This window comes from Oryzias latipes, chromosome 1 (assembly GCF_002234675.1).
Source record: "Oryzias latipes chromosome 1, ASM223467v1".
Lineage (NCBI taxonomy): Eukaryota > Metazoa > Chordata > Actinopteri > Beloniformes > Adrianichthyidae > Oryzias > Oryzias latipes.
Genome location: NC_019859.2, coordinates 12135294 through 12279472, shown reverse-complemented (window position 1 = coordinate 12279472; position 144179 = coordinate 12135294). Strand labels below are relative to the sequence as shown.

The window sequence follows — 144179 nt, the reverse complement described above, 5'->3', positions numbered from 1 at the left end:
GTAGACAGTATTATATCTTATCTCTCTAACTGAGGAGGAAAACTGACAGCTCCCTGATTTACCAAAGCACAAATGTCACACAGTACATGTTGTTTTTAGCTCAATTAACAGGCTTGGTTTTGAAAACTTCATTTCTTTGGAGGAAAAAAAAACTGTTGCTATTTTTAAATGAAACATAGCAGAACAGAAAAAAACAATTCAAAGCTTAATATTCAAGTCTTGGTTTCAAAAAGTTACAATTCTTTCAGTGTTAACAAATATTTGTAAGGTTGTGATAATGAATGTGCTTTTTGTAGGGCTCTGATAATGAATGTATATGAATAATGTTGTGTAGCATTGTATTATGTGGTGCATACATTTGCATATTCTTTCATGGATTGAGAATCTAATTGAAATTGAGCCCAAGAGTTTGCGTCTCTGGCGAATTTAATTTGCCATGACACTTTTCGTGCTGTGGAAAGATGCAGCTTCTACTACACAGCTCCCCAAAATTACCCATGACCCAGAGGAATGAATAACTTTTGGGCTGCACAATATGTGTGTCTGCCCACAGGTATATATCTTTTTTCACCTTGGAGACATTTTTTGAAGCTATTTTTTTTTTTGTTTTTTGTTTTTTTAATTTTTTCTTTTCTTAAATTGCACTCAAAGTTGGGAAAACAAACACATTTTAAAAATGTTATCATAATGACAGATACTCACAAAAGAGCAGAGCTCTATCTTCTTCTTCTTTGCCTCTTGGCTGCTTCCTTTAGAGCTCACAACAACAAATCCTCTGCTTCCACCTAATCCTATTCTCTGTACTCTCCCCATTCACACCAACCACCTTTATGTTCTTTCTTGACGTCCTCGTGAACATCTTCTTTGGTCATCATCTCCTCCTCATTCCTTGTAGCTCCAACCTCAGCATCCTTCTACCATCATTATCTCTGTCCCTCTCTTGACAGGTATATACCATCTTATCTTCAAAACATAGAACATTTCTCTGATGGATTCATTCCTGATCTTATCCCTCCTCCAAAGAGAACTGTTAAATCTTCTGCCCTGCTCCCTCCAGTGCCACATCCACACATCCACTACACACATTTTGCACATATTACACGGATAAAAATTGGTCATATGTGAATATACGTGCAAAAAGTAAGAACCCAAAAAACATGTAAATCACTGTTTTACACGAGATTATGACATTTTACCTTTGATATGTGCGCCGTATACGTGATATTAAAGTTATATATCAATGGTACCTGCGTGGAAAGTTCGTTAGACAAACAAAAAAAAATTATGTACAATCGCGTAACATTTATGTAATTATTGCTTACAAACTACGTAAAATGCCCATAAATTGCATAATTTTCAACCGTCCCAAAATTTTCAAACAGCTCAAAACCAAATTAACGTAAAGACTTGTCAGATATCGAGGAATGATGAACGCAAGAAACACTTAAAAATTATGTATATCACGCATGTATCACGAAAGACTGAAATTTCATACGCGGAAAATGTGTGAAATTTTGAAGTGACCGTGTGACACAGCCTTTAGTGTCATTGTCTCTAAACCAACAACATAGCTGCTCTTAACACTATTTTGTCACACATCCCATCTGAAATGTTCCAACATACTTGCACACGCCTTTTGACCTGCAGATGATGCTTCTTCCTCCATCCTTGTTAGAAAAATAACAAACAGAATGTGTTGAAATTCCACATGGTTTATCCCTCGTATGGGTGCTTGTAAAAATACTTTGGAGTCGGCAGAAGCGACTTTGCTCGGTTTCATATTAATCTCCAATTAAACTGTCACTGATGTTGTCATGCTAATTTTTATGGAACTCTTAATTTTAAATAAGTATTGCATTGATTGAAATGAGAATAAAAATAGTTGAACTTGACCCCCCCCCACACACACACACACACTTTTAGACCTGAAAACAACTGATTACATTATCAAATGAATATATGAGGTGAATTAAAGACTCACACTGATAAAAAAAACTCTGTTTTTGGTGTTTTTAACAATGTTCTCGTAGCAAAATTGATTTTTCTCATAATGGAGGCCACATATGACAGAAATTAAGCTTAGAGTTGTCTTTTTTGAGTATCTCCTTATATTAATCTTTGTGAATCAGGAGCAGAAAAAATCTTGTAGATGTGACGTAGCAACCCAAAAATCTGCGGCACCCAACAGCTGTGTGTGACGCAGGTCTTGGATCAACTGACTCATGTTTTTCTTCAATTGTTTCTATAGCTTTTCACACACTCTGGTGTGCGTGGCTTCTATGGAGGCAGTGGAAGACATTTTGCCCAACAATTGATAGTAATGTCTCTTGGAAGATGACCTGCTTTTGCCGGCACCTGACAAAGCATCGGTTGAAACCCAAAGAGTCACAGCTGTACTCACTCATCATCACCATTTATGACAGAGAGCACAACATAATATGTCTTGTTTAGTAAATCTGAGCCTTTGTACAATGTATGACAAAATGCTTACTGAACTAACACAGCAATCACTGAGCAAAATGATAACAATAGCTCCCTGATGATTAGCATATTCTATAATTCACATCAAACTTTATCCCTGGAGATTAAATCCAAAGGAGTCCAAACACCTGCCTCCATTTTAGATCAGGCTGATTAAATAGATTTTTGTTTCACAGTAAACTCAGAAGTGTGTTTGCTTGAGTCTTCTGAGCACACCTTTATCTTTGTGTAGGTTTGTGGGCCGTTTTGAAAGACGTGTGAATAATCAGTCTCAAGATTGTGTATTGATGTCAGATGTTTGGGGGAAAAACTGCACAGTTCTGATGCTAACTGCTTTTTTTCCCTTTCCTTTTTTTTATCTGCTTTTGAAGCTGTGGCATCTCCATCACACACCTGCTTGCCTGTTTCCTTCACATACACAGATATAGTCCATGAATCACTGATGCACTCACCTCCATGGCACGCACAGTACCTGCTTAGTCTGTATGTGAAAGAATGGAAATAATGAAACACACAAAGGTCGGATGTGGAAATTTACAAACTGGCTCACGCACCTCACCGCATGGACCTAATTGCTTCTGTGTTAGTAATTACGACTCTGTAGGAAGTGGAACGGAGCACCTGGGTGCCCTGCAGTGGAATACACTTTGAATGAACTCAGTGTTAAAGCCTTGCTAATCTCGGAAATGAAGGTTGGACAACTCTTGAGAACGGGCAGTTTAAATGCACTCAAACACTGACTCTGATTGCATTTCTGATACGTATAGTTTTGCAATAGATGCAATAACTCTGAATATGTCAATAAACCTTTTTACTACACAGCACATAAGCATCTAGTTTGCTGTCTTTTAACTATCGCAAAACACTGCGTTAAAATATGATCAGATATACTAAAGGTCAAAACTAAATTCAGCCATTGTGCCAATTATTTGAGTCTGCTTTTGTCACCCGAAAACTGAGTGTATTGAAACTTAAATTCAAACGTTGCTCTTTGCAAACAATGCAAAAAAAATCCAAGCTACATAGAAATGATTATAAGAAAAAAAAAGTATTTTAAACTCAAAATTTTGGGAAATAGGACACAAAAGTTTCTGACTAAACCTGCATGTCAGTATTTCAGTTTAAGTCAAAGCAATCCGACAAAACTTTCTTAATACTTTATCAGAACTTTTAGTTCCAGAACGAGATCTACAAATTTTCATTAACAGCAAACCTATTAACTCCTCTAAGACCTACTCCAATGAAAATCTCGTTTTTGGTGTTTGTAACACATTCTTGTGGCATTTTCTGATGATAGACAAACATTAAGTAAATTAAGCTCAAAATCGCATTTCTCAATATTTAGTTCCATTGTTTTGAATCAGGAGCAGATGAATAAATGCAGATTGAAAAAAAAAATGCTACGCAGACTACAAGATCCTTGTTCTACTCAGCACCAGGGAGGGGAAGAGGGGGCGGAATTGCTCCACCCCCACAACTCAGAGGTGAATTTCTAACGAACTACTGCTGCTCTGCAGAAACTACGTCCTAGAAAATAACAGTTTTATTTTTTTTTGTCTAATAAATTTAGTATCATAATTAAAAGACCATTGCTTTGAAAATGGATTAAAAGATGATTGGAGTGGAACTTTAACTTCTTGGTTCACACTTGCTAAAACATCTGAGCATAGCACATATAAGAAGTCTTGAAATAATATCCTTTTAAGTGTAGCACATCTTCAAGTGTTTCTTAACGCTGGGTCAAAGGCTTTGTTTTTATATACATTACTGTATAACTACCGTGCTGTGGCTGCAATATATATTTATAAAAAAAAGCTACAGTGAGCATAATTCCTTTAAAAATGGACAGAGAAAATAAACTACCTGTCGCAAGATTTAACCTTTTTTTCCTTCTTCGAAGTTTTGCTAATAAACGTTTTGCTAAGTTTACGAACACATCTCTTAAAATTCTGACTCACACAAAACAAAATCATCTCTCCTCTAGTACACCAGTTTACCGTAATAGTTTTACAAAGGTGGTTTAAAATTAATTTCTGAATGGGGATAGTATGGAAAAAAAATTACAATTTTATTATTATATCTTGAAGCAGCACTAAAAACCCCACCGGGCAAACCTGGTGTGAGTTTCAACCCTTTTGACAAGATGGAAAGAAACTTTTAAACAATGGAAGAACAAAAAAACAAAAAATAAAAGCTGCCAGGGCCACAAATGGAGAGAGCAACCCACCGAGAAGAGTGTTTGGGGATACCTCTACACTCTCACCTCATCATCAACCCTAAAGCATCTCCAACTTATCCCGGAACCCAGTGGCCTGTAACACAGGTAGGAAGCCCACCTCCACGCCAAGTTTGTTCTTTCTGAGGCACCCAGCGTTTTATCAAGCAGAGAGACAAATTAAATCTGAAAGAAGCTTTATAGCAAAGATTATCTGAGCACAATCCAAATAATAAGAAATACTGCGAGGAAAATGGTGTTTTTGGTGTTATTAACATGTTCTTGTGCTATTTTTCTGACAATGGAGGACATATATAAAGCTTAAAACGGTATTTCAAAGTATTTCTTTATTTTAATCGTGAATCAGGAGCAGATGAAAAAATGCCGTTTGAAAAAGATCCATGTAAGTCTTGGTTTTCCTTGTCTGAGTTGGTATCTGCCTCAAAACTGTACACTGGATGGCTGCAGAATTGCTCACCATTTTTTTACACTGGTAATGTTAGGTTAGAATTGTGAGGGGCTTTAAGTTAGACAGAAAGCGTGTAAACAGATGGGTGACAGGAAATGGGGGCAGGGTTGTTTCTTGCCAACAGTCCACAACTCGGAGACAATTTTCTACAGAAATACTGCCATTGTGCAGAAACTGTCATAAAATGACTTTTTTTGTTGTTGTACTTTTGCCTAAAAATGGCACAATTATAATTATCATAAGATCACTGGAAGTACTTTTTAAAATGGATCAAAAGATGATCAGAGTGGGTCTTTAGACAAAACTTAATGCAAAAAAAGTGGGTAACTTCAATTCAAAAGCAAAAAAATAAAAATAAAAGTCCTTGCTATCAGAAACACAAGGCCGGAAGATAAAATTGAATGGTGTTTAAGAGCAAATACATGTGAAATACCTCAAGCAAGAGAAGACCAAACCAGCAGCAAGTGGACTTTAACAAGGAGGAAAATATATTTGGATTTTCTGTGAAGAAAAGCAGAGCTACTCAGTCCACACACTCCTCATCATCCTGAAAGCAGACACTATGCTGAGAACAGGAATCAATCATAGCCTCTCAGAAAGGCCAGACACAGCACACTTAGGTGACTGAACAGCTCGAAGGTGGCTTTTTTTAAGCTGAGTGTTAATGACAAAGGTGGGGCCTCACTCAAGCGGTCTTCGAGTGCAGTGACGACTTTACTGCATACGGCACCTTTCAGTATTGGACATCGCTAAGTGCTTCACAGTCTTAGTAAAAGAAATAAAATAGAAAGAAAACAACATTTAAGGGAAAAAAAACAACCCCAGACAACTAAAAGCTTTATTAAAAAAACAAGTTTTTTGCTGCCTTCAAAAGAAGCTCCACATAAAAACAAGACAGTTCCAAAGTCTGGGAGCCATTGGCTGAAAAGACAGATCCCTTTAGTTTTGAAATGGCTTTCAGGAATCACTAGTAAATTTTGACCTGTTGACTTGAAATCTCTGGGGGGGGAGCCAGCAGGGGTCAAAAGGTCAGTGATGCATTTAGAGGCTTGTCTCCATGAAGGATGAAAAATGCAATCTGAAAAGTAATTCAAAAAAATGATAGGAAGCCAGTGAAGTGAAAGTAAACCAGTTAGAAGATGAGTTTCAATTACAATCAATTCTTTTACTCCTATATGTCTGTTTTAGGGGTGAAATTTGTTTTGGTTCATTTTGAAGGATGTGATTCACCAACCTAAAATCAATCCAGGATATCTTTAGCCAAAAATTCAACCAGTGTGACTCAGAGATAAATACCTGGTACTGAACAGTGCAGATGAAGTTTTCCAGATTTCTTGTATTTCTTGCAAGATTATCAAGTGTAAAGGAAATATGTGTACAAACAAACAAGTAAACAGGAATTAATGGCAAATTCGTTCACATTTTAGTTTCACAAAGTTCAGCAATCTGTTTTTTTTCCACATCAAAATAATCCAAACGGAACATTATTATAACATTCTACCACACTCCATGATCACGTCTTTGCAACATTAGACTATCATCGTGTGTGTTGTCTGCTGTAATGTCATTTGGTGGTTTTTAAGTTACAGTAAAATAAATCTACCATGTCTCAAAATTGATATAATTAATTTACTTCATTTAAAACCATTATATAAGTCATTTCGATTGACAATTTGCCTGAGACTGATCAATCTGCTCGGATCGTAGGAGCATACATTGATTAATCACTTAAGAAAATTAAATATTACACTCCTGACTTCTGCATTTCATTCTGCAGAGTAAAGGAAGATAACTGTTGAAAAACCAATACAGGCAAAGGTAAACACTAAGCTTCTACAACAAGTGTTCTTTTACATAAACCTTTGTGAATCCTCAGAATAAAGCTGGAGTACTTGAAAGGCTGCTTGAACTTTTCAAATACCAAACTTGAAAGATACGTTTGCTTGTTTGTCGATTGCACTTTGTCAGTGTGGAGCTCCTCTGTGTATGATATTCATAAAGATGGGACTCCCAGAGAGGGATGGAGTGGTAGATGTGGGAGACCTACAGTCAGACTGGGGAACTGAGGCAGCACAGACCACAGATGGAACTAATAAGCTGCACTTCTGCCTAGTACCTGTCTGTATGTGTTTTTCAGTTGAACAGCACTCCAGTGAACCATGTCAACCTGAACATGGCTAAAATTTGCTTCCAGTCAAAGCTCCTCTCCTACTTAGGTTTTTCAGTCTCTTATGTTATAAATTCATGGAAAAGTGTTCTTATTGCATTAAAGATGCCCCAAGAAAAACGGCTTTTAAAGAAAAAAAAAAAAAAAGAAAAATGCTGTGCTTGCTCATTCCTAGTTCTGAACACTTGTCTCACCCTGTGGTTAAAATTCTGCAATAAGATGCTCCATTAGCTTGTCAGTGCTAGTGGTAGTATGAAGCAAAGGGGTGAGAGACATAAACCGGTGGTAATTGAATACCAGAATCCCAGTGGGAAGATGAAGGGCGGCCATGCTATTAGACAGAATTAGCCACCTTTTCCCACAGGAGAACACGTTTAGACTGAGCGCATAAGTGCTTGAGTGTGGATAAGTGTGTACAAGTTGTGAGCAGAAAAGCCGGATTTGTAAGATGTTACTGACTAATGAACATTCCTATTCAAAAAAAGGCCCAAAGTGGGGTTTGAGTATGTTTACTTGAGCTAAATGTGAAGGGAGAAGTTGATCAAAGAGCAGCAGCAACATGAAAAATGTGTGAAAACATTAACCGTTAAATGCCAAAGACAAATATAGCAAAGTCATATGAGAGGAACCAATATAGCAGAGAGACAGAGTGGTAAAAGACGTGAAGCCAAGGTTACCTTGGCAGGAGTAAAACACTGTATGAGTCAAGCCCAATCAGGTGATTCCTTGTGAACTGCGTCACTCAGAGCTGAAGACGGAGGGCAGTGAGCAACTCTTGGGGTTTTTCATCTATGCTGGCAGCTTATAAAGGAGCTAAAATAGATTGTCTTCTACTTGCAGTATTAAAAGGCTATAATTAGCTCTGACAGAAGGGCATTACAAGCTGTTAAAGCCAAGGATCAATGGTGTTTAGATGGAATACATAATTTAATAGAGTATTTCTTGGACATTTGTGTAAGTGGGCGATTGAGAATAATTAAATGGATGCGGAAAGTGAGTGGTGAGTGAGAATCCTGATATCTGGTGATTTAGTGACAGGGATTGTCCTCGTAAACGTGTGACATGAGCAATGCGGTGGTTTCTCTGAGAAATGGCCCCCCACAAAAGAGATAATTCTGGTCATCGTTGACCCCAAAACCAGTTTCATAACGAGCACTTTGACTACCTTGAGACGCGTGCCACGTTTTCTTTGAATGTCCAATCAGGCTAATCAATTCTGCTCCAAACAAGAAGAATTAGATTAAAGAAACGTTCCATCAATCAGAACCAAATCTATCCAAGTCTTAAGGAAACCATACTTTGTACTTTTTAATGTTTCAAGTCATTTTACATGTAAAGGAAATATGTGTACAAACAAACAAGTAAACAGGAATTATTAATGGCAAATTAATTTTGGGAATTCTTAGGTTTACATTGGTTTTGTCTCTAGTTAGATTTACCACTCATCGTTAATTCTCATAAGGCAGGCCTGTCCAAAGTCCAGCCTGCAGGCTCCTGTCATAAAATCAATAATATATGCTAGTCCTTTCTAAAAACTGTGTCTTTAACTGTTATTGGCTAAATTACAATATAAGCCGCTGTAAACCTTTGGCAGCAACCTGTGGCTATTTGACCTTTGGAGCCTTAATGGCTAAATGAGAAGATCAAAACTACAGCATATTTGTACTTCTGAATAAGATCTATGACCCAAATCTGTAGATTTACTTAAAAACCTTGTATATAGCGGTTGCACGCAACCACATTGAGTAATTGTTGTAAAGCATGCTTATATTGTATGAGGTACGGAATCCCACAAGGGTAAATATTCTCGTATTCTACTCAAGAGTGTTGCGTAATCCCTTGCCTAAATCTTTGAGTAATGCAAAATATTATGCTGGTGTGCAACCAGGTCCCCCTGAGTAAATGTTACTAAATAATATTACTAAAGTACAATATATTTAGTAACATTTGCTCAAACAGTTTGAGATATGTAAAATAATCAAGAGTTAAATTAAAATGATGAAGTCCTTAGTGTGTAACTATTTGTTATTTTCCTTTTCGCAGTAAGCATTTACTAGTAAGTAACATGACATATTTCATATGAACCCTGATTTAATTTTGACAAGATCTTTTTTTTTTGTCCAGATAGACCTTTTCTTTGTTTTATTTCTTATCTTTAAAAATGAAATTCACAATCATTTTGGTCAAAAATCTATTTACAGATAATTCTGTTCTATGTGAAAAAATGAAAAGTATCTGATTTTAAAGAAAAAGTTTGTTAAATAGTTAATTTCCATTTAATTTCATTATGAGTGTTCAAAGAATGGAGGCAGAGGCCAGTCTGGAGTGACAATAATGCCAATAGTCTGCAGTTACCATCAGACCTTTCAATACCAGATTAGTTGGAAATTGTTTTTTCTCCTGAAAGATTTTTGAATTGTCCTGCTTAATTTAACAGGTACATTTCTTTGGCATCCATGAACCTTCAATATGCTGCTAATTTCATCTGATAGCAGCTTCCATGAAGGTAAACATTTTATAAATAAATCTGCTAATTGTCTAAATGTAATTGCAAATGTATTAAGTTCTTAATTAAGAAAAGAATAGATAGAAATAAACTCGAATTAGTGTGAGATATGCTGCATCATATTACAACCTTACAAATGATTTAATGGCAAACTTAAAATAGAATACATTAATAGAAAGCCCTGTGCAGATTGAAAACAGTAAAGGGAGGTGAGATGAGTCATACAGATAGACCTACCTGTTGTGGTCAATATGTACAGGGACCAAGCAGACTCTTTTTTTTTTTTTTTTCCTGTACAGACACAGCTCACTGCAGGAACATGACATTCTAAACTTCAAAGGAAAGGAGAACCTGAAAGAGCCGTAAGATTCCAAAGAGCAAAGAAAGGTAATCTCTGAAGATATGTTATACAACAACAGACAACATGGCTAAATGCCTTCACACAATTAAGAGGACAGACCTTCTCAAGCATGGATGTGAGCAATATCCCTTTATGCATCACGCATACCCCAGATGCATTTTGACCAGCCAATCATTGGTCTTGTTGTTACACCTCAGTTACAGGGACACGGTGATTAGATAAGAGCTAAGTCCGGTAGGCGAAGCAGCCAGCCTAATCTTTTGATATTTTTCTGATTTCCATCGAGACAACAATAGATTCATTATTCTTGCTTTTATTTTTACCCCTGTTGAATGCTCAGAGAGACACAGAAGTTACTGCGGAGAGCCTATCCATGTTTATGAATGACTTGTGATGTGAATAATTATTGCGTTTGCACGAATTAATCGTTTCGAGGGAACGAAATAGTATTTCGAGGGAAGGTAATATTATCTTGTGGGAACAGAATGTTATTTCATGCGAACAAGATATGAATTTGTGGGAACAAGATATTAATCTGTGGGAACGAGATATATTTTATTTTTTTTTATGTCAGAACATGGGCTCCGTATAATAGAATACAAATGTCGAAAAATTCATATTTGAGTTTTATTTTTAATTTAAAAATATTCCGTTTATTTTATTTATGTATCTTAAAAGCTATATTTTGGAGGTGAGGAACAGCCTTAACTGCCCGCCCTTACTGCACATCACTGATTTACCATTGTTGAATATAACATAGTTACAAGATTTATGATATTATAAAGAATAAACTGAAACAGTCAACATTTTTCAAAATAAATGCACATTGAACATTTTGGAAACATAAGGATTAGAAAATTGAGAAACCTAACTGAAAAAGATATGGACAATCATGAACTGACAAGGACCACAGAATGGCGAGGACTCAGATGCAGAGTTCTTGGAAAAACTTTTAATCTTGAGAACCTGAGATAGGCGTAGGTTTTGGTAAGCAACTACACATGATAATCAGGCACAGGACAGAGGAAGACACCGACCATAAATACATATGAGGAGGAACAGCACAGGTGGGAACGATCAGGGATGATTAGGTAGACAGCTGTGGGGAAAACAGACATGGACAGGAAAGGTGGAAGGAACTTTCAAAAGAAAACAGGAAGCGACACACGAGGACACAAATGTCAGACGAAACATGACAATGAACTAGTTATTTTGGTACCTAGATGTTTTGTGGTATAGTTTCGTCATTTTTGTATACCCAATGTTAGGGTGAAAAAATGTATGCTTAAAATGTGGCAACATTTTGAAAGAGGGACTAAATAAGTTTTCCTCCACCAACTCCTTTTTTAAGCACTATGTTTGTTTGTTGTGTCTAACTAAATGATTCGTGTTCGATTTGTATCAAATCAAATCATTTTTTCAAAGTCCACACCTGACATGTTTGTAGGTAACTTTCTGTTACTTAAACTTAGTGTTTAGAAGAATGGTGTTGTTTAACTAGAAAAAAAATATATATATACAGTATATATATTTTAAAGTGACATTAAAATCCTGGTTTTCATACATATGAATATACTGTATACAATTCTATTGACAGATTCTATTGACATTCTATTGTTTGATGTATTAAACTTAAAGAATTTGGTTTGGGGTGGAAGTCAGCATCTATATTGCACAAAAGGTCAACAGATGTTAATAGTATAATTACTCAGTTTTCTTGGCTCCATTTATTCCTTATGGGTCTGACTTATTACTGTTTAGAAACCAAGTCACCGAAGACCAATTTTATGTATATATTTTCATCAGAAACTGGGAAGAGTTGGATGATTATGCAGAAGGTTTCTCAAATGGGAAGTGAAGCAGATGACACAGCTATAATTTGGTCTCTCGGATGCTCCATCGACAGTCTCAGCACACGCTCTGCCTCTCTGCCACTGATGGAGAGTCACGACTTCTTCAGTTGAAGAAATGTGCAAACACACACAACGCGCACACCGAAAGACTCACATATGCACACACAACTTTTTTTGCATCTATTTAAGCTTTCTGAATTAAAGAGCTCTCATTTACACACAGGCCTTTCACAAACAGACAATTACACACGCACACACAAATACACGCATAAATTTAAGGGACTCAGAGTCATGGAACCACATAATGAATAGTAATCACAGGCATTTCCATAACGCAAAACATAATCCCTGATGAAAATTCAAACGAAGAAAATGAATTATAGAAGCGGGAGGGGGGGACTGCCAGGCACCAAAAACGAGTACAATAAAGTAATGAATGATAATGTGAGGCAAATAATGGGAGGTCAGCAGTTATAGGGGCATCGATGCTCTAGGGTGAGAGGTGGTAAAGCATGAAACTGTGCATGCATGCATGCATACAGTAACCTGACTGCCTTTATGCAGAGCTTGCAGAAATGAGCACAACCCTGTGCGATTCTGCACTAAACTTAATTTTGTTTTAATTAGAAGTGTTGATTTTAATTATTAGACCAAGTGAAATGTTTACCAGCCAAAAGAAGGAATGGTAACTTTCACACACATCCACAAACACAGCTTTCAAACAGCCGACATGCTTAACTGCTGAAATGTGAGGCCTTATTTTAGAAAAAAAAAAAACATGTAGCTGTCATTTGAAATTTCTGGCATTCCTCAATGTTAAAATATTAGCATTTCTATTTTTCAACAAAATAAATGTTAGCTTGTTTTGAAAATGATGCAAAACTTCAGCTTGAAAGTTAAAAGCATGCATACGTTGCATCATTTCTTTTTTTAAGAAAAGAACTCTGGGATAATTGTTTTAAAATGAGAAAATCTTTGCTGACTGCAGAAGCCAAAAGTTGTACCCCTAAAACTTACCCATAATAAAATGTATGCATATTTTTCTTCATCCAAAAGTAAAACACAAAGATTTATTTCTTTTTTTCTAGGCGTAGGGTGACAGTATGAGTGTGTGCCCATAAATGTAATCTAACAGTTTATGCAGGAAAGTTAGAGCTTATTAAAGGGAGTGTAAAGCAGAAAGAGTGTAATTACCAAACATAAATGAGAAGCTCTCAACCAATGCATTAAATTACCCTGAAAAAGGAATGCCAGCTGATAATTGGACTTTCTCATCTGGGTTCGTTTGTGTGTGTTATAGGTGTGTGACAGCAAGTTTTCAGAAGTGCTGTGGTGCTCACATCTGCATACATTTGAACAAAAGTACAGGCACATTAAGGCTGTAATCAGACTGGACACATTTGGCTCACTTAAAGTGAACCAGAGTTCATTTCCCCGTGACTGAATGCACCCAAGCGGACCCTGTTCTGGGACCAGGAACAACTCTCTGTCCCATCTTTTGAGGTGGTCTCGGTTTGTTTCCAATCAAACTGAGCTTTGGTTTGCCCTGAGTTTTCTCAGTCTGAATAAGCTCTGTGCTCATTGCAGAACAACTGGACCAAAATGGCCACTGTAGCTAAAAATTCCATTCTTCTTTCTCCCTTTGCTTTGCCCTGACCTCAAAATTCCTGGCCAATGGCTTAAGAGTTTTTAAGTCACATGGTTTTGTTTTCTTTGTTTAGGTTTGGTTTGTAACAGAGATGCCCGTTTGAAGGCAGACTGAATAAAGACCAAACACAAGGTTCAGAACTCAATCCGGTCCATATTAAGTGGACTGGATCTGGACCACAGTTTTTTTCAGTCTGAATACACCCTAAAGCCGCATCCAAACCGGACAAGATGAGCAGAGTCAAATTCTTTTGAGCGCCTCAAATTCGCTGCTTGACACCTGTCCAAAAATGTGCACGACGCCTTCGACGCCTCAGACTCCTGTGGGAGGAGCTACTGCCAAATGTTTTCGCTACATGGAGTGGTGTCTGTGTATATCTCATGTTAGACATGGAGGATGTTTAGAGATGGGTAAACCTGATATGTTAACCATGTTTCCGTATCAGGGTTTATGAGATCATTCAGTCCCTCCCAGTATGGTGAGCTTCACTCCAGCGACCGGAGCTGGGTCTGAATGACAGCCGCTTTCCGCCGCTGCTTTTGTGTTTCTGTCTGTGACCCAGTTTGATGACTTACTGTCCCACATTAATATGAAAAGGGAAAAATAAGAACAAGCATCAAACTAGAAGATAATTTTTTTATTATTGTCTTGATGAAAATAAGGCAACCTGCCCAGGGTGTATCCTGCCTTTGCCCAACAGTAGCCGGGACAGTCTCTGGCAATCCCGCTGCTGCAGTGAGTTAAGATGGATGGATGGAAGTTTAGAACGACAACCCTTGCATCGATCAGCCATATTGGATTTGTATTCTACCCACTGATTGAGACACTGAAAACGTCACCTGCCTAAAGCTGAGCACCTGATTGGTTGATGCGCCACGTAAACCTCGACAGAGTTTGGATTTTTTTTTGTCTTGAAGCGCCACGTCTGATGCCTAAATTGCGCCACAACACTAAAATCGGGCTGCTGCTGGATTGACGCTGCGCCCGACACTCATATCGCGCCGCGCAACCTCAGATCGCGTCTGTACATTGACTTAACATTGAAACTCAACGCCCCTGATGCTAGAATTGCTTCCTTTTGAATGCAGCCTAAGTTATAAGACGTTAGAAGATTTTGCTCCTGCACCCGTGTGCTGGGGGTATTTGAAAGTAACTGGTGTCCTTCTGCTTTTAAAGAATTTGTTTTGTGAGTCCTTTGAGTGCACTTCTAGGGTGATAAATCCGTCAGCATAGTTGTGACAAAGCGTAGTTCAAAAAGCCACAGCTTTGCTTCCCCTGGGGTGACTTCCACGTTAAAAGCTTATAGAAAAAAAAAAGTCTGCACACACATTTCTCTCTTTAAATATACAAAATAAAATATGAATGAATTTGTTTTTGCCTGGAAAGTTCTGCACATTTCCATAAATGCTGTTTGTGTGCGTTAGGTGAGGCACACAGTTTTGCTGTTATACTCAGAGTACAAAAGGTTCGCTTGTGTGATAACAAAGATAAATTGTTAATCAATACATGTCGGATCCCGGATGGGAGGGAACGTCTAATTTCAAACTGAATTTCCCAAATATTTTGTGTTACCCAAAGGGGAATTAAAGATATTAAGGTGAATTTGTGCATGCATGTGAGTGCGCTTCTTCCTCTTGTGTGTTCCTGAGAGCGTTTTCTCCCTCCTCCTCCTCCTCCCTCCCCCTTTCCTCTGCACTGTCCTTGCAGTGTCCTTCTCTCTGCCTCTCTATCTTACTCTTTTGCCATCTCCTGGCCTCCTCATCTTTTCTGTCTTTTTAACCTCCCCTCCTTCAACTATTGCTACCTCTTCAAACACCTTGTTTTTCTTCCTTTATTTTTTATCATCTTTTTATTCTTGCTCGCTATTTCTGTCAAACTTTTACATCTTTTCATTACACTGGGGGAATAACACGTTTTAGAGCTTTAAGAAAGAATAGCTCCAATCTCATCTGTACCACAGGAAGTGTGCTGAGGTGGGGTAGAGGGTTGTCAGTTGGGGGAATCATGCTACATGTTTACATGAGAAAAAAAAAAAAAAAACCTTGAAAAGCTCCTGTACAGAGCAAATGCCAGTCCAACAGTAGAAGGATGAAACAAGCTGTCAAAGGAGGAAACATTAGAAGATGAAGAGGAGGCGGCGGGGAACAGTAGGGAACAGAAATGGCATGTGAAGATGCACGACAATGAAGAGAAATAAAACAAGGTAAACACTCCAAAGCAGACAACCATTAGTAGACAAAAACACACGCCGAGGCAACCAGTGAGATGGGGATAATGGGGATAGAGCGATGGGCATTAAAGTAGACGACACATGGAGTGGAATGACAGACCAACAGAGGGATAAACGGACAGAGACACAGTGGTGGGGTTAGTTTGCTAAATGGGTCTGCTGGATAATTGTGTTCTCTGACAGCTGACAGTAGCGCTACTTAATTAAAGCCAAGCAGGAAATGACTATTTATAGAGGCCCCATCCCATCAGCACTAAATGACATGGTGTTTTATTTCCCCGCAACTGACTGTCTGAAAAACGCTGACTTTATCTAATTTGATAAGTGTGTGTTTGGAGGGCAGGCAGGAAGAGTGTGCGCTTACGTCTGAACGGAGGGAAAACAGTTTTGTGTTTTTTTTTTTGTCTGCAACCTGTTTAAAAAAAACACCTCCAAAGGTGTTCTTGTTAAAGTAGAAAAAAAAAAGACAAATATAGGCCAGTATTGCTGTATAAATGTGCTCTTGGCAATCAAAAAGGAAGCATTTTATCCAACCCGCAGTTTCACACACTCAAAGGACGCTAAAATGGACAGAATGCAGCCACATGCAGCAGTAGACAACAATGCATAGTTTGACGGTCCTCTCTGTGACAGTTTGAAATGTCAGCCCCAAGTGTCTGTCCAAGCGTACAGATGAATGTGTTTGAGCGCAGAGATGTATGCAGTCACAGAGATGGATGTCAGCCATCCATTCACAGAGGTATTCGGCTGACTCCCCTATTTAACTGCGCTGCACTTGGCCTTGAAGCAAGGGAGTTTGAGAGAAGCAGGGGATGGATGGAGTTACCCATAACAAGCAATCAAAACAGAACAGGCTTGTTTGCCCAGGGATGCACTCGAGGCACTTTTCTGAATTTGCAGGAGCTGGATTTTATTTGTTGAGTATGTCTAAATTTAAGTAAGACGCATTAAAAAATCACAACTGCTCAGTATAAAAAATAAATATTTTATCCATTTTGCCTTATGTGTTTGAGAACTGGCTCCACTAAACATTAACATTGCATTTCAGCAGAGGAAGCACGGCAGCACATGTGTAATGCTACTTGACAAAAGATGGCTTTCGCCCTTGCAGCCTGCTGTTGCAGATGTCTGGGCACCTAAGTGTGCCTCGCTGATCGGTTTGGCCACATTTTGCTTCCACTGGATCAAGTGAGACTGCTTAAAATTGAGAAAATAACGTAAAAAATATCAAGGTGAGTGTTTTGGAAAGCACTCAAAAATGTAAGACACAAAGGTTGGAAAGAATACCAGGAAAAGGCAAGCTTCACTAATGTCCAAGTAAAAGAGCTGTCTTAAAATTGCATTCAGATAAGACGGATAGACACGAACAGTGGGACCACGCAAAAATGGATAATGTAACACTTAGCAATTCACCTTTGCATAAAAAGTGTAAACAAATTAAAACATTTAAAAGGTATGACATAACACAATCATTGGGATAAAGAGCACCACACAAGATATTACAGAGAAGCTCTTTTACAGTAAAGTAAAATCGAGGGGCAGTAGTTGTGTCCCGGGACACTGACTGTCTTTCTGCAGGGGGTGGGGAATCCCTGGGACCTTGTCAAGAATCAAAGTACAGCTAAGCCGGGGAGTCCATGTCTTTACAGTTTGTGTGGGTGTGGTCTCTGACAAGGCATAACGAGCCCCTCACATCAACTTATTTGTAACCAAAGCATTGTCAGTTTGGTAGGGAGCCTTGACATTTTCACTCTGCATCATAGTTCCACATTTCGGCTGGAGTGGCACATGGGAAATCAAGATACAATTCCCAAGGGGTGCAATGAGCTTCATCCAGTGTGTGTCCTTGGGCAACACCCTTGGTGCTACTGCCTAGCTACGTAGCTACAATGGGGCCCAAGTCTGAGTCTCTCTGTGCCGGTCCCAGTTGAATAAATGTGTCAGGAAGGGCAACTGGCGTAAAAATCTCTGTCAAACCACCTGTGCGAATCCATGAAAGCTGATTTGCTGTGGCGACCCCTGAAGGGTTGTGTCGAAATGTATACAACAACCATAATTCCCCATTTGAGGTGTTGATCCTTGACCCTGCCTTCCAATAAAACCACTAGACCTGGCAGGTTAGCTGCCTGAAAGGCTCCTTCTGTGACCTTCTAGTCGGTCCCCATCCAAGGGTGGTTTTGGGTGTGTAGGGCTATGGTCTGGTTCTCGGGTGTGTTGGATGGTAGGTCTCTACTTGGGATTGGATTTGTGCTCTGTCCTCCCTCCTTGCTCCAGTGCAGTTCTGGAATTCTTGTTTTGATCTTTCTTTCCCCACGTTGTTTCGTTTTTTAAAATTTTTTATGATCAAGTTAAGTGTAATTATTTTTTATTTTAATTCTCATTGTCTTGTTTTCTAATGTCATTGTTAAAATAGCTTAAAATATGTTTTACCATAACATGACAAGATAAAATACTCCAGGTAAATCTAAACCCCTTCTTGGACATCCAGCTTTGCCAAAAACTACAGTTCTTCTTTGAGGACCCAAAACCTTAGCAGGTTGGATGTTTTGTGCAAAAAAATCATGTTAGTATCATGCAGAGTAATGCTCACTAATCATTTCAATAAGATGATTATCAAGTTTGTAAACAAATAAAAAGTTGAGGAAGATACTGGAATCTTCTTGTTTACTGTTTACAACACACTAATTTCCACAGTAAGTCAAATATAGGCCTTTTAACTATTGGGAGATTTTAACACGAAAACATTGCCCTTGGTAGTTTACCCTAGAAGTTGATGGTTTACTTCAATCACTAGTGTTTACTATCATAAACATAATTATTCAGTTTTGAATCAACTCAAAAGGTCACATTCCAAAAAACAACTATTAAACTTGTTTAATAAGGTTTTGGTCAGATACAGAGAGGAACTTGAGTTTGTGGCTTTAAAGGAATCAATTTAAAACCTTTACAACACCAGTGGGAACAGGAGCCAGTTGACAATTGAGAAGACAGATTACTTTTAGGAACATGGTGCACGGAGATGTACAGGCATAAATCTTCATGTGGACTAACCATTTCTTCTGGCACTAGACCCCAAAAAGAACCAATGAGTGGAAAGAAAGTCTCTCTTTGAACGTTCCCGCATGGCACAGTTTCTGCACTGTTTACCACTCCCATTTTCCCACTGGGCTGTGCTAACAACTCTTAACGATTTGGGGATAAAGCACAGTTTATAAATAAGGTCATGGACATGAAATCAGTTTATGTGGCAAACAGTCCTGGGATCTTTGAGACTGAGGCAAAATGTAGAACACAAAGCAAAAGGGGTCAGAATCATTTGGAGCTGGGTCAGAGGGAGAATCAAAGTCAGAACCAAAAAGGGGGTGACAAATGAAGCTCGATTTCACAAGTCAAAATAAAATGATGTGTTCACCCAAGGAATTTGTTGCAGACTGTGCCAGAAAACAAGTATGGTTTTTGTCACTGTGATCACTCTTGGTCCATATTCAAGGATCTTACATTGCCTGCTTTGCAGAGTTGAGTGGGCTACGGCACCATTTTCTAGACTTGAGAATGCACAAAATGTGAGTACAGTGTTAACTGACAGTACAGTACAATTTTCCATGGCAGACATTCTCAAAAATCAGGAAAGAGCTTGATGGAAGTACACACACTCTCTACCACTGAAACCAGGCTCAGGAGAATCTGTCAAACAAACATTCTTAACATTAAACCTGGGGACCATATACTATTATTGAGGTAACTGATTGGCCTAAACTTGAATAACTTGCGATAAAGAAAAATATCATGGAAAATATTTGGATTAGCGAGAATATTTTAAAAATAAGGTGGTAGAGCAAGAATGGATATTCTGATAAATAGACTGAGTAATGGTTGTTTATTTCACCATAGAAGTCTATGGGATTATGTCTTCTTTGAGCCTGCTTCCTGCTTGGAACCCAAGGGGGGAGGAGTCACTCAGTCCAGTTTTTCTTTATAGTAAGTGGTTTGGTGGCAATTTAGTACAGGTGGTGTTGTTAGGAATACACTCACTTCAAATTAATAGGGAAAGCTATCCACACATTTATTGGGTTTGGCCTGAGTTCCTCCAAAGGAGCACTGAGCCCAAAAAAGAGAAAGAAAAAAAACTGGCAAGGTAGAAAATTGCAGAGTCCTCTAATTTTTACATATTGATAACTACCTGAATCCCCTCACTACACTTGTTTACCAACAAGACCTTGACACTTTTTCATCTGTGTTCTCCTAACAAGACTCATTCAATAATACTGTGCTTGTCTACCTTTGTTCTCTTTTTGCTGCTGTAACCAATTTATTTTTTCTGTGCAATAACAGTTTTTTTCTTGAGGTTTTGTGTTTGTCTTTCTGCTTCCTGTTCTGTCATTGCTGCATTTTGTTAGAGGTTTTGTTTTATCCTCCTCATGGAGGTAGTTTTCCTCTCTACTGTTGCCCGTTGTTTGCTTAGTGTTGACAACATCAATAGCCTACTGGATGTAAAATTGTTGTTACCTCAAGTAGAAATATAGCTGCATATATACCTTAATAAAACAATCTGGACATAATCAGATTATAATGATCTACAATGTGAAGAATGATTGGATTCTACAGTGACCCCCTGTTTAAATAACTTGCGATAGATGTAGTCCGTGAAGACTTCAACTTTATATTTTACAATAATTAAAGATGTTTTAAGGCTGTTAAACCCCTCAGCACGTCTTGTTTAAACCCTCAAGGTTTAAACCTTCATAGAATTATACACTCAAAAAAATCAAACCGGATGTTTGTCATATTAACACACATCTAAAAAATGGCCCTTTCATCATAATTTACGTTTTGACGTTATTAAATTGTGTTTTTGTAGTAACTTAGCCATTAACTAATAGAGCTTTTGCTAACTCTACTCTATTTTAATGGGTTAAGATAGCAAATCTAATATGTTGCAGAACCGAGTTTTAAGTGCATTTTTCTGTTTCAAATGCAAAACAATTTATTGAGCACACTAAATTTTAAGTTTTACCCTCAAAAACAGTGAATTTAATTGAAATAGTGGCAAAGAAAAGAAAAAAATCACTCATTTAAATTGTACAAAAAAATCTGCGAAACAGGAAGATAACTAAAGGTGAACCCAGATACAACAAGGGAACACTGTAACTATGATTGATCCAGCTCTATTTGATGTTTGCAGAATTTTGAGTTGGAACATAGACATCCTTTTTTGGTGAACTGGTACTTTAGAAATAAACTAATTTAAAATGACTTTAATTTGCTGACTTTCCTTGAAATCCACGTGGACGAGTTATTTTATTTGTTTTGTTGTTGTTTTCTACTCAAAGGGCCAAGTGCTTACATCCCTTATTGTCATTTGTTCACTAATAATTTTTGACATACTGGATAGTGTCTCTACATTTGCACTGTGGTGAACCGGACACAATTTCACTTTCAAGTAAACCAACACTATGATTTAATGGCAAATAGACTATGATATTTAGTCTGCATCTGTTTTCAGTGAGAAAAACTTTCTTTAAAACTGATTACCTTTTTTCGAGCTGGTAAGCAACCAATCAAGCAATGATATTATGTAAAAAATAAGTAACTCTGGTTATTACCTCTACTATCAAACATCCCACTTTTTATAACCTCATAATATTCCGTATATTGACTTTTGTTGCTCCTTAAACCGTCCAGCAGTCAACAGATAACTTATCTAATGGGCCTGTACTTGGACACAATGTTTAGCTTGAAGTTTTGGAGGATTAAGCTGCTTGTGGACATGATTTTACAAGAATTCAGCTGCTTGGTGAAGTATGTCTGTACCTTGATTGAATAGTTTTTGAAATAGTTCCATGTTAAAGCAGCGCAATGACCAGCCAACCATTCAACAGGCTGACAATTTAATCTTGAGAGGGATGAGAAAAATGCAAGAAAGCTGTAATTTATATTGTACCCAACTATATCATTGACTCACCTTTTCTTTTTGCTAAACTAAACCACCAGATTGCAGTTCAAAACACTTTAGCACACATACATTTGAGTTTATACTGCATTATGTGTGGAAATGTAGTTTATTATAGCAGCAATGGAATGTTTTTTCTTTTATGGTTCAGTGACATTTTATACATTTTTCTTTTAAAGACCCACTCCAACGAAAATGTTGTTTTTGGTATATTTAACAAGTTCTTGCGCCATTTTTATCATGATGGACATTAATTGGGAAAATTACGGTTAACTTTGCATTTTTGTGTATTTCTTTTATTCAAATCATTGTGAATAAAAAAAAATACTGTTTCAAAAAGAGCATTTGTGACGTAGAAAATAGGCTGGGCATGTCACAAGCTCCCTGCTGTGCTCCATTCTGACACATCCACTTGTAGACAAATAGATCCATGTACGTCTCCATTTTCCTTGTCTGAGCTGGCATCTGCCTCAAAAATGTACAACTGGAGAGCTCCAATATTGCTCACCATTTTTGTTGCACTGGTAACTTGGGGATGTGAGGGTCTATAAACTAGCGGGAGAGAGTGTAAATAGATGAATCATGGGAAGTGGGGGTGGATTTGCTCCGTGCCAACAGTCCTGCCCACAACTCGGAGGTAAATTTCTAATGAATTTACTGCCGGCCTGCAGAAAGTATGTCCTAGTAAGAAACGCAGATTTTTTTATTTTGGCACAAAAAAAGGCAAAATCTTAATTAAAAAATACTGGAATATTTTTAAAATAGGTCATAAGATTGGAGTGGGATTCAAAAAAGACAAAACACCTTTAAGATGTTGTCCATGAACATGAAAGTCTGTCTCTGTAGTTAAACATCTTTCGGATACAATTTGGTATTAAAGCAGTGGAGTCTTGTGTCGTTTGACTCATACTCTAATCACAGCTTAAATAGCAAAAGAACATTGTTCTAGGTTGTACAAATACAGTCATTAAAAAGTTTGGTGACATTAAGCCCTCGTGCTTTTCATGCTGATCCGCCATTTTCTGCACTGTATTAAAAGTAAAATCTCAGCATTTATTTCTTACATTAGAAAAAGATGATCATTAAAAACGTGAATATCTCCAACTCTGTCTTTCCTTAGCCCTTCACCTGAGCTCACAGTCCTCGAATCTCCTGCTAGGATGTCAAGGCTGATGCAGCTGTAAAATGTATATAAAGAGGCGTGTCCGATCTGTGTCTAACCATTTTTGTTCTCCTTTCATCACAGCGTTCCATTTTATTTTTGACGTGTGTACCTAATGTAATTCAGCGCATCTTTTGTCTCTTCACTCTGCAGTTTGTTTTCTATTTTATCTGAAAAAAGAAACATAATTTTACCTGTGAGACGCTGTTAGTGGCAACGAAAAATTATTTTTTTCCCCAGGAAAATCCTTTGGATTTCGGCAGAGACGATGTTCACTTTAAAGCATTCATTCATTCATTCATTCATTCATTCATTCATTCATTCATTCATTCATTCATTCATTCATTCATTTTCTTAACCGTTTTTTCCTTTCGGGGTCACGGGGCTGCCGGAGCCTATCCCGGCCACTTGTGGGCGAAGGCAGGGGACAACCTGGACAGGTCGCCAGTTTGTCACAGGGTAGAATGTCCACAAACAAACACCCATTCACTCTCACACTCACATCTAGGGACAATTTAGAGTTGCTAATTTACCTATGAAGCATGTTTTTGGACGGTGGGAGGAAGCCGGAGACCCCGGAGAGAACCCACGCATGCACGGGGAGAACATGCAAACTCCACACAGAAAGGTCCCCCGTTGATGTAGTTTTTCACGTCCCCCAGCCGGGACTTGAACCGGAGGCCTTCTTGCTGTGAGGCAAGAGCGCTAACCTCACTTTAAAGCAAAATCCTGTAATTAAATTTTTAAGAGAGACAATCAGACCTGATCCACAACGAGACCAAAGAAACACACTGTTCTATGTGTTCATTCTATTTTAAGGTGAATTTAAAACATTTAAGTAAACCCTAAAACACAAATGCCTCACAGAGTGACTTATCAGATTTATTGTATTAAACAATTATTGAGGGTCCAATGTCTATTGTGGTGGACATTTAAGGATTTTCTTACTCGTAAGACCAAGAAAATTATATTTTTTGGTCATATCTAGGCTACTCAGACCCAATGTTGTTGATGTTTGTGTCCTCACTAAGTTATAATGGGCAACTTCAAAAAAAAGATTTTTTCGGAAGTTTTTATTTATTCTCTACACCAGTGGTCCCCAACACCCGGGCCGCGGACCGGTATCGGGCCGCTGGCACATGACCTTAGGCAGCTGTTTGTATTGCTAAGTTAAAAACCCAAAGCTAATAAAAAAACAACAAAAAATGTATTTGGAAAGTTTCTATGGGGAGGAAAGAGCCAATGAAGAACACGAATAAGGGTCTACGACATCAAAGAAAAATAAAGATGCTATTTACAGACAAAACCAGGAGTTTTCCTCGACATCCCCATTAGCTGTCATACATAAAGGTGTGTGAAATTTGTTCTCCACATTTGACCCATGTAGACACACTCACAAAACATTTTGTAGTTTAACCCCCGCCAATTCAACCCCATAAAAGTGAATGTCAAGCAGAGAGGCATCAGGTCCCATTTTTAGAGTCGCAAGTATGGCCATTGACTGTATAAGAGAACTGGACTGAGTGGCCCCTCCCCCCTCACGGTCCGAACAGGAAGGTACCCGCTCGCTCCAAGAAGCTGTGGAGGTGAACAAGGGTTCCATTAAGTTTTTTATGCTCTTTTGATTATGCATTTAATGGATTTTATGTAAGCATGAATATTGTATTGCAGAAATATGCTTGTTTCCTTCCTCAGTAGCAGATAATATGTGCCGAGGTCAGCAGTAGGCCTGTCTGTGACTTTTGGTATCTGTTTTCTTTCTGTGCTGGAGTGTTCAGGGAGCCACGACACCTGCAATGCAGACTAAAAAAATAAATAAATAAATAACACTGTCTGATGACGTATTTGGCATGTTTACATATTGCCTTGCCGGAAAATTAAAAAAAGCCTTACTGCCTTGAAGACAGAAAGATAGCTGAGAACCACTATGCCTGAAGAGTCGTGTTGTCCAGTTATCCCCTTTTACAAAAGGTATGAAAATTCATGCAAACACGCAAGTTAATTTTTTTTTTCCCAAACTGCATGTTTCATTATTGGACGTCCTGAACCATCTGAATCTGCGAAGGCCGGACGAGGCGGCAACTAAGCCAAAATCCCATAGACTTCAATTGAGAAATGAACAGCTGTTACTCAGTCATTCTATTGTTCAGAATAAACATTCTTGCTCTGATACTTTTTGTTAATATGTTCTTGCTAATCCTTACTATTTCTCATTACTATTTCTCATGACTTTTCATGATTTTTTTTTTAATGCCAGTTATTGAAATTATAATCTGGCCAATCAGATGCCTCAATAATAGTATGTGGTGCCTGCTGGTCCCCACCTTGAACATTCAACACGTTTGATCAATATTTTTAGGGATGTAGACTCCCAACCAGCTCACCCCTGATTGGCAACAGTAGTTTCCATAGAAACGTTGACTAAGACTGACTCAAACCAATCACTGCTAACTGATGTCGTCTGGCTCCAAATGGAGGCGTCCGTGTCGCAGAAAAATGGCAAGTGAATTGACTTCATTTGGTTGGAGCCGGAAGAAAACCGTTTTCTATGGGTGGCGTCACACTCAGTCTGTCAAATTCTCATATACAGAGTATAATTCGGCTGTGGATTTACACTACCAACTTTCCAGTTTCGGGGTAGACACTCTACGACAGGACCCTTGAGTTGGCTGACTACATATTTCTTTATGGATCAAATTGTTAAATTAGAGGTTTTACTACACTGTCTGTGGAGGGGACAATACATCTAAAATCTTACAGTTTCTATTGCATTACTTATTCATATCATTGAGCTTGCACAAAAGTAGCAGTCAACTGCTGACAAAGGGAAGGCCAACTCATACCTTTTCCCATAAATGCCTTACAATAATAATTTAAAGTAATGCTCTAATTATTTGAGTAGAACTATTGGCTGCTGTGCCTGCCTCTGGCATAAACAGGTTCATGCATCTGTGAGAAAAAAAGTGCTGCATCATGCTAAATTAGCCAACATAGCATAACAAGCATAGCAAAGCAGTTACAGTTTTTTTTTTATCTTATTGCAAGGTTTTTGGTACTGAAGGGGAAATGTAGGTGAATGGTTTTCAGATAACAGTAGGCACTGTTTGCAATGAGTATTCCGATAAAGCAAGTGTCGGCCTAAAGAGTAAAAGTGTTAATCATTTTGGCCACCTTCCACACACCTCAAAAAACATCAGCACTGTTAATTCAGCCATAAGTCCTGCTGCAGTACCCTGCTGGAATTTGTCCCCTTTATGCAGCTTTATGTACTTTGTGTATTTGGCTCTTAAAAAAAAAGTGACAATGAATTCAACACCTTTTAAAACACTCGAAGTGGCAGTGATTCACAGTCATCAACACTTGCTTATTTGAGCACTGCCTCAAGTTCTTCTCCTTCTCATGACTTTGTACATCACCTCGCCCATGCCTCCTTCTTTATTTTTAACTCATATTTCTCCTCACTTTCTTTGTTGGCATTCTCCCCCCCCCCCCTCTTTTCTTTCACTTCATGTCAGTTTTGCCGTTAAAGCCAACGCTGTTGCGCGTTCCTGTCATATTTCCCAGGCTACTGTGTGACTGCACAAGGCACTATATCTTTTTCTCGTCTTTTTTCTTCCCTCTTTCCCCATGGCATTGCTGGCATAGCAAAATGGAGATGAGACAGTATTGAACAACTTCATCCGCCATAGCATCTAACCCTTGAAGCTGTGGTGTATGTGAGGTATAGGTACAGGTATCCACCGGTGCTGGATGCATACTGATGCGTGTGTTTGTCAAGTTTTTCTTGTGGTACACATTTATATAACCCCACAACAACAGCTCCTTGATGTGCAGGCTCTTAAAGTGTGGGCACAGCAGCACACTGAGACTGAGAGTCGCTGGCTTTGAACACTGACAGGCTTCCGGCTGGCTGTCTTTGCCATACAGTGGCGGTCGTTCAAAAGTCACCATCTTGATTGGCAAATCAAAGGCATCTTCCGCCAAGCATTATACTGCAAATACATTTCATATGGAAGCCCTCTCCTCTATTAACGGAAACCCCAGAAGGCTAGGGTGTGACTCAAAAAAATGTATGAACTGGGTGTGACTGATTTCTCTCCTCTGAGGGCTCAAAGAGTGTTTCTTTATTTTTATTTTTTATTTCCCATACATGTGCAATGTCTTGGCAACTGCTAGTTTTCCAAAACATTTCAAACCCACAAAAAACACATCTTTTTTTTTTTTTTTTTTGACAGCCTAATAGGAATGTTTTGATATTGGGAGAGTTCCTCTAGGCCTCATGGGGAAAAAATTGTCATATGATTTACATAAAAATTTGTTTTTCTCTGATAAGCGACGAACAAAATGCATGTGCCATCAAAACTTCTTTTCCATAAGTAATTGAGCTCTGAAATTATCACCGGAAGTCCTCTTACATGACAGCATATTGTTGAAATGACTTTGATAGCCTTTTACCTTGGCAGCTCTCTTGTATAAAATGTGAGTAATCTTGGACCAGAACATGCATTCATTGGAAATCATCTTGTTGCTTCTTAACATAAATGATCCAGATAACAATTTTCCGAAAAATTGTCATTTCTACTGTACATTAACAGGGAGTTGTGATTGTCCAATGTGTTTGGGAAAATGCAACTTCATGGTTATTTTGTTTTTTACATAAACACACAGCTTGTGCAAACGGATAAAAAGGAAATTCAAAGTGGCTTTTAAACACAGTTCATCAACTCACCATTTTAGTTGCACCGGTAACTTCGGGGTGTGAGTGGCTATAAACTAGCAGGAGAGCGTGTAAACAGATGGATGATAGGAAGAGTTGTGTCACGCGACTCCCGCCCACAACTCGGAGGCAGACTTCTAATGAACTACTGCCACTCTGCATAAACGATGCCTTAAAAAAAACGACAGAATTTTCAATTTTGGAAAAAACTGCAAAATCTTGATTAAGTCAAGTTTTAAGTTAAGCTTTACCTGTAATGTAATGTTATGTTTACATCGGGCATTTGATGCATGTTCAAGAAAATGCCAAAGGCACATTCTTCAACTCAACTTTAGCCAATGATAACCATACTGGATAAGCAGGGATGGGCCTCTTTATTTTTTTTTTTTCTTTCTTTACTGTTTATTTACACATGTGCCCCACCTACAATCAAAAGTGACTTGGAAATGTCCCGGCGGTGCAAATCTCGCCAATCTAGCTCCAAGTTTTTTTCTTTCACAGCTCTATTCCGATAAATGAAAAACTTGGTGTTGTATAATTCCGGCTAAATTTCTCCTCCATGATCAATATTCAAATGACTGGCACTTTCATGAATTAAAAGGGATTGCCATCTAAACCTCACTACCGAACCAGTTTCAACTTTGAACATGCGTTCAATTGCTATGCGTTTTGTACATAAAGTCCAAAAATGGTCTTAAAAATGTGCATAGCGACTGAAAAACTGATCTAAATTAGTCTAGCAGAAACCTGTGGGCATCATACTCATTTACATTTGTTGATAGTAACATAAATGCATCACTTATTGAAGCCAACAGTCATAAAAAGCTGCCTCTAAGTGGAGGTCGACATACCTTTTAAAAAGAATAGAAAAGAATAAAATAAAAAAACTAAATTGAGCATAAGCAAGGAAATACAGCCTCTCACAATCAGTCAAACAAAAAAGTAAATTACTGGAGTAAAAAACAAATGTTTTTAAAATCAGTGCAATGTCCCTGTCTGTGTACTTCAGACAATTTTCTCTCTTTTCTTTAGATCTTTTTTCCAGAACACAGCATACCATTATAGCATTGTTTTAAATTTGGTGGCGCTCTTCCCAATTTATGAGCTCACTGCTGTGTGACATGACAAAGTATAAAGCATTTGGGAGAAAGCGTGTTTTACATACGGAAATTCTGAATAATGATCATGTTGTGTCGCTTGATTTGAATTTTTCGGTTTCTTGTCTAAACCTAACCAATTAGTGGTAGTGCATACATACAGAGTGTTTTTACTAACGGAATGTCAAACAAGGCGCAATTCTCCTTTGTTTTTATTTTTATTCAAAAAGTGTTCCTAAAATGGGGTTGCACAGTTATGTTGTTGTGGGACACAGTAAGAAGGTTCGAATCCCAGCTGGGTTGTTCCTGAGTTGATTTTGTAAGGAGTTTTGGTTTTCTCTGCACTCTTTTACTTTCTTCCACAGTTCAAAAAAATGCCATGTAGGATTATTGATTACTACACATTGACCCTTAGAAGTGAGTGTAAATGTGTGGCCCTGCAATGAACCAGTGAACTGTCCAGAGTTTGCCCCGCCTTCACCTTGCAGTAGCTGGGATGGGTTCCAGCAAGGCCCTGTGACCCTGCACAGGACAAAATGGGAATACAAGATCAATGGAGGGTTTTTAAAATGTCATTGCGGTGCTTTAGTTAAGAACAGGCTTTTCGATCTATTTTTAGAATCCCTTTTTTTTAGAAAGCTACACAATCACTTACTGTGACATACATTAGTACGTCACAGAGCAGTTACATCTTCCCATTAGACAGACACAAATGTGAGAATGCACAACTTTTATGTCCTGCAGCATTCCTGGACCAGATTGTTTTTGCAATTCGTCCTTCTTACTGTGTGAAATTTGGTAATTTTTTAATTTTCCTATGGGTTTAGTTTGAGGGATCTTCACAAAATTCCACCAGGTTAAGTCTACAACCACGATTTTGTTGACCTTTGACCTCAAGAAGAGGCCTCCATCTTGACTTAAAAAAAAAAAGAAAAAGGTTACTAAAAATGTAAACTCCTCCACGGGATTTTGAGTCATCGCCTCCTAACTCCTACAGCTAGCTAGGAAAAAATGTTGGAGATAAAGTTGGTAGATTTTGAACGCCATTGGTGTGGCAAGCTCACAAAAGTGGCCTTCCCCTGCGACTTGCACATTTTTTACCGCAACATTGTGAAAATTTAATTCATGAGTTGTTGGCTCAAGCTGAAGAAATAATACGACATACGATATAAACATAAAGTTTACTTTTGCAGATTCTTTGGAGATTAAACCAACAGATAAGCAGCCATTTAAGAAAATGAATTTGTCACATGCAGCTCTGACCAGAGCGCCTAGCAGTCGCTCAGCCAGGCAGGTCTGCAGGCCACACAACTCAGCTCTCGACTTTATTTACTTTTTTATATAAATTTGAAATTATATGTCCAAATATAATTTAGTCTCAAAGCAGTTTTCAATCTTTCATTTTTGCATTTCTCACTCACACTTTTAAAAAAAGTGCTTTTGAAATCAATATTCAAGCTTTGTGCGATACGCATCTGAGATGCAGTAAATACAGTAAATATAGTATTTAGGAAATTACGATATAATTTCTTCACTGATCAGAGATTTCAACATGGCTCATAAGAATGCACACTTTGAGACCCAGTTTGCCCCAGCTTGACAGGGTTGTGTTATGACTGATTTATAGAAATTGCTATCCCATCTAACCCACAAGTGTGAGCCTTCAAGCATAAAAAAGTGATTTGTTTTTATGCATCCCATTGAGTACCTAGAGCTAACCAAGTAATTTAAATGCCGGAGGCTGAGAAGTAGTTAAGAGAAGAGCAAAAGTGAGTACTAATGAGATGAAGGAAGTGAAGTATAGTTGTCCTGAGGTTGTCTTGAACTAAATTTCTATTTTTAAATTTACTCCAAAGAAGTACAGTACACGCTCAGTCCCGGACTGATTTTTCTTTTTTTCTTTTTTATTATTTGTTTTTCTAGTTGTGTTTCTGAGATGCAGATCAGCCTTGGATCAGATCTCAGGCCACTTGCATTACTGCCAAAAGAGATCCATGAAAGTTTTGTAGGTTTTTTTTCTCCACACACATGAAAAGCATCCTCTGACACTATAATAAATTTAATTTAATATTGAGTTCCTAGCATGCCACTATTAATACCTAATTTCTTCTCCATTCTTTAAATGTTCTTTTTATTGCAAATAAAGGTGGAGAAGGGGCTTGAGAGCGTGGTTGTGATTGCAATGATGTTCCCTGAATAAAGACTAGGAGTAGAGATAAATCGTCTGAGGGAGACGGGGATGAGGCAACTGCAGTAAGGTAACGAGTGAGGAGCGGAAAGTGCTGCAAGTAAAGGAGGAGGAGGGAACAAGGGAAAATACAAGGAGAAAGAAATCCTCTAGGGACGCACATACAGAGGAAACACTTAAGATGACCGAATTTAGTACTATCAGTGCAAAGAAAAAACAAGCAAGGAGAAAAATGAAAGAAACAGGATGCAGAGATTAATGAACAAAATAAAAGATAAAAGGTTGAGATGTTGGAGAATAAAGCGACAACACTTGAATATTTAGTTTAGCTTTTTGCAGACCAGCAAGAAGTTAAATTTAGTTGCAAAATAGGTAAAAGATGCTGTTATAGTGCATGTTTTTACCCACATTTCACTTTTTTTGCTTTGAAATATTTACAGCTCAAAGGCTGAAAGTATAACCTTCTGAAGATTCAATAATACACATTTTGTTTAAAATTTGAAAGAATCTTATTTTTGTTTTGATTTGGCAAAAATTCCATGATGCCATATATATGTTTCTTCCAAAATCCCTCGTTTTTGTTTTAAAGAAAAAAAATAAACTTTTCAATAATTGACAGAGCTATTGATGTTTGACATTTTAAATCAGTGCATCCAATTGTCTTGCATTCCCAAATGAACACCTTACCAAAAAGCCTTAAAACTATCTATAGCCCTTAGTTTGGACAAAAACATGATAGTCTCATTTTCTTAAAGTCATTATTTTAGATTTATCTTAAAATATTGGTTTCAACTGTTTCATCTAAAAACGTTTTCTGCACCTCTTTGCAAACCCTTGTAAAAAGACAAACCCCTTGTGGATCAAAGGCATTGAGATCATGCATATTTTGTGAGAGAAAATACAACAGAATTTTTTTTTTTTTTTTTTTTACTGTGACAGGCATTAAAATAATAACAAGAAGCTGTCATGAATCGGTGAAAAAAATACCCTGAATATTCTAAGCTCCTTTCACATGCGCAGGATGCTGTTTGTTAATCTGGTGTCGGCTGAATGTGTTGTGGTGGTGGTGTGTGAATCATCCTCCTGGTGCTTTTCCTTAACAACAACAAAAAAACGGCACTGTATGAAGAAACTGTGAAAGCAATAAAATTGTTAGAAAGAAGAAAATCTGCCCTTAAATTCTTTTAGATCCTTATGATTTATGTGGTCTACTTTTCTGACACTTAAGGAAAAGCAAGAACGGTAAGTCAAGATATTTAAAAGCCTAATCATTACAAAGAATTAGACTGTAAAAAACGCGTAATAAACCCAATATAAAAAATTTTGTTACCAACATGATGCTTTTGGTGACATCTTGAGCTGAGTTCACACAAGGCATATGGCACCAGTCTAAAACATGCTGAATCCTAGTGCTTGAACGCACTTTCAGCAAATCATTTTCACACTGGACAAGCAGGGAGGGGCTTTTTTTTTCTCTTTTCACTGTTTACTAATTTAGGACAGAGTTTTAAGGGCCAGTTTACAAGAATTTATATATGTATTTTTTTTATTACGACTTTTAAGTCGTAAATTTACGAGAAAGAAAGTCATAACTGTTAAATTACGAGATTTTATGTCGTGAATCTACGAGAAAAAATCTCGTAAATTTACGAGTCATGGATTAATGAGGAAAAACACCAAACCTTTTTTTGGAACCTTTTGGTGACTCAAAATTAGATTATTTTCAGTAGAGCCGGCCTTCCTTGGTTTGGTGTCAGTAAAGCGGAATTTCATATGTAAAATAAGGAGCTCAGAGACACGTTTGGGTGTAGAGGACCGCTTCAGCCTTAATTTTCCTTTTCATTCACACACCCTGAAGTTCATTTGTCACCTTACGTCATTAAACTTGTCATCCGAACACCAATGCGGAAGCAAACACAACCTCCTTCGGATGAAACGTCCCGTTTCAACGTAAAACAACAAAGAGGAATGAAAATAGTCTGTTATATTAGCATAAGAACGTTGAAAATGCCAATAAGTGCTCCTCCTCAGACGGAAGCATCACACAAACGTTAGAGATCTGGTCTTTGGTGGAGAAAGAAAGAATTCAGGTGGACAGCTGCAGGGACACTGATTTCTTCATCAAGGGGATGCAGAGATCCTGCAAACCAACCATCAATAATTAAAATATTAATAAATTGTAAATCAAACAGATGAGCTTCCAAATATTTGGAAAGTTATCAATAAACATTCAGCTCACCTGTTCCATTGAGTTTAGTTGGTCTGCTCTGCTGCGTGCTGCGCTGCGTTTACTTGCTCCTCTGTATGCTCACTTCCACTTTAATCTCGAAAGTTTACGAGTTTTTTTCTCGTAAAGTTGCGACTTAATCTCGTAATTTTAGTTTTGTTTTTTTGTTTTTTGGCGCCCCAAATCTCTGATTTGTACACTGTTTGAGTGGAGTAAGCCTTCCCTCATTTCCCATCATCCCTTAGTGTACAGTCTCTTCTGTTAGTTTATAACTCCTCACAACCCAAACCTAACATTATCAACAAAAATGACGAGCAATATAGGACCGTTTTTGAGTCGGATGCCAGGTTGCACGAGGAAAACAAAGACGTATATAGATGTAGTCGTCTACAAGTGGATGCATCAGACTAGAACGGAAAAGATAGCTTGTGGCTTGCTGTTATTGGTCTTACGTGACACCTACAAACTTTTTCTTTTTTGTCTCCTCCTGTTTCACAGTGAATACTCAGAAATCCCATGTTAAGCTTTATTTTTGTTATATATGGTTTCCATCGTAAGAAAAATGCTGCAAGAACATGTTAAAAAAATGACTTTCATCAGGACCTATAACCCAGCATTAAAATAACATTTTAAAAGATTACTGAAGATGTCTTGTGAACAGAGACATTTCTAAGAAGGTGTGTGAAAGGTTTTGCTTTTAAAGCCAGGGCAGTGTCAAGTGAAAATATTAATAATCTGAGGAAAAAGGTCTGGCTTTTAAAGAAAATGTTAATGTCATCCTTGGCCTTTTATCTGTAATAACCCTCCTGCAAAACACAAGAATGACTCTCTGTGACTGATAGCTTAGGTAGGTGCCCTTAGATGTGTGCACACGCCAGGTTACATGCCTGTACCCTCCTTTAAGAGTGCACAGCATTGTGGAGTTCATAACTACAGAAAAACATCTTTATTGAACCACTTCCACTCCTGGGAGAGCTGTCTCACTGCTTCCTAACTGTGTTTTACAGGGAATGAAAAGCAAAAGAGTGACAGGCAGGTGATGAGGTTCATCCACCAATCTCCGATTAGCTTTATTAAAAATGTACCAAGGACAAATGGAGGATGGGGCTTTGCTCTCTTGGGAGACGAGATGAACTCAGAGGAGCTGCAACTGTCTTTCAGATTTGGACTGCGCAGATCCAGGGTGCTCGCGTTGGCACAAAAAAAATGGGACGAAAGACTGTCTAAGAGTACATTCTTAGAGAGGCAAAATGTGCCAATGAGAGTTCGAGATCAAAAAAGGGTGAAGGAGGCAAAGGCAGAGTCCCAGGGAGCGCTGCAGAAGAAAGGGAAAAGACATGCTTGAGAGAAGGAGAGATAGATAGGCAGAGAAAGTGGGAGATTGTGAGGTGTGTGGGGTATAAGGGTGGGGGCATGATAACGTTCTGCGGAGGTTAATTGGAGGTTGTGGCGTAATGATATGATTCACAGAGATCATTAGCATTCCAGAGCTAAATATTAATGACAACAGCGCTCAGATTCTCCCCGTAAGAACGCAGTGGTGCTGCAGATTGAGAGAAGAGTCAGAGGAATAAAAATGCAAAGTCTTTAGCACTAAGAAAAATAGTTCATGAAAGATTTACTCCGTCATTAATATCATTTAACAAGGGTTTTCTGTCTGTGGATGCTGGGTGGAACTGGATGTTTTGTGACGAAGTGAGCATGTGTGTTGTGTTCACGACCATGCTGAACGTGGGTTTTTGAACGCGCTTTTAACATATGGTGTTCACACATACTGGACTTGGTGCGAAATGTCAAAGAGATGCAAATCTCACGTGTCTTGCTCCTATTTCTTTCATAGAATTATTTCCGGGCGCAAATCTGAATTATGAACGTTTCCTTCATGATTGATTTTGAAACCTTTGGCACATCCGTGTTTTGAAAATGACGCTAGCTATGTGTCACTACTAAATCTGAATCCCTTATTGGTCGAAATTCAAGTGGTTTTACTGTCACCATCCGTTTAATGTTTAATGCATTTTGTACTGAAAACACACATAAAAACTTGCGCAAATGCTACATTCAGATCGGGCTTGGAAACACGCGTTCGAATGACTTTGTTCTATTAAGTCTACTCTCACATTCACATGTCAGTACGCGAGCTTTTATCTCAATTTTTAGGTCCTACTTAAAAAGCGATCGCCAATTAAATGTGTGCTGTACAGATAGGCCTCTGCAACTGGCGTTCAAGCAACCACTTTTAATGAAAACTCTATGTAAACGCCTGTTAACCGGGCTTCTGGATTCCAAACTTTCATGTCTATACGTCACTACGCAATTTAAGTCTGTTTTGGGCTCTATATACAAACCGGGCTTTCATTGAACGCACACTGAAAGTTCAACCAGTTAAACGTTTGACTGCTTGAATGCCAAACAGCTGAACTTTGACCAATCAGGGGGTCAGATTTAGCAGAGACAAATTAGTGGCATCCTTTTTAAAATAAGGAAGTGCCAACCATTTGAAAATTGATCATGAAGGAGAAGTTATAATTGCGATTTGTGCCCAGATGAAATTATATGATGCCAAACCTTTCACATATTGGAACAGAACTGCGAAAGGAAAAGCCTGGAGCAAGATTTGTGACATTTCGCACCAAGCCACTTCCGACTGTAGGTACATGTGTTTCGGTTGGCAACAGACATGTGTGAACACCATATGTCAAAAGTGCATTCAAAAGCTCACGTTCAGTGTATTCTTGAATGTCCACACGTGCCCAATGTGTAGGTAGCTTCAGAGTTTTAAACACGGAAGCCTGAAAAACATGTTTCCGTGCCCGGTGTGAACCTTTCACTATAAGTGAGCAGAAAAGTTTGTATCAAAATTGCTGCTCTAGCCCTCCCAACTTCTTCCACATAGCAAGGCAGACCCCTGACAATAGGTTCTAGCATGGGCTTTGAACAAACGGATGTTGTACATGGAGGATATTGAGCTGAATAGCCCCAGAGCCTCGGTGGCACTGACAGATAGGGTGCAGAGGCAATTAATCATAAGCGCCAAGATCAAAGTTAGTCTCCAGAAACTTTTGCTGTTGGGACAACTTTGTGTTTAGCTTGTGTGACTATGCAAACACTTTTCAAGCACAGGCTCACCTGCACAACAATATTTGCAAATTTCACAAACATCCCCCCTGGACACAGGGAGCCGCTCCATTGTGTTATTTAAGACGGTAGATTGAAGGCCTAAGTCTTTGAATGAGTTCAGAGACGTGAGCTACAGTAAGTGGCTTTGAAATCCATAGTGGCAGAGTATTAAAGAATTTCCACTATTAGTGAGCTGGCAAAAGCTCACTGGAATGGAGACAGCTTACATGAATCACAGCAGATACTCATTGTGTGTACATGTGTGAAAATGTGTCTGACGCACACATACATGTGTGTATGTGAGAGTTCAAGTGCGTGGCTTCCACAAAGGCGTTTTAAAAGAAAATGGAAGGGGAAGGAAGAAAGGGTTGGGGAAATAATGCATTACTTTTGAGGTAGCAACGCAGGAGCACATCTACAAAACTATTAATCTTCTCCTCTGTCTCCATACCCACACCCACCCTCGACCGCATCTTTCTATCTTTGTCCTCTTTCTCCTCCTGCCTCTTCTCCCTAACTTTCTTTTCCTCCAGAGTCCTCTGTGTTTATTTTTTTAATCTAACTTCCATCCTCCCTTTCTTGGCTTCCCTGTGTGTTCCTTTCACTTTACATTTTCTTGCTCCCCGCCGTTGCCATCCTCCTATGTACTCCTTTCGCCCTTTAGAACTCTTTGTCTCCATCACGACTAGCTTCAGTCACTCCTCTTCCTGCCTGCCCTCCGCTATGACCACATTTCACAATTTTCCTCCTCCTTGTGACCTCATCTCCTCTTTGTTTTAATCTTCCAGGCTCTCCCTCCGTTTCTCCTGTCTCTGTTCCTTTCAATCTTTTGCTCTTAACCCCGTCTGCTTTCTTGTCTTCCCTTGTCTCCCAGGACTGGCTTATACTCTCTAACCCTGCCCCCCTCCTTTCCTCTATAGCGTGTTGCAGGCCTCAGCATCACACGTGCTCAGGTTGTCAGAGGTTGCAATGCAGACACAAACACTCTCGGTCCCCAACTTGTGTCCAAACAACTTTCTGCGGTCAGAGCTGTAGTGGCTTTGGTTCAGTTAGCCGGGGATCCATGCAGAGCCTTTGCAATGAGGGAGAGGCTCCACTGCACTGACTCACTTTCCATCACCCCCCCTCCCCATCCCGGACGGCTCCTCAGCCTTACTCTTACATCCCTGCCCCCATGTCTTTTGTTGCCTCACATGCCCCCCCACATCATCATCATCCTCTTCTCTCCTGCCTCCCTAACAACCTCCTCTGCAATCAGCCCCCTTTGTGTTTTTTTTTTTACTGTATACCCAGCTGTCCTCTCCCAGACCCTGTAAAGACCCCCCCCCCACCCCACCCCACCCCCACCTCGTCCCTGAAGACCATTTCCTCCCACTTCTGGCCCTATTGTCTGCAGAGACTAACACACCTTATTATTCTCGGTCTGCATCACCGCCCCGTGTCATGTGTGCGCACACTCGCATTCATCCTCATCACTTGCCTTTCCCACCTCGATACCCACACCTCCTTCTGTATCATTCAAGTGCCAGCTTCATGCGCCTACACACACACACACACACAGGCTGTAGTCCTCCTTCAGCCACCACTTGCCCTTTGTCTCCAGCCATGCAGTCATGTGTTGATGTGTGCTTCCACTGCTCCTTTTCGATCCACACATTCCACCTCCGTGGTTTTTTTTTTTCTTCCATCGTTTTCCTCTGTGACTACTTCCCACTTTCTCCCCCACATCCCCAAACACGCACACCCCACACACACCCCCTCTTCCTTCGCCTGTTGTCTCCCTCGTGACTTCTTTAATCTCATCCACACTGTCGATATTCGTGGCTCCTGTTCTCTTTTACTATTTTGACCCAAACAAATCAGCTTTTAACACAGATGCTGCACTTTAGGAACACATTTCCCTTAGAAAGCTCAGTTGCGCAGCTCACACCACCCAATGATTAAAAGTTTTGTTTTTTCCCGTATATCTTTTTTTTTTACTATTACTGACCAGCAGAATTTGTTTTCTGCAGTCCTTATCCCTTATGGAAGCGTAGTGTATCTTTTAAAAAAAAGTGTTTTTTGTTATAATTTTTGTTAAAATTTCTTTCGAACTACAAGAAGGAAAAGATACCTAGAAGCTCGGCACATAAAACTATAACAGGAGCTGCCACAATGTTTCCAACGTTGGGGAGGTATTACATATTGAGCAGTATGAACTGTTTATTGCATATTGTTTGTGAGTCAATCCCAATGACAGTGTTGGACGCAAAGCAGCGAAGTCCTTGTGTGACCAGGACGTTTACAATGGGGGTGTGCTGAACTTTGTGGCACACGGTATGTTTTTCAAAATATATTTTCTAATGATTTTTTTGTATAATTCCTTTGTTTTTGAGATGTGTTTTTTCTGTTTGTGCGTATTTGCTTTTGTATTTAGGACAAACAGCACAACTCAATTAGGTCAAACACATTTTTGTTCATTTGAATAAACAAAAAAAAGCACGAAAAAGACAAAAAAAATTGCAATAAAATTGAAAAACACAGTTTTACTTTAATTGAATACAGACAAAATTAAACACCAAAAACACAAAATTTCTTTGATTGAATGTGAAATAAAAGAGCACAAAAAACACCAAAAATCTAAATGAAAAACAAAAGTTTTTATCTTTAAATGAGTACAAAAGAAGTTGTACAAAAACACAAAAAATGTTAAAAAAAAAAAAAACGAACAAAAAAAACACCATTTTATTTTTCTTTAACTGAACACAAAAAGGAATATTTGCACAAATACACAACAAATTTGAATGGACAAAAACCACCAGGTTTTTGTAGTTATTTGCTTTTGTAGTTAGCAAAAAATTAACACACCAGTTTTCTTTCTTTAATTGAAAACAAAAAAAAAGCACAATAAACTATTTTGAAAAAGAAATAATATTTTTAAATGGATTCAATACATTAAAAAAATAGCACAAAAACACAAAACTTCATATTTGAGTGCATAAATTGACTCAGATCCTGAGAGAAGTTTGAGATCCTATCATGAGCTCTTACAACTATATAATAATATTCAAAACCTCAACACAAAAGTCCTTTAAAGTGTGAGATATTATAAACACACATCCAAATGTTTCTTATTTTTATTAAAATGAAGCCTGTTTTTTTTCCAAGCCTGTTCCAGACACACACAATAAATACACGCACACACACACACACACACACACATTCCCTTCCCCTCTTTTTCTTTGTCTCCCACTGTCTCTTTTCCTCTTCCTCCCCCTTTCACGCCCCCCCCAAGACACACAGGCCTCCTTTACCTCGGAAAGTGCTACATTATTAATTGGAGTTGGCCATACAGTAGAGAAAGCACTCACAGTTTAAGATGCTAAGCCAGGCATCCAAATCCAACAACACACAAAGAAGCATGAACGTTTACATGTGTACACCAAGCACATTTAGCATGTGCACTTTAGTTTTTTTTACAGGTTGTTATTGTTGTTGTTTTGTACACAGCATGCATACATTCTGTCTGATCTCATCATACATGTTAAGAGCAGCCTGGGGCAGCTCCCTTCAGAGGCTACGCTATTACCCCAGTTGTGATCACAGACTGGTTCCCATGTGTTTTATTTCAAATGCCATTGTCTGCATTTTTTTTTTCTCTTATGTCTGCCTCAAATGAGTGTTTGCTAGTGACATATTGAACTGTATGTCTGCACAGATGCTGTTAGGTGTGATTACATAGAAACATTTCAATAAAATATGACTTTAGGAGTTATTTCAAGACATTACTTGGATTAGAACAGAATTTATTTCAGGCAATCCTGCCAAAAAATGAAAACTGAAGGGTGCTTTCATCTGACAGAAACTGTCTGGGGCAGTTGTTCTGGTCCATCGTGAATTTATTGCTGGGTTTTTTCAGCATGGATACTATATCCTTACATCCAGAGGGTTTTCTATTTATTTACTTTTTTATTCTTTTTACTGGATCTTTTTGACTCAGACGTAAGGATTTCAACATCATGCAATCGACGAATCGGTTCATGTCTGGTTAAATTACCAACATTTTATTTACCTGCAGGCTTAACGATTGGTTATGCAGATTTGCAATTGTCACGCTCTGTTAGCCAAACATGGTGTTTGAATATGTGACAGATTCACTGAGTTAAAGCATTTTATCCTCATTTGTCACAGGCATAATCTTAAGTCGTGTGATTAGAAATGGAGATATAGCTCAAGTGCTTTGATTGTGCTGAGGCTTTACGCTTGTGGCTCCCAGCCTGGAGGAATGTCTTTCTCTGTGTTTGAGACCTACTGGTTTTGGGGACCTAAATAGTGTGCACAAACATGCAAAAACCAGTTCTGAACTATCAGATTTTTTGGGTGGTAGTTTGGCTAGTTTTGAACAGAATTAAACTTTCAGTCAGTATTTGATGATCAAGGGTCAGGGTTTGGAGTATCTCAGAAATATTAATGAAGGCCAAAGCAATCTCCTGATGAATACATCAATAAAAAAATAATGTTATTACTGGCAGTAATGTAGCACACTGCGCAATATGCAGGGTAGCTGTTATGGAAGTCAGAACAATATATATCTGTGGAAACACACAAACAAAGCCTGCTCTCTGAACAAGAAGCTGTCTGATTGACAGATAGGTCAGCCGGGGTGATCTAATGTCCTCACTTTCACCCCATCTCTCCATCTCTCGTTTTCTCACCCCTCTGAGGGGGGGATTGAGCTCTCCCTTAAATATAAATCAGTGGAACCACATGCCGTCAGAAGTCCAACTCTTCCCTGTAGTCTCATCAATCACCAGCATACCATGCCAACCTCTCTGTCTTCATCTGTCTGCTTGTCTGCAGCCTTTAAATTCTTCTTGCCCACCCACTATGCGAATTTCTGGCTGCTTTTTTTTTTCTTTTTAATTTATGGCAGCTGCACTCACTTAAGTGGGAATATAATGGTTTAATTTCAATGCAGAACCCAGTAAAAGGATATCCAAACAGAATAGGTACATGATATCACAGCAAATTACCATTTTAAAATATGACAGAATTAGCTGGCAGAAAATCCCAAGTGGTTCTCTTAAACACTTGGAAGCGCAAATGACACTAACACGTAAAGTGTTAGCACATTTACCAAACAGATAAGCACAGAATGAACTTAAATTAGTATGCTATCTGATATAGAAAAACTGGCTTAGGAACTGTTTCAGGCTGCGCAACCAGGTGAAGAATAACTAAGCCGTAGGCAGTCCCGGCTGCTGAAATTTTGCTTAGCTCCAGGAAGACTTCAAAGCCCCACACTTTAACCGGAAGGCTTGCAGATGGTTAGTAACCAGCCAAACTCTGGTTTCATCCGTTCTTTTGTTGTTTCCTCTTTAATAATAACTCTTCCTTTCAGGAAAAGAAAAGTTAAAGCTTCCTTTATGTGAGGCACAACCACAATCTGGGACCAGAGGGCTCCCTAAATAGGTGGATGGAATAATGATGATCACCTGTGCAGGGGGGAGAATATAGTGCAACAAACAGAGGGGAAGAGCTCAAACAGGGTGAAAGTTGATCTGAAACTGAAATAGAGAAAGTTGAGCACAAAAACCTTTAGACATTTTGGAAGAACAGTTGGACCCTAGTGGAAAAAGCAGCTTAAAAATAATAAAAAAAGAAAACTGACAAGTCAGACAAATCAGACGCTGTTACCAGAACTAAAATAACAAAAGTAAAAACACTTAAAAAAAGTGAATTTTGCATTTCTGTCATGTTATTGAATAAATATTTCTAATTAAATGTTTTTGGCATTTAGTAAAGAAATATTAAGAAATGCAATTAGAAGCTGTATGCGCTCCATCATCAAAAAAATGCGAAAAGAACGTGTTAAAAAAACAAAAATACAATTTTTATCTGAGTGAGTCTTTAAGATATTTAACCTCTGCAGGCTTGAAAATATTATTATGTACACTCTGTTATGTTGTATGGTTCAAAAGTTAGAAGGGTGTAAGAAACTTCCTGTGAGAATTATTTCGATATAAAAAAAACATAGTTTTGATAATTTTTGGCACTGTGGTCAATATAAAAAAAGGATGTATAAAAGCAGAAAGTAGTTCTGGATTAAATCATTATCTGCAGTAAAATGTTAGTTTATAAGAAAAGAAAATAATTTCAAGGCCTAATAATGCTATGTATTGATAATCAACCGCTGCATTTCCATTGACTATGAAATTTGTATAAATTGGACTTGTATAATCAATAAATTTGCCAGATGGAAACATGGCGGTTTAGGAAAACTCACATTTATCGAAAAAACGTTTTTAAGCTTTAAGGACGTGGTTTTTGAGGCATATTGAAATTGACATATCTTGCAAAACTGCAAAGGAAACACGAGACCAAAAACCGGATACCCCTTACTGTCTTGGGCCCTGCACAGCGGGCGCCACAAGAGGTCCCACAGCATCACAGTACTCATCAAAAGTTGTGTGTATTAGGTGGAAGTGTTGGAACCACAGCTCCTCTGTAAAATCACCAACCACGATTTCCCAAAAATGGCTTCATACGTAGCCGCTCCTACATATTATGAGCTCACCGCTCCGCATCCTTAATAAGACGCCGACGTCTCCTTTGATAGATGATGATGTAGTGCCGTGGCAGAAATTTGAATGTATCTGTTGTAAATGAAACATTGTTCCCATCCATCGCCATGTTTTAGAAGGACTTATCGTGTGAGTTGGTTTGTGTTTATTACCTTAGTGATTTATTGGAAACAGTGTAATTGCAAAATGTTTTTTTCCAACATATTTTGAATTTTAATAGTTTGTGCTTGTATGTAATAGAAACAAACATATTTTACACAAATGTGCCAAGTTTCTTGATTTTAATTCAGCTCTCATGTAACCCCGACAATGTAATGCTCATTTTTGTTTTTTAAAAATAACTTAGTTAATATTGAACTTTAGTTTAGAATAAACAACCTCTTTTTTAGCTTTCTTAAAGTGCAAAATAAAATGTCTCAGTATGTGTTGACAAAATCTATCCCCTCATGTTCCTTTTGCTTCTTTAATTTTATTATATTTTTTTGAGGGTGTGCTTTGCTTTCCTCTTTGCATCTTACCTTGTGAAAGGGTAAAGGGTGCTGCTGCTCCACATCAGACCTCTCCTCAAACAGACTCACTCATGAGTGTCTGTGTGCGCGTGCATCTGTGTGTGTGTGTGTGTGTATTTACTCTATGCTGCTGCAGAGAAAGAGAGAAGACAGCAGGAGTGAGGTGATAGCTGCAGGCAGTAGGTAGTTAGCAGCACATTACCTTGGCTGCACAGTAGGTGTTTTCTTACAGTGACAATGTTTACTTCAGCGTCATTATTAAACTCCGAAAACTTTCCCCGGAAATGACATAGATCAAAAGTTATCCAAGCCCGCATTGTGATTAACAGATTGGAAAAAATGCCCATCTTTAACACAGGTTTTGGCTAACTGGACTCTACCACCCACAGATACTGTACTCTTTAAATTGCTGATTTATCATAGGATAAATTTTTTTTTTTGGAAATGCTGAACACTGAGGAAAACAGGAATTGGCTGCAGTGTTAATGCAAGGAAGCAAGAAAACACTGACAAAGCATTTTTACATATGTAGAGCAGTGTGTCTGCAGGAGTTTGTGTGAAACAAATAGCACGTTTTAGTCAATCAAACAGCAAGAAAATGCAACATACGACCATCCTTGTTAGAAATTTGTGGCTGGTTTATGTTTGCACATTTGAGAGACTTTCAAAAGCCATATGCTTTCAAACTGATTTGAAAGGCTTTCAGTGTAGAGAGACAGATTGCATTTTAATCATTAAATAGGACCTTAATTGTGTCTCCAGTGTGTTGGTCCTGCTAAAGCTGAAGTTTACACCCAAGCAAATGATTGTTTGGTGCATACTTCACTGACAGTTCTGCTCCAAGGAAGTGCAGTTTGTTTCCACTGTAGAATGCAGAGTCATAATGATCTGGACTGCAGGGAGCCTCAAGGGAACGGCTGCACTGGATTATGGGTAAATTGTGAGGGAAGTACACCCAGATGCTGTACTTAGAAAGCTTTATTTTAGTAATCGCACGGTAATATGAATGTTTTGTTGAAGGAAAAAGATTGGGAGTGAAAGGATGGAGAAGTCAAACCAGCAAAATGTCCTACAGTGTAAGAGATTTTCATGATTCAGCTGGATTTTTCCTTGAACAGTGAAACTCTCATACCTTTTTGTGTGCTGTTAAATTTAGTTTTTGGTCATTGTTTTCCAATCTTTCCCATAATGCATTAGGAAAGTGGCTTAATGTCATTTTTTGACATTTTTGTGTGATGCTGTAATGGAGAGAAAAAATGTTTGCGTGTCTAATGCTTAATACGTAACTTATGCAATACATTATGTGAGCCACTGTGTATTTAAAATTGTGTATTTACATGTACATTTGAATATCAAAAACATATAAAACTAAAATGCAATTTACACACATACTTACACCAGCTTAAAACTAGCTACAATGTTTAAAATAGTTACAAGAGAGGTTCTGAGACTCGTTTCACCTAGATATTTGTGTGAAAATTATGCGTTTTAATGCTGCTAGAATCCTGAGTCATCAGAGTTTTCTAATCAGCCCCTTTGAACTTAAATTAGAAAAAAACTTCCAGTAAAAAAAGTGACATTTTTTTTCCACTTTCCTAAACAGATAGCCCCGATAATGAAGATTAAAAAAAAATCTATATAATTTTTACATGTCTGGGCATATCTATTTTGTGTGTTTCAGACAATTGGTGTGTACTATTTAAAGGTTTTGTACGCATAGGAGCCGTTTTGAATTCACAGTTAGTCTTTAAGCTGCTTTCATGTCAAGTTGTGCATGCATAAATTGTATTTCAGATTTGTACGTTTTTGATATTCTAGTCTAGTGTACGTGTGAATACTCACACAGTGATGCACAAAACGTATTGCATGAGTTACAAATCAAGTTTTACGCACACACAAATCCAGTGGGACTCTTTCCTCTCCATAGATTGTAGTTACTGCATCATGCCAATGACTGTGGCTCCATTTGTATTGCAACGCAGATGTTTTTGCAAGGCCATCTTTATTTGAACATACATTTTTTTATAGCAAAATAATTTCTCTAAACTTAGAGGAAACTCTCAATGATTCTTTTTCCGCTCATGCATTGAGTGTCACTAGGTTTCACTAGTACGGGGGGCGGCAAACTATGGCCCGCGGCAAACTATGGCCCGGGGGCCATATGCAGCCGTTAAACAATTTAATCCGGCCTGTCAAACTGGTCAAAATTTCCACCCAAATTAAAGCATGTTTTAGACTCGATTCTATGTTATTTCTTTCTCTTATGAGGTGGATTAGTAAAAAAAAATCACGCATCTGCTCCTGGTCCAGCCTGCTGTTACATTTTGAAATGCCTCTAATGCCTCTAAGTCAAAGTTTGCCCATCCCTGCTTTAGTACAGTCTAAAAAATGTGTTTACTAAATCACTGCCTATCTAATTCTGCAGTGTTAGATTCGGCATTGAGGTTTCATGTCTTATTATTGTTGCAGCATTGCTTTTCTCTTTTATAAATTAGTCTTAATTTGGTTCTCTTTCACACTCACTCAGCAATGAAAGTACATTTTAATGTAAGAATATCTTTATTTCTACAAAATTGTTTTTGTCATATTCATCATAGAGAGTAACTTTCAATTGTCAATAGAGATTGGGAGTAGTGACATGTAGCTTTTTCCTGCTAAAAAGTCAATGTTGCCTGAATGTTTTGTTTAACATACAATTAAAAACCTTGAATTTTGGTAGACACTCATTATTTGACAATTACAAAATTACACACACTTCAAATGTGCATTCGAATCATGTGAAACCAACCAAACCAAATGAGCAAAATAATTCAGTAATGTTCTGTCATACACATTTATTCAGTCACTAAACACTAAACCTAGACATACAGTAAGCTTAATCTCAACATCTTGGTCATTTTTACCATCTGTAATCAAATTAGAGCAATGATTTAAAGCTTCATTTTAGGAAGTCAAAATTAGTATAACTCATAGAAAAAGTTCTCAAACTGTTGGACAGTTTTAGATGTAAAACAATAACTTCATAATAATTTTGGTACATGGTATGTCGAGGTGACCTATCGCCACATAAGTCAGACGTTTGAGCTCAGTCTAACCCAATGTTTTTAAATTCCTTTCTCTTTTCTGCCATTTTTGACGGGAATTTCCATTCATAAATATATTCCATTCACAAGTGAGGGGAGGTTGTAACATGACAATGGTGAGTGCAACGTCTGCAGGATTGCAGACTTAGCACAAAAGAAGAGAGATCTGTGGGTTTTAATAACCAGTCTGTTTTCCTTCCTTCCCTATGGCTACAAATAGTGAGCTGACAACTTCCAACATTCTATGTCCTAAAAACAGGTTAGGCCAGAAGTATGTTGCAGTTCCTTGAATGACCACTAGACCTTGGTTTCAAAAGATAACACTTTTCCTTGATTCTTATGTTAAAGAATCCAACTTCTGTTCAAAAAAACAAACGTCTTAATCTTTTAACATGTGTTAATAATTACTGGAAAGTTGTTGCTTTTTTGTTTTATTTTTGTTGTTTTGAGGTCATATATTTTCAGAAAGAAAGCGTTAACCCTAGTCAAGTTGACTCTGCCAAATCTTTATTTTCTCCCATCAGAATCTTAGTGATGTCAAAGATTATTGGTCAAGTCAATGTGTCTAAAGACCGTGTCGCACAGCCAACACGTATATTTTACACGCATGACATTTCCGTCTTTCGTAATACATGCGTAATATAAGTAATTTATAAATGTTTCTTGTGTTTGTCATTCGTCGATGTGCGCAGATATCTGTTGAGGGTATTAATCATAGGGTCTTTACACGGATTGGGTTTTGAGCTGTACAAAGTGTTTAGGCGGTTCAGAATTACGGAGTTTACACGTATTTTACATAGTTTATATGCAAGTAGTAAATCTTATGCAACTGTGCATGATTTTTTTGCTAGATGCCTACGCAAATTTGTGGCTTTCTACGACTGTTCCACGTATGTGCATTTAAATCTAACGGACTTTTCACACATGTACCACCGATGTATAACTTTTATATTGTGTATACGGCACACATACCACATTAAAATTATGAAATTGATGCACAAATCACTCATAAATTGCAAAGCGCAATGATCACGCTTGGTTAATGTTGTACGTACATTTACTTTATTCATACTTCTGTTTTTTAACATAGTTTTTTCATGATACGTCTGTGACAATTTCACGTAAAGAACACAACTTTCTCACTTTTTTTCACGTTTATTTACACGACTATAATTTTCATCTGTGCAATATGTGCAAAATGTACGTAGTGGCTTTGTGACAGCATTTGAATCAGTCACAGTCATTTCATTTCAGTCTAATCCTGATACAAGTTCATTTTTGCATGGTTGGACCCTGGATTTAGAATGGCCCGTCTACTCTCAGAACACAAGGGGTACTAATTAATGTCATCAATTAGAGTGGAATGAATGTGTTTGCACTGGCCATTACCCACAACTGAGAGTCTTCAATTTACCCTCTAGACCTTTTGTCAAGTGGCCTCAGACACCCACTCTGACACACGCATCAACACGAAACACACATGCCTGCACACACACTTTCCTCAAGTTTGTGTTGCAATCCTATTCAGGACATTGCACTCCATTTGTTTGGTGCCTTACCCCTGTCCTCGGTTATGATCTGTTGCCCTTACAAGTCATGCTTACCCCAATTCGTAACACTGACCTCTATTCACACCTCAACACGGGAATGCATGTTCTGCCTCATTAGAACTTGTCTGTCCCCAGAAGGACAAGTGTTTTTGCCATGTTGGTGACCATACCTGAAAAGGTACTAATGAGACAACTCACACATATATCCTCTCTTCAACTGACTGCATTGTTGCTAACAGGCATTGCTGCATGGCACTGTACTGCATGTAGAACTATATTTCTGTATAAAACTGGCACACATTCTCACTTGGCAAGTTTCGAAAATGTCAATATTGCACATATTTCAAATCCACTAATGCATACAAGTAAAAATACATACAAGTGAAAGTAGAGTGCATGTGGTCGGGATCCACTCACATGTATTAGAGCACAATTATTCTGGGCTTATACAGTCCTTTACTAAGCATATCCAAGTGCTCTACCACAGAATTGTTGCAATGACCCTCATTACACATCATTTTTCACCAGCTGGCAAGGCCTATCAATGCGATGCATTTTCATGTACACTCACATGCACACACACACTTCCAATTAACCATTATATTGATTTTAGTTTTCTTCCCAGACATATGTCAGTGCGTGTTGGATGCTTATAAGCATTTTGGCAGACAGGATTGCAGTGCAAAGCAGGTGTTGCAAAGACTGAGCTTCAGTCCTGTTAAAAATGAGTGCTGACTTACATATCCTTTCACCAAATCAATACAGGTGTCATTGTGATGTACCTGTGCCCAGCACTCCAGTGTTATATGTCTTTGGTCCAGTGAATTAGTAACCTTACATCACATCTAAATGACTACTTATTTTGGTTTACACTGTGGTTTATACCTTTGGACTGCAGGGTATTGAAAACTCTAGCATGTGAATCTGTGCCTCTGTCATCAGTTAAGGAATCATCGTATTGATTTGTTCATCTATGACCTATAATAAACTGAAACTATTACTTATTGAGATTCATTCTAGGTTTTGTCTGTAGAAAGCAGCTACTACTGAAAATAAAAAGAGAAAAGGCTAAAAGATCATATGAAGCAAACCAAGAACCATAAAGAAATATGTACCGGGCAAATCATTAATGTTCAAATAAAGTATCTCAAAAGTGTTTTATTATTTTCCTTTTTTCATTTCTGGCTTTGTTATTCTGCCCAGGATATCAATAAGTGACGACATAACTCACTGCACAAATGGCTGTTTGAGCGCTCATGCTGAACTTCAATCCCACCGCAGGCATTTGATTTCACTTTAGCTTTGTGACACATGCATAACTGTCGTCCAATGGCCTGTAAAAAAAAAATGTAGCACACCCTTTTGGACATACTTTTTAAGCACTGTTGTTACACCTCAAACTCGCCTTAAACAACTGCTATTTTTGTACAAAAAGTTTGAAAACAAATTCTTAGGAGGAATAAAATATTGTGATCCTGCCTATGTAGTGATCCTGTCCACGGCAGGAGTGCATTGTGGGAGTTAGGGTTATTTCTGTTGGTGTTGTTAAACCCTGAGTGATTGGTGATTTCCAGGCAAGACCTTTGCAATGTTGTTTGGTTCTGTTTAACGCTGGAAAGGCCCATTAAATGGTTTTGCTGAGGACATTGGACTCGGGTCAGCTCATTCTTCTGCCTGTTAAAACGGTTTAGGTGATGGCTAGCACCCCTCTAGTCAGAATAGCTGACTTCTGCTCCATCCTGACCTGCTGGTCAGGGCAGCTGCTACAATATTAAATTGGTTTAAATATGTTGACTTATGAACACAAATTGAGTTTATTTTTTATTTTTTAGTTACCATATTTTATGCTATAAAGTGCACTCAAAAGTCCCACTACAATTATGTTTTTATCTATTGTAAAAGCATTTCCAGTGGTCTTTTAATTATGATTCTGATGTTTTAAGATAAAAGACATTTTCTTTTATCCGCAGGAGTTCATTAGAAATTCCCCTCTGAGTTGTGGGTGGGACTGTTGATGCGGAGTAATCCTGCGTTGATATCCCATTATTACTTTGTTAACACTCTCTTCTGCAAGTTTACAGCCCCTCTCCCCTCTAACATTAGCAGTGCAACAAAAGTGGCGAGCAATAGTTTGATCAAGATGCAAGCTCAGACGAGGAAAAAAAAGACATTAATGGATCCATTTGTCTGCAAACAGATGCATTGCAGACCCTTAGTGGTTTTGTCACGCTTTGAGTTTATATTTTAAAGCTTTAGTTCCTGCTGTCCAGCCTGGTCTGCTGGATTTTTTTCTCCGTCCCCACCAGTTCCTGACGGCTGTCATTCATAAAAATTTTTGCTCCGTCCCCACCAGTTCCTGACGCTGTCATTCATAAAACTTTCATGCCTTTGTATGTTTGAAAACACCTGTCATATCTGTTGAAAGACTTCTGCTTAGTGTTAAAAAGCTGTGAATAAGAAGGTGGTAAGAAGAATGTGAAGGGAAACAAGCTGTATAAAGTAATGGAAAGGAGGCAGCAGTGAAAGAATTATACTGAGAGACTATGTAAAGTTTTGTTTACTTCTTACTAACTTAGTTTAGAGACAATTTTGGTGTTTTGATTGCAGTATTTTCCCATCTTGTAACTGAACAAGATACATTTTACATTAACAGTCTTTTAATAACAATTAGCTTGTGTGTCAGTTAGGTGCCATCTACAATTTAAAAAGAGCATTTCCCACACTATAAGGCACACCTAAAAGCCTTAATGTTTTTATTTTAAAGCTACAATGCGCCTTATAATCCAGAATGCCTCGTAACCCTTGTGCTATCCTAGGCGTTTTAACATTGGGAGTTGGGTCATCTAGACCCTACTAGACAGTGCACTGAACCTTTTTTCTTCAATGATTCTTGATCTTCACTGGTTTCCATTGATTACATGAAATCCTCTCCACCTTTATCCACCTTTGTCATGGTAGGGACAACATGTCAATGTAAGGGTGGGGTCATAGGATAGCACAAGGGATATATGGATTAATTTTGGTTGTGCATACTAATGTTAAAAATGTTTGGTTGGATGTTACCGTGAATATGCTAAAACGGCTAATGTGTAGCAGTATCTGACTGCTTTTTTGGTTACTAACAAGGCTGGCACTCGGCGTAATCACAGTAATGTTTTTTTTAGTGGTACCAGTCTGTTTTTTGTTAATAGACCTTATAGTTCGGTGGGCCCTTTTTTTTAAATAAAATTATTAAGAAAGTATAATAATATATATAATAATTATAATAATACATAATACTGATGTGATAACATTCTGTGTGCCTTACAGGACAATTTTCGAAAATATAACTCGTGTATCTTATAGTGTGGAAAATACAAGAACTAAGATAATATATAAAGTTTCATAAAATTAGGAAAAAATTACATGAAACATGATGTTTGAGTGAAGGATTTGACATTTTTTCATCAGAATCCAGTTGATATAGTCCTTTTAACCCTTGTGCTATCCTAGGCACTTTACCATTGGGAGTAGGGTCATCTAGACCCACTAGACAGTGCGCTGAACCTTTTTTCTTCAATGATTGGTGATCTGCACTGGTGTCCATGGATTACATGTAATCTTTCCACCTTTATTCACCTTTGTCATGGTAGGGAGAACACGTCAATGTAAAGGTGGGGTCATCTAAGATAGCACAAGGGTTACAGGTGGGCTGGTACTCATCCGTGCTCAGTATCCGCACTTCAAAAAAAAGCTCTAGAGCAGTGTTTTTCAACCCTTTTGAGCCAAGGCACACTTTATCCTTGACATAAATCCCACGGCATACCAGCATCCAAAAATAAAAATAAAAATTATATTTATTTCAAATTTATAGTGCAAAAGCAATTGTAATGTTTTTATCAATTAAATGATCATAATATGTTTGATAAAATTTACACAAAAAGACTAACATTATATTTTTGTTTTCTGTAGCTAGACAAAAGTGAACATATAGAAGTTTTATTAGTTTTTCCTCTTGTCTTAATCAAAGATGAATTTTTGAAGACTTTAACAAAAATGTTTCATTTCTCTTTAGATAATTAAATTGTTTGAATTATGTTTAATTGTGTCTGTTGCCCACTTCACCTTAATCCTGTTTCTTAAATGTTGTTATTACCTCTTAAATTTAACATATAAATAATCCAGACGTTATCAGAAAAGTGTTTCAGTTAGAAAGACTTGGACCAAACACTGGGATGTTTGGCTGTTAATAAACACAAACCTTGAAGGAGAACTAAACTGTTGACCTCTGATTTCATCAAGAAGATTTAAAAACGCTGTCAATTTGACCCGATGCATCATGGGAAATGTAGTGCAAAAACTGCCACCGAGGGCAGACAGACTCGCGTCTCTGAGCTTCATTAATTTGATAATTTGTTCCATGTTCTGACACCTGATTCCGCGGAAAGCTACACCGCTAAAGATGACATTTAGCTGCTATTTTCCTTGGAACTGACAAAGTTATGAGCAGAAAAAGAAACAAGGAAGTGAGGACTTTAGCCACTTCTGATTGGTCAGACTGATGACGTGTGATTAAGCCTCCAAGAACAATTGGTGGAGACAGTTAAAGGGGGGGGGGGGGGGGACTTTTACCGAAAACAGAGCTGAAGCTGTGGCTAAATCGCGGTACCGTCATTCTTATCAAAATGTCTTTAATAGAATCAAATAAACACAAAGAAAAAAGTATTTTATGATCTTTCATATTCCTAACTGCTCAGTGTTTTATCAGGGCCCGTTTGGATGAACACAGAGCTGATATCCTGGAGATGGTAAATGTTTTCAAATGATCAGTGAATCTTGTATCAACAAGATGAATCTTGTAGGGGGCGCTCAAGAAAAAACAAAGTTTCTATTTTTTTAATTTTAATGACAATGTTTTCCAGTGTTTCGTCTAGGGCGTCAAACTAGCCCGGACCGCCTCTGGATGTAAACCATAGATATATATCAAGTGTGTTTGAGATTACCCAGGCTGATGCAGCGACAATTGACTGGTGCGCGCTGTATGCTGGTTGATAGTTGTTTTGCTCCGACATCAACCGTCAATCGTCATAGAAACATTGTACGAAAGCGGCTTGTGCAAGGTATCTACCTAGGCGAGCGCAGCTGGAAATTTGGTAATGCGAGTAAACTGCCAGCCGCCTATAGATGACTAAAAAACAATACATTGTGGGAAAAGGTGTCCTGACAGTTCTTGTAGTTTAAAGTGCTGCTGATCAGACAAGGCTGGCGCCCAATTAAGGAAATGTGTGTATACTGTAACTCTTTCTGCAAATCGTAAATCCCTGATAAAAAATATACAAGATTTCTATTTATTTAAATGGTTGTTGTAAATGAAATCATCATCACTCAGATTACTTTATCATTAGAAATTATTTTACTTGAAACTGTAATTCTTTTATATTTTCCATTGATAATGATCTGTGGTTTTTAATGCTAAACATCAGACAGACATTTCCATCTATTCAACAAAAGGAACTTATAAGTACAGGCATCACAAATCATCTTTGGTTATGTGTCTTATTGTTGCCTTTAAGTGGACCCTATATAGACCTGTTGGAGCCTTTTCTAAAGTGAAAGACCTAGTACAATGTTTGTTTGTTTGTTTTTTATTGTATTTGATGTTTTTTTATTTGACATGGTCTGGTAAGTTTTTTTTAACTTTTTTTTATATACATGGTGTACCTTTTACAGGACAGAAGAAATCTACTTGGAATTTGTCTTGAATGGTCTATATATGTTTTATGAAGTCATACAAAAGTGAAAGTAAACTAAAGTTTTTTAGTTCTATTGTTTTTGATATATATTTTGACATTCTTTTGACAGTCTTTTGATCAGCACATTTTATTTAATTACAGCATCACTTAGTTTTTATATTTCAAGATAATATTGCAGTTATTATTACACTGTTGTTGCCTGTAGTTGCCTGTTTGCCTATTAAATCAAATGAAAATCGGTGTTATAATTGTACAACATTTAAAATAATTGTATTTACAGTCAGTGTATGACTAAATTTATTTCTAGACTTGAGCTGACTTCCCTCTTAAGAGAGACGCATAAAAAAAGGTCTCCTTTTTATTGATCAATACTTATATTCAAGATTCTCAGCATTTTAAGTTTCGTTTTCCTTGAAAGAAGCACCAACATTGTTGTCCACTTAAAGAAAAAACAATTATCCTTTTAAGAAGAGACAGAGAGAAACAGTCGCCCATCTCCCTAATCCTATTATGAATGCCTAAATGAGTCATTTAGAATCAACACTTTGCAGAGTTTAATGTGAAATTCTGACAACTGTACAGCTGTGCTCACTCACCCTTTCTGGGTCAATTCCACTTCCCCTCACAATCCCCGTGGACCTTTACAAGGAGGAGGCTAAGCACGATAGACAGTGGCTAGACCACTTACTACTTCTGCTTTAACACACACACACACAAAAACACCTAGAGACCACCTGACACGGTGAGATGTTTTGCACAAGTATACTGGAAAGGTGTCAACCTCAACAGACATTTGAATGCACAGTCTAGATGGCAACTGATCACATTTCCTTTCTTATTAATGTCTTTTCCTATACTCTGGTCACAGACATTTTCATGTTCCAGCTTCTCCATGATGATTGACCAACTTTTCAACACATTCATTACTGGTATTCCAAATCATGCTATGTTCCACCTGGAGACACACTAGGGTATTAATGCAACATAATAATGCAACGTTTTGGCTTGAAAATGTGGACGCTCTGATGGTTATCTCTTACTTCAACCTCCCCATCTCCTCCTTACCTCTCTGTCTCTGTTCTTGCTGGGCTTTCTTGGCATGTACGAGTTGAAGATGACAGATGCATGCTGTACCTGCTGCTCTCCCCTCTGACCTCCCTTCCTGCACTCCTTCCTCTTGAGCCCTCACATTCTCCTCTTCCCTGGACTTCTTTCAAAGCAGCAATCTTGCTCCCCTTGCCACTCTCAACCCGTCTTGTTTACCTCTTCTCATTGCCAGCTTTTCTCCGTTCACTCATCCATCCATCCGCTGTCCTCAATTTCACTTTTCCACTAACTTGAGCTGACATTTAATATTAGACTTATTGACTGCCTTTTTGCTTTGTGCTCACCGGCATACAAAGAGCCACAGATGCATCAAAACCCTTAAAAAGGTGGGCCTCTGTTTTCCCACCAGCTGTCATCTTCATACATTGTCGTTTTTTTATCCTTCCAGAGCTGCAGCATCAGTAGCTCAGCAAAGTCCTAATGACCAAAACACGGATGCGCAAAAAACACAACAGCAAAGATGCACAACCAAACAGATTGCTGCTTCTCTCTGCAGGGATACAGCCTGACAGATGTACTTTCCCCTTTACCCCCTCATCCTTCTCCCTTCCTCGTTCTGTCTCATCTTTCCCACGAATAGTCACAGTCATTTACATCCCCCCCTGTTAAGAGGCTCAGCAGGTACAGTAGCATCTGTACGCCCAACCTTACTCATGGATATTTCATGCTGCAGAGCTTCATTGGACCAGACCGCACAGTTGTGGGTTTGCAGCGCAAAGCTGCTCAGTTGGAGTCACACCCATGCTGTGCTGTTCCCCAAAGTATCATAAATCCACATTCTCCTTCCCTCCCTCGATTTTTGTTGACATAAATATATATTTAGATATATAGGATTTCACTATATATTAAAATGATGTCAAAGCACCTAGTACCGACCACAATCCCTCCCTCAGTTTTTCCAGATTGCTCACCATTTCCCCAAACAATGTCCTCTGGAGCGACAGAGAGAAAGCGAATCACACGTCTTCCGTCTGCCACTTCACATTAATAGGAGACATGATCTGTCTAACCAATATAGCTCAGGGGACTGGTGCAGAGTTCGAAGGACTTTTATTAAATATAGCCAAGCTACCATATAGCTTTATGACTGCACTCAAAATAGAGCTTTTACTGGCTACTGCAGTGCTCTCAGTGGAAATGGGATATTATGAAAGAATGCACACAGCAAAGTATACTAGCAACATTTAAATAGTGTTGTACAAGCATAAGCTCAGGTGGAAAAGGATACAGCCAATTTGGAGGAGCTCCAGGGATGTTTGGGTGACAAGAGGATGGATAATGTTCTCATAAACATATACACAAATGTATATATTGAGTAGATATTAAAGCTAAACCATTATTCTTTTAGTCGATGAATACTACATAAGTCGATGAGTCACCAGTTAAACACCCATTCCAATAAATATTGTGTTTTTGTTCATGTGAGTTTTTCTCTCATGATGGAGGACATTTATTAAGAAAATTAAGATTAAAATTGCATTTCTAAGTATTTGTTTATTTAAATTGTGGTAATTCAGTAGCTGATGAAAAAAAATCTGTTTGAAAAAGCTTGTAGTTGTTTCGTAGAAACTACAATCGGCGGGCCACAAGCTCCCAGCTCCGCTCCCTTCAGAAGCATCACACTTGCACACCCATAGATTATTTAAAAGATTTTTTTTCCTTGTCTAAGCTGGCGTTGCTCTCCATTTTTGTTGCACTGCTAATGTTAGTTTGGGTTTGTGAGGGGTTGTAAGCTAGTGGGAGAGAGAGTAAACAATAGAATGATGAGAAGTGTGGGAAGGCCTACAGTTCTGCCCACAACTCAGAGGCGAATTTCCGATAACCTAGAATATGACACAGGTTTTTCAAATTTTGCCTAAAAGCTTCATAATCATAATTAAAAGATCATAATTAAATGCTTTTAGAATAGATCAAAAGATGAGTGGATTGGGTCTTTAATCAATGTCTTGAGTGGTATATTCATTAAAATAAGATTAATATCAGAAACAATATCAAACTGGTCCCTTTAAAAGAGTAAAGAAGATAAAGTCATCCGTACATTATTATGCATGCAGAAGAACTCCTCAGACAAAATAAATAAATGTGACAACAACTCCATCCCCTGCGAAAAATAAACCAAAGACATAAAATAAGTCAAGCTACCTCATGTAAGAGCACACCGGCACTCTCAGTCGTGTCAAAGAAGGCCTACTCCAAACAGAAATAAGCTAATATTTATGAAGAGGCCATAGAGCTGATAGACACAATAGAACCTGTCTCTATAAGCATAAATATAAAGTTCATAAATCTGCCCCGCTCCAGCTGCATTGGCAAGAGCATCGCTCTGTTGTGTTGTGTGGGCTGGAAATGAGTGTCTCATTTTCCAGCTAACTGTCAACAACAGTCAGGTTCACTCATGCAGTGATCTAGCTCTTCAATGCACATATATGGATAAAAAGTATACTATCTTGTGTATAGGAAACCTATTTACATATGCATTTTGATTAAGACGGGCATACTCAAGTGATTGTATGCAAGGGTCAGCAAAGTTAGAGCTGCTTTCTCCAACCTTAAGAAAAGCCTACCAAAGCAAGCTGGGTAGAAATCATAGCCTCGCTCAAGGGCTGGATGACAATAACGTCAGTCTGTGTGTAGGAGGGGAATATTTGTAAGTGTCTATGTAAAAGTGAGGAGGCGGAGGGGGTTACACTGGGCCATTTGTCATAGCTGTAGGCTAATGGCTCAGTCACAATTGTATCAAAAATCTCACACATCATCTGTGACCTTTTGGTGACACATCAAACATGGCTGAAAATAAATACACGGACTCATTCAAATCATGGATAATTCATTCTGGCTTCGTATTATTAAGATCAGAGAGTTGGGACAGTGATCTGACCTCTTGGCTTTGAAGCTGATTAATGATAGAATAGCACCTCATTACGCACAATGCAATCTGTCCCATTTTTTTTTCTGTACATATTTTGAGACCTTTTGGAGTTTAAAACAAAAGGGGGGGGGCACAGCTGCATTCCAAAAATGTAATGCATGAAAGCGAACGAAATTTAAAACCCCAAATAAGCATCACAGGAAAGTTGTCTTTGAGTAATGGACTCTATCCAGAATGCATAGCAATGTTGGCACCCTAAGCTGTTATTATGGCTCTGAGAGCAGGTTTTTACAAACACATTTGACAAATATTAGGTGAACTGCTAAATGTCAGAAGAGAAACATATGTGGTTTAATGGTGCAGTTTGTGCAACCACACTTTGGTGCTTCAAAAATGGGATTAAAGAAATAAAATAGCACGGTTGTATGGTCTCCGTAAAGGCTCATGACACAAAAATGCAATTTTCCAATGCCCATGCCCTTAAGACCCACTCTCTCAAAGCAAATCTCCTTCTTTGCTCTCATCTATTTCCTCCAATCTTCCAATTCCTCATTTCTCCATCATCCCTGCAGTCACCTCAACCCGTGTCTACACCTCTCTGCCCCTGTCTGCGCAGTGCCTCGAATTAGCAGTTAAACGCTGTACCTGTTCAGTCGATTACAATAACAGCTCACATCATCGAGTCTGAGCACATCAAAAAAAAAAAAAAAAAAAGGAAAAGAAACTCACACTCACACGCCTGCAAACACAAAGGCAAGGGGGAGAGCACACACACGGTTTGGATTTGATTAAATGTGTAAACACAGATCTAAAAGTTAAACGAAAGCGTCTGATGATGACAGATCGGAGGCAGAGAAAACACATGCATACCAAGGAGGAGACATATTGAAACATGGCGTTTTGGTAAACAATGATGTGCATCTGAAAGGGATAGAGTGTAGACGAGATGTCAGCACAGCGAGGACGATACGTCAGTCAAAGCTAACAACGGCTCTGAGCGCCGCATGGTATATGAGGGAGCCTATAAGAGCGCACGCCGATGTCTCTGAGCTGTCCCCTTAGGTAGAGATGCCAGTCAGCATCTAAGCAGAGGAGAGGAGCAAATGAAATATTGATCTCTGATAAGACATGAAGTACTGTGTCGGCAGCTTCTCTCAGCCTCTGTGTGTGTGTGTGTGCAATCACGGTATTCTCTGCCACACATGTCTAGATTACTAATGCTCATGAGTCATAAACGCAGTCAATGATGACCTAAGTAGACAGGACGCTGTAAGAGCCATGTTTTGGTCAATGTAACACCTGCTGGCTGATTCATGAGAAGGGTTTAGTAGTCATCTTGGTGCCAGAATAACATATTTGCATTTTTGGGGTTGAAAAATCTGAAACATTTTTGACTTTGTAAATATTATTTGGGAAAACACCAGGTTATACAGCAATATTTGTTTTAGTAAAAAAATAACCAGCATAGACAGACAGGAGTCTGTTGTCCTTGTGTAGAGTTATTAGGTGACTATAAAAATATCTTATAATGTCCTGATAGTACTTTATTTATCTTGTTTTTTGTCTACAGTCAAGTTTGTTTTATACTTACGGATTTTCGTGCCTGTATGCATTGTGTATGAGGTCATGCAGTGTATGTATGTACTACAACAAAAACATGCTTGATGATGATCTGCATTTTTTTTTTGATTTGAATTTGATTTGAAATGGTTTATTTCAAGCAATTAAGTAGAAATAATACACAAAAGCAATATAATCATCAGTCATGCATTCATACAGTAACTAATCAAATTTAGGATGATTAGACATATTAATAAATATTGCTTGAAAGGGAGTGGAAGGAAGCGAATTTATATAATCCCACCCCCTTATACTGTAACCATTTTATTACATGATTTATCAATATCCGGTTCCTAGCTTTTATCAGACAGAATTAAGAATCATAAGGTATCGATAAAGCACATGCCAAAGATGAATTACTTAAGTATTACGCCAAAAATAACTATTTCAGAAATCAACATGGCAAATGCAGATATATATGCAGATTATGTTACTTATAAAAGTCATTCATATGAATAAAACATAATACTATATCAGTAAAGTAGACACAACACTGTTTCAGGAATTTTCATAGCAAAATTTCATCAAGTATCAAAAGTTAAAAACATGTGCAAAATTATGCTACATTAGGAAAGATTTTTGAATCAATTTATAAATTTTTGGAGCAAGTGAAGTAATATCATTAAAAGTCAATCAATTTAACAATTTTCAATAAGTGATTAATCATTTGTTTTACTTTTTTTTATATATATATTTTTGTATTTTTATTTTTACTTATTTTTTTGTAATAAAGTAATGCTGTAAGGGAAAAATAAAAAGGGTCCATAATCTGTCGATTACCCAAGGTTGGTATTTCTTTTTCTGCTGAATGACAGCTGATCTTCTGGGTTCAAAACAGTTAATAGTTCTCTTCGATGTTATGTCTGCAGACATTAGATTCAGGTCCATATCCTTCTTCAGCTGGTATCAGCTGCGGTGAAAGTTGAGGTCAAGTTGTCTGCAGGTCAGAGCTCTGGTGTTATTCAGGTGACGTCAGACGATGGAGAAAGTGATGAATCCTCGTGTCATATTTCTTGAAATTATTTGGCTCTTTGGTTTATTACTCCATGTAGTTTCAGACGACCGTGATTAAACACTTCTCAAAGTCCTTCATGGTGTTCACAACCAGAACCTTGGCCCGGTCCGGTGGACTGATCGGTTTGACGTAAATCCTGCAGCCTTTAACCCAAGTGTTCTCAATCTTACACTTCCTGAGAAGCCGTGCATGTTTTGAGATTTCAGCATTCCTTCTGGTCAGATGGTCGTTCAGATAAGCAGCCGAACCTTTCAGGTGTTTCCTTTGGGTCATCAAAGCTAGCTTGTGTTTGTGATTCACAAACCTGATGAGGATCGCTGGTTTATCCGTCTCCTTCCTCCTGGGGAGCAGGTGGCAGGTCTCGATGGTATTGAGATCCAGGGAAATCCCTTTAGATGTGAGAAATGTTTCCATTTGGTGTACCAGAGACTTTCCACCGATCTCCGTATTAGCACTGCTAGCTACGCTGGCGCTAGGATTAGCAGTGCTTGCTCCTGCTGTTAGTTTCGCTCGAGGCTTGATTGGTACTCCAGTGAGAATGACATTATTCATCCTTACTTGCTGTTCCACATCGTCCAGTCTTTTCTCCAGAATCTCGACCCGGTTTTCCCGAAATCTTCGAAACTCTTCCATCATTTCCCAAAGTGGCGTTAGCTTAGCGGACACTTGTTCCATAAAACTTTTCAGCGTTTCTTGAATAATGTCAAGAGACTTTTTGAGGTCTTCGTATTCCTGGGTTTTCTTCGGGGGCATGGTCAGCTCATGGTTCGGGGGCATGGTCAGTTCTCTTTTTTGGAGAAAATCAACTTTTTAAGTAATTTGAAGATAGTTGTATTCGCAGAGAGGCACGCCACGCGTCCTGCTGTGTAACCCGGAACCGGAAAAAATGTCTATAAACACACAACAACAAAAAAAACACACAACAAACAAAATATAAATAACAACAAAACAAAAAGCATGTACATTTTAACCCAGGTAAAACTAAAATTAAGGTTTTTTTCCAGGGTAGATAAAGAATCTCAGTCATTGTCAATGTCCTATCTGATATCAACAGTAAAAAAAATTGTATATAGAAGTAAATCATAAAAAAAATGTTTTTTTACTTCTTTTTTTTGCCCTGTATGCTCTGAAGTAGACTCTGTGAAGGACCTCGTCCTGAACTGTTTCATGGGGGTTCTCAAAGGGTTTTAGTGCTGGACCTGACCCAATGGCCAGAGGTCTTTTTACCAGACTGCCTCATTTGGCTGCAATCACCTGATTTTTATCTGACTCTGCACGGCTGCAGTTAACTGACCAAATTCTACTCTGTGTAGCTGCTTAGACACTTATTTCCCATTTCTACTGTATTTCTGTTTTAAAACTTTACTCTAAAAAAAAGAAAGAAAAAGAAAAAGAAAGAAAACTTTACTCAGGCTCTCTTCCAGATCTCTTATTTCCATGCTTTCTAGTTTGTAAAAAACATCTGGGACTTGTTCTTTCGAGGTGTATTGTCAGGCTCTGGAACTGCAGCTTGTTGTTGTTTTGTGTGAAATTATTTTGTTTTTTATCTTTATTTTTTAAGTAAGATTTTGCGTTTGCATTTAGTAGTTTGCCTATGGTCACAGCAATATAAGGTTTGACCATCTCTGCAGCAGCTGTTTCTGTTAAATAATCTTCACATAAACTGCATGCTTTCTGTTTCTCTGAGCCCAGTTCTGGCAACTAGTCGTTTAAGTTTTTTCCAAACCAAAATGTTGAGGTTTGTTTAAAAGTACCAGTATTGTCACTTAGCTCTGTTTTTTTTCAACATTTTGCTATTCGTGAACCACATTTGTATTCTTACACAGACTTCCAGGTCTTTTTTATCTTTTTATTGTTGTTGCACATCAAGTGTAACTTTGCACAACACATTTCAAGGTAGATAGATACCAGCTGCTTTTCGAATTAGTGTTAATTTAGCTCCAAATGTGAGATCTCAATACCTGCCACTGTCACCACTTTTGATTAGCAAAGTGCATAAGCTTTGACCTCAAATTACACTGTTGTAGCTCACAATCAAGCTGTGAAGCAAACAAAAAATGAAAAACCCTGCTTTAAAATGATTGAAAAGAGTGTTTACAGCAAACTGGAAAATAAAAGCCTGCAGCTATAGTTGCTAATCTTGGGCAGAGTGATGCTTTACGCAGTACAAAACAAGTACAGAATTCTGAGGGTTATAATGTTGCCAAAGTCTAGGACAGACTGATGTGTTCATCCTATGGTATGTAGCCTCTCAGAAAACATACATTTAGCACCCATATGTGCAGAGATTTCTGACCCAATGAGTGAGCTGATTATCAAACTGCTGGTTCTTTTTGTGGAAAATGTCTTAGGTATCGGTATATTAAAAGGAACGTATTCATGGTTTTCACTGATTAAATTTGCACCGTGTCTGGTTCTAACCAGCAGATCTGAATTACTTTAGATAAGCTGTTTTTTTCCTGAATACAGTTGAAAACAGGACTCATTACTAACTTAAGTTGTAAGAGGTCCCGGGTTCAAATCCCGGACGAGCCCCCAATTCATGTTACACCCTGTTTAGGGGCTAGGGAAAAGATGTGAAGGTGATAAATACCCCAACAACTCAAAATCTTTTCAAAACCCAGGGTGAAAATGAGTTGGGATTTATTTACGGATTATTGAAGTATTTACACACAAAAACAACCAAACACAGACCAAAGCCTGTAGGATTCAAACTAAATAAAGCTCTGTTGCTGCCATCTTAGGAGAGGGGGTTCCGACAGATAATGTGCATTATTTCAATGCCGAGCTTGAGGTCTCGTCCAATGAGGTGCTCTGAACAGTTTAAATTTAAGTATCAATCTGCAAACAAAGAGACGAAAGAAACAGAAAGACAGGACCCCTACGAGCCAGCAGAAAACAAAAGAAGACAGAGACAGAAAAACTCTAAAATTACAATAAACCAAAAATGACGGACGGCCTCAGCTGTAACAAGCACCACTTTCAATTTTTAAAAGTGTATTAAAAAATGTGACATGAATTATGTTGCCTAAATACAAAATCTCTGATTCGTTTAGCTTTTACACTTCAATGAGACTGGCTGATGAAGACTGAAAATATAAGGTTATTTCGCAATCATGCCATTTAATTGAAGGGTCACACAAGTCCTTGAACTTCTTGGGCATGATGCTGACATACCTAGCCCACCTCCAAATTGGCTGTAAAGTGGGTTAAGGACAGCAAAGTGAAGGTATTTGTTTAGCTGTCACAAAACCATGACCCCAATCCTCCAGAAAATGTGTTTGCAGATCTGAAAAGCTGCTGAAAGCAGTGAAAAGCCATTAGTTTAGCAAAGCAGCTCTGGGCCCAACATCTATGCTCCTCTTTATTTATTGCAAAATTTGTCTTTAAAAAACAAATCAAAAAGAGTTCTAGCCCTTAGTGCTGAGTCCTCCATTAAATATATTCATATTTAGGGGACATAGTTCATATTTTAAAGCTGAATCAGTTCAGTTTATTAGCATTTTAATTGCAGAGTTTTCAGTATACATGGGAGCAGGATGTGAAAGAGCTGGAGTGTCGTTAAATGCATCACACTGTTATACGTATTTGCAGTATCAAAAGGAACCTTACATGGTTCGAACCAACAAAAACAGAATGGGTGGTACATCCTATTCAGCACCTTTTTTTATCGATTCTAACACTAAAGTTCAAGTTTTATTGGTTCTTTTATAATTGCTATGTGTTTGCTATACTGTATTCTGTAAGCAGAGTGACCAACAAATTTATTGGAGTGGGATGTATTGCAGCCTGTTTCTATGCATCCAATATTTTTTCGTGATAAAATTCTCATTCCATTCCAGAACTACTAATTGGTTTTTCTTTTCTATTTTAGTGACTAATTATTTATTGTTTTTTCTTTGTTGTTCATTTGGCATTTTGTCAGTTGCAAAGTCAATTAACTAATAATAGAAAGAAAGAACAAATCCAAGGTTTAAAAAAGAATTATGCGGATTCAATAGTTTTACAAACCATGGGGCAAAAGACTAAACCTCTCAAGGACACGTTGTGAATGCAATAAATGTATAAAACATTTGGAAATAAATCCTGTTACAATATAAATGTAACTTTTTTTTTTTAGTTTATGTTTCTAGTGCTCTTTTTGTTGGGCTTGTTGGGTGGCAACAATGCAGAAAAGGCCTGAATCCACAAAAGCCAACATGTCTGGGAGCAAAACGTCTTAATGTGTGCTGTGACCACAACTAAACTTTAGCCTTAAATGGCTGCATCACATTTAAAAAAATTTTATTTTTATTTTTGTTTTAAAACACACTGTTAAATTAACTCTCACATAAACCATGGGGATATCTCCAAAAAGAAAAAAAAAAAATCTATATTCTTGGCTCAAAAGCACAAAATAATCAAAGCCTTGACCTTTTAACTATTTTTCAATAGCCTCATTTTGACCTACTTAATTATCCTTGCAGATTTTCTAGATAAGTTAATTAAATTGGCTCTGACAAGAAAAAAAGGAGAAAAAGCCTATCGTATTTTTCGCACTAGAAGGCCCCCCGTCAATCTATTTTTAAAATGTCATAAAGCCTATGAGGCGCACCAAACTGTGAGCCACATTAAACATCTTATAGAGTTGTAGATAAGACAGTTAGTTATTCAGACTTTATTAACTGTGTTCACAGTAACTTTAAAGGTTGATTGTAACACCCTACACGTTAGCATATTTACAATACGCGTAATTCCCAAAGTTGTTTGCAACTCATAAAAAACAGTCTGACCCACCCCCCTTCTACTGAAAGCGGGCTCAGGAGAATCTGTCAATCAAATGTTCGAGGTGGGGACCAGTGGGCACCACATGCTTTTACTGAGGCATCTGATTGGTCAGTTTATAACTTGAATAACTTGGGATGAAGAAAAAAATCCTGACAAAAAAGTAGGATTATCAAGAGGATGTTAAAAAAAGATATCAGTGCAAGAATGGTTATTCTGACAAATAAAATACCTGAGTAAATAGCTCTTTATTTTTATCTATAGAAGTTTATGGCTGTGTCAGAATCCCTTACTACTCACTACATGGTGCGCTTTATAGTGCGTTTGCCATTTTGTAGGACTGTATGAATCTAGAATTCCATAATCGAGTGCCCTAGAAATTTCCGAGAAGTCGCTGCCAAAACCAAGTGTGTATCAATGCTCACTGGATTGGCAAACATTGACCACAATGCATTGCGTTTGAATGTAAAACAAACCTGTTTAAATGTATTTTTTAAATAAACCATCAACGGTTTTATCATCAAAACACAGTACCGTAATTTCCGGACTATAAGCCGCTACTTTTTTCCTGCGCTTACAGCCGTGCGGCTTATTCAGTGACGCGGCTAATTTATGGTTTTAATTGGAGGCCGCCATGTACGCATTTTCGGACACAGTGAATGGTTTGTATTCTCTATCTAACACCAAACACAAGTCATTTGTTTTTCAACAAACCTCTAAGCAGCCAAATGGCATGGACTTGACTTCAGGTCTTAGACACTTCAGTCATGGTTCAACAAAACGAAACACGCATGCCCGGCCGCATCCCAGAATCCTTTGGTGCCATTAGACCCAACGTGCACGTGATCGCCATTACAGTATGATGCAGCTTTCAAGTTAAAAGCAATCGTTAAAAAACAGCGTGAAAAAATCCACCATCACCATCGGGTTTGGAAAAGCCGGTCAGCTGCGTGACGGAGAGAATAGCGCATGGAGTGAATTTACCTCTGAGTCATAGTGACTCGGCTGGCTGCACGTAAATATGTGAGAATAATATCAGCCTTTATTTTGTCGGGACACGACTGGAAACACAAATTGACGTGGTCGTGTTAACGGTTTCTAAGGACTGAGCGGAGTTTTGCATTGAAACGCTCACAGCCTCCGTGTGAGCTGGAGACTGCGTGTCGTGTGAGCTGCGGGGCCGATGGCAGTCTGAAGGCTCCCACACGTAACAACGCATCCGCCCCTCATACACAAAACGTACAGTATTAAGTCAGATTGCTCTGCACAGACACGATTTGCTCCGTTCACCGGCGCAATGGGGACGAAGCGCTCCTCCTTGAAGCCCCCCTGGCCAGAGCTGTCGGAGTAGATAGGAAGGGGAGACAAGGAGCGCGCGGGAGCGCGGAACGCAGAGGCGTCGAGTCATTCTGCAGGCTGCAGCCAGGGCTTACTCGAGGCGTCCGTGGAGCAACAGTGTTTGTTGTGGAAGGAAACTTCTGACCCACGCGCCGCGAGGAGGCGCGCGTATCGCGCTGAGCCGCGCGCTTTTCAGTCGTCGCTGCTTTATTTTACTAGTGTGTTTTTTAACCAGCCCTGTTAGTACCATAACGCTGCCGCGACACAAGCGGAAGGAGAGCTTTACCCGTTCACCCCTCCATGCATTGCTGATACTTGCTCATTCTTAAACATGTACAACAGAATGGCGAGCCGGGCATTGGCCCCGCCTTTAGCCCCTAAGACTCATGGGAAATGGGGGATCGCGGATGTAAATTTCCTCATCATAACTGAGGGATGTAATGTTGATTATATGGTTACTGTTTGTAATTTTATGTTCGATACCTAGATTGTCAATAACTTAAAAATAAAAAAAAATAAAAATAAAATAAAAAATAACCATAACTGAGGAACTTGTGAACAGAATAGAGTTCCATGCTGTTTGGCAGATGTAGATAAACTCAAATACATGAGCCTGAGGCAAAGCTGACTCCACCCACTGTGTGCTAATGAATCATACTTACTCTGGGAGTCAGGAAGTGATTTGTCAGGATGACAATGTTGCCTAATACATGCGGCTTGTACTCTGACGCGGCTTGTGTATGTATAAAAGTAGTTAAACACGTGAAAATGGGTGGGTGCGGCTAGTAATCGGGTGCGCTTTGTAGTCCGGAATTTACGGTAGATTTAGAAATATTCATTGTAAAATGTTTGTATTTATTAGCTTTTTCTGTGAAATCAGTGACATCATATTCGCCATTTAGAAAAAATAGAAAAGTAGTGAGCATGGTGTCCGAATTGCTTTTAAAATCCAGGGCACTAGAAAGTCCCGCACTATATCGTTTTTTTAGTGATTAGGGAGTAGGGTGGTAATTCAGACATAGCCTATGGGATTTTGGCTTCTTTTTTTTTTTTTTTTTTTAACTTGTCCTGTCCAACAGCTGGGCAGTCAGATGAGAGCTGAGGGCCTCTTGGGTTGGACATATTTTACTTTAACAAGAGGGGTTATTAATCTTCAGACAAACCAAAGGTATGTCTGAATAAACCCCTTTTGTAATTGAGGCCAAACTTTATTAATTTCAAACATGTCTGAAAATCTTTGGTGTTGGACCGGACGGAAAAGGAAAGAGGGGAAGAAGAGAGAGGGACGTTAGAGAGAGGGGGGGTAGGGGGTGATAATAGGAGGGGAAGGGGGATAAGACCATGAAGCAGCATAAAGCAACAAGTTTACTGGTTGTTAATCATTATGGTAAGGTTTAAATGTAAAAAAAAAAAAAAAAAAAAAAAAAAGGGCGGAGCCTGTCCACACACACACTCAAATGTTATAAACACACCTGTTAGTTGCAAAAAATGTCCACCTGTCGACATGTACACAAAACAGATAGTGTTCACACGCATACTTATGCCTTAAAACCAACTAGTGTGAAATATTTCAGTCATTCAGTCTGTCATTCAGTCTGTTGAGCTAACACCTGTGCTCAGGTGAGTGTTTATGTTCTTCTAAAATGGATGGTGGAACGTGAAAAGAAGGAGGGAGAGTGCCCAGCCATCCCCACCCCAAGACCCCCACCGCAGAAGCAGCCGGAATCCCCCCAACGCCACACGGGAACCGGCAGGGAACAACCGCCGCCCGGGCGACCAAGCCCGCCACCCAGGCCGGGGCCAGCAGGGCCGCCGCAAGGCCCCCAGAGCCAGAGAGCAGGGAGGCACGGAGGGAAAGAGGGCGCCGCCCCAGCCCAACCAGGAGAGCAGCCCCCCCGCCGCGCCGGGAGAACCCAACGCAGGGCCCCACCGGAGAAGGACGCCCACAGCCCCAGACGAGCACCCCACCACCACCCAGGAGTTCCGGGCATCCCCCCGCCCCAACCCCAGGTACGAGCCAGGACCCCCCAAGGGAGACCCACTCCGCACTCCAGGCAGCCATCCGCCCAGCCGACGGTTGGTCCAGGGAGGAGCGAGGCAGGGGCCCGCCGCCCCCGCCCAGGAGGGGGGAACCCCGGGGAAAAAAGAGGGCCCACAAGGGGTGTTGTAAATATGGCCCGACCAGGCTCGGCCACAGTTGGAAATTTGGCGGGGCCCAGCACTCAGGAGCAAGGACCAGAACCCACCCCCCAGGGACACGAACACCCCCGGCAGCGAGGACGATACGTCAGTCAAAGCTAACACGGCTCTGAGCGCCGCATGGTATATGAGGGAGCCTATAAGAGCGCACGCCGATGTCTCTGAGCTGTCCCCTTAGGTAGAGATGCCAGTCAGCATCTAAGCAGAGGAGAGGAGCAAATGAAATATTGATCTCTGATAAGACATGAAGTACTGTGTCGGCAGCTTCTCTCAGCCTCTGTGTGTGTGTGTGTGCAATCACGGTATTCTCTGCCACACATGTCTAGATTACTAATGCTCATGAGTCATAAACGCAGTCAATGATGACCTAAGTAGACAGGACGCTGTAAGAGCCATGTTTTGGTCAATGTAACACCTGCTGGCTGATTCATGAGAAGGGTTTAGTAGTCATCTTGGTGCCAGAATAACATATTTGCATTTTTGGGGTTGAAAAATCTGAAACATTTTTGACTTTGTAAATATTATTTGGGAAAACACCAGGTTATACAGCAATATTTGTTTTAGTAAAAAAATAACCAGCATAGACAGACAGGAGTCTGTTGTCCTTGTGTAGAGTTATTAGGTGACTATAAAAATATCTTATAATGTCCTGATAGTACTTTATTTATCTTGTTTTTTGTCTACAGTCAAGTTTGTTTTATACTTACGGATTTTCGTGCCTGTATGCATTGTGTATGAGGTCATGCAGTGTATGTATGTACTACAACAAAAACATGCTTGATGATGATCTGCATTTTTTTTTTTATTTGAATTTCATTTGAAATGGTTTATTTCAAGCAATTAAGTAGAAATAATACACAAAAGCAATATAATCATCAGTCATGCATTCATACAGTAACTAATCAAATTTAGGATGATTAGACATATTAATAAATATTGCTTGAAAGGGAGTGGAAGGAAGCGAATTTATATAATCCCACCCCCTTATACTGTAACCATTTTATTACATGATTTATCAATATCCGGTTCCTAGCTTTTATCAGACAGAATTAAGAATCATAAGGTATCGATAAAGCACATGCCAAAGATGAATTACTTAAGTATTACGCCAAAAATAACTATTTCAGAAATCAACATGGCAAATGCAGATATATATGCAGATTATGTTACTTATAAAAGTCATTCATATGAATAAAACATAATACTATATCAGTAAAGTAGACACAACACTGTTTCAGGAATTTTCATAGCAAAATTTCATCAAGTATCAAAAGTTAAAAACATGTGCAAAATTATGCTACATTAGGAAAGATTTTTGAATCAATTTATAAATTTTTGGAGCAAGTGAAGTAATATCATTAAAAGTCAATCAATTTAACAATTTTCAATAAGTGATTAATCATTTGTTTTACTTTTTTTTATATATATATTTTTGTATTTTTATTTTTACTTATTTTTTTGTAATAAAGTAATGCTGTAAGGGAAAAATAAAAAGGGTCCATAATCTGTCGATTACCCAAGGTTGGTATTTCTTTTTCTGCTGAATGACAGCTGATCTTCTGGGTTCAAAACAGTTAATAGTTCTCTTCGATGTTATGTCTGCAGACATTAGATTCAGGTCCATATCCTTCTTCAGCTGGTATCAGCTGCGGTGAAAGTTGAGGTCAAGTTGTCTGCAGGTCAGAGCTCTGGTGTTATTCAGGTGACGTCAGACGATGGAGAAAGTGATGAATCCTCGTGTCATATTTCTTGAAATTATTTGGCTCTTTGGTTTATTACTCCATGTAGTTTCAGACGACCGTGATTAAACACTTCTCAAAGTCCTTCATGGTGTTCACAACCAGAACCTTGGCCCGGTCCGGTGGACTGATCGGTTTGACGTAAATCCTGCAGCCTTTAACCCAAGTGTTCTCAATCTTACACTTCCTGAGAAGCCGTGCATGTTTTGAGATTTCAGCATTCCTTCTGGTCAGATGGTCGTTCAGATAAGCAGCCGAACCTTTCAGGTGTTTCCTTTGGGTCATCAAAGCTAGCTTGTGTTTGTGATTCACAAACCTGATGAGGATCGCTGGTTTATCCGTCTCCTTCCTCCTGGGGAGCAGGTGGCAGGTCTCGATGGTATTGAGATCCAGGGAAATCCCTTTAGATGTGAGAAATGTTTCCATTTGGTGTACCAGAGACTTTCCACCGATCTCCGTATTAGCACTGCTAGCTACGCTGGCGCTAGGATTAGCAGTGCTTGCTCCTGCTGTTAGTTTCGCTCGAGGCTTGATTGGTACTCCAGTGAGAATGACATTATTCATCCTTACTTGCTGTTCCACATCGTCCAGTCTTTTCTCCAGAATCTCGACCCGGTTTTCCCGAAATCTTCGAAACTCTTCCATCATTTCCCAAAGTGGCGTTAGCTTAGCGGACACTTGTTCCATAAAACTTTTCAGCGTTTCTTGAATAATGTCAAGAGACTTTTTGAGGTCTTCGTATTCCTGGGTTTTCTTCGGGGGCATGGTCAGCTCATGGTTCGGGGGCATGGTCAGTTCTCTTTTTTGGAGAAAATCAACTTTTTAAGTAATTTGAAGATAGTTGTATTCGCAGAGAGGCACGCCACGCGTCCTGCTGTGTAACCCGGAACCGGAAAAAATGTCTATAAACACACAACAACAAAAAAAACACACAACAAACAAAATATAAATAACAACAAAACAAAAAGCATGTACATTTTAACCCAGGTAAAACTAAAATTAAGGTTTTTTTCCAGGGTAGATAAAGAATCTCAGTCATTGTCAATGTCCTATCTGATATCAACAGTAAAAAAAAAATTGTATATAGAAGTAAATCATAAAAAAAATGTTTTTTTACTTCTTTTTTTTGCCCTGTATGCTCTGAAGTAGACTCTGTGAAGGACCTCGTCCTGAACTGTTTCATGGGGGTTCTCAAAGGGTTTTAGTGCTGGACCTGACCCAATGGCCAGAGGTCTTTTTACCAGACTGCCTCATTTGGCTGCAATCACCTGATTTTTATCTGACTCTGCACGGCTGCAGTTAACTGACCAAATTCTACTCTGTGTAGCTGCTTAGACACTTATTTCCCATTTCTACTGTATTTCTGTTTTAAAACTTTACTCTAAAAAAAAGAAAGAAAAAGAAAAAGAAAGAAAACTTTACTCAGGCTCTCTTCCAGATCTCTTATTTCCATGCTTTCTAGTTTGTAAAAAACATCTGGGACTTGTTCTTTCGAGGTGTATTGTCAGGCTCTGGAACTGTAACTTGTTGTTGTTTTGTGTGAAATTATTTTGTTTTTTATCTTTATTTTTTAAGTAAGATTTTGCGTTTGCATTTAGTAGTTTGCCTATGGTCACAGCAATATAAGGTTTGACCATCTCTGCAGCAGCTGTTTCTGTTAAATAATCTTCACATAAACTGCATGCTTTCTGTTTCTCTGAGCCCAGTTCTGGCAACTAGTCGTTTAAGTTTTTTCCAAACCAAAATGTTGAGGTTTGTTTAAAAGGTAACGCTTTCTTTAAAAGTACCAGTATTGTCACTTAGCTCTGTTTTTTTTCAACATTTTGCTATTCGTGAACCACATTTGTATTCTTACACAGACTTCCAGGTCTTTTTTATCTTTTTATTGTTGTTGCACATCAAGTGTAACTTTGCACAACACATTTCAAGGTAGATAGATACCAGCTGCTTTTCGAATTAGTGTTAATTTAGCTCCAAATGTGAGATCTCAATACCTGCCACTGTCACCACTTTTGATTAGCAAAGTGCATAAGCTTTGACCTCAAATTACACTGTTGTAGCTCACAATCAAGCTGTGAAGCAAACGAAAAATGAAAAACCCTGCTTTAAAATGATTGAAAAGAGTGTTTACAGCAAACTGGAAAATAAAAGCCTGCAGCTATAGTTGCTAATCTTGGGCAGAGTGATGCTTTACGCAGTACAAAACAAGTACAGAATTCTGAGGGTTATAATGTTGCCAAAGTCTAGGACAGACTGATGTGTTCATCCTATGGTATGTAGCCTCTCAGAAAACATACATTTAGCACCCATATGTGCAGAGATTTCTGACCCAATGAGTGAGCTGATTATCAAACTGCTGGTTCTTTTTGTGGAAAATGTCTTAGGTATCGGTATATTAAAAGGAACGTATTCATGGTTTTCACTGATTAAATTTGCACCGTGTCTGGTTCTAACCAGCAGATCTGAATTACTTTAGATAAGCTGTTTTTTTCCTGAATACAGCTGAAAACAGGACTCATTACTAACTTAAGTTGTAAGAGGTCCCGGGTTCAAATCCCGGACGAGCCCCCAATTCATGTTACACCCTGTTTAGGGGCTAGGGAAAAGATGTGAAGGTGATAAATACCCCAACAACTCAAAATCTTTTCAAAACCCAGGGTGAAAATGAGTTGGGATTTATTTACGGATTATTGAAGTATTTACACACAAAAACAACCAAACACAGACCAAAGCCTGTAGGATTCAAACTAAATAAAGCTCTGTTGCTGCCATCTTAGGAGAGGGGGTTCCGACAGATAATGTGCATTATTTCAATGCCGAGCTTGAGGTCTCGTCCAATGAGGTGCTCTGAACAGTTTAAATTTAAGTATCAATCTGCAAACAAAGAGACGAAAGAAACAGAAAGACAGGACCCCTACGAGCCAGCAGAAAACAAAAGAAGACAGAGACAGAAAAACTCTAAAATTACAATAAACCAAAAATGACGGACGGCCTCAGCTGTAACAAGCACCACTTTCAATTTTTAAAAGTGTATTAAAAAATGTGACATGAATTATGTTGCCTAAATACAAAATCTCTGATTCGTTTAGCTTTTACACTTCAATGAGACTGGCTGATGAAGACTGAAAATATAAGGTTATTTCGCAATCATGCCATTTAATTGAAGGGTCACACAAGTCCTTGAACTTCTTGGGCATGATGCTGACATACCTAGCCCACCTCCAAATTGGCTGTAAAGTGGGTTAAGGACAGCAAAGTGAAGGTATTTGTTTAGCTGTCACAAAACCATGACCCCAATCCTCCAGAAAATGTGTTTGCAGATCTGAAAAGCTGCTGAAAGCAGTGAAAAGCCATTAGTTTAGCAAAGCAGCTCTGGGCCCAACATCTATGCTCCTCTTTATTTATTGCAAAATTTGTCTTTAAAAAACAAATCAAAAAGAGTTCTAGCCCTTAGTGCTGAGTCCTCCATTAAATATATTCATATTTAGGGGACATAGTTCATATTTTAAAGCTGAATCAGTTCAGTTTATTAGCATTTTAATTGCAGAGTTTTCAGTATACATGGGAGCAGGATGTGAAAGAGCTGGAGTGTCGTTAAATGCATCACACTGTTATACGTATTTGCAGTATCAAAAGGAACCTTACATGGTTCGAACCAACAAAAACAGAATGGGTGGTACATCCTATTCAGCACCTTTTTTTATCGATTCTAACACTAAAGTTCAAGTTTTATTGGTTCTTTTATAATTGCTATGTGTTTGCTATACTGTATTCTGTAAGCAGAGTGACCAACAAATTTATTGGAGTGGGATGTATTGCAGCCTGTTTCTATGCATCCAATATTTTTTCGTGATAAAATTCTCATTCCATTCCAGAACTACTAATTGGTTTTTCTTTTCTATTTTAGTGACTAATTATTTATTGTTTTTTCTTTGTTGTTCATTTGGCATTTTGTCAGTTGCAAAGTCAATTAACTAATAATAGAAAGAAAGAACAAATCCAAGGTTTAAAAAAGAATTATGCGGATTCAATAGTTTTACAAACCATGGGGCAAAAGACTAAACCTCTCAAGGACACGTTGTGAATGCAATAAATGTATAAAACATTTGGAAATAAATCCTGTTACAATATAAATGTAACTTTTTTTTTTTAGTTTATGTTTCTAGTGCTCTTTTTGTTGGGCTTGTTGGGTGGCAACAATGCAGAAAAGGCCTGAATCCACAAAAGCCAACATGTCTGGGAGCAAAACGTCTTAATGTGTGCTGTGACCACAACTAAACTTTAGCCTTAAATGGCTGCATCACATTTAAAAAAATTTTATTTTTATTTTTGTTTTAAAACACACTGTTAAATTAACTCTCACATAAACCATGGGGATATCTCCAAAAAGAAAAAAAAAAAATCTATATTCTTGGCTCAAAAGCACAAAATAATCAAAGCCTTGACCTTTTAACTATTTTTCAATAGCCTCATTTTGACCTACTTAATTATCCTTGCAGATTTTCTAGATAAGTTAATTAAATTGGCTCTGACAAGAAAAAAAGGAGAAAAAGCCTATCGTATTTTTCGCACTAGAAGGCCCCCCGTCAATCTATTTTTAAAATGTCATAAAGCCTATGAGGCGCACCAAACTGTGAGCCACATTAAACATCTTATAGAGTTGTAGATAAGACAGTTAGTTATTCAGACTTTATTAACTGTGTTCACAGTAACTTTAAAGGTTGATTGTAACACCCTACACGTTAGCATATTTACAATACGCGTAATTCCCAAAGTTGTTTGCAACTCATAAAAAACAGTCTGACCCACCCCCCTTCTACTGAAAGCGGGCTCAGGAGAATCTGTCAATCAAATGTTCGAGGTGGGGACCAGTGGGCACCACATGCTTTTACTGAGGCATCTGATTGGTCAGTTTATAACTTGAATAACTTGGGATGAAGAAAAAAATCCTGACAAAAAAGTAGGATTATCAAGAGGATGTTAAAAAAAGATATCAGTGCAAGAATGGTTATTCTGACAAATAAAATACCTGAGTAAATAGCTCTTTATTTTTATCTATAGAAGTTTATGGCTGTGTCAGAATCCCTTACTACTCACTACATGGTGCGCTTTATAGTGCGTTTGCCATTTTGTAGGACTGTATGAATCTAGAATTCCATAATCGAGTGCCCTAGAAATTTCCGAGAAGTCGCTGCCAAAACCAAGTGTGTATCAATGCTCACTGGATTGGCAAACATTGACCACAATGCATTGCGTTTGAATGTAAAACAAACCTGTTTAAATGTATTTTTTAAATAAACCATCAACGGTTTTATCATCAAAACACAGTACCGTAATTTCCGGACTATAAGCCGCTACTTTTTTCCTGCGCTTACAGCCGTGCGGCTTATTCAGTGACGCGGCTAATTTATGGTTTTAATTGGAGGCCGCCATGTACGCATTTTCGGACACAGTGAATGGTTTGTATTCTCTATCTAACACCAAACACAAGTCATTTGTTTTTCAACAAACCTCTAAGCAGCCAAATGGCATGGACTTGACTTCAGGTCTTAGACACTTCAGTCATGGTTCAACAAAACGAAACACGCATGCCCGGCCGCATCCCAGAATCCTTTGGTGCCATTAGACCCAACGTGCACGTGATCGCCATTACAGTATGATGCAGCTTTCAAGTTAAAAGCAATCGTTAAAAAACAGCGTGAAAAAATCCACCATCACCATCGGGTTTGGAAAAGCCGGTCAGCTGCGTGACGGAGAGAATAGCGCATGGAGTGAATTTACCTCTGAGTCATAGTGACTCGGCTGGCTGCACGTAAATATGTGAGAATAATATCAGCCTTTATTTTGTCGGGACACGACTGGAAACACAAATTGACGTGGTCGTGTTAACGGTTTCTAAGGACTGAGCGGAGTTTTGCATTGAAACGCTCACAGCCTCCGTGTGAGCTGGAGACTGCGTGTCGTGTGAGCTGCGGGGCCGATGGCAGTCTGAAGGCTCCCACACGTAACAACGCATCCGCCCCTCATACACAAAACGTACAGTATTAAGTCAGATTGCTCTGCACAGACACGATTTGCTCCGTTCACCGGCGCAATGGGGACGAAGCGCTCCTCCTTGAAGCCCCCCTGGCCAGAGCTGTCGGAGTAGATAGGAAGGGGAGACAAGGAGCGCGCGGGAGCGCGGAACGCAGAGGCGTCGAGTCATTCTGCAGGCTGCAGCCAGGGCTTACTCGAGGCGTCCGCGGAGCAACAGTGTTTGTTGTGGAAGGAAACTTCTGACCCACGCGCCGCGAGGAGGCGCGCGTATCGCGCTGAGCCGCGCGCTTTTCAGTCGTCGCTGCTTTATTTTACTAGTGTGTTTTTTAACCAGCCCTGTTAGTACCATAACGCTGCCGCGACACAAGCGGAAGGAGAGCTTTACCCGTTCACCCCTCCATGCATTGCTGATACTTGCTCATTCTTAAACATGTACAACAGAATGGCGAGCCGGGCATTGGCCCCGCCTTTAGCCCCTAAGACTCATGGGAAATGGGGGATCGCGGATGTAAATTTCCTCATCATAACTGAGGGATGTAATGTTGATTATATGGTTACTGTTTGTAATTTTATGTTCGATACCTAGATTGTCAATAACTTAAAAATAAAAAAAAAAAAAAAAAAAAAAAAAAAAAACCATAACTGAGGAACTTGTGAACAGAATAGAGTTCCATGCTGTTTGGCAGATGTAGATAAACTCAAATACATGAGCCTGAGGCAAAGCTGACTCCACCCACTGTGTGCTAATGAATCATACTTACTCTGGGAGTCAGGAAGTGATTTGTCAGGATGACAATGTTGCCTAATACATGCGGCTTGTACTCTGACGCGGCTTGTGTATGTATAAAAGTAGTTAAACACGTGAAAATGGGTGGGTGCGGCTAGTAATCGGGTGCGCTTTGTAGTCCGGAATTTACGGTAGATTTAGAAATATTCATTGTAAAATGTTTGTATTTATTAGCTTTTTCTGTGAAATCAGTGACATCATATTCGCCATTTAGAAAAAATAGAAAAGTAGTGAGCATGGTGTCCGAATTGCTTTTAAAATCCAGGGCACTAGAAAGTCCCGCACTATATCGTTTTTTTAGTGATTAGGGAGTAGGGTGGGAATTCAGACATAGCCTATGGGATTTTGGCTTCTTGAAGCCAGCGGCTACTTCCTGTTTGGAATGCGAGGGGGGAGGGATTCAATAAGTCCAGTTCTCTGTATACAGTCAATGCTGATACCGCTTAAACAAACATTACTGTAAGTACACTAACTCTAAACCTTGCTAGTAACATGAAAAAATAAATAAATAAAAAACAATGTTTACTGCTTTACAGTACAGACCAAAGGTTTGGACACACCTTCTCATTTAAATGATTTGGAAAGTGTGTCCAAACTTTTGGTCTGTACTATATGTAATCGCATTTACAATAATACCAACCTTGTTTATCCCTCTTAAAAAAAAATACATTGACTTTTTGACAGATTACCTTTTAAAATTGAATTCTGACATCAGTAAACACAACTAGAATTAATTTATATCTGAGGCCCTCCCGGTTATGAGGGTCACTGTTCTTGTTTCTTTTTTTTTTAAATTAAGGCTTTTAAGAGCACCATATATTGCGGACATTACTATATCATGGCACTTTTTGTTGTAATTCTAAAAACAGAAGTTTAGGAAAGTGAGAGTACTTGTTATAACCACATAGGATACTTCCGACCTGCATGCATAAAGTGATGAGCAGACAGTCCTCTGAACCTCACTGTGCTTGTTCTTCTCATAATCACTTTCAAAGGTTAAAGATAATGTCCATCATTGGTGGGTGTGTGTGGGCAGGGGGGAAACTCGCACAGCCAGCTCTTCGTAACTTTGACAGGTCGAAGAGACAACGTTTGCCGGTTTCTGTTGGCGTGTCTTTGGCTGTGCATGTGTGTGACACGGCTCCATTCTGTATTCATGTCTTGTGCTGATTGCTCTAAATGAATCTTGCAGCGGCCTCTTGAGAGGGAAAGAGAAAAGAGTGGAAGAATGGAAGAAAGAGAAACAGAGAGGAAGAGAAAGGAGAGTTAGGGGAATGCATGAATAGATGAAAGCAGAGAAGGGGGAAGGGCGGATTAAACAGGGTGCAGAAGGGTTGAAAAAAGAGCAGTGATTTTTTTTTCTTTCTCCTTCGCCCTCGATCAGGTGCAATGCGGAAAAGGTGTTAAGATCTGCTGAATTTGCTTACCCATAAGCCTTATTGCTGTGCTGTGAATAGGTCACTGCTACAGTACAAGCAAGAATTGAGGAAGATCCCAGATGAAGGAAAAGTGTTTAAATCCTCTTAAACCTTTTCATCAGATAAAAGCCTATAGAGTGATTGGAGTAACAGCAATTAACAGCTTACTGAGCTGGTAATTCTTAGGACAGCATACATTTTTGTCTCACACATATTAAATCTCTGTCATTGTATTGTATAATTCCTTGTGGGAACATTCATCCTTTTTAATCACTTTCTAATTTTAAAGTTTAGAGCTGTGAAGTGCTGTTGGAACTCCTACTGTAGCTCTGTAGAAGAATTTCTTGTGCAGGCATTTATCCTGTACATCTAGCAGGGGGTGGTGGTTAAAAACCCAAATTGTGTTGCAGTTAATAATGGAAAATTAAGATAAAAGGAATCAATAAAACTAGCAGCAGTGCCTCAAAAAAATGTTAAATGGGGTGGTAGCTTAAACTGCTTCAGTTTAGGCTAAAATGGCTGTGTAAAACATAACCCTCCACTTAGCAATTGATTATTTTCAGAAAAACTCACTTTGCTTGCATTTTCTTTTAATGCCGTGTCACAAAGCCACCACATACATTTTGCGTATATTCCACCGATGAAAATTGGTCATACTTGAATAAACATGGAAAAAGTGAGAAAATTAAATTTTTTATAAATGTATCACCAATGAACTACATAAAAAAAGAAAAGAAAATGAACGTAAAACATGAACTGTGCATGATTATGGCGCTGTTGATATCAGATTCATTAGTGATTTGTGCGTCAATTAGGTCATTTTAACGTGATATGTTCGGCATATACGCGATATTGTTGGAACATGGTTGAAAAGTCTGTTTGACTTACGTGGAACGGACGTGGAAAGCCACAAATGTGAGTATGCATCTCGCGAAAAATCAAGCATAATTGCATAAGATTTAGAAAATAGTTGTGTATAAACGACATATAGTGCATGTAAATTCTCAATCGACCAATAATGTTGGACAGCTCAAAACCGAATTCAAGCAAAGACCTGTCAACCGAGACCCTCAACAGACATCTGTGCACGTCTACGAATGACGTACGCCAGAAAGACTCCAACGTATACCCTTACTCTCCCCAACATTAGTCAGGTTAGGCTCTAGCAGCCCTCTGACCCCAAAAGGGATACAGGAAGTTAAAAAATGGATGAAACAAATACGTGCTCGTGCCCTGAAACCAGCGATGTCCAAAGATTTGGTGGGTTGAAAATATGCGTGGGCCAGCCATTCGGCTTCTTTTTTGTTGTTGTTCACCTTTCAGCATATCCCTGATGGGGTCGCCTCACACAGGTAGTTATCTTAATCCAAAAAGGTTTGACCCTAAAGGTCAAATTGGCCACAGGTTGTTGCCACAGGTGTACAACGGCTTATAACATAATTTAACCAATCACAATTAAGACATTGTTTTTCTTAGAAAGTGCTGGGGGCCACATATTATTGAGCCTGCTGGCCGGTAGAGTGCCAGTTGAAGCATGTCCAGGACTTTGGACATGCCTCAAATGCGTTTTCTTTCTTTTTAAGGCTTTGCTGCAATCTCTGATTAGATTTTTGGTAGTTGATACTCCAATTTTTTTCATTTTATGTCCGTCACATAAATTACCTATTCATAACCTTTAATTGAATGAGATTTAAATGTCCTTCCTGTTTTGATTTACTTTACTTAGCTTTAATTTAAATCATAGGAAAATCAGAAATTATAGAGGCAATATTTTTGACATTAGCGGCATTGACTTGTAGAAAAGGATTCTCATGATAGAAAAAAATATTATATTTACCTCCAGAGGCCTTCTTTTTTCTTTGTGTCCAGAGGCCTTCTTTTTCCTTTGTGTGGGGGAAAAACAGCATGATGGTGTGTTTTATCAAAAAGGATTATGTTATTTACAATGATTTCCTATTTGCAAAAATATATGGGGGATTTAATTTCTTTATATGTAACAAGAAAAAAGTATATAAATAAACACCAACACCATGTGGTTCTTACCCCTCAACATCACAGCTGACAGTCTAACCCTAAAGCTACGTTCACATCGCCAACGTGTGTCCAACCAGCCACATCCAATGAAAAGTCTACGCACGTTTTGGGCATCAGCGTTCAAAACATTCGGGTTAGAACAGATCTCCGAAGGTTTTTAAAACAATTTTCGGGCACTACGCACAAACGTGTAGCCATTGAATGTGCGTTGCATGTTAAAGCAGGTCTAACTTTGACCAATCAGAGACTCAGATTTGGTAGTGACGTTTGAACGGTGGTTCTTTTATGACACGGCCATTAAAGAGACACCAGCCACAACGTCCATTTTGCGCATTTTCCATATGAAATTTAAGTCTTTTATGATACATGCGCGAAAAACGTCATTTGTAGGTGTTTCTTACGGTCATCATTCGTCATCGTGCGAAGATGTTCGTCAAAGGCGGGTCTGAACATGAATTTGCTTTTGAGGTATTAAAAATATTTAGTCGGTCAAGAATTACGCAGTTTACACATATTTTACGTAGTTTTTTACGCAATTATTATGTAAATCTGATCATGAAGGAGAAAATAAATGCAGTTTGTGTCTGGTCGGAATTATGTGACACCATGTCTTTCATATATTGGAATAGAACTATGACAGAAAAACCCTGGAACAAGATTTGCATCGCTTCGAGATTTCGCACAAAGCCTCTTTCAACTGTACGTAGTGGACATGCGATAGTAAACGGCAGAAAAAGAAGAAGCCACTCCTCTGCTTGATAATAAATCGGTAAATGTTCTCACACACATACTCCATTACTACTTTCCTGCGTTTGGTAGACTGAATAAGAATGAGGGGAAACAAATGTAGGCTCTGAGACATTAAAAGTTTCCTCAACCAGACATCCAGAGTTTGGGAGAAAAAGTCTACTTATCTCTTCTTATTAAAGTAAAGTGTAACTTGCTAATTTGTCTGTTCAAACTTTGTCACAAGCTCTGCAGCTGGAAGGAATGAAACTACATAAATAAATTAAAAGTTCCATGCACCTTACAAGTTTTTGTTTTTTTTTCCAGTCTAGGATCCAAACATTTGTATGAACTTAAAAAGTTTTTTGCCTCTGTTTCGAACCCACAATTTAAACTTTTTTATTTGTATGAAAAAACAACATCTATTTCACTGTTAAAAGTAAAAGCTCCATGCTGGTATTGTTGGAACATCCTGTGAGATTCCTTATAAAGTTAAAAAAATTAAACATTTAGCTCAAGGTATTCCACTCTTAAAGATGGGAAGATATTAAATAGGGAAACAGGTTAATTTTAAATATGTTTGCTTGACATCCCAGAGCTGAATATTTATGAGAATACACATAAAGACAATTATTTTAACTGTCCTGAGAAAAGAAATGTTTTATGAGTCTTCCCTCTTAAACGTTTCACCAACACATATAAAACAGTCCCAGCCACACATGCAAAACTGAGTCAGACACTAACAAGTCTCTGACAAGCAAAAGCAGCCGTCATTATATGCTGTGAATTATAAATGACTATTGGAAAAAAAAATCAACATTCATGTCCAAGCTCTGTCTTAAACCATATACAAGTAAACTAAATGTGCAAACTTGCAAATAAAATAATCATTTGAAATAATCCAGTCCGTTTTGCAGGCAGCTGTATCTCATTGGTGCATTCATCAAAGCCTACTTCCTGTCCTCTGTCTCCCACCGGATCCAATTTGTTCATCACCCCATGAATTCTGGCACATTCACCCCAAATGTGGAGACAAGGACTGCCTCCTACATAATTAGTCTGTACCAGGCATCGCAGTCACAGGGACAAAAACACGACCTTTTCCAGCACGTCTGTGGTTCTGGTGCACGCTGAAGCAGCCACAGTGGGAGTTCAGAGCTATGCAGAGGGAGATGACGGGAACTGATAAAGCACAAGCAAAATTTACGTAAAAGATTAAAGATGGGTTTTAATTAGACTAAGCTGTTAAGATGCAAAGGTCAATTAGTAAAATGAAGGGGGAAAAAAATCAACTGGACTAAAACAAAAACTGAAAGTTGCTCAGAACCGGGTGCTGTGTGAAAGTCATCAAAGGTAAATGTGAAGAACATTTTGTAATCATCTCCTTTATTCATTAAATGCAGTTTAAATGTCTTAACTAGTCAGTAAACAGGCTCTCAAGCACAGCACATAAATTATTGAACACAACAAATGAATGTTTGCAGGAATAAACTGTTATCAGGAAAAGTAAGAATAAGCTTTTAAAAAATGTATGAAAACAAATAGAATGCAAACATCATGGTGTTATTTATGTGCGTGGCACCTTGTGTATTTTCCATGTCACAAATAAGCTCTTTTACACATAACCTTTTTTGTCTGCTACTCAACGATTTAAGGCCAAACAAGGACAAACATTTTGTGCATATTGCACGGATGAAAATTGGTCCCACGTCAATAAATGTGAGAAAAAGGATAAAAAGTTGTGGTCTTTATGTGAGATCTTCTCAGATGTATCATGAATGTACCATGCTTAATTCACTAAAAAAGTACGCATAAACCACGCAAAGAACACGTAATTGCAGTACATTAGTAAATTCAGTTACATCACAGTTATAACAGTCATAAAGGAAAAAACACTTCAAATAGTATGAGTTCAATCTCTTAAAAATTGGGTGAACAAGCTTTGAATCTGAAAAGATAAATATTATATCATAAGACTTGTAAGAATTCCCATCAAGTCCTATATTTATTTAAGAAATGTATTTTCAGTTCCCCCCATTTTATTCAAAGGAATGGGGTTGTTCCAGTCCTCTTTAGTTCATAGGCAGCAGTATCCATATTTATATTTCTATTTTTAAGCACACAGCACTTATTCAGACCATCATGGTGCTTTGTAACCCAACCTGACCTACAGCGTCTTTTAACAAAGCACTTTAGGTTAGGATTGTCTGAAAAATCGAAAGCTCAAACAAAATGTTTTTCTAGTGAGTCAAAGAAAACCTTGTCTCAAAGGTTATCTGTATTTCATGTGTTTGTCTTTTTAAAAAGACCCATGTGACATGTGCATGGCTAGAGGCCTGTACAGTGATGCACATGTGCACCAGGTCTTAATGAGGTTAAATAGGTGTAAATCTACATGGATTTTCAATACTTTTTCGCCAACTATCCTGTTGTTAATTCGTTGATTTCATTTTTCATTGCCTTTGCCAACACAGCAATGAATTGTGCTTTTCTGTAGGTAACTTGAAGCTTATGCTATAATTTTTACCATTTGATAATGCTTGAAGAAGCTGCATCAATGTTTTCTTAATCTTTGTAAATAATAATACTAAAAAACAAAGAGAGCCAATTTGTTCATGCCCCCCCCCCCAGCTCCGCTCTTGAGTCTACTGCAGAACCACAAACCAACAGTTTTTCATATTGACAGTTTTGCTTTTTTTTAATTAAATGTAACCTATTTTTTCTTCGTTGTTAGACAATAAAACACCTTTGGGTAAAAAACTGTACTGATTGAATCTTCAGTGTTGTTTCTTGTTCAGTAATGGTGTACAAATACACTTCCAAATATACAAATATTGTTTTTAGCAAGCAGAAAATAAAGACAAACCAAGAGAAAGAGACAGCAGGTAAGAAGTTCATCATACAGCTGCCATCTGTGTGCTGTTAGACGATGTGATTTGTTGTTAAAAGAAGCAGTGGGCTGTGCAGAGTTGGGAGGTGAGAACACATTCTCCACAATTGCTTGCTGTGCATAAAGAAGCATGGTTGCAGTCTACAATGACAGTAATGACAGGCTTGGCACACAGCTACTCCCACCCTCTTATTAAAATCCGCACATCTTTTTTTCTTGTCATGGCCTTAAGGTGACACACATCCAGGTGCTCAGACACACATTGCAAACAGACATTAACGGCAAAGACAAAATTCATCATGAGCTCTAATTATTTATCCAACGGTTTAATAAAACTCCAATGATGAACAAGGCTGGAAAAGGTTAATAACCACTCATTTAAGCTAAAAATGCTTTAATAAAATCATAGCTGCAATTAACAAAAATAGTGCATGGAGCCTCTTGGAAGAGGACAGCATATATCCAAGACGTTAAACTTTCTAACTTTAAAAGTTCAAAAGTTTTGCTTTATTATATATGTCCAAATGCATTTGTTGAAGATATTTTTCCTCTATTTCTATAAATAAAGATTTTCATTTATTCACTAACCAGCTAGGGAAAAACTGCGTAAACAGCTGGTTTATATTGAAAATAAAGTTTGACCAGAACATTTTTAAAACTCAAAGATATTTTCAAAATAAAACATTGGCAATCAAGTCTTGGAAAAAAGGAAATAAAACAGTTCAACTGTGGCAAAATACTTATAATTGGTGTGTAAAAGGCTTTCTGAAGCTGAATCAGTTATATGGCACTATACTACCTGTAGTACTGCAACAACTGTACAGATTAACCATTATTTCACCATAGTATGTTATCAGTCAATGGACTTGGCTTAGTTTATCATCCCACATCTTGGGTATGAGTTTATTAATAGGATAAAAATAGTTGCAAGATTTGTACAACTATCACAAATCAAAAAGACAATTAGAGATTTTTTTTCTGTACAAGCACTGACAACAACTATCTAATTAGTCAATTAAATAAGAATGCCTTTGAAGAATTGCGGACGTTTAAACTGAGTTTGGTGATTTGAAAGAAGTGGAATGTTGGCATTCATTAGCTGCAGTTACATGTGCAAAATATCGGATTAGAATTGAACTGTTTACATGGGCCCAGAAAACCTTACCCAATTATAACAAATGTCTACATACGCCACACTTTCTGTCGAAAAAAATCATTTGGACATGCGCAGAACTCTCAGCGCATGTGTGTGTGTAAATATATATATATATATATATATATATATATATATATATATATATGTAAGGTTTAATAAACATAGTATTATGAACTATTAGTACATAACATTGTTTATGTACATATCATTCAAAAACTACACAGTAAGAGTACACTTGTTGCTTTTATTCTCATAATTCATTTGTTTGTTAATTAAACCTATTTAAACTCACAATCTATTTTATCTTTTGTTGTGTGATCATTAATCTCAAAAATGTCTTTAATAAAATACTTTCCGGACAATTCAACATGAATTAATTAGCTTCAATTAATTTGAGCTGTGAGTACATTTTTTTCCAAACAAAGCCAAAGAAAGTCTACAATTTAAAACACTTAAAGAATAAATAAATAAAAACACTGAATAAATTCACCATTTAAATCATTTATGATCACAATTCTATCATCTGCGTTCACTACTGACACATATCATCAATGATATGCTTCTTTTAAATACACGCCGATTTAACCGGCATGTAATTAAAAGAAGCAACTATAACAGCTAACTGAGGGGGATGTAACATAATTCTCACGATGATAATGACACTGTCAGAGAGCCTAATGAATAGCTGATGAGTCGAGCATGGAAACATGTTAAACATGCAGGACAGGAATCAGAAGCATCAAGATAAAATATAAACTAATATATGCCAGAAGGAGGATCAGATCTTTAAAATCTCTACAGTATATTTGTGTTTTATTTGCAGGAAATTCTATCAGAGCAATAAAATGATCAAAGGTGATTGTTATGTTGTGTGTAAAGCTCCCAGGGGAGCCTTAAAAAACGACTAGAAACCAAGGTTCTTAATTTAAAACATAAAATACAAATAATTCAGAAGAGCATATGGTTTTATAACAAGGAAAAAAAGTTTTAGTTGATAGAATATTGACAAGAACGTTGTTTAATACTAAGAAAAGAAGGACACCAAGAGTCCCCCCTCTTTTTGGATCTTCCTGCCTTTGCCAGCTTTTTCCCACAGACTATGACAACACTGCAGGTGAGACATTTTATGCATCACAATAAGTTGTTTTTTCTCTGCTGCCTCATGTGTTGCACACTAAACATATAAATATTGAATTGATATCAATATTTGTTGTAGTTTGTAGTATTACGTTAGGTGTCCAAAAAGTGTATTTCACTTTAGCTGTTCAGTCTGGTTAAAAAAAAAGGTTTTCTTGAGAGATCAGTTTAAGTTTTTTTCTTTGTGTGTGTGACTTGTTTCAGATTGCCAAGACAGAAAAAAATTAGTTCTAATCCTATTACATCAGAGCTTTAGCTCCAATGTTTACATTCTTGTGAAGTTATTGTATTTTTCTTAACTGTTTACGTAATTCATGAAATTCCAGCAAATTCGAAAAGCGGAGAAAAGCAGCCTTGCACTGATATCCAGCATTTTACAGTAGAGAAGTCCTTACGCGATCAACGCTAAACAGCGACTGTTGTCTCGTAGAAAGTCTGCTTTGCGCCGTCAGTGTCGATATTGAAAAGCTGCGTCAGAATTAGTTGATTCACATTGATTCCGTGAACGTTAAAAAAATGATGGTATCTCAAAGAGTGTGTGTTATTTAGATATCGCCGGTGACATTTCTGGGGTTAAAAAGTTAACAATTTAACAATATTTTTTATCTAATTCCATGTTAGTAATGTTATTTATTACAACTTTTTTGTGTAATGTTTGGCTGCAAACACTTTTTTATTTCATACCGGGGGCAGCCATGGTACAGAAGTAAAGCGGTTGACCTCTAAACGGACGATAAGAGGTTCGCTTTCCGCCCAGCTTGCCTATGTGTCGAAGTGTCCTTGGGCAAGACACAGCACTTTGGGCCATCAAGGAAGGTAATAAAGCACTGTACAAGTATACGCCATTTACAGTCTAGAAATAAATAATTTCTCTTTAACTAAGACTAGGAAATGAAAAATGAGGCTATGCTTTTGTTTAAGTCTGTATTTGATACATAAAAAGGCTACTGGAAAAGTCAGGGGCATGTGTTTGACTCTTTTAACCTTCACCCAGGAGGCTGTAATTAAAAGCAATCACAACCATTTATCAAGATTTCCAAGCATTGGCCTTGTAGTAATAATGTAAAAAAAAATAGATGCATGAAAGTATGTTTTAATTATACTACATATAAAATGTATTAGCAGCAAATCAATTAAATTGGTAATTTTAGTAGTTTTCTTCTTTAAAGTTTGATGTTTGAGGATGTGTAACAGTTTCTTTGGCCTTTGTGAATCCTTCTAAATCGGTCATGTCGCATTTTGTTGAATATTTTATTGTTTGAGCGCAAAGCAGCTTTGCCTTTTAGTTTTAATTAACTGAGTTAAAATTTAAAAAAAAAAAAACACAAAGTTTTCTGAATCACAGTTAAACATTTCATTAAAAATCTCTAAAAAAGGCAAACATAATATTTACGGAGTAAGGCCACATATGTCAGCTGTTATGATCCTCTGATATTTTAGTGAAGGTTTTCTGTTTTTTACAGCTTTAGTGTAAGTTTCCAAATAACGGAAAGAATATTGAGCTGCCAAATGACTTCCAATTAAAATGATGGACTAATTGGACGACAACGTGTGTCAATCATTTCAACAGTAATTTATTTGGCATGAGACAAAACTGGAAATGCTATGTACAAATCATGACATTTTTACTATAACGCGAAAATTAAAGGCGTATTTAAAGAAAGGTAAAAATCAAATATTAAAAGTCATCATCCTACCAGCAATGTCCCATAGTATCCACCTTTTCTTGTATCTTTGTGTTTCATATTTTAACATTTCCTCTTGGTTTCTGGAAATTACTTTTCTTTTCCGAATTGTTTCTTTTTTTTTTTTTGAATTGTGTTTTGGGTTTCTTGAATTTAGTTTTGATTTAAAAAAACATGCAATTTATTATTATTATTATTATTTTATTTATTCACTTTTTTACTTTTTAATTGTCATTATGATCTTTAATATGTTTCTGCATTGAGTAAATTTTTGGTGTGATTTGCACTTCTGGACCACCATGGAAAATACTTTTAAAACATTTAAAAAACAAAAGAAAACACAAGAAAAATCTATTTTTACACTGATGATGATGTTGTTCCATTTTGACATTGAAAAACTGAGTTTTCATCCCTAACTATGTCTTTCCTGCATTGACACAAAAGGTTCTTGACACTTTGGCTGACTCAGCCAGACTTTAAAATCTTCATTGTGCTAATTACATCCTTTGCTGTCTGTTAAAGACTTTTATCTCTATCACCTACCCCTTCGTTCCCATCTGATCTTGTCTTATCTACAGGCTTTATCTCAAGGTGATTGCTGGGATAGTCTTTGGCAGGAAGTTAAAAGGTACGCTATGAGTCGGCGAAATGTGCGCCCCACTTTTTCCAAAAGTTGGCAAAAGTTAGTCGTCTGTGTGCTGTGGAGATGGCTTATGCGCAGAAATTTTGTCATCAGCCGCAGAAAAACAAAAAACAAAATCCTCTGAACTGATAAAAAAAAATGTTGTTTTGTCACTGCAGGTCTTTATGTTGCAAACAAAACCAAACACACTGAGACGATCAAAATAAAGCAGAATAAAAGCACAGTTGGCTTGTTCAAGCCCCAGACAATTGGTTTTGATGCAGGATAAACATTTTATTCATTACCTCTACCAGCTGTTTCAGGTTAGTTTCAAAGTGTTTCTCACACTCTTCTCCTCTTATGTTGGATTGTTGCATTTGGAGCACCTCTGAGACTCAAATGCATGTTTTGTTTTGCAAATACTTAACTGAAAAAGGTCCACTTGGATGGGGTGATTTGACTTGATGTTGACAGTGCGACCAGCATCCATTTCAGACAGCTGAACACATGAGACAAGCTGGAAAGAGGTGGTCATGTTTGTATGCAAAGGGTTGATGCTCGCAGGTTTGCTGTTGGCCAACAGCCTGGCAGAAACAACAGACTAAATCTGCGTGTTCGCCAACAGAACTCCAGGTAGCAAGTTCACAATCAGCACAGCACACATGGCAAATTCTGTTAATTTTATAACATGTGATCTGAATACTGCATACATGCATGGGTCAGTTTGTTTTCTTTTTGTGAATTTGGTGTCTTGTTTTTAGGAGGGGCATATTTGCATTTATAACTATCTAGAAACAATAAATCTGAGTTCAGCCCATCCACATAAAGAAATACTGAAAAAGTAAATTTTTAAATAAAATAATCAGTATACTACTACCTTATAAAGATTTATGTTTGATAAAAATAAAAACATGTTTATTATGTGACTTGTGTTTTCCCTGCTTAACTTCTCATTGCCTGTATTCTCAAAAACATTATGTTAAGAAAAATCCTAAAAAAAATCATAAATTCCTTCTGTTTGTCTTCCAGCTTTAGGTGAGAGACATCAGGCTGGGAATGAAGTTTTCACAGCAAAATTATCATATGTTTTATTTTTGTTGCAGATCAAATATGTTTCCAGATCTATACGTTTTATTTCTTTGTTTCATTAAAATTGTTTTGCCTTTTTATTATGTTTTTCTAAAGTACTTTGTGGTTTTTTACCTGTAAAAAGAGCTATAAACACATTTCTTCTTCTGTCATTCCACAGATTCTTGTGTCTGAGCATGTGCAAAATGTATTGCCAAAGATTCGGTTTAAAATATTTTGTGGTCTTTGTTTTTGTTCGTATTTGGCTGTACAGATGGTACAACTATACATAATCCAGTCATGATCACATTTACAATAAGACAGAGAGGCAGGAAATGATGTAACTTGAAAAGATTTCTGCTTCTTTTGTGATATGGATTTTAAAATGATGTGCAAGACATTTCCGTGACTCTCAGGGCAAAGTTTCCATGTTCTTGTTTGGTCTTCTGTGAATGAAAATGGTGTTTTTGGTTCTTGTAGCATTTTTCTCATGATGGCAAAACAATGTAAAGAAAATTAAACTGTAGCCAGCTCCTAAATGCTATAAAAACTGTTTTTAAAAAAGGTAAAATAACCTTCACATACTTTTTTTTAAAATTTTAGACTATTATTAGTAAAAAAACATTTGGTTAAAAATATATTATTAATGTATTACTTAAGTACATGAAGGGAGGTATTCTAAAAAATTCTAAAAACCAAGTCTTACTGAAATAATGTATGTTTTACAGTTCAAAGTTCTACAAGCAGACCATCCCCACAATTTATATGTAAGAAGACAAACCTATAATGGTTTCACTTTTCTGAGAAAATACTTTTCTTTTTATTGTTACATCAATTCCTTGTTTCCTGCTTTCTTCTAACAGCTTTTTCCCATGGTGGTTTCCCTTCAGATTCAGAGGATGTTTGGCAAATTCAAAGACTCAGGTTCTTTGAGATGGTGTGCACGTGTTCACTGCGGTGAGATCTAGTGTTTTCAACACAGATAACAGATCAAAGGTAATTTCAGAACACATCTCTAGAAACACGATTTCATAAACAAGCTTATAATATCATCTCATTTAAATACTGTGAATACAGACACCTATTAGTGGTGTTGCCACAGTAACTGCAGCCTTCTGTTTCTCAGAAAGTACACTTGATGACATGATCAATGAAACACAATAGTTTATCAAAAGCTCTGCTGCTTGACACCAGTATGGTAATGGTATGTTCACATAGATCCATGTAAGTTTTTATAAATTACCTTTTCATTGTGCTTTTCAATCTACACTACACCTTGACTATATGTATCCATTGAAAAAGATAGTCTCATGTAATTTTGCTTTTTGCGTTATTGTTCATGTACATAACCATAAGAAACACTGCAATTTAATTAAATTAGTTAAAAACAGGTTTTTTTAGGCTTTTTTAGCTTGATATCTGGCTATGAAATTATGTGTTTTAAATTAAGCATAGTCTAAAGACAAAGTTCTAAATTCCTGATGCTTCCAGACTAAGGTCACATACCATCTGCCACCATGCGATGATCTAAATGCAAGTTTTCGGCAAACTCGGCAGGTGCTTGCACTGCGGCATTTGTAATTGGGAGGCGGCAGTTGCATTTTAAGAAAATATATAAATTTCATGGTGACCTGACATTGGTTAGTGGCCACCCAGGCACACTTGGAGATCGTGCGGTGGCAGTCCAGAGACGGGTAGGCTGCAGCGCAATATTTGAATCTTTGACCCTCCTGCCACCATGCTGCCGTCCCACAGACACCATTTGAAATCATACAGTAGCAGCGTGGGCACTAGACGAGGGCTGTTAACATAGGCCAAGGGCCTGGCGTTGACCAGACAACAATCTGGCGATCCCAGCAACAGAGGGTACTGCATATAAATAAGAAGACGGCCTTGATGTTGCACAAAACTCATCATGGCGCTGTTAGCACCTCAGCAACTCCAAGACCTGCATCTTGACGAATTGCAGTTGATGCTGAGAAGAATACAAAGAAGACAAAAAAATTGTGCTTGCTGCACTACTGATAGAGCAACATTCACAAGATGGGCAAAGAAAAATAAGTTGTCGGGTGAGGCCATGGTTGCAGTGCATTGTTGCTTGGACAATATATAGACTGTCTATATACCCCTGGGTGGCTGGTGGCCGGCGAGATTTAGACAATCAGAGCTGCTGGCCACCAATCCAGCTGCCATCACATTGTAGCCGCCCAGTTTCATAATGACCTCATCCTTGCATGACTGACTGACGTCTGACTGCCGCTGTCTAAATTTATAACCATGCCAACGACTTTTTTAGCACCTAATCTTGAAGCTTCTGCCATAACCTTGCCATTGCGTGGTGCCAGTTGTATTTCTGTGGACCTCTCTCTGACCTCTAATCAGAAGATTGCAGGTTCTGCACACCCATGTGTCATAGTGACAGGATTGCATTTCTAATTAGAAATGGTTTGTAAAATGCATGTTTTTAATTTTTTTTTAATTTAACCACAGCTGTTGTGAAAGTATCTACTGTATGATTAGGATTGAAATTATTTGCCCTCTACTTTTTCTTTACATAGTCATATATATATAGTTGCACGGTGGCGCAGTGGTTAGTGCTTTTGCCTTACAGCAGGAAGGCCTCTTGTTCAAGTCCCGGCTGGGGGACCAGAAACAAAACATCAATGGGGACCTTTCTGTGTGGAGTTTGCATGTTCTCCCGTGTATGCGTGGGTTTTCTCGGGCTTCCTCCCACTATCCGAAATCCTGCTTCATATTTATTGGTTGCTCTAAATTGTCCATAGGTGTGAATGTGAGTGGGCATGGGTGTGTGTGATTGTGGCCCTGCGATAGATTGCAGACCTGTCCAGGGTGCCCCCTGCCTTTTCCCGCAAGTGGTCGGGATAGGCTCCAGCAGCCCCGTAACCCTGAAAGGGATAAAACGGATTAGATGAATGGATGATGATGAATGAATAGTCACAATATTTGTTTTCAGAATTGTCAGAGGTTTTCATAAACAATAAAAAACTATTTTTTATTCTTACCTTGGTAGAAGTCTATTTCTGGTTTGATTTATTTACAATATTATTGCCTTCCATTTGAGTTAAATGTGTTTTTCCTAAGTATTGCAAATGTTTTTTTAAGAAATTACAAAGTTGTAAATTATCTACTATAAAAGAACAAAAAAAATTTTTCATGAAAGGCTTCCTGCAATTTCAAAGAACCATCTGAAGTTAGTGTTTGGTCAGTTACAGAATGCTAGTTCATAGAGACTTGATCATTTGAAATGGCTCGTTAATCCTCTGGAGAGGCGGCTCTGACTCTGAACACAGACGCAGCTGCTCATCCGCGCTGTTGTGGTTGAATTCGAGGTGGAGGATGTGGTTAATGTTCAGATCACGGCTGCCTGTGCGGTTGAATCAATTATGCTTTGTCTGCAGCTGCAGTAATATGGCTTTATGTTACAACCTCAGCATTTGCCGCGAACTAACTAACAGAAAAAATTCACCACACAGTTCTAAAATGTAAACACTTATGATATTAATATGACAGCTGTATGAATAAAAACACATATATTCCTTAATGTAAAGCTCAAAGTTGCAGACTAATAAAAAATCTAATTCAACCCCACGATAGGCTTACAGTATAAAAAAAAGGATAAACAGCAGACTGAGATGGAGTCATTCCTTGATTTTTTTCTTTTTGTTTGTTTCATATAAAAACCAGTGACATGTTTTAAAAAAAACACTAAAGAGATTGTTTGCAACAATTCGTTGTTTTTTTTTTTATAAATAAAAACTCTTGCTCCTTCTTAAACACTCACAAAAAAATAAAAAGATAAGAATCATAATAACAGGTTTTACCCCTAAACTGTTTTTTCAGATTCACTGTTTACTGTGTAAGGTCCTTCAGTTCATCTAAAGTTAATCTTCTTGATCTTTGGATCCTTTGGCACTCTTGACAAAATGGAACGGAAAAGAGTCCAATTGCAAAAAAAAAAAAAAAAAAAGTATTTTTAATCATTTTTTTTCTAATTGCTAGATTTCCTAATTATTATGGATACAATTTTATGAACATCATCAATTTATTCACACGTCACTTCTAGATTGAGTGTTTTGACTGGCAGTTGATTGTGAAGTCTTTAAGTTTATTATGACCACAGAACCAAAAGTCCTGCCTTAAATCCTGTACTTCAGTGGGTCACTAACACTCACAGCAGTCCCTCTAGATCAGAGCTTTTTTAATCCCTGTCCATTTGAGCCAATGTTCTGCTCATTTCCATCCACCCTTGTCTTTGTTGCCTTTACTTGGTAAGATACACTGCACTACAACCAGGTACAATATTTTTTGCACAAGTCCTTAAAATACGGTATATAGTAAAATAGTTGTTAGTAAAATGTTTAAAATAAATACAGTCCAACACTGCTACACATTAGCGTATTTACGATAACTTTCAACCTTCTGAGTAACATGTAAAAAAACACAGTCCGATACCGCTATTGGACTGACATTTTGACTGAGCGCAGTGTCTCTTTCAACATAGCCTTGACATCAGTAAACACAACCAGAATTAATCCAAATGTAGGCACTCCGGAGGCGAACTGTCATTGAAAGAAAAGGCTTTAAAGAACGCCTTATATTACGGAAATGCCGTAATCAGTACCAGGTGGGGGCAGAAATATCTTAAAGTTGAGTTCTGAGATTAAACACCCCTATTTTTAGGATGTGGTTTGCTCCATTAAGCAGACCGCATGTCATTTAAAGTCATTCTCTGGTGTTTATTTATATGGTCCTAATTGTATACTGATACAACTTTGAGATAAATTTGACTTCAATTGCTCAAATGCAACCAATTACAAAGCTAGTTCAGCTCAATCCAGTTAACGATGCTTTCATCATTACCTTGTTTATGACCTGAGAAAATATCTGCTACAAAGTGGCCAACAACACAATGCACAACAGCAGTGATAAGGTATGCATGTACATATGTACGGTGTGAACGGCATGCATATGGTCTTCCTAGTCACCTATGGTTTGTTTTAGTGCAGAGCAGATGGTTTTACAAGGAAAATAATACGACTGCTGTGGTAACACGTTAAGGGAACTGTAATTAGGAGCCTGCCTGCGATCCCTAACCCAAGTAAAAGAAAAAACATGGCCAACAATCTACCAGCACAGGACACGGGAGCTCCTTTTGTGCAGACTGTCTACATAATTTTACTGATTTTAGATTGTTTTAACATTGTAAAGCACTTTGTGAGTCGCTCTCTGAGAAAAGTGATATATAAATAAAGATTTACTTACTTTACTTACTATAAAAGAATTTCAACTAACAAGTCACAACATTATGGACTGTATGAGAGTATCTGGAAGTTAAGATCTGAGCTCACAGAAATGAACCAGCTGATAGGAAATATGATGTCAGTGGCACTTTGTCAGTCCACTGACGTTTCACACCAACAACTTTCTACTCTTGGACACCTGCCAAATATTTCAATTTCTGCAACAGTCTCGTAGTTTGGCGCAACTGACACCACCGAGGGTGACAGCAATGTTGTACAGATACAATGCCCCTACAACGGCTTGGTGCCCGAAAAGCCACAAATCCAAGCTATCCAGAGGCAGTCACAACTCTTCAAACTCCAGGTACCAGTGAACACAGGACCCTGGTTCACCCCTTCTCACTGAACCCATCATAGGCGGAGGTGACATGCCCCAACAAGAGGATTTGTACAACTCAACTGAGCACTACAACCCCAGTAAACCTTACTCTCTCCTCTCTAACCACTACTCTTATCTGTCAGGAAAGGACCAACCACTCCACTTCTGTGCCAGCGAGGTCCACTTGGTCACTTGGACATGGCCGAGGCCGGCCTAGAGCTGCCGTTCCCCCGCAGCTGCTTCATCGCTAGGGCTGAGCACCAAGGTGAGACGCCGCTGGTTGGTACACGAGGCTGTGATCCGGCCCTCGAGCGAACCTCTTTGGCAATCACTCTCTCCCCATTCAAAGTCACAGATCTCCGCAGGGCCAGATACCAAGTCAACACTCCACCGGACATAAACAGGTAGAAGCGTCGCACTCGTTTCTTCCCCCTCTATTCCCGCACACAACGTTGACAGTTAGATATTCCATAACAAGAGACATTTGCTTTGCTAATGCCACCACCTGGTGCTATCATGGTGCTATCATGGAGTGAACAACCACAAAGACGGGAATCTGAACTCACTAAGAAAGACTTCCTCCTTCTTTTTGACATTTTGAAGAGCAATGACAAATCCAGTTGTACTGCTCTTTCAATGATTCTGAGTTTTATAAGTTAGCAGAATTATTACTTTGCCTCCCATACATTAAAGACTGACTAACTCCTAATTAACTTCAACTAAATGAAAAGAAAACAGAAAAACCTTAATGTTTGCAAATAAACATCAAGTGACCTCTATTAAACCTCACTGAGGTTCTCTGGGCTCCTCCTGCAAATCTACCCTCAGAGACTTTGGTGTAATGTTTGACCAATCTATGTCCTTTAGCAATTATACAAAATATTTGGTCAAAAACTGTTTTTATCACTTGAGAAATATTTCTAAGCAGAGAAAAATGATAACCAAAGCTGACCTGGAGATTGTAGTCCATGCTTTTATTTAATCTTGCTTAGATTATAGGAACCAGTAGAAGGGCTTATATTTTACCAGTTTTATCCTTTTACATTGGTTACCCATTCATTTTATAGAATTGGCTTTGAAATTTTAGTTTTGTTTTTTAGAGCTCTTAACGGCCAGGCCCGGATTTGATTCCCCATCTGCTTGTACCCTATGTCACTAGCCGCCCCCATCAGTCATCTGCTTTGAACCTACTTTCCCTAAGACTCGTTACAAAACTGGAGGTGACCTCACTTTCCAAGCAGTAGCCCCAAGATTGTGGAATACCCTGCCCTTATCCCTTCACCTGACTGGCAGTGTCAAGTCTTTTAAGAAACAGCTGAAGACGCTGGAGAGCTTTTAGTTAATAGTTCTGTACGGTGTTATATTTATTGTTTTAATCTGTTTTACCTAACCTTATTTATTTACTCTGTAAAGCACATTGTTATTTTATCTGTGAAAGTTGCTATTTAGAATAAAGTAACTACTACTAATTATAAGAAAGCTTGGAAAGACATGTTGGCCATCTCCTTATGTTAATGTGTGAAACTAATGCCAGACAGAAAAAGCATTGAAAGTGACCCTCTGTTCTACTCAATCCCAAGATGTGCATAATTTTAACAGTGGACAACGGAACTTGTTAATGAAGGAATAATAGAGTTTGTGTCATATGAGGTTGTTCCTTTAAGAGTACATTTTCCATTCTTAAAAATCCGGGAAAGGCCTAAGGTGTTTATGTCAAAAAATATATTATTATTTTTATTTATGTATATGTAGCAAAAAAGAAAATCATCTTCCCTGTGTTCTTTTTAGGAAATGTGACATTGTTACCTAAATGTTAAATATCAAAATATGTATAGTCTTGAATTCATTATGCTAATAATCAAGGCTCAATTGAGTTTTCTTGTCTTGAAATTTTAAACATAAATCCTCTTTAAAGTGTATTAAAACATGCAAATGGACCCAGACCTTCAGAGACCCAATAAGCTGTGTGGGTTATTTTTAAGGCACTTTATATTATCCAAATAAATTATTACAAACAATAATGAATGATGAATTAATCTTTTTGTGGTAAATAAAAATGCAAAAGAGGATTAGCAAAAAAAAGACTCAAATAAGTCTAGACTCATAAATTAAGAGCAATAAATAAAGTATGAACACAAGGCAATGCAGTACAAAATCGTAAAGATATATGTACTGGTCATTTTATTAGGTTCACCTTGCCAGTACCTGGTTGCACCCCTTTTGCCCTCAGAACCACCTTAATCCATCGTGGCATCGATTCAACAGGTACTGCAAATGTTCCTAAGAGAATTTATTCCATATTGACATGACAGCATCACACAGTTACTGCAGATTTGTTAGCTGTACATCCATGATGCCAATTTCTTGTTCCATCACATACCAAAAGTCTTCTATTGGGTTGAGATTTGATGACTGTGGAGATCATTTCAGGCAAGTGATCAGATTGTCATGTTCAAGAAACCAGTTTGAGATGATTACAGCTTTATGACATGACACATAATCTTGCTGGAAGTTTTTGATTATGGTCATTACATGGCAGCACAGTGGTGTAGGGATTAGCACTTTCATCTCACAACAAGAAGTTCCAGGTCTGAATCCCAGCTGGGATCTTTTTTAGTGACATTTGCATGTTCTCCCAGTGTGTATGTTGGCCTTCTCCAGGGACTCTGGCTTCTTCCCACATTGTAGGTCAATTGGTGCATTTGAGTTGTCCCTAGGTGTGAATGAGATTGGTAAACCAACCAGGATGTACCCTGTCTTCACCCAATAGTAGCTGGGATAGGCTCTGGCTACCCTTTGACTCCAAATTTGATTTAGTATGTTTACAAAAAGGATGAATGAATGTTTATCACACCGCAAAATATCTCTAGATCTGAGATTATATTATATTCACTACCACAGGGCTACATGGTGGTGAGATAGCTTATGTGCTAAAATAAAAAAAAATTAAAGTCCCATTAGTTGTGACACACCAAGGTGTTGAAAATTGTTGACCCACCCCCTGGGGGAGTGGTGACAGTTTGGAAGTTTAACCCCCCAATCCAACCCCTTAATACTGAGTGTCAAGCAGGTAGGCATTGGATCCAATTTTTAGAGTCTTTGGTATGGCTGAGCCATGGATTTGAGCTCATGATCTTCCAGTCTAAGGGCAGACATTACCACAAGGCCACGTTCTTTTCATGCATGCATGGGTTTTCTCCAAACATATGCTTAATTGGGGACTAAATTGTCCCTTAGGAATGAGTATGTGTGTGTCTGTTTGTGTGTGGATGTCATGCCTTGCTGAACTGTCCAGGGTGCACCTTGCCTTCTCTTTGCAGCGGCTGGGATTGGCTCCAGCAACCCTGTGAGCCCACATTGGTCTGCTGATCCCTTTTGCAAGAATTTGAAACACAAACACTCAAATATTTCCTCCCAGTTGACAATAGAAAAACTGTGAACAACTGTAAACAAAAAACTGAAAACAGATAGAATAGAAAAGAATGGAATAGAGTAGAATAGAACTTTGTTGTTCTCATTAAGGGGAAATTAATGTGTTGGCATTTATCTTTTAAAAACAACAAATAGATTATAAATAACATGAAAAATACAAGTAAAAATTAATAACAACAATGATTATTGTCCAGTGTCCACTAGGCGTTGTGGAACCTAACAGCTGACAGGAAGACAGATGTGAAAGCGCTTCTTCCTACAGCGAGGTGTTAAAGTCTCTGACAGAAGGAGCTCCTTAGTGAACCGGCAGTCTCATGCAGAGGATGATGATGAAGAGGATTGTCTATGATGGATTCCACTTTCACGAGCAAAGGATCATGTGCTGAACAAAATTCAGTAGCAGTTGGCAGAAGCAGATCTTTATCTAAATTGATACCTAATAATAATATTAAAATTTGTGAAAAAAATAATAAAAAATCCCAGTGTTTATGGCATTCCTAAATGTTATTAAGTTTATGTGCAGTTGTAATTTTCCAGGAACCTAGTTGTGTCACCTTGGCTTTATCTTGTAGGAATGAATTAGTGTTGTAAGTAAGCAAACTTTATGGTTCTCTGATAGTTTTACCTCACTAAGATGAAAATGTAGGTTTTTTCTAATGATAATGTTGGTTGTGTCTCTTCTTTGCACAAAGCAAAACTAACCCATAAGCTATGGTCACATCTGGCTCAGCAACGCAAGTCCAAGTAACCACTCCCAATGAAGTGAGGCACCTTGCACTCAAGCGGCCTCTTCTATTGAAAAGTCCATGTAGTTTTTAAGTTCGTTCTCAGGCTCTACGTGCAGATTGGGCGTTCATTAATTGAGTGCTGGAAATTCAACGAGTTGAACTTTCAACTGCTGGAACATAAAACATCTTAAATTTGACCACACAGGGACGGTAGTGGCAAATGGGTAGCGTCCTTTTCAAAACCCAGAAGTGCCAACCGTTGTGAACATCCCACTGTGCAAAGTTACGTTGTAAAGACATCGTTCCAATATCTTCATCAACATTGGGTGTCGGTCTGCTATGGAGGAAGAATTCTATGACAGGCGACGTGTTTTTTTTTTACGTTCGGCTAATGTTAAGAATCAAAAGTCCACATGACATTTTCACAAGGGCTAATTGTAGTTGAGATGTGATTGCGATGTTTTTTCTATCCATCTTCAAAGTCTGTGTCCGTCCCCTAAGGGTGCAGAACGTAAAAAAAAAAAAAATTCCTGAGCCATTCCCACAAAGTGCATATTGAAATCATTCATATATTGGAATAGAGGTGTGAAAGAAAAGCCTGGAGCAAGAAATGCACCGCTTTGACATTTCGCACCAACCCTCTTCCAAATGTGAGTACATGCGCTAGTATCAGGTAGCGACAGTTCAGTGTGAACACCATATGCTGAAAGCACCTTCAAGAACCTATATTCAGCTCGTTCTTGAACTTGCATCACTTGCTGAGTGTGCACGTAGCATGCTTGCAGAAAAAAATGAAATTTATTATTGAGAGGGGCTTCCTGTACTTCAGTACTGATTTGACCCACTGTGACACTTACTATTTTTTTTTCTTTTTCAAAAGACGATCCCAACAAAAAAAAGTGTATTTTATTTAACATTGAAGATTATATGTAATGTGTTCCCAAACACTCCTATTTGAACTGTATCTCTCATTCCCTCAGAGGCTTAATATTTTTTATCTGCCATTAACCAAAAAAGAACAGTAATTTATATAACGCATAGCCACAGAGGATAAGGCAACAAAATTGGTACCATTAAATAGGGTTTTCAGAGATGAAATTAGTTTTCATGCAATTATGAGTCTCCACTAATTCTTGACACACTGGCACCAAGCATGGGGGGAGGGGAGGGGAGGTGGGGGAGGGGTGCAGGGTTAAAATTCGCGCGAACACCCACACAAGCACACCTCCGCCTTCTTTCATGCACACCCACATGCATTTGAACACCCAACCGCAGGCATGATTGAGTGTTGTTAGTCTTGTTAGTACCTTGTCGTCACAGGAGAATGTAGTTAATTAAAAGTGCATGTGATGTTTATTAAGTTTGCTAGCAAGACATCCGCCCACACTTCCTCAAATCTTTCTCTTAACTTCATTAGTTGGAGCCAACGCTCACAGATTCAGAAACCCTCTGATTGCTTTCTCACCCTCCCAGCCTAACAGAAGTAGGGATTATTTTAAAAATAAAACCGCTTTCTTTTTTACTTCACAAAATGCAGAAACATGTTTGCATATTTGAATCGCGATCGGAGTGTTTTTGTGCGATCGGTAACGTCGACACATGTAAGTGTGAATGTCCTTTGATTGAGGATGTCAAAGGTGGTTGCCTACGCAGCAATTAAAGGTGCCAGGAGGGAGAGTACGTTTGAATATAATGTAATTGTGGTATCTGTGAAGGAGTTTTTAATAGAGGTGCAGAAACAGATGGCACGCATTCATTACAGCGTAAAAGCTTAACACATCTGATAGCATGTTTCTCTCTCTGTCGATCTTAAATCAAACGTTTTTCTTTTTTTCCAGCCCTTCTCAGACACAAAACTTTCACATGCAATGCGTTTGGATACAACCCACGACCTCTTAACCGCTTTCTGGGTCATGTTTTACTTTTTTTTTTTTCCCCCTGCAAGGAAGCACATTAATCAGATAGTGTAGTATGCAGGGCCTTTATTCTGCAGAAAACACTCAAAACCCACTTCAACACCAGAACAGGGTTTAGTTCTAAATGTGCTCCCTGCTTTGAAAAGGGTATCATTCGCTCAGGGGAAGCTGTATGGAAGCTCTTATGCACTTCAGAACTATAATACCTCACTCAAGGAATTGAAATATTAAAGCTGCTATCCTGTCATAAAGAAAAGTCCTGAAAAATACGAGATTTTATCCTTTCCCACCAGTCCACCCTCCCCTTGGTTCCAGTTTCTTTTTAGAAGAGATTGAAAAGTCTCTTAGAGTCTTCTGTCTCATTTCTACGCCTGTCACAGATCTCTACAGTGTATAAAAAAAACGTGCTAGGAAGAAGGGGTGGAAAGTGTGTATGGGGGGTGGGGGGTTGTAGATCAAACACTTTATAATATAGTCCAATGAAGCTGGGAACTCCAAACGCTATTACTTGCAATGATACGCTGCCAAATCACCATCAGAACCTCCCTGTCAGCTTTTCCCCAAAATCGACTTCATTTTTTAGACAAAAGAGGGTTTTGACAGTTGCAGGGTGTGGCTGAAAGAAAGGGGGGGCTGCTAGGATGTTTAAAAGAGGCAGAATAAGAGAATGGAGGGGAGGACGTTAGAAGAAAAGGAGGAGATGAGACGTAATTGTCTCTATTCTAGACAGGGGAAAGATGAGGAGGGGGAGTAAAGGGAAGAAGATGGGGAGGAGAGGTATTAAAAGAACACCATGTGGCTTTAAAAGGTCATCCATGATATCTATGCAGTCAGGCTGTTATGGATACACTTTATCCACCAGCCTGAATGTTTTTCTACTTTTTTTTTAAGGTGGTGTTGTGGCACACTTTCTATATTTTCCGTTCACATATTTTCACCCTCCTGCTGTCTGTTTGAAACTGTCAACACAGCCCTGGAAAAGTGCTAATTCCTCACAGGATGGAGAGGACAAAAAGTGAAATGAGCATCTGCTTCAGAGGCAACAGCTCCCTTTGACCTGTCTGTACAACTCCCCTCTATCGGTCTTGTATCGCTGATACCGGAATCCATAAGTGGCTAACCTTATCCTAACCTCTGTTTAGCTTTTTTTTCTTCATCTGCCTCCCCCTCCTGTTCCAACAGCCTTTCAATCAGAAGACCCAGAGGATGTTTATCAGCAAGCTTTTTCTATTTTCTTATCTGCCTTTACTCTCCGCTTCCTGTTAAAATCTCCTATCGTGCCTTTTTCTGTTTTGTTCATACTCATCAGCAGTTCTCCATCCCTTTCATGATGCCCTTTTTCTAATTTGGATGAAAAAAGGTGCTATCATTGTGCAAATACATAGTCATTCCCCCTTGCTTAACTCATTTTTATTGCTTCCCACATCTTTCCACCCTTCTGTCCTCTTTGCCTTATCCGATCCCTCTTAAGTCCTTCGGTCCCACCTTCTTCTTCCTTTGCTTCATCGCGCCCAAAGCTTTCCTATCTGCACCTAACTTGAATCCCCACACTCCCTTCATCTTCAGTAACTTATATCACCCCTCCCAACTTTTTCCTTTTACCACCGAGCCCTCTTGACTGTCCTCTGCTCTCCTCTCTCCTTTACTCTCAACCTTTCACATTTTGCTGCAATGCCGTCAGTGAAGCCGTTTGTAAAGATAAGCAGCCCCAGTGTGGAGCCATCAAATTTCTGACAAGATACAGCTCCATATGCTGAGGTGGGGCTCACCGCCAGGCACCCATTGAACCTGTCAGGGAGACACTGGCAGCTCAGGGCACAAGATGGCTACCAGGCAGACTGTGCGGGATTCACTGGGAGACTGAATCATCGTTTTCACACCAGAATTTTGGCCTTGTTCACCTCTAGAAGATAGTTTGGGATTTTTAATTAGACAATGCTTTAGTTACATGCATCCATACGGGAAGTTGAATCACACGGGTGCTGTGGATAGTTGGGTTGTCCGAGCCATTGAAAGATTATAGAAAGAAGTGGCTGCATCTGATGCTACGTTCCCACCAGGCATGTGGCATCATGGTGTTCACACTGGACATCCAGTGGCTTTTGCTGCTGTTTACTACCGATGTCCACCACCAACAGTTGGAAGAGGCTTGGCGCAAAATGTAGAAGCAATGTTAATTTCATGAATCTTGCTTCAGATTTTTACTTTCAAAGCTCTGTCCCGAAATATGAAAGACTTGGTGTCATGGAATTTCGTCCGGGCACAAAGTATAATTAATAGTTTCTCCTCTATGATTATTTATCAAAAGGCTGGCACTTCCGTGAATTAAAAGGGATGCCACCCACTCGTCAATAACAAATCGAAGTGCTTGATTAGTTGAAGCTGAACCTGGTTTAACTTTCAACATGCCTTCAATACATTCAATACATGTCGTAGACACCTATGTAGCTACGTGTGAATGCAAGAGTTTTGAACGCAGAAGCCCGAAACATGCGTTTACGCTCATGTAGATAGACTTTTATTTATTTCCATGGCGTACTTAAGGAAATGGAATTCCATGGAAATGGAAAGTACGATAGTCATTCGGTTGTAAGTGTATTGTCAAGTATTTGTGAAGTACCTATGACATATGAGTGATGCTTTTATCCAATGACCTTATGCAATACTAGTTGTTAGAAAGGTACTGGCTTCAAACTGACCGAACCCATTGATGCTATGTGCATAGGTGTACAGGTGATATGGTGGCGCCCGTAGGATACCCACACATACCATGCTGTGATTGTTTAATTTTCTCATTCAAACAACCAGATTGTGTGCAAACAGTGTACCCCTATCACTTGAACAGCACTCCCTGCACAGTCTGCAGGGTTGGAAAGGGGGTTGACAAAATGATAAATCCACGTGTCTCACCTACTTCACCTTTACCTACCCTTGTGTGAAGTTTTATGTTTGCTAAGACCTGTTGCACTACAGCTCACAAAGCAATCTACAACTTTGGTATTTAGTGCCAGCTACACACGTTTGCTCTTTTTTTTTTGCCTGCAGCCAGCGCGTGTCCACATGTCAGAGCAGTTGTGACCATAGACTTAAGCAGCTGCACATTTCCAATCACATACTCACTCAAATACACGACTGCCTCCTGCCTGATGGGTTGTGTTGGTCTTGCAGATGGGATTTTGGTTCTCACCAATTAGCAAAGCAAAAGAGAGAAATCCTAAGACACAAAGAGGCCAAAGTCACAAAGGGCTCTCGAGCAAAGATCATAAGCAATCAGCTCAGATCAAAGTGCCAACAAAGGCCAGATGACAGATGTGTTGTACAAACATCTGATCAGCCATCTCCTTTAACAAACTCTAGCTATTTTTCTCAAGGGCTCAGACTGCTTATGAGGAGGTGGTGAGCTAAGGTGTTGAGATAAAATCATGACTTGTTGGACTTCAAAAAAGTGATCTGAGAAATTGGGATATTCTGAACTATGGCTTCAATTTGCCCTCAAAGGAATCCAAAAACTAAAATTCTGATTTTTAATTTAAGGGCAGTAAAATGAAAAATGTGTATGTTTTGTTTTTATTAAAATATCTTGAAATAACTTTGATGGCAGACTAACAAAATTACAGGAATTAGACACAGATGTGGAAATGCGTCATCTCCTTCTTTCTCTTTCGGCTTTTCCCATCAGGGGTCGCCACAGCGAAACAACCTCTCCTTCGAGGATGAATCGCATGGTTAACTTGGCAATGTTTTTACGCCGGATTCCCTTCCTGACGCAACCCTCTCAATTTATCTGGGCTTGGGACAGAAGCAGAGAAGGTAATAGGGAGCAGCCTGGATTCGAACCCTGGTTTCACAGATGGAAGGCGCTGCAAACCAGCACAAGCTAAACTGGCTCCAGCAAATGCAGCATCTCATAATAATTTAAATATTTTAAAGTGTTTTGGAAATCCAGTAACCCTCTGACCCTGAACAGGAATATATCAGGTTCAGAAGATAGATGGATGGGTATTATGAATAATAGGAAAAATATATAAATTAGAGATAGGCCAGTGTAATTTTAATTAGGGCGATACTGATAAACGATATTTTTCCCTACAACTATGGCCGATCGCTGATATTTGCCGATACACAAAGTTAACACAAAGTTTATATTTCCTTTTTGTTCCTTTATTAGAATATGCAGAACTTTGCTTTTGCTATTCTGTCACATTGTATTTGACCTTTTTATCATACAGTAAGAGATCTCAAAGGAACAAGTATCGCTTTAAAACTTTCATATAAATATATCTGAAAACATTTAGACCATTCATTAACTATTGGACATAACTGTAAACCACAAGCTTCCCATGCCCATAGATCTATCAGGAACAACATGTATACCTATCAAAAATAAAATATTTCTGGAAACAGTTAATTATTGGCTATGACATAAGCTTCCCAGTGCCAGGGATCAATTAGGAATAAATATACATTTAAAAAATAAAGTCTATCTGAAAACAGTCAGACCAATATCGGTAGACTTTTTACTATTAGACCAACACCCATAAACTGAAATCATGCAAATATCGGCCAATACCTATAATGTCACCAATATATCGCCCATTCCCAATATGAGTACTTACACAGAAAGCCTAAGCCTATTTCTTACCAGTAATCTATTAAAAGTAAGCACAACCAAACAGACAAAAAAAACAAAACATAGGAGGAACCAGAGGGAAAACTTGAACAGAGTCTAAAAAGTGAGACTACCGGCACCAGCAGCACCTGCCTGATAACATTTAGTTGTAAAAATAGAGGTAAACCTCCGGGGGACACTCAGAGGCACTACTGCTGCTCTGCAGAAACTATGTCCTAGAAAACCACACAAATGTTATGATTTGGGCTAGAAAAGGCACAATCACAATTAAAAGACCACCGGGATCACTTTTAAAATAGATAAAAAGACGATCGGAGTATGTTTTCTTGGATAAACTTAAAGGTCAACGCCACGTATTAATGTCATGCGCAGTTTCAAATTTTCCTTTCCCCATACTAGGAAAATATCAGAATATGTCTTTGGTGACTTCATTTATTTTTTACAAGTTGTTTAGTTTACTTGGCACAGACTCAGGCAGCTTTGCTCTCACATCTAGATTTAGGTTCAACACACTGGGAGCTAAAAAAAACAAAAAACATCCTGCTCCGTCGCAACTGCTTCATGTCACACATACACAACCACATGCGTGCAAAAGTATAGAAAAGCCTCTTCAAGCCAAACAAAACAAGCATCATCACTGTTTGCCAGAACAGGTTTGGGAATCAAATGCTCTAATGGCATTTTGTAACATCTTTAGTCATTCATTATTCTAGTCATGGACTGCGCAGAGAAAGATCTTTACTAGACCAAGCTTGCCAGTGATGCCATAAATAAACATTAATAACTCAGCAGTATTTTTGTGGAATATTTATGTGCTTTATTTTTTCACTGTTCACAGAGAGTCTGCATCTCTTTCTTTAGCAAGCTGAACAAATTTAGCTGGTATTTTTTTAACATGAATTTGGCTTCAATGCACAAAAGACTCTTTAGCTGTTCTTTTATGCCAAATGGAAAAACATTCAGTTTATAGTTTGCATTTTTGATACAATATTTAGAAAGGAAACTACAACAGAATACAAGCATGCTTATATAAAAAAATACACTTTGACTACGTTCACAGTGCAGGCTGAAACGACCCAATTCCGTTTTTTTTCCGCCTATACCCTATCCGATACGTATCCGATCTTTTGAAATGCGACCTCCGTCTGAACAGCCAGGCCACATGTATCGGACCCGTACGTCGTTAATACGCTACAAACGTCATAATTCTGCGTTGAAATAGGCGGGAACGAGAACATAAACATCAACCATGTCGGACGATGCTGCTGAGACCAGTCAGTGGAAGGGAAGCGAGGTCACAGATTTGATTAATATTTGGGGTGACAGCTCTATTCAGGCCAAACTCAAGGGCTCTTATCGCAACCCGACGTTTTTGAAAATGTTTCCAGCGAAATGGCCGGGCGTGGGTACAGACGATCCTGGCTCCAATGCAAGAGAAAAATATATAGCCTCCGAGCCAAATAGGAGGAGGTTACAGACTGGAACGAATGAAGTGGCCGTCAACGTATCACCTGTCCATTTTACGAAGAGCTGGACCGCATTTTGGGGGAGCGTTGTTGACATCCAACAACGAGTGATGTCGTTCACCGTTGAGTACTCTTCTGCGCATGCAGGTCACTTCTGGGTCATTTCACGGTCACACAGGAGATCACAAAAGTTTGCATTTAATTGGAAATGTGAACGGCCTTGCAAAAAAATCGAATTTTTTCAAAAAATCGGAATTGAGCATTAAGCCTTGCAGTGTGAACGTAGCCTTTGATGCAATACATTTTATAGATGCCTGGTGTAACCAACATAACCAACCAACCAACCAAAACCAAAGTTAAAGCCACTGTACTTTTCTCTAAAAATAAATTGATGACATATTGAGTGGGATTATGTAAATTTTGTTTTGCACCTCCTGCTACATCAAATCTCAAAACCAAAAAGATGCACTTGTACATTTCTTTAAATTCACAGCACAACTGTAGCCGTAAAGCGGCTAAAGAACAAACAATAACTATAACAAGCAACAGCTTCACCCATCACAGCCAGGCAGAGCAGCTGCTGTGTGCTAACAGGAAGCAGCTGGATACCATAGTAGATATGTGTTGTAAAACAAGTGGCTAAATGATCATCAAATGCATCACTTAAAGTGTCACATTATCTCTGTTCGCTGAAGCATCTGCGGAACGGTTCCGATCAGTGGCGGTGTATTTAAATGGACGGGGCTCGGGGTATGGTGCCGTTTTTTTATGCAGCAATGCAAAAGAAGAGTTATTCTGCAATTTCATTATCTAACAAAAAAGTGTAGATTAGTTGTGTCTTTTGCATTTTAGCTATTCTGTTTTTTTCTTTTTAATAAAAATATATCAGCCTCTTTACCAAACAATGCAACCATAAAAAAGTTGTTTAAGATGCCGTTGACATAAATGCAACTTTTAGAATTTAAGCACAGTTGCGTTGGCGTAGTGGGGTTTATTATTGCTGACAGAAAAGAGCTGTTTGTTCATACGTGATAAAGACTCATTTTCTTGTGCGCTCTTCTAATTCGATAAATAGGGATGCAGTTCTGTGACATTGGCGTCTCATTTTCTCTGTTATTTATTGGAAATATGTTATAATTTTAATGACTCTTTTGTAACATTCTTTTACGTCTCGATAACCCTGTTTCTATATTCATGACAGCCTTGAATGTCATGTCTTTTGCTCAGAAAATTAAGGCATCATTTGACTCAAGTGGAATTTTTTTAAAATTCACTAAGCAGCAGGAAAGCCAAAAGTCCTAAAGTTAATTACTATGATGATTACAGAGTAAAAAGTTAAAAGTTAAAGAAAAAAATATCTGATTCTTATAATAATATTGAATTAAGTTTAAACAGAATGTAAAAAAAATGCTTTTGAAAAAAGCAGTGGGGTGGGGTGATCAAATGGGTCCATATCTCAGTTTTCCTACATTTAAATACATTTTTTTTCTACCAAATGGGAGCAAAATAAATAATAAAAGTTGCATATTTTTCTTTCCAGAAAATACTTTGTTGTATTTATTCTTGAATCATTTTTTCCTCTCCTGCCACGTCTATAGATTACTAAAACCACATCCATGACACACAGCCAGAACGTACATTTTGCGCATATTGCACGGATGAAAATAGGTCAATTCTTATATATATGCAAAAAAAGTGGGAAAGATTGTGCTATTTTACGTAAAATTTTCTCAGATTTCTCACGACTGGTAAAACCACAGACAAAGTACGAATAAACCACGCAAAAACACGTAAATCTACGTAAAAGCCAAATCTGGCCCAAAATGTATCACATAATTGTAACATAATATATGCGTCGTTTATGCGTTAAAAAAGTTACGCAATGCTGGTACAAGCGTGAAAGGTCCAATAGACATACGTGGAACTGTAGTTAAAATTCACAAATTTGGGTATACATCTTGCATAAATTACACACAGTTAAGTATGCTGCATATTTTTCAACCAGCCAAAAACTTTGAACAGATCAAAAAAGAATTTACGTAAAGACCTGTCGGCCAAACCTACAACGGACATTGACTGATGACAAACGCAAAAAAAAACACTTATGAATTACATCTATCACACATGTATCACAAAGGAAAAAAATGTCATACGTGTAAAATGTATGTGCTGGCTGTTTCACACGGCCTTGACCAATGTTGTTTGATATTACTAAGATTAGAATTGGAGAAAATCAAAATTTTTGCAGAGTTATTATGACTGGGTTTTACTCCGTTACCGATTTCTTTCTAAAAATGTATAACACCCACTTAAAAAAAAATAATAAACAACAACTGTTCCTGTAATTATTTAATAATTCAAGCACAAAAACATTACAATATGAACTCGTGTTTATTTTTTAAGGAAAGATGGATTCTTTAACATAGGAGTCAATGGAAATTGTTCTCTTTTGAAACTGCCACATACCTCTGGCTTTACTTTAGTGTGCGCAAGATGTACATGATGGCTGTGTGACACGGCCTTAAAAACTGGCCAAAAAATGTATTTGTGCCATAACTGCCAATCTAGCCTGCAGAAAGATTTTTAGAATGAAGAAAACATATTTTTCCGTCTGTTCAAAGCCCATAAACAAGGAAAAAGATTCTACTGGGAGTTGTTAAACCTTTGAATTAGATTTTGTCGCTCATGCTTTTGGTTTTGTCTCCCATTTTATTCCACGAACTATCATTTCCGAGGTTTTCTTACAAACGTGTATGGTGTGCACGCGGTACATGGTGTGTTTATATAGTGCCATGCAGTAATCTTTTATGTCAAAGGGAATGCCCCGCCAGAAGAAATCTCCCAAAGGCATATAAAGTGTGTCTGACTTAAGAAAATAAACTGCATGTGTGATTAGTTTATGTTTGAAGTAGGGTTGACCTAATGGTTGTGACTTCAGATGACTCTGAACCCAAAGAGGAGGACCACAGAGAATCCACTTAAAAGGAGAATAAATGGGATATTTCTTCAGTCATTACTGCTCTGTTGTATTTCTCCTTGATTCCTAAAGAGGCTTGTGTGTTTATCCATCTTTCATGCTTCTTGCGTAGTTTTCATCAGTGGAATGGGTTCAGTCTAAGTCCTCTGTGCCCCCGTGATCCCCCTCCCTAAAAATAAAGCAGCTTTATCATCCACTACCTGCATCCCTCCATCAAGCAATCTCCTCTCTTTGCCAGGGGGAGAAGTGTACGTGTACTTACATTTATGTAAGTTGTGTGTTAGTTTTTGCTTTGGTGTGTATGTAGCGAAAAACAACTCATCTCCTTACTCATCTCCTGCCGGAACAAATGCTTCCTGAGTGAATTTTGCTTTTGGAGACACAATCTCCCGGTCCAACAATAGCGCTTCCTTTTTTAAGACGCCATCCACACTGAGCCCACAATTCTTAGAGAACGAAAATATTTGCGCCAGAACTTCTACTTGTCCTAGTTAAGAAGACATGATGTTCATTGCTCCTCAACATGTCTAAGAGTAAAAAACAAAACAACCCCACCGGTGTCATGTTAAGAATGACATTAGCTGGGCAGTGGAGTAGAAGGAGGGCAAGAAATGCCAGGCATCTGTGCGAGTGTGGGTCTGATGGTGGGGGGTAGAGATGTTAATGGGTGAGTGATTTTTCTGCCTTCCTGTCTTGAACTACAGTGGAGCATATGTTTTCTGCTTGTGGGTGTGCATTTCTATTATGTCTGTTTGTGTAAATGGAAACTGAATTATTTTTGCTTTTACTGACATAGAAATTGTTCTACAATAAAGTACAAATATTTATCCCATTTAAAAGATGAATATAGTTGATTTTAAAGGACATCATGTCACGGCAGAAATGTTTAACTCACAAAATTTTAAAAATATATACGATTGAAGAAACATTTTCTGAAATATTTTTTCCCATATTGTGCAAAAAATTTGAAAATTGACAAATTTCACTCTTTGCCACAACATCCCCCTATAGCTATCCCATAATAATTTTAAAATTTCCTTTGGATATCCCTGGAACGTGTATTTTAACTTTCTGAGCCTCACAAGAGGTTTAGGCCCATACATTTTTTGATGGTTTCACCTACTGTGATGTCATCATATTTGGGGGATGGGGTTAAACAATGCTTAAAATTCATTTTAATCAGTAGCTGTGTTTACATGGACAAAAGTAATCGGAAAGAATGCCTGATCAGAAGAAAAATACTTCACGTAAACACGCCGTTCGGAATAGTCTGCCCCGATCAGACTCGTTCAGATCAAAATTTCTTTCCGATCGAGATAGGTGGGTTATGCTGACTGTTGATCCGATCGTGGTGCATGTAAACAGTTCATTCCAATCATGTGTCACTACTGCTCTGGTTTAACGTCATGCATAGACGGATTTTTCGCTCCAGAGAAAGCTTTGGAGCTCAAACAGGACGCCCGGTGTGAAGCGTGGAGGCCTCTGAGCTCCGCCCTCGCCCCGCCGACTCCTTGCCTCTCCCTTCCTATCTTCTCCGACACCCCTCACGAGGGGGGCGCCAGGGAGGAGCGCTTCGTGCCCCCTGACGTCCAGACCCTGCACTGTCCGGGTGCCGGTGGACAGAGCGAACCGTGTCTCGGAGCAGAGCAGCCGCACTCATAGTTTTGTGTTTGAGGGGAGGGGAGGATGCTTTGTTACGTGTGGGGGGCTTCGGACTGCCATGCGTCCCTCAGCTCTATGTGAACGAGCAACCGAATTCAGGAGAACCATGTCTCATGTCTCCGGGCAGAGCTCGGGCCGCCAGCTCACACAGCAGCTTTGGGGCGGTGCGTGAGCTTTTCAAAGCAAAATGCCGCTAAGTCCTTAGAAACCGTTCAAGCAAGGATTTGTGTTTCCGGTTGTGTCCCGACAAAATAAAGGCTGATGTTATTCCCACATATTTACGTGCGGCCAAGATGCCAAGATGCTGCGGCCAGCATTTCCCGCATGGATTTTATGTTCATCCAAAGCTAAATGTTGTTGTTAGCGCATGTTAGCCTTCACGTAACTCTTCTTCTAGCTTCATTCTGCCACAAAAAAGCACTGAGCATACAGATTAAAAAAATAAAAGGATGAGCGAACAGGCGCTTCATTGTAACCATGACAATAATAAAAGCACGTTCATCTCGTATATTACGGAGCTGCTAAATAGATGTATGTAGTCGCTCGGTTTGTTTACATCGGGACTCATTTCCACTTTTGGTATTTTCAACACTACTGCGCATGCCCAAATATTTTATTCCAACCGAAAGTGAGACCCATGTGAACGTTTTTTTCCAATCGGAAAAAGTTTTTCTGGGCCCATTTACACGGTCGAATTCTAATCCGACCATTGATCCGATCAAGATATTTTGCACATGTAACCGCGGCTAGTGTGCGCACAGTAAGAAAGAAGAATAGCGAAAATAATGTGGTCCTTGCAGTCCAGGACAGCTGCAGGATATAATGATAACTTTGAAGCAATACAACAACTCCCATAGCAGTGTGTCTTTTGTTGTACTACAACACTATACGTAAGGCTGTCATCACACAAAATAGGATTTTTGAAAGAAGAAACTTTTTTCTGATTCTGAATGTCTGTACTCGGTTATTGTGGGAGAGGGTAGAGTGATTATGGCTGCCACTGACAAAGAGGCAGATTACAACCTAACACACTCATGGCAGAGGCCAATCACTGAAAAAGGAAAATCCAAAGAGCTTTAAACGGGATGGAATCCTAAAAAACATCACAGAACTTACAAAGTTCTGCTTAAACAGACACAGGATGCATGACAGCTCAGTTTGTGGGCTTCCCGGATCCTCAGAACTGAACTGACATTCAAAATCAGCTACAGATCAGCCGACCACTTTGATTGGCTCACACCTGTTACTTACAGACCTGAACCTTTCTCCTTTTTCCACAGTAAGTGACAGCAAAGTGATCCAAGCGCCATGCCATCAATTTAGCAGCTAAAAAGGTCAAAATGAAACAGACTTTTGAATTCTGAACTACACATGTGAACTTTTTCTCAGTGAACCTGTCATCTGTAATTCATTCATCTTTTTTGTTGTTGTACCTATTCTGCTTTTGCTCTTCTACAGTCTGGGCTTTATATATTGGTCTTTTTTGTATCCGTGTTTAATGTTTGTGTGTTTCCAGTCACATCTCAGACTGACAGATCAAAAGCAGGCCTGGAGCTAAAGTTTGAGTTCAGAAGTTCATTCAGGAGCTAGGATGCTTTGGCGTACACTGATGAAGACTTCAAGCTTAAAAATGCATTTACAAACTAGACCCAACCATGATACCACTTACACCTATTGTTTTGAAGTTATGACATCCGTTTTTAATGGAATGATTTGTGATTCAAGTGTCCATGAGAACTGGACCACAATGACAAGTTCGTCGTGAAGTTTGTCAGCGAATCCATCCATTAAGCACCACTTATGGCCATGAGCTGTAAGTCATGAAAGCTAGATAAGATCATAGATGGGGGTGCTACTAATGAGCTTTCTTGGCAAGCAGGCTCTGGTCTTTCTAAGAGATGAGGATCAAACACCCCAATTTAAGGTGCCAAAGTGAGTTTAAGACTCACTCTGATCATCTTTTGATCTATTTTCAAATCGTTTCCAGTGGTCTTATTTACGATTATGCTGCTTTTAGTCAAAAAACAAAACACCTGCCATTTTCTAAGATGTAGTTTTAGTCGAGAGGCAGTGGCTCATCAGAACTTTGCCTCCGAGTTGTGGATGTGACCGTTGGCGCAAATCAACCCTAGCCCTATTTTACAGACTCTGCTGCTAGCTTACAGCCCCTGACAACCCAAACCTAACATTAACAGTACAACAAAAATGGATAGCGATGTTGGCGTATGTACATTGATCTGGTTGTGTAAAAAGGGGCAAACATGTACAAATCCCGCATGTGATTATTTCCCCAGGTATAATAAGGCAATAAGGTTGAGGACATACTCACCTGAGTGTGTGGAGGCCTGAGGCCAGGCCAGGGGGAGCCTGGGACCCCATGTTGCGAGGAGTGTGTCTCAACTCTGCCTTTCTTCTGGATGGTGGGTTCCGACAGTTTTTTTCTTTTCTAACCCACTATATGAGATACACACACTGTAATGAACTGGCTTTTCAGCCGGACACATGTCTTACATGACACCACTGTGTGGACAACATACTAAATATGACTACATACATTTTAACCCGTGAAATCTGTCCCACTCCCCCATGAAAATGTCCCTGCACTGCTGTGTTCACGGCCTAACATCAACATTGTACATCCCTTCATATAGATAGGAGGACCTGTTAAGGTAGGACATTTAGACGGTTATAACATTTTGCTGAGGGTTGGAAAATCATACGAGGTAGGATAGATTGGTAGGTGTTAAGGTTTTAGTTCCATTTCAGTCATACTCAGTTCAATTCAGTTCAATTTTATTTACATAGCCCAATATTACAACAATAGTTGTCTCAATGGGCTTCATACTGGTAATTAATAAGAATTCATTCATAAAACACAATAGGTTATTGCTAAACTAAGCTAAACCGACTAAGCTAAATTGGGCATCACTGCCCCTAGATCCTTCTTCTCGGTAAGGAAATACTCCTAAAATAAATAAATAAATAATGTCCGTAAAAACAAATGAACTGGCTTTTAAACATCCTGTTGATATTTACTGCTGTTTCTCACAGCTTGAGTTTGAATGCTCAGTGTCCTCTTGTTATTTAATGTAAAGGGTTTTGATGTCTTCTAGCGGCATAAGCTACATCTTTGAAGTGTTAGATGGTAGGGGGCCCACGGTTTGGAGGGACTAGCCATCCTGTGGACTTGGCATGGTCTTGCTGCCATGGAGCTGGCTAAAACGCTCCACGGGTCACACCTTGTTTCTTCTCGTCAGTGTTAGCAGATAACATCATGTAATATACGGCTCCCCATGCTATAACTCAATGGCCTAGGGGTTTTGGCACGACTTTAGTGTGTGCAGCAGTACAAGAGCCTCTGTCCTAATTGAATTATCGGAGTGCAAAAACAGGCATCACACAGGAATCCCGTCCGACTCCTCTCTCAGCGCCCAGCCGGCTGACTACTGCAGGAAGGCAGGTGGTCTTTCAGAGAAAGACAGACGCAGTGTGTGTGGATTGTTGAAGGTCTGTGTGCAGGCATTTGAGCTTTTTTTCTTTTGTATGCGTATGTGTGTGCGTGCACATCAAGGAGCTCCAAAGGATCCAGGGTAATTTCGGTGTCAGAGGAAAGTGTGATTGAGCAAGAAGCCTTTCAGCAGTGGGTCAAAGTAGCCACAGGCTGGAAGACTAGAGCAGATAAAAGGCAGAAGTCTTATTTGTCCCCTTGTTTTTTCTCCTTATTCTGACTTTTACTCCCTTTATAGTTAGCATTATTTATTTTCTCTAATCTAACCGGAAACCCGTATTTTACCGTTTTTAGCATATTTTTTACAATACGTAATTTAACCATAAATTATTTTGTGAAGGTTTTAGCAAATCAGATTGCTTTACTGTGAGGATCTGATCCTCTGGAAATAATCCTGCAGGAATTTGTGCATGTGTGTGTCTGGGTGTGGGTGCATGCATGTGTGTGTGATTTATTGACCATCTGGCATAGACAGACCTGACGATGAATACAATCGCAACAGATTAGAATGAGGTGGAAGGGAAAGCTCCTTTTCTCTCCTTCATTTAACTCTGCCTTTCTTGCCTCCCTTGCTTCATTAAACCTGCTCCACTTCTTTACTTTGAATCCAAAAGCATGTGTGTGTGTGTGTGTGTGTGTGTGTGTTTATGCCTGGTATTGCTCAGGTCACGAGGAACTCTGTGTTTTTGCGTCGCCATGTCATAGATAGTTTATGTAAAAAATACATAAAGTAGGTCATTGGAGAGGCCCAGGATTTCATTCAAAAATATTTCCTTTGTTATTTTTGCAATGCTTAAAGAAGCTTGTATTGATGATTTCTTAATCTTTGTAAACAGTTATACTAATATTTTTACTGGTGGGAGGGGGGGGGGCTGCCCCCTTGATTCTCCTGTAGCACCGCCCCTGGAAAAAAGTAAAAAAACTCATGCAAGAAGGAGCACTACCGCAGGTCATGCCATTCCTCCCCACAGCCATCAGACTGTACAACACGGTGCTGCAGTGATACACCATGTAGGCACGCTGTGGTCCTTTTTCATTCATTCAATCTTTTATTAGATTCTTACTGTCGCAGTTGTTGTTTCTCAGTTGTTTTTTTGTTCTTATAACGGCTGTTTTTTTGGTGTGTACTTTACCTGTTCACTTATTTTTATCTATCCATCCATCCATCCATCCATCTATCTAATTTAACTTAAATACTGCACAGTTAAACCGAAAAACTTTAGGTCACTTTATTACTGGTCACTTTACTTTACTTGGTCACTTTACACTACTTGCTGTATGTCACTTTGCTGTTTTTCGGATGTCTTTTGTCTGTGCTGCCTATAACAAAAGGAATTTCCCCATCGTGGGATTTATAAAGTATTTTATTTTATTCTATTCTATTTCAGAAAAAAGTGTTTTATCTTCTGTCTTGCAAGAAAAATGATCAAGAAAGTTTTACAATGGCAAAATAATATAAGTTTAAAGAACCACTCCAAAGAAACTCATGTTTTTGTTGTTTTTAACATGTTCTTGTAGCGTTTTTCTGATGATGGAGGACGTATATAAAGAAAATTGCATTTCTGAGTTTTCCTTTATTATAATCGCTGCCAATTAGGAGCAGACAAAAAATGCAGTTGGAAAAAGCTACAGCCAGTGGGACCTAAAGCCTGCTCCTCTCAATTCCAATGCATGTGCTTGCAGACAAATAGATTCAAGTGAATCTTAATTTTTCATCATCTGTACAGCTAGATAGCTTCAACATTTTGCACCTGTAATGTTAGGTTGGGGGTGTGAGGGGCTGTAAACTAGTGGGGGAGCGTGTAAAGAAATGAATGATGGGAAACAGGAGCAGGCTTACTCTGCAACAACAGTCCTGCCCACAACTGAGATACAAGTTTCAAATGAACTGCTGCTCCGATTTTGGGTTAAAAACTACATCATCATAATGAAAAGAGGACAGGGAATGCTTTAACAAAAGATCAAAAGGCAATCTGAGTGGGACATTATATACAAATGTGCTGGTCACCAAAAGTGTTTTTGCAGTGTGACAAGAGAAGACATAAGATAAACATGTGCTATGATGGCCACCAAAGTTCTAGGCAGAGGTTACAAAGATTCACTCTAGTGTTCCTGCTGTATGTGACATCACAACAAAACTGCTGAACATGCATCCCCGCCTGGATCAGCTAAGAGTCCGCAATCATCGTAAAGAGTGTGAACTACCCAATGTCAAAAAGGCTAATGGGTGAAAAACGGCGTCACTTAAGGCTGAAGAGCAAACAGCCGAGAGGGGAAGAGGGAGCGCATGAAGGAAAAGAGAGGGAAAAAGGACAGGAAGAGTTTGGATTCCCCTCATCTCCTCGACTCCACTCTGCCTGGCAGTCATTCAGCACGAGTGGCTCTGACCCCTCTTTCTGGAACCCAGCATGACTGAGTGTTTGTGTGCATTTGTGGGTGGATAAATCCTCGTGTGGCTCCATTAGTTCATGTGTGTCTGGATTTGTTTAAACTGGGCTCTGCGTGAACGAAGCAGGAGTCACCCAGACCCTGATTTTTGGGCAGATTCCCTCATATGTTCACAGCTGCACTGTGACGTAGTCACTGCAGAGCTGCTGTTGTTTTTCTTTTTTTTTCTTTTTGAGGGGGCGGGCCATGAGGACAGAATGTGTCTCTACTACAGACTGATCCCCCTTGTGAAAATGTGTCTTTAGCAGATGAGGCAAACATGAAAAGCGCTGGATGCTGACCTTGAGAAAAGTCATACTGAGATGAGGGATGTTTTTTTTCCCAGGAATCCTTATCATTTCATGCTTTTTTTACACTGAAGAACAAATTATTCTGTAGCATTAAATATTTCATGGTTATTAGTCCCTTTTCTGATATTTATGTGCCTTTTTTGTTGTTTTGTTTACTATTAGTACAGGGTCACCACAATTGAGCTTGCTGCAGATTAGAATCATGAAATAATAATGGAACCTGTCTTCCTAACACTCCAACAAATGCAAATTAGCTTCCTATCTGTCTGAGGTGGCAGATTTAGGAAACAAGCATGACGATTTCCTCAGAAGGGGGACATTTCTGTCATCAGATTATGATGATGATGTAAGAAAAATCGTTTTAAAAATCAACGGAGAATGGAAGAATTACCCAATGCTATTTTAGAAATATGGACCAAAGCCAATAAATCATGTAAAAATTGGGTGATAATTGTATTTTAATAAAGTAGTTTTGACAAATTAGATAAATTTTTGCAAAATAATTTCATCCTAAGCAGAATAGCTTTTCAAGAAGCTTATTTTTTTTTCAAGATGTAAATGAACTTTAAAAAAAAAAAAACAGGCCAGTCTTGCAGAATTAATCTATTTATAACGATAAAACCTGGCATTTTCTGCCAGGCATTATTAGGATTTAAAGGGCCTATATCATGCTATTCTTAAGCTTTTCAGAGTAAACTATATTCAAATATAATCATAATATATTACTTTCGGCACACTAAATCCCTAATCACATTTTTAATGAAATATTTTCGCAGTTCATTTTCCAACCTGGAAATAAGACGACTTGATCTCTGAGACACCGCCTTTCATTCCACGTGGGAGCCGCCCATTTCATGACCTCAACCTAGAGTTGACCTTGGCAGCGTGTCTGCGTTTCGCACACGAACACAAACAACATCTAAACTTTTGCAAAGATGTGGATATTTTGCATATAAAATGAAAGCGTTTTAGCCAATCATCGCTAGCTCTGCAGAGAAAGTGGGTGTGTTAGCCTGGGAGAGATGCTGGAAGGAGATGTTCTCACTTTGTGATGTCACAATGTGAGAACCCGCTTATTTTCATGGATTGGAAGAGGCTGGTGCTCAGAGAACAAGTTTTTAGAGGAATACTTTGAGATGTTTGAATGAAGCAAAATATCACTTTGGGTTGTTTTTTTCATGAGGAATTAACATTATAATACACTTGAAAGCTCACAAATTTGATCTTGCATGACATAGGTTCTTTAAAAATGCATAAAATGGGTGAATTAAGGTTATAGAATAGAAGACAGATTCATTTAGTATATTTTCTACTATTTCTTGGTTCCTAAAACATCTTTTTAATCTAGCAATAAGGTTGCCTCATTTTGCTGAAAACCTTATGAATGAATAAAGTGTTGTCTCCAATATTCCATTTTAAACCGGTAACACATCTCAAAAAAGCATTACAGAATGAAAGCAGCAATTTTTTGCAAGACATTTGATTTCAAAGTTTAAGGAAATATAAAACGGAATAATGTATTTCCAAGCAACTGTTCTAGTTGTGTAAACACGCCTGGTGAGATGCATTAAAAAAAAGTTTTCCTGAGAAGTGAGTGTAATATTGGAGCACTGAGGCAGTGGAACAGCCTTGATTGCACAAAACAAACCATTTCATTTTAAAATAATTACTTTGTGAAAGAGAAAACTGACATTGTCAACCTACTTTTTTTGAAATTATGCACCAAAAGTCTATTGATGTCAATCCCCTCAGCCCTTCAAAAATGATGGAGAATTCATTTAGCTGCAAAAATTCATGGTCAGAGTAAACCTTGACCATGAAACATTTATCTTTGTCATCTATTGAGGTGATGCTCTCTGTGGCAAAAACCTTTCTGAAGCCCAAAATAATAAGAAGCTTCTTCAAGCCATTGTCAAGAAACCTTGAAGAACACAGTTTACAGCAATGCAAAATACAAGAATTGCCATTAAATGAGATGAGTGAGTGCTGCTTAAGAGAATAAAAAGATCAAATTAAAAATTATAAATGTTTATGTACATTTTTTTGCTACTTGAGCTAAGCTATGAGTTTGCAAACGAAATAGATAAATGGTTTTATGACTGATTGTTAGTTGTTAACTGTTTTGGTTTAACCTCTTGTGCTATTTCAGATGCCTTTGACCAAGATCCCGATCTCAATTCATGATGTTACCATAGTGACCTTACTTAAAAATATATATTAAGTTCTGAAAAATGCATATTTTGACATCTAAAAAGCGGCACCACCTTTAAAGCCTTAAACTTTGACATATAATTTGCCGTTTTTACATTAAACATAAAAAGTAAAATAAAAAACTAAATTGAATTGGTTAGTTAAAAAGGGGCCCAAGTCCACAATTTTTCAAAATAGAGATATTATACGTTCCATGGTCTTCAAGGGAAAAGCTATCTGATTATGTGCAAAAAAGTCCCAAGTTCGTTGTAATGTATTGACTATGCTTGACATTTAAAATGCAGTAACCCTTGTGCTATCCTAGGAACTTTAACATTGGGAGTTGTGTCATCTAGACCCACTAGACAGTGCTCTGAACCTTTTTTCTTCAATGATTTGTGATCTTCACTGGTGTCCATGGATTACATGAAATCTTTCCACCTTTATCCACCTTTGTCATGGTAGGAATAACACGTCAATGTAAGGGTGGGGTCATCTAAGGCCGCATTTACACTGCAGGTTTTGATGCCCAAATCCGATCTTCTGACTATATCCGATTTTTTTGATGACCCGCTTACTTCATCTTTTAAAAGTGACCCGTATCCTATTTTTGCATTTACACTATACAATGCTGAAACTATCAAACGTGGACGTTCTGAGGACTACGTAACGTAGCAGCATTTCCGCCTTCCGCGGACCTGAGCACTGACCGCACAGATTTTATTACTGTTATATCATAACAGTAATAAAATCACATTTAGAAGATGCGTGTTTGTCCAATGGCAAACGTTTAGCATGGTGAAACACCCCCCCTTTTTGTTGTGTTTCTTTTGTGTAACTGCGGTTGTCATGGAGGCAACGCAGCGACGTAAGGAGGCGTTGCCGTGGGCAGTCCTGAGGGGATGCACGGGGGAGGAAAAAGAAGGGCTGTTCGGCCGGCTTATGTGCTCTCTCTGAGTTTTGAATGAGGAAGTGTTTGCAGACTTTGTGCTGTACTAACAGTTTGATCCAAGCAAAGAAATAAACGGCTTCTAGCCTGTTCCAGAGCAACGGTGTCCCGCTTCATTAGTTACCGTTTGCATCCAGACCGGGACCGGACCGGAAATAACAGCGGTTTCCAACAACTGTCTGAAGCCTGAGGCTGAAAGGTAACACGCTCACGGGGCTCCAGCTGTCCCAGAGCAGAAAAATCAGCGCACAAAAGCACCTTGATAAGTCATGTGATCTCAGCTGGTGGTGTCCTGAGTTGACGTCACTGACGTACGACTCACATTTACTGGGGAATATCCGATTTGTCTGCTTACATGGCACACGCAAATGCACGTATCGGATTCGTATCCGATTTATTTCCACATATGAATGAGGCCTGTATCTGATCTGAGGAAATCGGAATCCATGCGCTTTTGTCCTGCTAACACGTTCACTGGTCATATCCGATCTGTGCCACATGAGAGGAATTGGAAATCGGAATTGGGTCACTTGAACCATGCAGTGTAATTGCGGCCTAAGATAGCAAAAGGGTTAAGTGCAAAATTCCTTGACTTGGGCCTCTCTTGCATGGGTTTTTACTTTATTTATCCCATAGATGGCAGCACATAGTTATCCAATTTGACAGCGCCCCTGTTTATTTCAAGAAGGACCCAAGTCCAGACACTTCAGTTTGCTAGTCCTCTGAAATTATAAAAATGAGGTGCTTCATATTATAGCATTTGTAAGCTATGAACTGATGCTAAATCTGGGTAAAGTTTTAATCATTTGGTGTAACCTCCCTTTAAGCTTTGCAATTAAAAATCATTTCCTGGAAAAACAAACCTCTTGGACTTGGGCCCCTTTTGAACTAACCGATTCAATTAGGTTTCCAGACTTAGAATTTTTTTATAACTAAAACAAAATAAAATGAGCATTTTCTAAATAAGCTGAGCACATAAACAAGAATATACTACTTTACATAAACTTACATTTCGTGATTCTTGCTGCCTTATGTTAATAAGAGTTATTTTTCTAAACTCATTGCTTGTTCCTGCATTTTCCTAATTATCTTATAAACAATCTGACAAAGCTGATAATTTTGTAACATTTCTAAAAAGATTACTAAAACCCTTATGAAGTAAAATTATCTTTTCAAGTGATTGAAGAATCCAAAAGCTTCAAATTAGTCAAATAATACAATCATTATTTTTTAAATGGAAACGAAAACACACCCACGGAGATTAATGTTATAGATTTGCTTGAATCATATAACAAAATTCATAAACTTATTACATATTTGTAAATTCTTTCCCTCCATTAAATCTGTTATTAATATCCTAGATTTAAAATTGTAACAATGCTCCTCAAGCTTCAATCTGTAATAAGAATATTTTAGACTATTTTCTCATCACTAACTGTTGTAATTTGACCACTGTAACAATTTTTTTGATCTCTTTTTTTGCTTTTCAAAAATAACCTTCAGACACGGTTAAAAAAAATCTAAAAGATTAACTGAAAACTAGGGTTAAAAACCTTAAAACTCATATAAAAACCCAAAAAAAGAAAACAAGTTTCAGAAAAATGTTTATTTCTGTAGGTTTACCCTTCTAGCAAAAATTAATAACCATGAAGCATATTTTATTATTAAGGATATTTAAGTTTAAGTATAGCAAATAGACCATGTACATGGAGTGTAGTAAGTATACATACTGATACTTCTAACTAAACTGGAACATTTTAAGTTTATAATAGTATACAAAAAACAAGTATACTGCCTCGATAACTAAGTATACTTGTAGTACATATAAATAGACTTTTTTTTGCCAAGGGTGATTCAAAATCAAGACTTATTCCTTACAAAAGGATTTATTCTCACAAGATATGACACTGTAATATTTTCCTTGTTGTAGATAATGAAGGTTTACTGGCCAGATAGTAGGAATATAAAGCAGTAACCACAGGGCAGAAGACAACAGTGTTCACTGTTTAATGGAGATGTTCCCCGTGAATCAGGGTGATGGATGTGCTGAACAGGCACTTTGGCTCCAAGGCTCTCAAACTGCAATATTTCCATCTAGTGGCAGAAAAAGAGAATGCCATACGGAAAATAACAGGAATAAATCAATGGATGCTGTTTAATTCCTGATTGTGCTGAATGTTCATGTCACGGACATTTTTCTAAATTACACAGAAACAAGGAAGGTAAGTAAAAACATTTCTGCAGCACTGATCAGTTTAGATATAAATATATATAAATATAAAATGACAATTGTTACTGACATGAAACTCAAATTGATCCAAATATTGAAGTCATTTCGAAACCAAAGATCCTCAATAAATGAAAATGTTAAATTCCAGGATGAAGATGTGTGCTATGCTGCCCTGGAAATCCAACAACCATCACTGAAACCAAAGAGGAAGAGGACTACTTGTCACGGGGAGCGGATAAGGGAGTACCCAGGTGCAGAGAAAGAGAGGAGGCAGGAGGTTGCAGGGGAACGGGGGCTTTAATAAACAAAACTAAAGACACAAAACCAAAACCACTGCATACGGCAGGCTAGAAACTTGAAACACTAAACACTCGAAAGACTCGAAACAGGGAGAGCAGACTTACATACTATGGACCAGCACAGGAGGAAGGGAATGACAAGACTTAAATACATACAGACAAACGAGACACAGGTGGAAACACTCAGGAAGGATGGGGACCAAAGTAAAACTCAAAACTACAACAAACCAGGAAACACCACAAAATAAAACAGGAAGTTAAACTCAAAACATCACAGAACAAAAAGGAAACAAGGCACAAGGGCAAAGAAACAGAAACCGTAACACTACTCCGACTTCTGGCATGTATTCTGCTATCAATACATCTCAGCTGTAGAACATTCTCCACATATGAGTCCACAATAGGAAAACTAGCAAAGCTCTTTATATACATGTTCTTAGGTATTTTGTTATCCCTTTTTTTTTTTGCAGTACGCTTAAAAATTGTAAATATCATTACTGTTTGCTAATTAAAAGCAAACTGTTTGTACCTAATGTGTCTGCAGTCTCCTTAAATGACCAAAGATGGAAAGCAATTCTTCATTGTTTCCGCTTAAAAAGTCTATCAATTTCACCAAAAGCAAACTGGTTTCTAAAGCTTTTCTGAGGTTTATTGCTTTTTTTCTATTATAACAACAGTGGACCAGGGTAATAGACACCAAGGTATTGAAAAGGACCCCTTTCTTCACAAATGTTAGTGGAAGTAGACTGAATGGCTGGGTGCTCAATTTTGTAAAATTGTATCCTGGTGATTGATAAACCTGAACTCTATTTTTTTATAGAGTTGGCAATACAAGCATTTTGGAGAAGTAGAGTGTTTATAACCAGTTTTTGCCTTTTTTTGCTTTTTCACATTTAACACTCGAGTCTTCATTTATTTATTTATTTTTTAACTTGTCCTATCCAACAGCTGAGCAAACAGATGAGAGCTGAAGGCCTCTTGTTTTGGACATATTTTACTTTTACAGTATGTCTACACACAGGCACACACACACACACACACACACACACACACACACTCAAATGCTACCAACATTCCTGCTAGCTCCAAAAACGTCCACACACAAACATGTCAAGATGTACTCAATACAACTACAATGTTCACACACGCATACTTATGCCTTCAGAAAGTGTGAAACATTTCATTCAGTCATGCAAACTACCATGTAAAAGGAAGGAGAGAGAGGGCCCGGTCATCCCCACACCAAGGCCCCCGCAGTAGCAGCAGCGGCAGCCAGGAAACCCCCAACACCCACACGGTAGCAGAAAGAGAACAACTGCCCGCTGGCAAATACATCCGCCACTCGGGCCAGGCCAACAGGACCGCCACAGGGACCACAAAGCCAGAAAGCAGGGAAGCATACGGGGATAGAGAGTGCAAGCCAGGATCCCCCAAGGGAGAGCCTTAATTACCCCACGCTCCAGGCAGCCACCCACCCGGCCCTGGGTTGGTTCAGGTCGGGTTGGCCCGACCAGGCTCCCCCACAGTTGGAAATTTGGAGAAGGCTGGGCTTGAGGGCAAGGGCCAGAACCCACACCACAGGGACATGGAGACCCCAGGGCTCAGATGTGATGTGATCCCCGGCTCATGGTCTTCCCAGACAACTCAGGGATCTCTCCCTGCATCTCTCCCTGGGCCCTGAAAGTCAGCACCCAGGGAACATGGCTGCCGCTGCCGAGGGCCTGGTTTCCCGAGCCAGAGATGGGGTAGGGGACAGATGGTCCAAGGTCCCACCTTCCTTGTGTAATGTGTGTGTTTGTAAGGATGTATGTGTGTTGGAGTGCATATTTTTCAGGTGTAAAGGGTGTGTGTCCTAAAGGGTGCAGTTAAAATTGGCGAATTGGCTGGTAGGGTACTGAGAGGACATCTACTGCTGGCTGGCAGTGATATCCAAGCCCCCACCCCCCCCCCCCACCCACCAAGGGTCCAACGTGTCTAAGGTGCAATTAAAACCGAGAGGTAGGGGCTCTTCCTCACGACAACCATGGGAGGGGGACCACTGCCAAGTAGCTCCTCCCCTCGAGGTGCATCATAGGCTGACAACCGGCCCATTACCCTAATAAGTAGTTATATGAGGAAGAGGGTAAGTCGGGGAAAGCTGGAAGACTGTCCCCCGGTGGTGGTCGAGTCCCCATTTAAAGAAACACGAAACAAAGGTTCTAATACGCTGTTTCAGGAAACAAAATGTCCTATTTGTAAGCATTATTTACTTCAACCAGACGCTTTCCAGGAAGTGAGAGAAACTTACACTGACCGTAAATAAGGCTCAGCCACAGTCTAAATGTAAGAATTAACAGGAAACCCACACTGACAAGCTATGAGCCTCAAAAAAGCCTAATGACGCAAACAGGTTAGACTTGTAGATAACTGTAGTCTTACTGAAAAGATTTCTTCCAAATTAAACTTTCACCAGACAAAACATGTTTATTGCATGTTTAGAATTGATTTAATTGTACATTTTGTACAAATAAATGATGGTAAAACTAGCCTAAATAAACTTATGTAGACAGGAAGCCCACTGGCATAATATGCAGCCTCTCACCCAGCGGTAACAGTTTCACATGCGAGCTGATTCAACACACAGATAAGTGCAAAGTCTCTGTGAGTTCTACCTGTTAGGATGAAAGATCAGGTTAAAAAAGACACCACTGAGTATTCTAGGTATTTTATTATCCAACTTTATGTTAAATGGATATAATTAAAATGTCCTTTTTTTATATAATGTAATGTTTTTTAAACTGTCAGCTCCTCCTTCTGGCTCGTCAAAGTGTTCTTTTGGTGCTGATTTTTGTAAAGAGAACAAAACTTTAAGAACAAATTCTGAACTAGACCAGAAAAAAAGGACAAGTTTCTTTCTTTGTGGTTGTTTATTTAAAGATATTCTTACATCATATTTACAAAAAGTACAAAGTCAAACCAAATGGAAATCTTTTGGCATGTAAAGCTCACAGGAAACCCACAACGACAACAGCCCCTTAAACAACTGCAGATTGAATCATGCAGACAGATGGAAAGAGCAGATAAGTTTGATCTATTGTACTTAAATGTTGTTGTCACCTTTCAAGACATCCCTTCAGGATTCACCAGAGCAAATCAAGTTATCGCAGTAATGGGAGTTACTTACACACAAATAAGTGCATTTTTTTTTAATCCCACTAATCTCATTTTTATTTAAAATCTATTATGTAAGGGATGATGCCTGATGAGGTGTCCTTTTGACACAAGGCAGAACACAGGACTGGACTCAGATGCAGAGATTTAGATCGTTTTAATTTCTTAGATCTTGATAAACTAGGCTTGGCTTTGTCAAGGAGAAAACAAGACAATCAGGCACAGGACACAGGGAAACTCTGGCTATAAATACATGAGGAGGGGAAGCACAGGTGGAAACGATCAGGGATGACGAGGCAGGCTCAGCTGTGGGGAAACAGACAAGGGAAGGGAGAGGAAGGACTGAAACGAGAGGTGAGTTAAACCTACAAAATAAAACAGGAAGTTAAACGCGAGACAACACCAGAGACTGACAGGAACTTGACGAGACATGACAGAACCGCCCCCTTAAGGACCGACTCCTGACGGTCCAGGAGCCCCGGACCTGAAGAAGTCCGTCAGGAGAGACATGTCCACACTGAAGCGTTCCGGGATCCACTGCCGCTCCTCCGGACCGTAACCCTCCCAGTCCACCAGAAACTGGCGACCCCGGCCCCTCTTCCTGACGGCCAGTATTTCCCGGACTGTGTACACCGGACCCCCTCCCACCATTCTGGGCGGAGGAGGAGGCTCCGCAGGAGGCACCAGGGAACTGTCCACCACCGGCTTGATGTTGCTAACGTGGAACGTGGGATGGACTCTGAGGGACCGGGGCAGACGAAGACGAACCGCAGCAGGATTGATGACCTTGGTGATGGGAAATGGCCCCACAAACCGCGGGGCCAATTTCCTACTCGGGACGTGTAGATTATGATTCTTGGCCGAGAGCCAGACCTTCTGTCCGGGATGGTAATCTGGAGCGGGACGCCTGCGGCGGTCAGCAGCCGTCTTGACCCTGTCCCGTTGTCTTTCCAGGACCTGTCGAGCGGCAGCCCAGATGCGACGACAGCGGCGGACCAGGGCGTGGACCGACGGAACCGAAACCTCAGATTTCAGCACCGCAAACAGAGGGGGTTCGTAGCCGAAGACGCACTTGAAGGGCGAGAAGCCTGTAGCCGAGGTGGGTAAGGTGTTGTGAGCGTACTCCACCCAGACCAGATGCCTGCTCCATGTCGAGGGATTCTGGGAGACCAAGCACCGGAGGCCGGTTTCCAGCTGTTGGTTGAGGAGTTCAGTCTGGCCGTTGGACTCCAGATGGTAACCTGAGGTCAGGCTGGCCTTAGCGCCGATGAGCCGACAGAACTCCCTCCAGAACCGGGACACGAACTGCGGACCCCGGTCCGATACAATGTCCTTGGGGAAACCATGGTACCTCACGATCTGGTTCAGGAAAATGTCAGCTGTGGCCCTGGCCGAAGGCAGTCTAGGCAGGGCGATGAACCATTTTTGAGAACCGGTCCACAACCAACAAAACAGTGTTGTGACCACGTGAGAGGGGAAGGCCTGTGACAAAGTCCATGGAGACATCCGCCCACGGTCTGGAAGGGATGGGAAGAGGCTGTAGGAGTCCCATGCGTCGTCCGGTGGATGACTTATTCCGGGCACAGACTGAACAAGCGGAAACGTACTCCCGGACCTCCTGCTCCATGCATGGCCACCAGAACCTCCGGGAGATGGCGTGCATAGTCCGCCGCACTCCCAGATGACAGGAAAGCAGTGAGGCGTGGGCCCAGTGAATCACCCTTGAGCGTAGGTTCGGAGGAGCGAACAGGCGATTCCTCGGGCACCCACTGGGCGTCAGCACCCCACCGTTAGCCTGCCTTACATCTGATTCTATCTGCCAAGACACTGCTCCAACCACACAAGTCAGCGGAAGGAGAGGTTCCGGTTCTTTGGCAACAGGCGCGGGGTCGAATCGGCGAGACAGGGCATCCGGCTTGACGTTCTTGGACCCCGGCCTGTAAGAGAGGATAAAAGAAAAGCGGTCAAAGAACAGTCGCCAACAAGCCTGGCGAGCGTTAAGTCTCTTAGCGTTCCGGATATACTCAAGATTTTTATGGTCCGTCCAGATGATGAAGGGGTGCTCGGCCCCCTCCAACCAATGCCGCCACTCCTCCAGAGCCACCTTGACCGCCAGCAACTCGTGGTTGCCGACATCATAATTGCGTTCTGCCGATGACAGACGCCGAGACAGGAAAGCACAGGGGTGCATCTTCCCATCCTGTTCAGACCGTTGGGACAGGACGGGTCCGATCCCCTCATTGGACGCATCCACCTCCACCACGAACTGCCGGTGTGGGTCAGGCAGGGTAAGCAGCGGAGCCGATGTGAACCGGGGTTTCAGAGCTCGGAAGGTGGTCTCGGCCGCCGGTGTCCATTGGAACTGCATACGTGGAGACGTGAGGGCATGGAGGGGCGCAGCAATGGAGCTGAAGCCCCGGATAAAGCGTCGATAAAAGTTCGCAAGCCCCGGAAACTGCTGGAGTTTCTTACGGCTGTCAGGAGACGGCCAGTCCATCACTGCGCTGACCTTGGCAGGATCCATCTCCACTGTTCCTGCAGACACTATGAACCCTAAAAAGGCGACGGTGGAGACATGGAACTCACTCTTCTCTGCCTTAACATAGAGATGATTCTCCAGTAGCCACTGAAGAACCGCAGAGACATGGGAGACGTGAGAGTCTAGGTCGGGGGAGTAAATAAGGATGTCGTCTAAATAGACGTACACGAATCGGTCCAAGAAGTCTCTGAGTACGTCATTTATCATGGCCTGGAACACTGCGGGAGCGTTGGTGAGCCCAAAAGGCATGACCCGGTATTCATAATGTCCTCTGGGTATATTGAAACCGGTCTTCCACTCGTCTCCTTCCCTGATCCTGACCAGATGATAGGCGTTACGGAGATCTAGTTTGGTAAACACCTTGGCCTGCTGGAGCTGGTCAAAAACAGAGGACATAAGTGGCAACGGATATCTGTAGTCTGTAGTCTATGCAGGGTCTGAGGGTCCCATCCTTCTTCCCGACGAAGAAGAAGCCTGCTGCAGCTGCGGATGAGGAAGGACGGATGAGGCCCGCTGCCAGAGAGTCATCGATGTACTTATCCAGAGCCTGACGTTCGGAAGCTGAGACTGGATACAGACGCCCTTTTGGAATAGTGGAACCTGGAACCAGGTTAATGGCACAATCGTAGGGGCGATGAGGTGGAAGACTCAGAGCTTACTGAAGACCTCCGCCAGATGATGGTAACACGGGGGTACCTTCTTCAGGTCCGGGGTCTCTGGACCTGAAGCAGGATGAACAGGTTTATAGTTCATGTTATTTCATTTACCTGGGGGTCTGGAACTTTGGTGTTTGTCACAATCTGGCCCCCATTCCAGAATTTTCCCCGTTGACCAGTCCACTCGGGGACTGTGCTCACACAACCAAGGATACCCTAGGACCAGCTGCCTTGAGGAGCACTCGAATAGGTGAAATGACATGAATTTAGTATGGTTATTTATGGACAGTCAGAGAGGTTCAGAGACGTGAGTGATGTTAAAAAGACCTCTTCCGTGAAGACCACGGGCCTTGATAGGTCTGTCTAGGAGTTGAGGTTTTAGTCCTAAACCGACTGCCAGCTTCCAGTCCATTAAGCTGACGTCAGCCCCTGAGTCTATGAGTGCTGTGAGAGCTGTGGTGACGCCGTGGTGGGTCACCACTAGGGGCGTGAGGCTCCGTGTGCGTCTGTCTGCAGCAGTGATTTGACTCACCGTCGCAGGGTTCTTCATGGGGCAGGAGAAAACCAAACGACCGTGCTCTCCGCAGTAGAAGCACAAACCCTCCCGCTGGCGGCGCCGTCGTTCCTCCGTCGTAAGTCGCGCACGTCCCACCTGCATGGGTTCGTCACTGCGGTCCGCTGAGGAACGATGCGGATCAGCCGTGAAACGAGGGAAATCCCTCCTGTCCGTGAACTCAGCCCAGTGAGAAGACCCGCCTCCTGAGGGTCCGCTGCTGCGTCGGGAAGCCAGCTCACGGATCCGGTTGTCTGTTTGGATGGCCAGACCGATCAGGGAGTCCAGACCCAGAGGTAAGTCCAAAGGTATGAGCTGCTCCTGGATGCGCGGAGCCAAACCCTTGAGGAATACGTCATACAGCGCCACCGAGTTCCACCCGCTCTCGGCCGCTAAGGTGCGAAATCGAATGGCGTAATCACAGACAGAGTCCCCACCTTGGCTATTGCTGGTCAGCTCCCGCGCTTTGTCCCGGCTGGTAGACACCAGATCGAACGTGGTCTGAAAAGCCTCCTGGAATGCAATGAGAGACGAACAGAGCGGAGAGTCGAGAGCCCACTCGGCCATGGCCCAAGCACGAGCCCTCCCCGATAAATGGGAGATCATGAAGGCGATCCGAGCTCTGTCTGACACAAAGGCATGGGGGGAATGTTCAAAATGAATGGAACAGTCTGTCAGAAAGGGCTTACATAGTCCCTGCTCCCCCGAGTAACGATCGGGGGGGGCTATCTTGATTTCCTGAGTCCTGGCAGGCATGGTGGGAGAGGGAGGAACAGGGATGGATGCAGAAGCACCCGGAGGTGTGGTGATCCAGGGCGGACCCTGGCGGAGATCCTGAACATGGGTGGAGACCTGCACCATGTGAGATGCCAGGGCCTTCTGGAAGTCCTCCTGCTGAGAAAGGCGGGCTTCCAGGGGTTGTAGAACTGAAGTTAAATCGCTGCGCTCTGCTGAGTCCATTCTGGCCTGATTGTACTGACACAAGGCAGAACACAGGACTGGACTCAGATGCAGAGTTTTAGATCGTTTTAATTTCTTAGACCTTGATAAACTAGGCTTGGCTTTGTCAAGGAGAAAACAAGACAATCAGGCACAGCACACAGGGAAACTCTGGCTATAAATACATGAGGAGGGGATGCACAGGTGGAAACGATCAGGGATGATGAGGCAGGCTCAGCTGTGGGGAAACAGACAAGGGAAGGGAGAGGAAGGACTGAAACGAGAAGTGAGTTAAACCTACAAAATAAAACAGGAAGTTAAACACGAGACAACACCAGAGACTGACAGGAACTTGACGAGACATGACACCTTTATAAGAAAATAAATGACAACTCAAAGACCTGATCGTGTCGGATGATTTATTCCGCAAAGTCCATTCATTTCTGACACTAGACAACAATAAAAAGCGGACCATTTGCATTGCGCCTCGTTGTCATGGTAACAGCTACAGAGCCCTGCACCGACCTTATTCTGCTGCAGCTGAGGAGAGTGGTATATGTACTGATTATCATGGTAAGTTAAGCAATGCATCATTTGAAAGGGTAAGTTCATCTTCTCTGGGGCCTCTTCCTCATGTTTCATTTCCTCCTGAAGCTGCATTCACACTCAATGCTTTTTGAGCCAATCAGGGATCCAGCTTTAGCCATGTGACGTTTTAAGTGATTCAACCAGTTTGTAGAATACAAATCCAATATAGAAGATTGATGTGAGTGTTTGACGTCCTGAACTTGCATCCATTTTCTTGATCTGCTGCACCCATTTCTGAGCTGCAAGGTTGCCCGAGCCTGTTCTGGCTACTGTTTGGCGAAGGCGGGATAGACCCTATAAAGGTCGCCAGCCTGTCACAGGGCACAAGGGGTTGAAGCAGTCATGCTCACTATGCCAGCTGCTGGGCGGTTGGTTGGCGGGGTATTTTTGTTCAATTCAATTCAATTCAATTTTATTTGTATAGCCCAAATTCACAACAACAGTCGTCTCGATGGGCTTCGTATCGGCAATTGAAAAGTAAAACATAATATCAAAAGGATATATATATATATACACTATACCCGTATGACGTTGTTACACTTGATTCTAAACCTAAGTAATATTTTATTGATAAGATAATCAAGGTTTACTGCCCAGACACTAAGAATAGAAAGCATTCACTACAGAGCAGAAGACAACAGTGTTTACAGTGTTTTTGGGGGTGTTCATGTTGAATCCAGGGGATGAATGTGCTGAACAGGCACTTTGACTCCCAACAAATAGCAATATCTCCTTCTAGTGGAACAAAAAGAGAATGTAATGTTATGGAGGTATAAAAATGCCTTATTTGGGTGGACTGTATAGATTAGATTTGAAAAATAGTAGTAATGACTCATTGTTATTTAGATAAATATTTGAAAACCACACTTTACATTTTCCCACTGATTTTGCCACAAAACTAAACAAAGATGAACTATGTTTAACCTCTTAATGTCTCAATTTATTTCCAATTATATAAAAACTATTATTCAGTGTTTCCAAGGTGATACTAAATGAGGCTTAGATTTAATGGAATGTTGCAAATAAGCGACATATGGTGCAAAAGGATTAAAACAAGGTATTATAAGTAACCCATTTTAACCAAAATAAAAAGATAAATGGCTAATTTTTATAGGCCTATGTTTGCACATAGTGATGCAGAGAGGTCTGAGCTAAAGTGGCATACCTCAAAAACCTAATAGTTGTGGTAGCACACAGTAGCATCAAGACATGAAAACTGCAAAGATGCTTGTTTCTAAAAGCAAACACTGAAGGAAATATGTTCTAATTAACTGACCTGTGCAGTTAAGTAGCACAGCATCCTAGAACAGTATCCAGTCCTATGTGATTAATGTTGCTGCTCTTTAGATGCAAAGTCACTGTGATGCAAAGCTGCATCTTGGCTGGACACACATTAAAATTATGTACATTTTGTCTATTCAAATGGTAAATGGTGTATACTTATATAACGCTTTTCTACCCTATTTCGAAGGCCCAAAGCTCTTTACAGTCACAGTCCCTTCACCCATGCACTGACAGATTCACACACGCATTCACACACTGAAGGCGGCTCCACTGCCGAACACTGGTACCAACCTTCTACGAGAGGCAAGGTGGGGTTCGCTGTCTTGCCCAAGAACACTTGGACATGCAAAGGCGAGAATTTTAATTTGCAATTACTGTCATGGGTCGGCCGCCCTACCGCAGCATCACAGCCGCCAGTACTGCAAAAGTTTAAAAGAACAGTAAAAATATGTTAATGTTCAAATATGATCAGTAAATTTTATTTAGATACTGGTTCAGAATGAAGGTGTAAGAAAAAGAAGGACATGAAGGGAGGAAACAGCAGTCCTGATTTCCAAGAAATTTGGACAATCTTTCTTATTGAAATTGCACCAAAGCTTCACTTAAAGGGTGTTGGTACGACAAAAAAAAGTAAATATTTGAAATGTACCTCAGTTTTGTAAGCTTTGGTTTCATCCTCACCACGACAAACGCAGCCCAGAGAGAAACATGAAACACCATAGGAGCTATAAGCAGTTTTAACAGCCTTCTTTATGTGGTTTGACTCTGTTGAATAGGTTTTATAAGAATAAATGTATATGTATTAAAATTTCAACAAAGACCCAGAAGTCATTTTGTTACTGAAAGACTGCCAATAAGATCATCCGTGTTTGATGTTGGTGATTCCCAGTGTTTGTGCAGTAAATATATTGCATATAGAGCAATTAAATCTGGCAGAGAAAACAACATGAAAGACACTATGATGGGTTTTAAATTTAAGATCTTATCTGTCAAAATAATTGTAGACTTGTAAACCAATGTTGATCTGACGTAAAGAGAAAGTTACGGGTGAGAAACATTGAAGACATTAAATCTATCCAAAGATGACATTTCATACTAAGTAAACAAAAGTAATAAAGAAAATTCAACAAATTTGACATCTACTAAGTGGTTTGATATTTTCCAAATAGACAATGTCACGTGTCATGATGCTACCCAAAATGAATTATTTGACTTTGTTCCACAAAAAAAATTCTGTCAGGACTGAACATTAGTTCTTAATTTTGCACTGGAATGCTGGCATTACAGCTTTAACATAATCAAGGAGTCTCATCTTGATAATGATCAAGACTGTTATTTTTGGATTCAAACCAGCGTAGAGACCACAGAAAAAGAATGTTCCACTTAACCGACCAATCAAAAGCTGCGTCCCCTTCAGTGGAAAATCTGCGTAACTCAAGCTAAAGCTGTGAACACATCTGCTGTAAGAAACACCCGTACTCTTTACTGTTCATGATAACATCACTCATGGATCCTCTGCACATCATTCTGCCTTTTTCTCTGGGGTAACTTGTTCTTTTACTATCAGTCATAGTTGATTACGATTATTTTTTAACGACTTTACTGAATGTTATTTACAGTTATGAAAGAAATGATTTTTTTAATGTCATCTGTCTTCCAGGAACAGTTTCCTGCAGTTTTGACTGGACTTCTGCATCCGTGTCTGAGGTGACAGTCAGACATGGAGACAACATCACTCTCTATTGTGACTGTAAAATGGGAGACAGAGAACCGCCTGTGTAGTTCAGAAACTGTTTCAATGAGAGCCATCCTGTTCTTGTTCTAGATAGAGTATTTCTTTGCAAATTTAGGGAAAACTCGGTTTATATGGACAAATAATGATTCCTCTAAATCCTACGACCTGACGATCATCAATGTCACCTATTCTGATGAAGGTTTCTACTTTTGTGGAACTAAAGGAAAGAAGGTGGAAGACAAAGAAAAAATTGATATAAAGATGTGGTTTAATTACAGCAACATCAAGAGGAAACTTTCCATCAGTGAGTATTATACCAAAGTGTTTTTTTTATATTGTTTCATCTGAAAATGCAAATGTTAGGGAAAAATAACAATTTGGTCAATTTACATAGATATTCATATTTTCTGCTGTAACTCTCGTCATGATCTGAACCTTGAATTTTCTTATAAATATTCATTTGTGAACATTTTTTAATACTAATTTTAAAACGTTCCTTAATTGTTTAAGAAACTGTAACAGCTTTTTTTTGTTTTCTATCGAGATTCCAACAGGCCTCATAACTGTACCAGTGACAGTCAGCAGAACGATGGTGTGTGCTGGAAGCTGCTCTTCTCTGTGTGTCCGATCGTTTCTGTTCTCTCTGCTCTCCTTTCTGTTCTGGTTTACAGGATTTGTCAGAAATCAGGTATCTGCTGATCATATTCCTCCAATTGTTTCATCAGTTTAAAGGTTGATGCTGCACCTAAACATAAATCACACATGTTTGATGATTAAAATGATTTGTTCTCATTTCTACAGCTACATCTTCTCAAAATTCTGGAAAAAAAGAAAACACAAGAAATCTGACAAGACACACTCAAGAACAAGTAAGCAGCACCAATAGCTCATTAGGATTTTAAAGGTCTGTGGTTTGTGTGTTATTGTGATTTTAAAAATACTTCTCTACCTTTGTTACCTTCAGTAAGGCCGTGCAGTAACAAATTCCAGTCACTGATGGATACACACATTCACAAGCTGACGGCGGCAGAGCTATCGGGCGAGGTGCAGCTAGCCAGACCACCAGCAGCAATGTGGGGTTCAGTGACTTTCCAAAAAACACTCTGACACATGAACCTGCAACTTTAGAAGCAGAAGTCAATCTTTTTTTTTACATCTGTTTACGTTTAAAGTCCCATTAGTTCAAGGTGTGTAAAATTTGTTGACCCATCTCATTGGGGAGTGGTAAACTGCAAACCCAGCTGCGCTCGGAAACCCATTGGTGGTTTAACCCTCCCAATCCAATCACTTAGTGCTGAGGGTCAAGCACTGGTTCCCATTTTTAGAGTTTTTGGCATGGATTGGTGTGGATTTGAATTTATCACCCTCCAGTTTCAGGCTGGGCAACATTACCACAAGGCCACAGAGCTGGTTTACTAGAGTTTTGTAATTTTAGGCCTATGGAACAGGAAAAAGAAAAGGGAAAAACGTTTTTCACAGCTTAACATGACAGGTTAAGTTACTGAAGAAGAGTAACTTGGACCCAAAGATCATGGACAATTACAGACCTGTATCCAACCTACCATTTTTAGGAAAAATTATTGAAAAACTTGTTTTTATTCAATTACATGATTTTTTAAATGAACATAATGTTCTTGAAAAGTGTCAGTCTGGTTTTAGGACATCACAGTACTGAGACGGCCCTTTTAAAATTTTTAAATGATCTCAGACATAATTATGACTCGCAGAAACTTTCTGTTCTGGTGCTGCTGGATCTGAGTGCCGCCTTTGATACAGTGGATCACCAGATTTTAATTGACAGACTTAGGAGTCGGGTCGGCCTCTCAGGAACTGCTCTTAACTGGTTTCACTCCTATCTCACAGATAGACACTTTTTTGTAAGTATGGATACTCGTTCCTCAGGAGTCCATGAAATAGGTTGTGGGGTTCCCCAGGGTTCAATCTTGGGTCCAATACTTTTTAACTTGTATATGTTGCCTCTTTGGGATGTCATCAGGAGACACGGCGTTGACTTTCACAGCTATGCTGATGATACACAGCTTTACATCGCCGTGTCTCCTGATGACCTTGAACCTGTCAACACTCTTTTAAACTGCATTTTAGATATAAAGCTGTGGATGGCATAAAACTACTTGCAGCTCAACCAGGACAAAACTGAAGTTTTAATCATTGGTCCTGAAGACAAGAGAGAGATGATTTTACCCAAACTTAGGAATTTTAAATCTTCTCAGTGTGTGAGAAACCTGGGCGTTCTTTTTGACTCTGAGCTGAATTTTACTCCTCACATCAGAAACATTGTGAAAATAGGATTTTATCATCTCAAAAACATTGCCAGAGTCCGCCCGTTCCTCTCTCTTGCCAGCACAAAGATGCTAATGCATGCTTTTATTTTTAGTCGTTTAGATTACTGTAATGCCCTGCTCTCTGGTTTACCCAAAAAGTCGATCTCAAATCTACAACTTCTACAGAACTCAGCGGCACGAGTTCTGACGAGAACCAGAGGGCGGGAACACATTACACCGGTTTTAAAATCGCTGCATTGGCTCCCTGTGCGATTGATTTTAAAGTTCTTTTAATGGTTTATAAATGTTTTTATGGTCTTGGGCCCTCTTATTTAAATGATATTATTTTAAAATACGAACCCTCGCGGACCCTGAGGTCCTCTGGCACTGGCCTCTTAGTTGTCCCTAAGGTAAGGACCAAGACACATGGTGAGGCTTCATTCTGCCATTATGGTCCTCGCCTGTGGAACAGCCTGCCGGAGAACCTCAGGGCCGCAGAGACTGTAGAGGTTTTTAAGAAGAGGCTCAAGACCCACCTTTTTAGTCTGGCTTTTATATGACTTTGATCATTCCTTATGTCTTTTATTATTCATCTATTTATTAATTGAGGTATTTATTTACATATTTATTTATTTATTTATTTATTTATTTATCTATTTATTTATTTATTTTCTTGTAAGGACTATTATTATCTTTGTTTCTAATATGCAAATCTTTTTATTGTTATTTTACCAATGACTTAGGTTATGTTTTAATCACTGACGTTTTTTATTTTTTAATTACTAACATTCCTATATCTTATTTTATTTTTTATCTTTTTCTATTTTTATTGTTGTTATTTTATGATCATTTTTATTTTTTATTCTGATGTTTTTTTACTCCAGTGTTTCCTCTTGGGGATCCATCGTTCTTGGGCACCACCAGCTTGACCTGTAGGGCGTGCCGTTGCTGTGGTGCCCGTTCTGGTTGGGCGGGCTGGGGTCCCACTCTGTGGTCTAATAGCCATGGATGGGGCCCTGGGCTGCCCTGTGTTGGGCGGGCGCTGCGGTAATGGCCCCTGTGGTCCGGCTGGGCCTTGGAATGAATGGATCCCCATGATATCGTTTCCTCACAGCAGTACCAAGCCAGACCTTCTTCAACTGCAGTTATTTGTTTCTGTTCACTGTTCTACTGGGGTAACTGGGTGGGTGGGGATGGGGGCGGGGGGTGGTGAGGGAGGGGTACCTTCTTTGTGGGATTGTCCTTTGTTTTCTGTTTTGAACAACTTTCATTTTTTATGACTGTTTTATCTGTTTTTATGTTAAGCGCTTTGTGTTTTTAACCAAAATGAAAGGCGCTATATAAATAAATAAAGTTTGAGTTTGAGTTTGAGGTTCACCAAAAGGCTGATAACGAGAAAACCTCAATGTTCAAAGCTCAAACCAATGTTTCAGTGCTTCTATGTCGGATCATGGTAAAGAGCCACAGTGAGGTTAGTGGGACAGAGGAGCACTTCTTTTAGAAGTTCTGAACTCCACCATCCCTCAATGAACAGGATGTTTGTTTTTTTGTTAGCCTCTTGTCTTTCTTTAACTTATGATTAGAAACAGAATAGTTAGACACTCCCTTTTGCATTTTATTTATTAAACTAACTTTTACCTTTTATTACATTAATGGCTTAACCTCGATTTACTATGTATTATCATCTCAAAATTATATTACACTCCAGACAGAGCACAACCAAGACTATTGTCTCGCAACATTCCTTTAACATCCTCCCTTTTTCATCTTTGTGTGTTCTGGTGTATGCGTTCTGGTAAATGTCTGCAAGAGATCTGACACTTTAGGTGCTCTTACCTTCGAGCATCTAGCCTGCAACAGTCTGTGGGTGTGTTTTTCACACCATGATCCATCGAATGAGGTTCTGAATATGCAAATGCAAGGTGTATATGCCAGGCCTTTTGCTGAACCCCTTTGTTCAGACTTTGAATGCACTTTGTTCATCTGTCTGTAACCCTGCGTACAAATCTGTGGTCCTTGTGCGGAGTAAATCTACAAAAGATAAGTAACTGTCTCTGAGTCGTTATTCTTTATTTCTGTGTGTTGGAAACTGAAAAGGGGAACAAACCTAATTTACCTATTTTACAGTCCTGTTTAGAATCTCCAGTTTCCTCACAATGCTTTTTAATAAACTCAAACTATTCTCAACAAATGAAAATGTTTCATTCCAGGATGAAGATGTCTGCTATGCTGCTCTAGAAATCCATCATCTATGAAATCCATCATCTATGAAATCCATCATCTATGAAACCACAGAGGAAGAGGACAACTCAGACTTCTTACTTTGGCACATATTCTACTGTCAATACATAAGCTATAGAACATAAACTAAAGTTCTATTGTTAAAACTTCTCTCATTTGGATCTTAATTGTAAAATTAGATCTTCATCATGATTTTCAATTTTTCCTTTCGCTATTTAGATAGTTTACCTGCAAAGAAATGCAGTTTTTATTAAAGAATGAATGACTTTTATGCATTTTACCCAAATATTTTACCGTAATTTTACTTCTAGAGAACTAACTTTGTCTAAATAAGAAAATTCAACTTTCTTGTTATTGAAAAATTGACTTGTTCTGCCCCCAAATCCAATGACCTTGTTTAATGACCTTGATGGATTGCACATACCCAGGACACCGGGTGTTTGAGCGGCAGCCTCTGGCAGGAGATTTAAAGTGCTGAGAGCACAGACAAATAGACTAAGGGACAGTTTTTACAACCGGGCAATAACCTTAGATAAGCAAAACATTAACACCAGGTCAAATTTGGTTTTGTTTTTTAGAGGAACTTTTTTAAAACAAGTTAATTCTTTTCTCTCTAAATGCGCTGATGTGGGACAGTATCCCTATTTCAATTTACTTTGTACAAAGTATCACTGTGCAATAACAATAAAGATTTATCTTATCTTCTGTCATCTTAAACTTGATAGAAATATTTATTTAAATTCTTATTAAACTTTTTGGCTACGTTCACACTGCAGGGCCTAACGCTCAATTCCGATTTTTTGAAAAAATCCAATTTTTTTGCAAGGCCGTTCACATTTCCAATGAAATGTGAATTTTTGTGATCTCCTGTGTGAAAGTGAAATGACCCAGAAGTGACCAGCATGCGCAGAAGAGTACTCAACAGTGAACGACGTCATGCGTTGTTTGCGGAAGTAGCTAACGTTAGCAATGGATGTCAACAACAGTATTGTCAACAGCGGAGCTCTTTTTGCAGTAATATATTTATTTCCATCCATCCATCCATCTTCCTCCGCTTATCCGGGACCGGGTCGCGGGGGCAGCAGACTGAGCAGAGATGCCCAGACTTCCCTCACCCCAGCCACTTCCTCCAGCTCCTCTGGGGGGACCCCGAGGCGTTCCCAGGCCAGCCGAGAGACATAGTCTCTCAAGCGTGTCCTGGGTCTTCCCCGGGGCCTCCGCCCAGTGGGACATGCCCGGAAAACCTCTCCAGGGAGGCGTCCAGGGGGCATCCGGACTAGATGCCCGAGCCACCTCAGCTGGCTCCTTTCGATGTGGAGGAGAAGCGGTTCTACTCCGAGCTCCCCGCGGGTGACCGAGCTTCTCACCCTATCTCTAAGGGAGCGCCCAGCCACTTTACGGAGGAAGCTCATTTCAGCCGCTTGTATTCGGGACCTCGTTCTTTCGGTCATGGCCCATAGCTCATGACCATAGGTGAGTATTGGAACGTAGATCGACCGGTAAATTGAGAGCTTTGCTTTTCGGCTCAGCTCTCTCTTCACCACAACGAACCGATAGAGCGACCGCATAACTACGGACGCCGCTCCGATCCGCCTGTCAATCTCACGCTCCGATCTTCCCTCACTCGTGAACAAGACCCCAAGGTATTTAAACTCCTCCACCTGGGGCAAGGACACTCCACCGACCGAGAGATGGCAAACTACCTTTCTCCGGTCAAGGACCATGGCCTCAGATTTAGCGGTGCTGACCCTCATCCCAGCCGCTTCACACTCGGCCGCAAACCGCCCCAATGCACGCTGGAGGTCCCGGTTCGATGAAGCCAACAGGACAACATCATCTGCAAAAAGCAGAGAGGAAATCCTGTGGTCCCCAAACCAGATCCCTTCCGGCCCCTGGCTGCGCCTAGAAATTCTGTCCATAAAAACAATGAACAGAACCGGTGATAAAGGGCAGCCCTGCCGGAGTCCAACGTGGACCGGGAACAGGTCTAACTTACTGCCGGCTATGCGAACCAAGCTCCTACTCCGGTCATACAGAGACCGGACAGCCCTCAGTAAGGCACCCCGGACCCCATACTCCCAGAGCACCCCCCACAGGATGCCACGGGGGACGCGGTCGAACGCCTTCTCCAAATCCACAAAACACATATGGACTGGATGAGCGAACTCCCACAATCCCTCCAGCACCCTAGATAGGGTGTAGAGCTGGTCCACTGTTCCACGACCAGGACGGAAACCGCACTGTTGTTCCTGAATCCGAGGTTCGACTATCGGACGGACTCTCCTCTCCAGTACCCTGGCATAGACTTTCCCAGGGAGGTTGAGGAGTGTAGTTCCCCTATGGTTGGAACACACCCTCCGGTCCCCCTTCTTAAAGAGGGGAACCACCACCCCTGTCTGCCAGTCCAGTGGTACGGTTCCCGACCGCCACGCGATGCTGCAGAGACGTGTCAGCCAAGACACTCCCACAGCATCCAGAGACTTGAGGTGCTCAGGGCGGACTTCATCCACCCCTGGGGCCTTGCCACAGAGGAGCTCGTTGACTACCTCAGTGACTTCAGCCCGGGTAATAGACAGCCCCACCCCAATGTCCTCACTCTCCGCTTCTTCAAAAGAAGGCGTGTCAGTGGGATTGAGGAGATCCTCGAAGTACTCCTTCCACCGCCCGACAATGTCCCCAGTCGAAGTCAACAGCTCCCCACCTGCACTGAAAACGGTGCCTGTGGAGAACTGCTTTCCCCTCCTGAGTCGTTGGATGGTTTGCCAGAATATCTTCGAGGCCAACCGATAGTCCTTCTCCATGGCCTCACCGAACTCCTCCCAGTACCGAGTTTTCGCCTCCGCAACAGTCCGGGCCGCAGCTCGCTTAGACTGCCGGTACCTGTCAGCTGCCTCTGGAGTCCCGCAGGCCAGCCAGGCCTGGTAGGACTCCTTCTTCAGCTTGACGGCCTCCCTTACTTCCGGTGTCCACCACCGGGTTCGGGGGTTACCGCCGCGACAGGCACCAGAGACCTTGCGACCACAGCTCCGAGCAGCAGCAGAGACAATGGAGGTGGAAAACATGGTCCACTCGGACTCAATGTCCCCAACCTCCCCCGGTACCTGTTTGAAGTTCTCCCGGATGTGGGAGTTAAAGACTTCCCTGATGGAGGGCTCAGCCAGACGTTCCCAGAAGACCCTCACAGTACGTTTGGGTCTTCCAAGTCTTTCCGGCCTCCTTCCCCGCCAGCGAATCCAACTCACCACCAGGTAGTGATCGGTGGACAGCTCCGCCCCTCTCTTCACCCGAGTGTCCAAGACACAGGGCCGAAGGTCGCCTGAAACAACTACGAAGTCGATCATTGACCTCCTGCCTAGGGTGTCCTGATGCCAGGTGTATTGATGGACACCCTTGTGCTCGAACATGGTGTTCGTTATGGACAAACTATGACGAGCACAGAAGTCCAATAACAAAAACCACTCGGGTTCAGATCAGGGGGGGCGTTTCTACCAATCACACCCCTCCAGGTGCCACTGTCATTGCCCATGTGGGCATTGAAGTCCCCCAGGAAGACAATGGAGTCCCCCGTTTGGGCACTTTCCAGTACCCCTTCGAGAGACACCAAGAAGGCCTGGTACTCCGAACTGCTGTTCGGCCCGTAAGCCGAAACCACAGTTAGAGACCTGTCCCCCACCCGGAGGTGGAGGGACATGACCCTCTCGTCCACCGGTGTGAACTCCAACGCTTGGCGGCTGAGCTGGGGGCTCACGAGTAAGCCCACGCCAGCCCGCCGCCTCTCACCTCGGGCAACTCCAGAGTGGTAGAGAGTC

The 144179-nt window shown here is 39.4% G+C and overlaps 1 long non-coding RNA gene across 2 annotated transcripts; it reads left to right on the top strand.

Moving 5' to 3' along the window:
* The first annotated feature begins 134379 nt into the window (after positions 1-134379).
* LOC111947620 lies at positions 134380-137502 on the top strand. Of its 2 annotated transcripts, XR_002873480.1 has the most exons (4): positions 134380-136151; positions 136392-136535; positions 136649-136716; positions 136812-137502. It is a non-coding gene; the product is annotated as an uncharacterized LOC111947620 (long non-coding RNA). The 2 variants fall into 2 exon arrangements; XR_002873479.1 differs by having other exon boundaries at positions 134380-136535.
* The last annotated feature ends 6677 nt before the right edge of the window (positions 137503-144179 follow it).